Source organism: Leiobunum rupestre, chromosome 2 (assembly GCF_980474605.1).
Source record: "Leiobunum rupestre chromosome 2, qqLeiRupe1.1.hap1, whole genome shotgun sequence".
NCBI lineage: Eukaryota > Metazoa > Arthropoda > Arachnida > Opiliones > Sclerosomatidae > Leiobunum > Leiobunum rupestre.
Window position 1 is genome coordinate 58,012,789 of NC_143385.1, and position 144,179 is coordinate 58,156,967.

Here is a 144,179-nt window from a genome sequence, read left to right on the forward strand (position 1 = left end):
ATGATTGAACGACTTTTGCTCAAAAGTCTCAAGTAGCTTATCCTACATCTCTTTGGGCGGATCACCGTTCGAGATCATATTCTGAACTTTACTCAACAAAGCTGACCACACAATTGTGCGGGCCGTACTAAATACTACTCGATATTTACTTCTGGTCTCCAAAGTTGCTGCCGTCGGTAACGGAACTGTTGGCTCAACCAATTCGTCATTAATGACTTCGTAGACATCTCGCATAACGAATATATATATACCCCTTGTCTCTTCTAGCTTCTCCAACTCTCCGGAACAGTGAGCTTCTCGACTTCGTTTCGTAGTAGACCATACACGATTGAAAATATGCAGGATACAGTTAACTTGAGACCAGTGACAAAAATCAATTCGTCGTACCAAACCCAGGATATACAGCGGTCTTAGCAGGTTACTATCTGGATACTGATAACATCATGATCGTCATTGGCGCAGTAGAAGCGTGCTGGGCCCATAATTACCTGTTGAAGTTTTCCAACTAACTAACAATTGTAAGAGATACTTTAATTAAAATAAGGGTATACCCAGGGTTTATATACATCTTATAAAAATATATATACACTTAAAAATATATCTGGGAGTAGACAACACAACAAAGGCTCCATGAGATAATACAGCGGTGAACAATGACGGTACGAAGTCCGAAATCGGGTTTTCTTCAACAAGGATGCTAAAACATCTCTAGCCGACACCATACTTACTTAGGTAGAGAGCCACAATCTTCAGAAAACGCCCCAAAAGGAGGGCAACCAAGTACAGCTGGCACCAGAGCCCCGGTATTACTCCAAAAGGCGAGGAAGCAAGGGCCACAGACCCCGCGCCGCGGGGGAGAGGGCGAGGACTAGGGGGCCCCCAAACGTTTATGATTAAAATCTGTGCTATTTAAAAGGGCCCCGAGTCGTTTTTCGCGGAGGGACCCCGGTGTTCCTAGTTCCGCCACTGGCCACAGCACCTCATACGAAGACCAGTCGTCGAGGTGCTAGAGACGCCTGGACCCTCTCTGTTAGCCTAAGCCGAAACCCAGTTCCTAGCCCTTACCTGACCCGAAGTCGCAGGTGGAGATATGACCATTTGATCACGTCTAACATATCCCAGTGCGCCACCGCCTTTATGGGTTACAAGAGCCGGACCCCGACTCCCTGGTAAAGCAACCAGTTATTTTACATCTTGAACCATTAAGGTGAGGGGTCGGACATTCAAAGAAATCCACTTCACTTTCCAAGAAATCCAAAATCCAGCCTGGATTTCTTCAAATTTCAAACTCTCGAATTCCGGCAAGAAATCCCGAAATCCTAGACAAAAGTTAAGAAATTCAAAATTCCAACAATCTTGAAATCCAGGATTTCAAAATCAAGTACACATTTTTGGTGAATGTCCGACCACTTGCATTAAGGGCCACTTGGAACAAGTAGTCTTAAAAACTCTGAAAATCACCTCTCGGTGATCATTTCTTTTAAAGCACAGTATCTTTGTTAAGCTCCGTTTCATTTCTAAAGCCAAATTATTCTGACAATGGGAAACATTTTAAATATTTACCAGAAAAAGGGATCTATAAAAATGTTAGATATCTAAATTAGAGTTTAAATTATTTAAATTTACAGTTAATTCTCTAATATTGTAGTAGCCTTTGGTTCAATTAGTAAAGTCAATAGATAGATTCCGAAAATCAGTGGGTGAAAATTTCCCTATTCTTACACACTCCCTTAAGTTTGACAGAAAAGAAAAGGACCAGACAAAGTTTTGACAAGATAGGGGAAGTATGTCTTCACAAGATAGGTGAAGTGCGTCTTCACAAGATAGGGGAAGTATGTCTTCACAAGATAGGGGAAGTACGTCTTCGCAAGATAGGTGAAGTATGTCTTCGCAAGATAGGGGAAGTACTTCTTCGCAAGATAGGGGAAGTACATCTTCGCAAGATAGGGGAAGTACGTCTTCGCAAGATAGGGGAAGTACGTCTTCGCAAGATAGGGGAAGAACGTCTTCGCAAGATAGGGTAAGTATGTCTTCACAGGATAGGGGAAGTAAGTCTTCACAAGATAGGGGAAGTATGTCTTCACAAGATTGGGGAAGTAATTTGTTAAATAGAAAAATAAAAAATATGCTACAATATAAGCTCTTTATTTAAACAATGCAAAATGTGGATTTTTGATATAATTGAATATTTGTACAATAACGTACACTATTTTGTGCTTTTCTCCATCTCACATTAACAAAAAATCTTCATTTGAAGAATATAATAAACAAAGATAGAAAATACAAAACTGCTTCCGATAGTTTCGCAATAAAAGTTCTTTTTTACTCTGTTTTGTAGCGTATTTTAATTAAAAATATGGCACTTTAAACGTAAATTTAAATATGGTTAGATGGTTTTTATATCATTATGTTTTGAACATTTCCATTCAGTAATAATAAAGATGAACTTCCAATAGTGGATCCAATATAATAAAATATTTCTTTAAAATTGTAAAAACCCAACATTGTTGTAACCAAAAATTGAATAAAGATTATAAAGCAATAATAATAATATTAAAAACATTTACATTATTTTGTTTCATAGTTCCTGCAGATAATTGTAGTTATTACGCAGTTGACGTTGTTCGTTAACTACACTTTTAAATAGCCAGATTTATAGTTAATGACTAAAATCAAATCACACATTTTCAGAAAGACTAGTTCGTGAAATGCTAACAAATATAACATTAGGAACAAAATATTAAAAGTGTTTATATTTGTTACTAGCGAGATTCGATTTAAAACGTGTTTGGCAACTTTTTAAAGCACAGGAATAGTTAATGGTACAGACTAGAACTAGGTTAACGTTTTTAGTGAATATAAAAAATACAATTATTTCGTGGGTTAAATTTTGAATAATTAAATCTCCTTATCTCAACAATTTGGCGTTTTCATTACTACGTAATAATATTTAAGATAGAAAATTTATTAATTGCGAAGGTTAAGTCTATAGGGTGTGCGAGTACTGTTTTTTGGGATTCGACTAGTGTCCGAGTACTTGAAAATTGGGCTCATTCAAGTCCCAAGTCCTAGAAAATAAGACCCTCTCGAGTCCTCAAGTTCTTAAAAAAGTGTTGATTCTTATTTAAGTCTTAAAATTATCCCTAAGCCATTTAAATTAAGAAAATCAGTCTAATTTTTAAAATACTTAGTAAATGATCAGTTTAACAAAAATTAAAATGTATATTAAAATAATTTTAAGCAATTAATTTAATTTCCAATTTTAAATCGGTTGAGCTCCATCAAGGAAACCTTCATTCCTGAACTCTTATCCCGTTCGAGTAATTACTAGACCTTGGCAAAGGGCTCTGGCACTCATTAGATATAGCAGTTTCGATTCGACTCGGACCTAATTAAGTACTCGCACACTTAATTTGAAAGGTTGCTAAAACAAAATTTAACTAAAAAACCCCATGAGGAAACTAAATTTCAAAAAAGTTAGTGTATAATGTGTTCTACTTAAAGCAGTTTCCTTCGGGTCATATAGAAATGATGTAGCGGAAGTTATTAAATTAAATCGTTAATGCTCCCCTGAATGTTATTTTCTCTGTACTAATTTCCTCATGGGCTTAAGATTAGTTAAGCCAGTAGTTACGAGGGTAAGTATCTAACCTAAACCAAAAGTGACATAATTACTATAAAAATGTGTTAATGGAGGGTGGCTTTTTGAGATAATTGTTACTTGCGAAGTAAAAGTTTGTAGGGAAGGGAATGAAGCTGGAAAGTAGAAATAGTGTCGCCTGGTGAGAGCTTCGAGAACTAAGGAAGCACTGGAAAAGGCCATCAGCGTTATTGTTGGTTTTTATTCTATTCTTTAGTTCAAAACATGAAAGAACAAACTAGAAAGTGGGTGCATCGTCCATACTAATCTAGCCTTCTATGCGCTCTATCTCGATAGCATCATTCTGTAAATCTTTAGCATTGGAAAGTAAAGTAACTGGCACACTTTTGATAATTATGTCACTTTTGTCTACACTAACATCCTTTGACAAGTTGTCACATTTAAAAAGAGGGTTTATTATAAATTTCTGGTTAGATTTTATTTATGTTTTAATTAATATGATATTAAACTTTTGAGATACGAAAATTTAATTTTGGTTATATTCTTTTTTTTTCAAATATTGATATGTTCAGTGATATTAAACTGGTTGTTAACAGTTATATTTGATTTTTTTTGCAAACAACGGAATGTATTTTAAAATTTACGGTGACAGATTTTTTACGGTAAAGGAGTATTATTTAAATTTGATCCGATTTGTGACTTGATATTATATAATATGACTTGATATTAAGTGAAATCATAAATAACATAGTAATCATAACTAAGCCACTTGTTGCCTAGTCTATGCAAAATTTCTTACTAATATTTACACCACTGACAAATAAGTAGAAGGACTAACAAATCCATAATTAAATAGCAACTTAAGTTTTTTTTTCTTACTGGTTAGTCTAATTGAAATTATTCAATATCAAAATGAAAGTGAGAATTTCGAAAAGTATTAGCATTAGAGACAGAGCATGTGTTTGTATTATTCAATTTTACATTCCGAATCAATAAATGGTAACATCTTTACAAAAGAAACTGTTATATTTCATTTTAATAGTGATTTAAATTTCGATTCCCCAAAAGTATACTTCACAAAGTTGCTACCAGATGGCGCTATATTGATATGTTTCATAGTAAAGGAAGGATGTACTAAAAAAACTCAACCAAGTGTCATACTTATGAATATTATGTTACTTATGGTGATATGAGATCTGCTTGTGAAGTTGTCATCGTTTTTTTTAAATATTGTGCATATTATTAAGTGTTTTAGGTTTTAAAATAAAAATTTATGAGAAATAAAAAAAAATAAGATCGGTGCGTAGAGTAAAGAGTGCCCTCATTTAGAAATCGATATGTGTAGGATGATTTAAATCGGCGGGGTTTAATTTTTCACCATCTTTGGGCGGTTTTAGTAAATTACCGCCACTAGGGGGTGATAGCGTTGGTACGTCCCTCAATTCCATTTTGTTTCTGACTAACTCTGCGATGGCCTGCTCAGCTATAGTTCGTTCTTTCTCCAGATGCCTGGCGTCCAAAGTGTACCACATGGCCAAAGCGCAACGTCTTCCCTTGACCACAGCCTGAACTCCGTGAAGGTTTTCCTTACCAGCTGAAAACCCCACCATTCTCCCGCAAGAAGGCCTTACTGATGCCTGAAATGAGAGATATCTTAGTGTCCAAACTATCGTATGTAATACCAGTGGAGGATTAACCAATAGCCCAAGAAGGCTTTAGCAAACAGGCCCATAAATTTACAAAAGCAAGGAAGACCCAATACGAGGCCAAAGCAAGGTCACCTAATAAAGCTTAAGCCTCCGGTTCCCGGGTCAGTGCTGTAGCCAGGCGGGGCACTGGGGGCTTGTGTCCCACAAAAAGCATGCTTGTTGTTTTGGTGTTTTATTTTTTCAATTGTGTGCCCCCGAACCAAAATCCAGGCTACGCTACTGTCCTGGATGATAGTTAATCCAACACTGGGAAGGACTTTTCCATTGTAGTACCTCAATGGCAGCTTTACTTTTGGCAAAAATAAATTCGCCCCCTTCAAAATCATCGTTGAGGTAGAGAATGGCACTGTAGTCACGCCAAGTGTAGGCGGGACGTTGTTTCAGACACTCCCCTTCTTTGGTCAAGAGGCAGTTGTCAGCGTGTACAGGATGACTTAGATCGTTGCGAGATGTGCCTTTGTCTTCAAATTAGAAATAACAAAAGATATCAATGATAATAAAGTTGACTTGGGGATCAAAGGGAACGTGACAAAGATGGATGTTGTGTTCTCAATTACGTTGTTATAGTGCATTACACACAACCAAGAAATTAATTAGTTAACTGAGAACATTCGAATTGCTATTGTAAAATTCAACCCAAGCTCTTCCCTTAAATGGAGACTATCCATTTTCCCAATTGTATAGCGCTATCTAGTATCGCCTTGGACAGCTTTTCCTTCCATCGATTAGGAAGAGTTATTAAAATATCGAGCGAAGTGCTTCAGCATTTATTTATACTAGATAGTGCCAGCATCTCACTCTCTCTCTCTCTCTCTCTTATCTCACATGAAAAATTTTAGAAGTTTTCCAGCGCGGTATATAACCTTATAACTTCTAAGTCAGCCATGGATTCTCAATTTAAATATGTCAACTCCTTATTTAGTTCACGCAAAGCAGAATTTTAAGTTTTAAACTATCTTTTTTTTTTGACATCTACACATCGGTGTCAACCCAAGGCCTTAGACACCAGCTGAAATTTTTGCCATTTGCTCCTGTGTTGCTTACTGTTTACATCAGGGGTATCATGGGAAGGTTATCCAGATTTATTCAGATAGCCAGGCTGCTCTTGGCGCTCTCAGCCAGTATAGTATTCTTTCTAAACTGGTTTTTAGCTGCTTAGATCTCCTCTGCACTCTTGGGTTGCACAATAAAGTTCAACTTTGTTGGGTACCTGGGCATAAGGGGCATCTTGGGAACGAAAGGGCCGACGCCTTGGCCAAGGAAGGTGCGAGGGCTGGGTTCATTGGTCCAGAACCTGCTCTCCCCATCTCCCGAGGACTTGTACGCGGCTTGATCTCCAAGTTTATGTCAGATCGTCAACTCAGACAATGGTCTGAAATTGAGGGTCAAAGGCAGGCCAAAGAGTTCACTCTTGGCCCTTCTAGGGAGAGAGCCAGAGAATTACTCTCACTCTCTAGGTCCAGTATTAGGATTGTGACTGGCCTACTTACAGGCCACTGCCATCTAAACAGACATTTAACGCTTATTGGGGTCAGCGATGACCCGATTTGCAGAGCTTGTCTAGCTGAGGAGGAAACTGCCTCACATGTACTCTGTAGCTGCGATTACTATGCAGCCCAGAGGTTTGAGCATTTGGGTATGCATCGGTTGGAGACGTATGACGTCTCTAATATCACGGCCGGGCAGATTTTAAGCTTTATGTCGGCATTAGGACTTATTTAAGTCACCCAGTTTGGGGAGGCACAATGGACCTTAGGTCGAAGTGTTTGGCTTGCCACCCCACTCAATAATAATAATAGACACCAGCACACCATAACTGATTAACCAGGGTGAGATATGTGTAACGGCCACGCCAACGGGGGGATACGTGGGGACAAGGGTGGGGACACCCGCGGCGGAAGTATCCCGACCACCCGTTGGGGGATTGGTGGTCGTCCTCACACAGAAATCCACAAACTCTGCCTCCCAGACGCTTGGGATTACAGGAGTACGCCACTACTCCCGGCGTTTTAAACTATCTTAAATAGCAAAAGAGATGGGTACAGTCTCAATTTCTCTCAAATATCGTAACAAGAAAAATATTTTAAGATAAATCCCAGACAGATGGAGTTACTGTTTCAATTGAGTTTCAGTTTTATCTCTGAAGTACTTCTTTTTTTTAAAACTCGTTATGAGCGATTGTGAAGGATGGGACAATTCAGTCCGCTCGTCCATCTGATTAATCAGGGGTGAGATATGTGTAAAGGCCACGGCTACGGGGGGATACTTGGGGACAGGGGTGGGACACCCGTGGCGGAAGCATTCCGACCACCCGTTGGGGGATCTGTGGTCGTCCTCAAACGGTCATCCACAAACTCTGCCCCCAGACGCTTGGGATTACAGGAGTACGCCATTACTCCCGGCTGTAGTACTTCTTGCTTCTGCAAACGGATCGACTTATACGTTCTCAGTTAGCTAACTACGTTCTTTACAAGGACCATTATGCGAAAACAGAAACCACGGCCAACTTTGATCTCGCGCTATAGCGGCCAACCCATTCGCCGAAATTCCGCGAGCAAGAATTTTCCCGCTATAACGTGCGTGGCGCTGAACTCATACAGTTTCATATATTGGCTTCAATGCCAAAACTATTCTAAAAATAATATTCCACTAGGCGCGCTCAACTCATACTAATATCTTTTGCTCGTAGGTTAACATAGAAACTTCAACGAATGGAATGGTTTGGCCGCTATTGCGCGACTAGGTGGTTTTTTTCGCCTGTTCTGGGTTTTTAAGCAGGTTAAAAAGTGTAGTCATATGACGTCGTTTTACTTCAATTCTGTCTTGACGAAAAAAACGAGTTGGAGTAAGAAGGGAGTAGTTAAAGGTTAAAGGTTATTTACAAAAAGCTTGCCTCATGTGAAGAGGTCTAAACGAGTCATGTTTTCGTTTAAGCAGACGACAAAGCTAGATTACTCCCTCTACACCTCCTTTCGAGGAGGAGTAAAAAGTGTAACCTTAGAGCTCTGGAACAAGCGAACAAAATTCGGGACAGGGTAAATCTTACCCCGAGAACAGGCGAATAAAACGTTTTAGGGTAAAAAGTTTACACTTTTGGTCCTTGGACAAGCGAAAAAAAAACCACCTAGTGTAAAAGTTGGCCGTGGCCGTGCAGAGACAAAAGAAGCTTACCATTTAAGGCAGTCCTACAAACAAGATGTGTGTAGGCAAAATACAAGGAAGATGTTAGGTTGAAGTAGATTTCCACGTACTTCCGGGCTTTCTCACTGGCATTTAGGAACAACTGAGCTTCTTGAGGGTCTATCAGACCTTTATGAGCCAGCTACGAAAAGGAAATTACATTAATAAAGCGATAACAGACCATCGATGGAAGAAGCAACTAAACCCACAGTAACAGCTCGACCAATAGTTAGTCCTTCGAAGGTTTCAAACTCAGTATGTGGAGATAGCTTGCCATTGTATCCATCTCCGTGCGTGGCACCTTCCTAAATATGGCAAAAATATTTAAAAATTAAACATTTAAATTTTAAACCAAAAATATAGAAAAACCAAGGATTCTTTTTAATTAAGGTTAAGAAGCGCATCTTAAAGGAGAACTGTCACCAAAACCCCAAAACCTAAATTTACAAGGTTTGTTTACAGAAAGATAGAAAATATATTAATAATTATGTCCCTGAAATTTCATTGTTATTGGAAAAGTATTTAAAAAGTTACGCTACTTTTTCCGCAACCTACATCAAACGGCTCCAAAAATTTCAGAAATCGCGGTTGAACCTACGTGCAGCGCCAAAAGAATGAAGCGGCAAAAATTTGAGAAAGGGCGGCGTGTAGGGCATATTAAAAACACGATTAACTACAATCTACCAATATAACTAGGTTAAAAAGCCAAGGAGAATGTCGTAACAGACGGCAGTTCCGATCGAAAAACGATAAAACCGGGGAAAATAATATTTCGTTCACGAGATGGCGCTGCAGGTAGGTTCAACCAATCTTGTTCACGGGATATGACGTAAATTACGTCACTTCCAACTCCGTGTCGATAAACGCGTCATCAGATTTACTGATGGGAAAAGGAAGTTAATGAAGAACTCCTTGCGCGTTTCTAACTTTAACAATCTATTGTTTAGCTCGGGATCACTTGATTTTGTTTCCATTGTAACCTTTTTAACAGCGCAAGGATTATAAGGATTTTAGCATTTTTGGGTCCCCTTATTGTATGTTCCGTGTGAAACAAGGCCTCATGGACATTTTTTCTATGGAAATGTTATACAGAGGTATACTTATGACCTTTATTAATGTTACATATGCTACTAGGAATCAAATAATCAATGCTTCTAAACTGTGAGCCAAGGATGGGCGGTAACTTTTAAAACAATGAGACACGTGAAAGTGACGAACACGAAGGGTTCGCGAAAGGTTCCGTGATTTCGTGCCTTAACTGGCCAAGAAAATTGCTCGTAATTATCAAAATAATACCATTACAAGTACCAAAATTATTAATTACCATTCACAAAGGTGTGTAATATTAATATTATATCTTATTTTTGTTGAATCGATAAGATGCGCATGGAAATTTTACGAAATAAAACTCTCCTGCTAAGCCTTTTACTAAGTTAAAAAAGTCGCCGTGCAAAATCGCTTTGAGGATGTTACTATAGCAACAATGAAGCCCCGCCCATATCTGACCCAATGCAATTAGATATTCATGGTAGAAATGAATACATTCATGTTTCTAACTCGCTGAAGTTTTGATTTGATTCTCACTAAGGTACTTTTGTGTCCACCTTAGAAGAACTTACACTGGCTAAATGTACCAACTGGTCACACTCTTCCTTGGAGGCCAAATTGTCCACGACAAAACGTTTAGTACCCTTCAACTGAGCTTCATCCATCGTGACCTTTATACCGCTGGACTCGGCCCACTTTTGACCTTCAGTGAGTTGCTTGCTTTTGACTGACACTGACGAGGGAGTCGTTTTCGTGGTGTTGGTCATTTTGGAACTCTAATAAAATATTTTACCTTAGTTAAAAGTCTTCAATGTCAATTCCGATCATGAATAAACCAGATATATCTCTTAGGAGAAAATTAAGTATTCACCTACGCTATTAAAATTAATCATGTTCCTTAACAGGTTCAACACAGTTTCGAATGAGCGTGAATTTCCCATAAAATCACGCAGTGCCGCATTTACTGAAGGTGGGGCCCTAAGCACTAACAAGTAAGTTGGTGGGGGCCTATGTAAGGAAAGCGTAAAAACTCAAAACTCGCGTGTCCTGAAGCTGAGCTTATGTCAAGAGTTGTTTTTCTCTTAAACCAAATCAGAGAAAAATCCATTGATTTCATCAGTGAGTGAAATTTTCACTGCAAAAGTCCACTGATTTTTTAGGAACACAAATTTTATTTTGCCGTTGGTGGGGGCCCATAGGCCGGTGCCTGGTAGGCTTATTCCTTAATTCGGCACTGAAATCACGGCATAAACGTAACTGTAGCTATTAAAACGTAAACATTATTATTATATTATTTATTTATAAACTTTATCTTCCAATGTAAATAGAAGTGAAGAGAAGCAATGTAAAAGTTTGAGTAACTCATCATATTAAGTATAAAAATAAAAATCAGCTAGGCTAATACCCAATACACCCCCTTAGGTCTAAATCAGCTAGCAACGGTTGGGTAACAAAGCGTAGGAGGGTGCAGTGGCCAGCCCTTCATGCCACGCGAGCCAACTACCCCTACACTCACTATAACCGTTAAAATCAACAAGTATTTTCTCACAAAACAAATTATAATAAATCAATGGGAGCCTGCGAAGAAACATGTTTCAAGCGAATAGCATACTTCTCTATAAGAGATGTATGATATACTTCTGATTAAACGTATTAAAAATGGGATTACCTACATAGTTTCCCGAGGCACCAGTGAAGTTGAACTCTCTGTCAATGAAATTTAGGAACGTCCTCTCTTTTTCATAGCGTTGCGAATAGGCTTTCACTTCCTGAAATAGAAACAACGGTTATAGCTTCATTCTGTAGTTATAAACGCGCAGTGCTACTCTAGCTACGGTCAAACGAATGGCCCAAACATTTCAATACTGCTTTTTAAACTAGATACTGAACGCTCTTTCAATGTACGTAAATTCGAAGTAGTTGACATGAGCTTTAGACCACCACTGGTATTCAAAGTAGTTCACACGACCTTTAGACAATCTCTAGTCTTTAAAGTAGTTCACACGACCCTTAGACAATCTCTAGTATTCAAAGTAATTAACACGATCCTTAGACAATCTCTAGTTTTCAAAGTAGTACACACAACCCTTAGACAATCTCTAGTCTTCAAAGTAGCTAAAGCTAACACGACCCTTAGACAATCTCTAGTCTTCCAAGTAGTTCACACGACCCTTAGACAATCTCTAGTTTTCAAAGTAGTACACACAACCCTTAGACAATATCTAGTCTTCAAAGTAGCTAAAGCTAACACGACCCTTAGACAATCTCTAGTGTTCCAAGTAGTTCACACGACCCTTAGACAATCTCTAGTCTTCAAAGTAGTTCACAGGATCCTTAGACAATCTCTAGTATTCAAAGTAATTCACACGATCCTTAGACAATCTCTAGTTTTCAAAGTAGTACACACAACCCTTAGACAATATCTAGTCTTCAAAGTAGCTAAAGCTAACACGACCCTTAGACAATCTCTAGTCTTCCAAGTAGTTCACACGACCCTTAAACAATCTCTAGTCTTCAAAGTAGTTCACAGGATACTTAGACAATCTCTAGTATCCAAAGTAATTCACACGAGCCTTAGAAAACCACTAGTATTCAAAGTAATCTCAAAATCAGTTTCTGATTTCTGGAATCACTTTTGGGATTTAAAATCCCGTACGCAAAATTTGCAGTGTTCGATAGTAGGGGCTTCATACATTATGTGACCTTATATTTATCGAGTGACCGTGGCTTTTGGTAGAGTGCTGATATTACCTTCCTGGGAGTGAACCATTCTGGCCTGACACCATCCAGAGTTTCGTAGAACAGCTGGTTATCCAGCATGACGGTGTCGTTTGGTCTGAGGAATAAATATGAGGCCACCGCTCCGCAGGCTTTTTGGATTAAGCCCACTATTCAAAGGTAATGAAATTTAAATTAAAGAATACCATTAATTTAGCTGTCGTTAACACCTCTAAAAATAATTATAATTACCTCTATAGTAGGAAAACTGCAAATAATGGAAGAAAGACGGAAGCAAATCTTGCTGCACGTCCCCGTGTCCCAGGGACAGCTCATAGGGACACTTGACTTTGCACCTTAACGTAAAAGTGTAGTGATCTGCAAAAATAGGTATTTTAATGAAGTCGATTGAGACAATTACTTAAAGGATTAAATTCCCAAACTTATAGGATAATTAAATAATTAAATTCCGAACTCAAATCTTTAATTTTTTTCATAGAAAAAATACGATTATATTTTTTATAATTATAGGATTTTATACGAATATACAGGGTGTTTCAAAAGGTTATGCAAAAATTTTAAGGAGTTGTAGCGCGTGAGTTGAGAAGTGGGGTGGTGGAGTGGTTAGCACTTTCGTCTCGCAGCAAGAGGAGCCGGGTTCGATCCCAGCTTGTGGCACTGGGTGAAAACTCGGAACTACTCCTTCTGCGTTCAGTTTTGGGGGGTTTTACCCCGTGCTCTTCGGTTTCCCCTTCCTTAAAAACTTGTTGAGGTTAACGGTAATAGTTAGTGTAGGAAGTAGTTGGCTCGCGTGGCATGCAGGGCTTTCCGCCACCCTCCTACGCATTGTAACCCGGCCACCTGAATTAAGGGCTTCAAAAGTCGCTTGATGACTTAGGCCTTAGGTGCCTTGGGTATTATCATAGCTGATTATTAAAAAAATATATGCTTTTTTCCCCCCATTTTCCCACGATGAGTTAAAAGAGCACCAGAGAGCTTCCAAGTGTGGCCTACTAGCCCCTGGAAGTAGGCTGCAACAAGCCCAAAAACAAGCAGCAGTGAAATGCGAACATTAAGGTTTGGGTTCGTGTGATAGGTAAAAAAGGACTTTGTAAACAAATCGAGGTAAAAAGTAACTTAAACAGTATTTAAAGTCCCTGCTCACCCCTATAACTCCTTAAAATTTTGCATAACCTTTTGAAACACCCTGTATAATTAGCTATATATATTTACTAACTTTATGCATTTAAAAACAAAATCTATATATAGTTAAATAAATCTTTGATTTTCACTTAAAATAGAAACTATTTAACCATTTTATCACAAAAATATACTAGTAGCTAACCATGTTAACAATAACAAAAGTATAGACTAGAATGACTTGGTATAGGAATTTACCCTAAAGCTAAATCTAGCAATTTAACTGAGTGGCGGGATTTGAAATTGGCCAAATATAGGATTTTATAGGAATTATAGAACCTCTGCGGGCCCTGGTATGGGGTAATTAAAGGAATAAATTAAATAAATACTATGATAACAAAGCCACAGCGCCAACCATTGACGGCAAAATATCCCCTTTAGTCTAATACATACGATATGCGCCGACGCTGGCCGTCGTGGTGTGTTTGCCCTAGTAAAAACCAGGCCTAAATATAGGCTTCGTATCGCCGCCTACCGACCGAATTTTAAATTGAATATTTGAGAGCTGTCTGCTCGTTCAAAATTATCTCTGCGCAACGGCTGACCCTAGTAAAAACCAGGCCTAAATATAGGCTTCGTGTGTAGGTTAAATTTTGGTTATAAGTATCGCCGCCTACCGACCGAATTTTAAATTGAATATTTGAAAGCTGTCTGCTCGTTCAAAATTATCTCTGCGCAACGGCTGACCCTAGTAAAAACCAGGCCAAAATATAGGCTTCGTGTGTAGGTTAAATTTTGGTTATAAGTATCGCCGGCTACCGACCGAATTTTAAATTGAATATTTGAAAGCTGTCTGCTCGGTCAAAATTATCTCTGCGCAACGACTGACCCTAGTAAAAACCAGGCCTAAATATAGGCTTCGTGTGTAGGTTAAATTTTGGTTATAAGTATCGCCGCCTACCGACCGAATTTTAAATTGAATATTTGAAAGCTGTCTGCTCGTTCAAAATTATCTCTGCGCAACGGCTGACCCTAGTAAAAACCAGGCCTAAATATAGGCTTAATGTGTAGGTTAAATTTTGGTTATAAGTATCGCCGCCTACCGACCGAATTTTAAATTGAATATTTGAAAGCTGTCTGCTCGTTCAAAATTATCTCTGCGCAACGGCTGACCCTAGTAAAAACCAGGCCTAAATATAGGCTTCGTGTGTAGGTTAAATTTTGGTTATAAGTATCGCCGCCTACCGACCGAATTTTAAATTGAATATTTGAAAGCTGTCTGCTCGTTCAAAATTATCTCTGCGCAACGACTGACCCTAGTAAAAACCAGGCCTAAATATAGGCTTCGTGTGTAGGTTAAATTTTGGTTATAAGTATCGCCGCCTACCAACCGAATTATAAATTGAATATTTGAAAGCTGTCTGCTCGTTCAAAATTATCTCTGCGCAACGGCTGACCCTAGTAAAAACCAGGCCTAAATATAGGCTTAATGTGTAGGTTAAATTTTGGTTATAAGTATCGTCGCCTACCAACCGAATTTTAAATTGAATATTTGAAAGCTGTCTGCTCGTTAAAAATTATCTCTGCGCAACGGCTGACCCTAGTAAAAACCAGGCCTAAATATAGGCTTCGTGTGTAGGTTAAATTTTGGTTATAAGTATCGCCGCCTACCGACCGAATTTTAAATTGAATATTTGAAAGCTGTCTGCTCGTTCAAAATTATCTCTGCGCAACGGCTGACCCTAGTAAACACCAGGCCTAAATATAGGCTTCGTGTGTAGGTTAAATTTTGGTTATAAGTATCGCCGCCTACCGACCGAATTTTAAATTGAATATTTGAAAGCTGTCTGCTCGTTCAAAATTATCTCTGCGCAACGGCTGACCCTAGTAAAAACCAGGCCTAAATATAGGCTTAATGTGTAGGTTAAATTTTGGTTATAAGTATCGCCGCCTACCGACCGAATTTTAAATTGAATATTTGAAAGCTGTCTGCTCGTTCAAAATTATCTCTGCGCAACGGCTGACCCTAGTAAAAACCAGGCCTAAATATAGGCTTCGTGTGTAGGTTAAATTTTGGTTATAAGTATCGCCGCCTACCGACCGAATTTTAAATTGAATATTTGAAAGCTGTCTGCTCGTTCAAAATTATCTCTGCGCAACGACTGACCCTAGTAAAAACCAGGCCTAAATATAGGCTTCGTGTGTAGGTTAAATTTTGGTTATAAGTATCGCCGCCTACCAACCGAATTATAAATTGAATATTTGAAAGCTGTCTGCTCGTTCAAAATTATCTCTGCGCAACGGCTGACCCTAGTAAAAACCAGGCCTAAATATAGGCTTAATGTGTAGGTTAAATTTTGGTTATAAGTATCGTCGCCTACCAACCGAATTTTAAATTGAATATTTGAAAGCTGTCTGCTCGTTAAAAATTATCTCTGCGCAACGGCTGACCCTAGTAAAAACCAGGCCTAAATATAGGCTTCGTGTGTAGGTTAAATTTTGGTTATAAGTATCGCCGCCTACCGACCGAATTTTAAATTGAATATTTGAAAGCTGTCTGCTCGTTCAAAATTATCTCTGCGCAACGGCTGACCCTAGTAAACACCAGGCCTAAATATAGGCTTCGTGTGTAGGTCAAATTTTGGTTATAAGTAGCGCCGCCTACCGACCGAATTTTAAATTGAATATTTGAAAGCTGTCTGCTCGTTAAAAATTAACTCTGCGCAACGGCTGACCCTAGTAAAAACCAGGCCTAAATATAGGCTTCGTGTGTAGGTTAAATTTTGGTTATAAGTATCGCCGCCTACCGACCGAATTTTAAATTGAATATTTGAAAGCTGTCTGCTCGTTCAAAATTATCTCTGCGCAACGGCCTACCCTAGTAAAAACCAGGCCTAAATATAGGCTTCGTGTGTAGGTTAAATTTTGGTTATAAGTATCGCCGCCTACCGACCGAATTTTAAATTGAATATTTGAAAGCTGTCTGCTCGTTCAAAATTATCTCTGCGCAACGGCTGACCCTAGTAAAAACCAGGCCTAAATATAGGCTTCGTGTGTAGGTTAAATTTTGGTTATAAGTATCGCCGCCTACCGACCGAATTTTAAATTGAATATTTGAAAGCTGTCTGCTCGTTCAAAATTATCTCTGCGCAACGGCTGACCCTAGTAAACACCAGGCCTAAATATAGGCTTCGTGTGTAGGTTAAATTTTGGTTATAAGTATCGCCGCCTACCGACCGAATTTTAAATTGAATATTTGAAAGTTGTCTGCTCGTTCAAAATTATCTCTGCGCAACGGCTGACCCTAGTAAAAACCAGGCCTAAATATAGGCTTAATGTGTAGGTTAAATTTTGGTTATAAGTATCGCCGCCTACCGACCGAATTTTAAATTGAATATTTGAAAGCTGTCTGCTCGTTCAAAATTATCTCTGCGCAACGGCTGACCCTAGTAAAAACCAGGCCTAAATATAGGCTTCGTGTGTAGGTTAAATTTTGGTTATAAGTATCGCCGCCTACCGACCGAATTTTAAATTGAATATTTGAAAGCTGTCTGCTCGTTCAAAATTATCTCTGCGCAACGACTGACCCTAGTAAAAACCAGGCCTAAATATAGGCTTCGTGTGTAGGTTAAATTTTGGTTATAAGTATCGCCGCCTACCAACCAAATTATAAATTGAATATTTGAAAGCTGTCTGCTCGTTCAAAATTATCTCTGCGCAACGGCTGACCCTAGTAAAAACCAGGCCTAAATATAGGCTTAATGTGTAGGTTAAATTTTGGTTATAAGTATCGTCGCCTACCAACCGAATTTTAAATTGAATATTTGAAAGCTGTCTGCTCGTTAAAAATTATCTCTGCGCAACGGCTGACCCTAGTAAAAACCAGGCCTAAATATAGGCTTCGTGTGTAGGTTAAATTTTGGTTATAAGTATCGCCGCCTACCGACCGAATTTTAAATTGAATATTTGAAAGCTGTCTGCTCGTTCAAAATTATCTCTGCGCAACGGCTGACCCTAGTAAACACCAGGCCTAAATATAGGCTTCGTGTGTAGGTCAAATTTTGGTTATAAGTAGCGCCGCCTACCGACCGAATTTTAAATTGAATATTTGAAAGCTGTCTGCTCGTTAAAAATTAACTCTGCGCAACGGCTGACCCTAGTAAAAACCAGGCCTAAATATAGGCTTCGTGTGTAGGTTAAATTTTGGTTATAAGTATCGCCGCCTACCGACCGAATTTTAAATTGAATATTTGAAAGCTGTCTGCTCGTTCAAAATTATCTCTGCGCAACGGCCTACCCTAGTAAAAACCAGGCCTAAATATAGGCTTCGTGTGTAGGTTAAATTTTGGTTATAAGTATCGCCGCCTACCGACCGAATTTTAAATTGAATATTTGAAAGCTGTCTGCTCGTTCAAAATTATCTCTGCGCAACGGCTGACCCTAGTAAAAACCAGGCCTAAATATAGGCTTCGTGTGTAGGTTAAATTTTGGTTATAAGTATCGCCGCCTACCGACCGAATTTTAAATTGAATATTTGAAAGCTGTCTGCTCGTTCAAAATTATCTCTGCGCAACGGCTGACCCTAGTAAACACCAGGCCTAAATATAGGCTTCGTGTGTAGGTTAAATTTTGGTTATAAGTATCGCCGCCTACCGACCGAATTTTAAATTGAATATTTGAAAGTTGTCTGCTCGTTCAAAATTATCTCTGCGCAACGGCTGACCCTAGTAAAAACCAGGCCTAAATATAGGCTTAATGTGTAGGTTAAATTTTGGTTATAAGTATCGCCGCCTACCGACCGAATTTTAAATTGAATATTTGAAAGCTGTCTGCTCGTTCAAAATTATCTCTGCGCAACGGCTGACCCTAGTAAAAACCAGGCCTAAATATAGGCTTCGTGTGCAGGTTAAATTTTGGTTATAAGTATCGCCGCCTACCGACCGAATTTTAAATTGAATATTTGAAAGCTGTCTGCTCGTTCAAAATTATCTCTGCGCAACGGCTGACCCTAGTAAAAACCAGACCTAAATATAGGCTTCGTGTGTAGGTTAAATTTTGGTTATAAGTATCGCCGCCTACCAACCGAATTTTAAATTGAATATTTGAAAGCTGTCTGCTCGTTAAAAATTATCTTTGCGCAACGGCTGACCCTAGTAAAAACCAGGCCTAAATATAGGCTTCGTGTGTAGGTTAAATTTTGGTTATAAGTATCGCCGCCTACCGACCGAATTTTAAATTGAATATTTGAAAGCTGTCTGCTCGTTCAAAATTATCTCTGCGCAACGGCTGACCCTAGTAAAAACCAGGCCTAAATATAGGCTTCGTGTGTAGGTTAAATTTTGTTTATAAGTATCGCCGCCTACCGACCGAATTTTAAATTGAATATTTGAAAGCTGTCTGCTCGTTTAAATTTACCTCTGCGCAACGGCTGACCCTAGTAAAAACCAGGCCTAAATATAGGCTTCGTGTGTAGGTTAAATTTTGGTTATAAGTATCGCCGCCTACCGACCGAATTTTAAATTTAATATTTGAAAGCTGTCTGCTCGTTCAAAATTATCTCTGCGCAACGGCTGACCCTAGTAAAAACCAGGCCTAAATATAGGCTTCGTGTGTAGGTTAAATTTTGGTTATAAGTATCGCCGCCTACCAACCGAATTTTAAATTGAATATTTGAAAGCTGTCTGCTCGGTCAAAATTATCTCTGCGCAACGGCTGACCCTAGTAAAAACCAGGCCTAAATATAGGCTTCGTGTGTAGGTTAAATATTGGCTATAAGTATCGCCGCCTACCGACCGAATTTTAAATTGAATATTTGAAAGCTGTCTGCTCGTTCAAAATTATCTCTGCGCAACGGCTGACCCTAGTAAAAACCAGGCCTAAATATAGGCTTCGTGTGTAGGTTAAATTTTGGTTATAAGTATCGCCGACTACCGACCGAATTTTAAATTGAATATTCGAAAGCTGTCTGCTCGTTAAAAATTATCTCTGCGCAACGGCTGACCCTAGTAAAAACCAGGCATAAATATAGGCTTCGTGTGTAGGTTAAATTTTGGTTATAAGTATCGCCGCCTACCGACCGAATTTTAAATTGAATAATTGAAAGCTGTCTGCTCGTTCAAAATTATCTCTGCGCAACGGCTGACCCTAGTAAAAACCAGGCCTAAATATAGGCTTCGTGTGTAGGTTAAATTTTGGTTTTAAGTATCGCCGCCTACCGACCGAATTTTAAATTGAATATTTGAAAGCTGTCTGCTCGATCAAAATTATCTCTGCGCAACGGCTGACCCTAGTAAAAACCAGGCCTAAATATAGGCTTCGTATGTAGGTTAAATTTTGGTTATAAGTATCGCCGCCTACCGACCGAATTTTAAATTGAATATTTGAAAGCTGTCTGCTCGTTCAAAATTATCTCTGCGCAACGGCTGACCCTAGTAAAAACCAGGCCTAAATATTGGTTATAAGTATCGCCGCCTACCGACCGAATTTTAAATTGAATATTTGAAAGCTGTCTGCTCGTTCAAAATTATCTCTGCGCAACGGCTGACCCTAGTAAAAACCAGGCCTAAATATAGGCTTCGTGTGTAGGTTAAATTTTGGTTATAAGTATCGCCGCCTACCGACCGAATTTTAAATTGAATATTTGAAAGCTGTCTGCTCGTTCAAAATTATCTCTGCGCAACGGCCTACCCTAGTAAAAACCAGGCCTAAATATAGGCTTCGTGTGTAGGTTAAATTTTGGTTATAAGTATCGCCGCCTACCGACCGAATTTTAAATTGAATATTTGAAAGCTGTCTGCTCGTTCAAAATTATCTCTGCGCAACGGCTGACCCTAGTAAAAACCAGGCCTAAATATAGGCTTCGTGTGTAGGTTAAATTTTGGTTATAAGTATCGCCGCCTACCGACCGAATTTTAAATTGAATATTTGAAAGCTGTCTGCTCGATCAAAATTATCTCTGCGCAACGGCTGACCCTAGTAAAAACCAGGCCTAAATATAGGCTTCGTGTGTAGGTTAAATTTTGGTTATAAGTATCGCCGCCTACCGACCGAATTTTAAATTGAATATTTGAAAGCTGTCTGCTCGTTCAAAATTATCTCTGCGCAAAGGCTGACCCTAGTAAAAACCAGGCCTAAATATAGGCTTCGTGTGTAGGTTAAATTTTGGTTATAAGTATCGCCGCCTACCGACCGAATTTTAAATTGAATAATTGAAAGCTGTCTGCTCGTTCAAAATTATCTCTGCGCAACGGCTGACCCTAGTAAAAACCAGGCCTAAATATAGGCTTCGTGTGTAGGTTAAATTTTGGTTATAAGTATCGCCGCCTACCGACCGAATTTTAAATTGAATATTTGAAAGCTGTCTGCTCGATCAAAATTATCTCTGCGCAACGGCTGACCCTAGTAAAAACCAGGCCTAAATATAGGCTTCGTGTGTAGGTTAAATTTTGGTTATAAGTATCGCCGCCTACCGACCGAATTTTAAATTGAATATTTGAAAGCTGTCTGCTCGTTTAAATTTACCTCTGCGCAACGGCTGACCCTAGTAAAAACCAGGCCTAAATATAGGCTTCGTGTGTAGGTTAAATTTTGGTTATAAGTATCGCCGCCTACCGACCGAATTTTAAATTTAATATTTGAAAGCTGTCTGCTCGTTCAAAATTATCTCTGCGCAACGGCTGACCCTAGTAAAAACCAGGCCTAAATATAGGCTTCGTGTGTAGGTTAAATTTTGGTTATAAGTATCGCCGCCTACCGACCGAATTTTAAATTGAATATTTGAAAGCTGTCTGCTCGGTCAAAATTATCTCTGCGCAACGGCTGACCCTAGTAAAAACCAGGCCTAAATATAGGCTTCGTGTGTAGGTTAAATATTGGCTATAAGTATCGCCGCCTACCGACCAAATTTTAAATTGAATATTTGAAAGCTGTCTGCTCGTTCAAAATTATCTCTGCGCAACGGCTGACCCTAGTAAAAACCAGGCCTAAATATAGGCTTCGTGTGTAGGTTAAATTTTGGTTATAAGTATCGCCGACTACCGACCGAATTTTAAATTGAATATTTGAAAGCTGTCTGCTCGTTAAAAATTATCTCTGCGCAACGGCTGACCCTAGTAAAAACCAGGCCTAAATATAGGCTTCGTGTGTAGGTTAAATTTTGGTTATAAGTATCGCCGCCTACCGACCGAATTTTAAATTGAATATTTGAAAGCTGTCTGCTCGATCAAAATTATCTCTGCGCAACGGCTGACCCTAGTAAAAACCAGGCCTAAATATAGGCTTCGTGTGTAGGTTAAATTTTGGTTATAAGTATCGCCGCCTACCGACCGAATTTTAAATTGAATATTTGAAAGCTGTCTGCTCGTTCAAAATTATCTCTGCGCAACGGCTGACCCTAGTAAAAACCAGGCCTAAATATAGGCTTCGTGTGTAGGTTAAATTTTGGTTATAAGTATCGCCGCCTACCGACCGAATTTTAAATTGAATATATGAAAGGTGTCTGCTCGTTCAAAATTCTTTCTGTGCAACGGCTGAAAGTTCAACCGAAAAAGATTTTTTCCCCATATTTAGTTGGCGGATACTAACAAGGTTGCCACAAAATTTTCAGATTCAAATTCCCTGACTATTCCCTGTTTTCCCTGACCATTTTAACAGATTTTCCCTGACTTAATAAGGCCAAAATTTTTCTTTTATATTTTACTTTTATCAGAAGTTAATAAATTTAAATTAACTTATATTTCAGTAAAAAGGTTATTGCAATGTTGAAAAAATTAGCCAAATATTCAAGGAAATAAATGATAATCGTGGAATTTGTCATAGATTAAATAGGTTAAATTACCTTCAAAAAGTGCCAAGATGAAATTGAATTCCCTGACTTTTCCCTGAATTTTTACCAATTCTTAAAATTCCCTGACATTTCCCTGACTTTTTAGGCCCATTTTTAAATTCCCTGACTTTTCCCTGACTTTTTAGGCCCATTTTTAAATTCCCTGACTTTTCCCTGACATTTTATACCCATTTTTAAATTCCCTGACATTTCTCTGACTTTTTAGGCCCATTTTTAAATTCCCTGACATTTCCCTGACTTTTTAGGCCCATTTTTAAATTCCCTGACTTTTTAGGGACATTTTTAAATTCCCTGACATTTTCCTGACTTTTTAGGCCCATTTTTAAATTTCCTGACTTTTCCCTGACGTGTGGCAACCCTGACTAAGGCAGATGGCGCTAGGATAGGTAAATAGGTACACTTACGAGCAATGGAGACAACGAACGAAGCTTGCGGCGAAGATGGCAGACTTCCCTCACAGAGGGCGCGACACTCATCTTCCGCCTCGAAATATTCTTTCAACGCCTCCTCCATTTTGTCCACCACTGCGGCGTAATCGTTCAGGCCATACGCCTTGCTGGCTTCGAAGTAAAGCTCCTGGTACCTTTTGGCCTCTAAGTATTTCACGTCGTTGAACTTGACGTCCGGCAAGTCCAAGTAGTACTTGAGATTATTCTGCATGACGTCATGGTCCGGGTTGTGAACCAGAAACGTGTAGGCACACGAAGCCGCCTTTTGGTGCTTCCCCAGCTAAGAGACAACGATAAAATAGATCACGTTTAACAACTGATACGAAATATACTACACTTTGATCTTAACCTAACGCTGAAGAAGCGTTTAAATAAATTTACGATTTTTTTTATGAAGTCAGCCTTTTTGTTGATCAAAAAGTACTACACTTTCATCTTAGTAAAACGACGAAATTTAATTTTAAATTAACAAAAAAAGGTTTTTTAAGAAGTCAGCCATTTTGTTGATCAAAAAGTACTACACTTTCATCTTAGTAAAACGACGAAATTTAATTTTAAATTAACAAAAAAAGGTTTTTTAAGAAGTCAGCCATTTTGTTGATCAAAAAGTACTACACTTTCATCCTAGTCAAGCGGGGGAAAATGTTTATTAAATTTCGAATCAATAATTATTCCGAAGATTTCTAGGTTTTTGATGAAAGAGATACTACACTTTCATCTTGGTCAAAAGATTATTACTAAATTTACGAATAATTTTTTTATGAAGTCCGCCATTTTGTTCATGAGAAAAGTTTTACTGTTATAGCCAAACGACGAAGAAACTTATTAAATTTAAAAATAAATATTTTTACGAATTCATCTATTTGGTTCTATTGAAAGGATACTACACTTTGATCTTAGTCAAACAATAGTTTATTTATTTATTTTTATATAAATAATATTTTTTGTACTGAAACGATAGTACACTTTGATCTTAGCACAAAGTTTATTATAAGATTAAAAAAATTATTACAAAGTCATCTATTTCTTTGCGGTAAAACAAATTGCGCACAATACCAGAAACAAATTGCGCACAATATCAGATACCAATTACGCACAATATGAGAAACAAATTGCGAACAATATGAGAAAAAAATTGCGAACAATATGAGAAACAAATTGCGAACAATATCAGAAACATATGGCGCACAATGTGAGAAACAAATTGCGTACAATATCAGAAACAAATTTCACGCAATATGAGAAACAAATTGCGAACAATAAGAGAAAGAAATTGCGAACATAATCAGAAACATATTGCGCAAAATATCAGAAACATATTGCGCACAATGTGAGAAACAAATTGCGCACAATATCAGAAACTTATTGCGCACAATGTGAGAAACAAATTGCGCACAATATCAGAAACAAATTTCACGCAATATGAGAAACAAATTGCGAACAATAAGAGAAACTAATTGCGCACAATATCAGAAACAAATTGCGCACAAAATGATAAATTAATTGCGCACAATATCAGAAACAAATTGCGCACAATATGATAAACTAATTGCGCACAATATGATAGATTAATCGCGCACAATATGATAAACAAATTGCTCACAAAATCAATAAAAACAATTCGCACAACATCAGAAACAAATTTCGCGCAATTTGAGAAACAAATTGCGCACAATATCAGAAACATATTGCGCACAATGTGAGAAAACAATTGCGCACAATGAGAAACTAATTGCGCACAATGTGATAAACTAATTGCGCACAATATGATAAACTATTTGCGCGCAATATGATAAACAAATTGCGCAGAATATCAACAAAAAAATTCGCACAACATCAGGAACACATTGACCACAATATGAGAAACAAATTTGGCAACATATGATTATCAAATTTCACACCATATGAGAAAGAAAAAATGCGCACATTATCCGAAACAAATTGCGCACAAAATCGGACCCAAATAAAATATGTGCTCAATAAATACCACGATTGTAGTTCATTCGACCGAACAGTTCCGTTCGACCGAAAACCACATATTTGTCATTTTATTGAAAAATTAATAATTAATTAATAATATTAACAATAATAACTAATATTAATAATTAATATTAATAATAATAACTCATAATAATATTTAATATTAATAATAATAACTAATAATAATATTATGAATAATAACTAATAATAATTAATAGTAATAATAAATATTAATATTAATAATAAATATTAATATTAATAATAATAATAACTAATAATAATTAATATTAATAATAATAATAACTAATAATACTTAATATTATTAATAATAACTAATAGTAATAATTAATATTAATAATAATAACTAATAGCAATAAGTAATATTAATAAAAAACTAATAGTAATATTAATATTAATAATAAAAATTTAAAGTACAATAATATACAGGAAAATCACAACCTAATCTAACCTAAGCCTATACCTTAAATAACGGCTATTTAATTAACGTCAAAAATGTAAATAGTAAATAACTAATACCGTTACTTTTTAAATTAAAAATTAAAAGTGTTTCTTTGTTTAATTTCTAGTAGCTTCAATACTAGCATTGTGAGAAAAGGTAATTAAGTACTTAAGCATAAATTAGGCAAATGGACGTTAATAATCAATTAAGGGAAAGATTAACGCCTCCTTTATCACCCCCAAATGTTGGCCCCAAATGAGACAGTTCAAAGAACTGTCGAAAAGCATGGAAAAAAGACGTAAGGAAAATACACGGCCACAAATATTTTCAAATTATACAGGTTGTTTCAAACGTTGATGCAAACATTTGAAGGAGTTGTAGGGGGTGAGTTGAGAAGTATGCCTGTTTTTACCCCATTTTCCAACGATGAGTTAAAAGAGCGCCAGAGAGCTTCAAAGTGTGGCCTACTAACCCCTGGAAGTAGGCTGCAACGAGCGCCAAACCAAGCAGCGGGGAAACGCGAACATTAAGGTTTGGGTTCGTGTGATAGGTAAAAAAAGCACTTTGTAAACAAATTGAGGTAAACAGCGTAAAAAAAGTAAACTTAAACAGTATTTAAAGTCGCTGCTGCTTGGTTTTGCGCTTGTTGCAGCATACTTCCAGGAGCTAGTAGGCCACACTTTGAAGCTCTCTGGCGCTCTTTTAACTCATCGTAGGAAAATAGGAATAAAACGAGGGGTAAGACAGTCTCAGTTAATCTGTACACCGAGTTCGTGCATTTAGCACTGTTAAAGGTACATATTTTCAAGAGTTCGCGAGTTCCATTTAGTACTGTCAAAGGTACGGCAGTGTATGTACACCAAGTTCGCAGTGTCTTACCCCTCGGAATAAAACAGGCATACTTCTCAACTCAACCCTACAACTACTTAACATTTTTCCATACACCTTAAAAACACCCTGTATACTTGAATTTAAGTCATTACGTCATGTTTTAAATTGAAATAAAATATGACAAAACTAAGTTGGTAAAATATTATGGTTTAAAAATATAAATGATAAAAATCTGTTTAAAGAATTCTGTTCATCTTTAAAGGGAGTATGAACCAAATCATCAACTAACGTAACTAGCTTTGTTAAACCTGGTGGTATAATTGTGAAATTCGTTGATCCACTACAAATGTGGAGGTTCCGAGGGGCGGGTCACTTCCTTGATTAACGACGCACCCCTACAAAGATTAAATCCAATTTAACCGTGATTATTTGGCTTAAATTCGATTTAATCACCATTATGCTGATTACATCACTTTAAATCATGTTTAGAAACTTTAAATCTGATTTAATCATGTTTATATGATTAAATTGTGATTAAAAAGATTAGACCATGATTAAAAAGATTAGATCATGATTAAAAAGACTAGATCATGATTAAAAAGATTAGATCATGATTAAAAAGATTAGATCATGATTAAAAAGATTAGATCATGATTTAAAAGATTAGATCATGATTAAAAAGATTAAATCATGATTAGAATTATTAAATCACGTTTAATCATGGTTCGAATGTTTACATCTGATTTAATCATGATTGAATGATTAAATATGATTGAAATGATAAAATCTGATTAAAATGATTAAATCCTGAATAAAAAGATAAGATCATGATTAGAATAATTAAATCACGTTTAAATTGTGATTAGATTGATTAAATCGTGATTAGATTTTATAATCTCGATTAAATTTTTTAATCTTGATCACCCTGATTAAATCACGATTATGCTGATTAAATCATTTTACTATGATTAAGACGCACCCAAAATGGAAGTGACCTGCCCCTCGGGAGGTTCATTCCTTAAATGAGCTTCGATACCCAGTCCGGCCGATACGGGAGAAACAGGCAAGCTAGCAGATGGCGCCATCGATGCCTCGGTGGATTCTAAATTAGAGGGAAGCTTACAATTTACGGTATAAGCCGTAAATTTATAATTTCAAGCGCTAAGAGGCTTCATGGGCCCCAAAATTAAGGCTTTCGACAATTGTCATTGGTCAAGTGAACAAAATGAACACAGTCACAGCACGAGCCAATTTCATCACTAGTTTAGGGTATATCGGGCATATTTTGATAGATGTGAGTTAATATAATATTAATCAAGAATTATATTAATATAATATTAATCAAGAATTATATTAATATAATATTAATCAAGAATTATATTAATATAATATTAATCAAGAATTATATTAATATAATATTAATCAAGAATTATATTAATATAATATTAATCAAGAATTATATTAATATAATATTAATCAAGAATTATATTAATATAATATTAATCAAGAATTATATTAATATAATATTAATCAAGAATTACATTAATATAATATTAATCAAGAATTATATTAATATAATATTAATCAAGAATTATATTAATATAATATTAATCAAGAATTATATTAATATAATATTAATCAAGAATTATATTAATATAATATTAATCAAGAATTATATTAATATAATATTAATCAAGAATTATATTAATATAATATTAATCAAGAATTATATTATTATAATATTAATCAAGAATTATATTAATATAATATTAATCAAGAATTATATTAATAGTAATCAAGAATTAGATAAATATTAATCAAGAATTATATTAATATTAATCAAGAATTATATTAATATTAATCAAGAATTATATTAATATTAATCAAGTATTGTATTAATATTAATCAAGGGATGTATTAATATTAATCAAGGGATGTATTAATATTAATCAAAGGATGTATTAATATAACTCGGGGGGAGGGAGGGTGAATTAATATTAATCAAGGGATAAATTAAAATTAACCAAGGGATGTATTAATATTAATCAATGGATGTATTAATGTTAATCAAGTGATGAATTAATGTTAATCAAGTTATGTATTATTACAAATCAAGTAATGTATTAATGTAAATCTAGTGATGTGTTAATCAAGTGATGTATTAAAATTAATTAAGTGATGTATTAATATTAATCAAGTAATATATTAATATTAATCAAGTCATTTATTAATATTAATCAAGTCATTTATTAATATTAATCAAGTCATTTATTAATATTAATCAAGTCATTTATTAACATCAATCAAGTCATTTATTAATTTTAATCAAGTCATTTATTAATATTAATCAAGTCATTTATTAATAGTAGACAAGTAATTTATTAATATTAGACAAGTAATTTCTTAATATTAATCAAGTCATTTCTTAATATTAATCAAGTCATTTAATAATATTAATCAAGTCATTTATTAATATTAATCAAGTCATTTATTAATACTAATCAAGTCATTTATTAATATTAATCAAGTCATTAATATTAATCAGGTAATATATTACCAAAAATCAAGTGATGTATTAAAATTAATCAAGTCATTTATTAATATTAATCAGGTAATATATTACCAAAAATCAAGTGATGTATTAAAATTAATCAAGTCATTTATTAATATTAATCAAGTCATTAATATTAATCAGGTTATAAATTAACAAAAATCAAGTGATGTATTAAAAATAATATAGTGATGTGCAGGCCCGTACAGGGGGGGGGGGCGCCAGGCGATGGTCAGCGCCCCCAAATGAGTACTTGAGCATCCCCAATTTACTAATTTCATAGGTGGGGAGATAAAAATGACTCAAGGCATTGGCACCCCCAAAAAGAATTTGAGCGCCCCCGAGTTCTGGCGGCTGTGTACGGGCCTGCCTAAACACCGAGTGATGTGTTAACTTTAATCAAGTGATGTATTAATATTAATCAAGTGATGTACTAACTTTAATCAAGTGATGTATTAATATTAATCAAGTGATGTATTAATATTAATCAAGTGATGTACTAACTTTAATCAAGTGATGTACTAACTTTAATCAAGTGATGTACTAACTTTAATCAAGTGAGGTATTAACATTAATTAAGTGATGTATTAATATTAATCAAGTGATGTACTAACTTTAATAAATTGAGGTATTAACATTAATTAAGTGATGTATTAATATTAATAAAATTATGTATTAACATTAATTAAGTGATGTATTAATATAAATCAAATACTATATTATGATTAATCATTATTACTACTAATTAATACAATTATTGAATAATGAATCATAAATTTTAAACGAAGTCTTAATTTTCGCACATATTTTATTATTATTAAAAATAACAAAAATATTTTCTAACAATTTTATTTTTCGAATATTAAAACTAGTGACTATAATTTTTCAACCACAAATAAAACGATATACAGGGTGTTTCAAAAGGTTATGCAAAAAATTGAAGGAGTTGTAGGGCAGAGTTGAGAAGCATGACTGTTTTTACTCCATTTTCCTACGATGAGTTAAAAGAGCGCCAGAGAGCTTCAAAGTGTGGCCTACTAGCCCCTGGAAGTAGGCTGTAACAAGCGCAAAAATTAGCAGCAGGGACTTTAAATACTGTTTAAGTTTACTTTTTACCTCGATTTTTTTTATAAAGTCCTTTTCTACCTATCGCACGAACCCAAACCTTAATGTTCGCCTTTCCCTGCTGCTTGGTTTTGCACTTGTTGCAGTCTACTTCCAGGGGCTATTAGGCCACACTTTAGAGCTCTCTGGCGCTCTTTTAACTCATTGTAGGAAAATGGAGTAAAAACAGGCATACTTCTTAACTCCTTAAAAGTTTTGCATAACCTTTTAAAAACACCCTGTATACAGAAACGAGCCGCATTATGTCCATTTCTTTTTGGAACGTCTCAAAACGTACTCTTGAATTTCGTCAACCTTCGCACTTAACATACATTTGAATAATATAAGCACTACTGACCCAAAAAGGCAGCCTTGGAAATTCTAAACCTTATTCAAACTTGAAAAGAGAAGATGAAAAATGAAATTTAGCGTAACGGAATCTGGTTTATTTAAATTACAGAGTGAGAGCGAGAGGGTTTGGAAATTTTGGGGTTTTCCCGATAAAGAGGCCTCTCTGCACTCGAGTTTAAAGGACCGGAAATTTCAACCAAGAGGGTTCAACTGGTAACATTTCGCCGTTTCGCGACAAACGACTAACAGACCTTCTCTTCACTGTTTTTTTTTTTATTTCTCGGAAGAATAAGTACCACATCTGGTGAACCGTTATGTCGCGAGCCTCAACGAGCCGGAAATGTCAGCGTTAAAATAAAAGAGACCGATCCACAAATTACTTACTGGGAAACAAACATTTAGTCGCCTGTAAGTTGTAATAGGGTTGTCACGGATATTTTCGATTCGAATTACCAGACATCTACAGGATTTCACTGACCATTTCTAGAGATTTTCCTGGACTTTTCAAAGGCAAACATATTTAAATGTTAAACATATATTTTAGTAAACATTTCCTATTGGCAAACGACCAGAAATTGCCTCGCTTTTCCCTTAAATGTCTACTATTTCTTAACATTCAAATAATGAGTTTCAGATCTATTTTTATAATTCCCCGTCTTTTCCCTGACTTTCAGACCCATTTTAATAATTATCCGTCTTTTTCCTGACTTTCAGATTCATTTTTAAAATTCCCTGACTTTCAGACGCATTTTGAAAATTCCCTGTCTTTGCCCTGACTTGCAGGCCTATTTTTAAAATTCCCTGACTTTCAGACTTATTTTTAAAATTCTCAGAATTTCAGACGCATTTTAAAAATTCCCTGACTTTCAGACTTATTTTTAAAATTCTCAGAATTTCAGACGCATTTTTAAAATTCCCTGACTTTCAGACTTATTTTTAAAATTCTCAGAATTTCAGACGCATTTTAAATATTCCCTGACTTTCAGACTTATTTTTAAAATTCCCTGACTTTTACACACATTTTCAGATTCCTATGACTTTTTGTGATTTTCCAGGTATTGTGGGTACCCTGCATAAAACATGGAACTCACTGGTTGGCATTTGGAAAAATAATTATTTAAATATTTCAGAAATTTGATATTAATAGATAATAAGGTAAATTAATATAATTATAACTATGAATAGACGCTAAATAAATTATTCGCGTGAAAATAAAAAGTGTCAATAGAGAGGATTTTTAAATTCCATTTTTTCGTCGCACGTGTAATTATTAATTCTGATAATAAAATCGAATCAGGTGGGCTATGTAATATTTATCAGCATTAGCCAATAATATTATCCTTTCCGAACCAGCGCGAGCGCCTATTTATTAAGGCTGGCGATTAGTGGTTTTATTGCAATCGAGTCGGTTATCGAGTATCAATTTTTATTCATCGAGTATTCGAGTCGAGCAATATTGAAGTCGAGTCAAGTAATCGAGTACTTGATTAAGGAGAAACTTTTTCTTATTCGAGTCGAGTAACTTAAAAAAAACCTCCAGTAATATTTTTAACGAGTCGGGTTTATCGAGTACTTGATTAGGAGCTGGTTTTATTCAAGTAATTATCAAATTAAATTTAAAAGGAGAATAAACTAACTAAGCTGAGAAATATTCCTTTAATTTAAATGAACCACAGTTTCCACAACTTTGTAGGTACCGTTTATTGCCTCCCGAAAAGTTTTAAAACCCCTCTTTGAACTTTGAAGCAACGAGGATAGAAACAAGATGTCACGGACATTTAAGTACACACAATCCCACTGATGTATTAACTTAATAAACCCAAGAGGAATGTTATCGGAAAAGAATTATTCGAGTTACCTGGTTTTGAAAATAAGGTGGCGAAATGCGAACACTTTAATGTAAATTAATTTAAAAAAAAACAAGTTTTTCGAGATACCTGGTGTTGGAAATAAGGTAGCGAACAAGTTTTTCGAATTACCTGGTTTTGGAAATAAGGTGGCGAAACGCGAACATGTTCATTTAAATTAATTTTTATAAAAACCAAGTTTTTCGAGTTACCTGGTTTTGGAAATAAGGCGGCGAAACGCGAACACGTTCATTTAAATTAATTTTTATAAAAACCAAGTTTTTCGAGTTACCTGGTTTTGGAAATAAGGCGGCGAAACGCGAACACGTTCATTTAAATTAATTTTTATAAAAACTAAGTTTTTCGAGTTACCTGGTTTTGTAAATAAGGCGGCGAAACGCGAACACGTTCATTTAAATTAATTTTTATAAAAACCAAGTTTTTCGAGTTACCTGGTTTTGGAAATAAGGTAGCGAAACGCGAACGAGTTAGATGGCACCTGTATCAATTGGCACGAAATTAAAATATGACAATAGTGCCTACGCGGGTGGTGGGGTACATTTAATTGAAAATCGACCAAAAACACTAAAGTGGGCAAATGCCCCACTTCTCGGGCTCCGATCCCAAAAATTACGAAAATCTCGTCGAGGCTATAATAGTGCCTACCGATTGAGATATCAATCGCCTTTGTACCACTAACGTACCGCGAGCAATCGTGTGTACGGCAGTTGGTCAAAAAATATTTAGTGGCACACTTATGCTTAACTTCTGGGCATAACAAATATTTAGGGTCACACGAATTTTTTACGCGCCTGTTCATACGTTATTCTTATTGCAGGCAGGCTTTCAATGGAATGCGAATATAGCTTCAGCGCGTAAAGAATTCAGGTATGACGCGAAATGGCTAATTAACTCACTTAAAATTAACTTTTTCCAACGCGGCTGCAACCTAAGCTGGAATAGGCCTAGAAGTAACAAAACTGGTGATTTTTGATCAAATCTTACTTACCTACTTCCTGTCGTACGACGTGCGTAAGAAGGGCGTTAAACGTGCGTAAAACGTTGGGGGTCACACTTATTGTTACTTCTGGGAACACGTTGAAAGCTCGGCGCGAACGGCCTTGAAAAATGCGAGAGGGAAACTGGTGTTTAGAACTCTATAGACACGCGGATTTACCATGTCGGAAGTTGCGGGGGTCCGTATACGCTGTCCAAAAAACCTCACTTAGAATTAAAATTAAGCAACGTAATTGCAAATCTAGGTTTAAGGGAAACCACAACTATTCAAAAATATAACTCTCATGAAAATCGGACTTAAATTAAAGAACGTTATGTAGACTTTTAGGCGAAAATATAAAACCGCGAAAATTGGGGTCCCGTAAATTAACCAGGAAACTATACTTAAATTTAATATTTACCGATATAACTGAAGTTGTATATCCGCTGAATCCTAACCTCACCAAAAATATTTTTTTTAACGTTATCGGACTTAATTTTAAATAAAATATCAACCACACAAAGCGAAACCACAAAAAATAGTAAATTGGGCATTTGCCCAACTTCTCGGGCTCCGATCCCAAAATTACGAAAATCCCGTTGAGGCTATAATAGTGCCTATCGATTGAGATATCAATCACCTTTGTACCACTAACGTACCGCGAGCAATCGTGTGTACGGCAGCGGCAGCGGCAGCGGCGGCGGCGGCGGCGGCGGCGGCTACACAGTAGGTGATCGTAATACACGCAAATCCCTAAGGATTGTGTGTAAAAAACCAATACTCGGCGAGTCTAGAGAGCAGCTTATTCGAGTAATCGGGTACCCGAATATGCAATTTTTTGGTACCCGGTAATCGACGAGTATTCTCCAATTATTCGAGGTCGAGTTCGAGTACTAGATCTCAAAAAAAGCCGAGTACTCGATGATGTTAAAGTACTCGCACAGCCCTACTATTTATGCAATGTCACCGTTGAAGTTTTTCAAATCAATTTTATTTAAGATAAATTAGAAAAATTTTGAAAATAAAAACGCATCTGCTATCATAGTGAGAGCGCATGGTTACAAAATATACCCGAATTGTTCGAAATTGGTATACAGCTCTGAAAATTGATATACACGTGCCTTGAACTATACTCTCGACTACCTAAATTTAATTTTCAAAAAAACCGACTGGAAAAACTTTTATAAGCAAAAAACGCCCTTGTTGCCGAGAACACGTGCATCTTAGTTTATTAGTGTTTTTAAAATATAATTATCTACGTTGCACCGCATCTCCGCAAGTTTAGAAATATAAAATGGTAAATCGCGTGTAGCTCGCGTGGTAAAGGTGGTAAAGTTATGAATTTTTTAATGGTAATACGTGTCACTGTGCTACTTAAAACCTGGTATGGAACCACATCGAGGTATTTTTTTTACTTGACGTTTTTTACCATTTTTCATTTTTCTCCATAGGGAAAAATGGCAAATCAGGTTTTAAGTAGTACTATGACACGTATCACCATAAAAAAATTCATAACTTTACCACCTTTACCACGCGAGATACACGCTATAAATATAACTTAAAACTAAAATTTCTTAACGCAACCGATAACGTAGTCCAGAAATAATCAGTACTAACTAAAAATATAATATTCATCCAAGTCGCTCTTAATTTAAAAACAAATATGTAGTTTTAAGGTGAAAATTACCAAAAAACCACTAAAATGGGCAAATGCCCCATTTCCGGGGCCCCGATCTCACAAATGTTATCAATGCCGGCGAGGGCATGATATTTCCAATCGATTGACACATCATACTTCTAACATACCGCTAGAAATCGTGCGAACATTGGCGGCGGACACAGTACGTGAAACTAATACACACAAATCCCTTAGGATTGTGTGTAAAACAATATGGCACAGCCACAATAGTAGCCTCTTCCTTCTAGCACTTTTGATTTTACCCCTTTGAGTGCCGTTGAAGTGAATTAGTCGATTCCCGGGGACCTATACCAAGTAATTTCCAATCGGGGGGGGGGGGAAATATCCCAATCGGGGGCTAAATATCCCCCTTTGATTAAAAACCGCGGCTCAGCACTGGTATAGGCAGATAGAGTGAACTAATACCAATCGAATGGCGCTTTAATTAAATTTATATCGAGTGCTTTTGAGGATAATTCGTCGATTCCCGGGGACCTATACGCCGTAATTTCCAATCGGGGGGGGGGGCTAAATATCCCCCTTTGATTAAAAACCGCGGCTCAGCACTGGCATAGGCAGATAGAGAGAACTAATACCAATCGAATGGCGCCTTAATTAAATTTATATCGAGTGCTTTTGAGGATAATTCGTCGATTCCCGGGGACCTATACGCCGTAATTTCCAATCGGGGGGGGCTAAATATCCCCCTTTGATTAAAAACCGCGGCTCAGCACTGGCAAAGGCAGATAGAGAGAACTAATACCAATCGAATGGCGCCTTAATTAAATTTATATCGAGTGCCGTTGAAGAGAATTCGGCGATTCCCGTGGGGTGGCGGAGTGGTTAGCACTTTCGCCTCGCAGCAAGAGGAGCCGGGTTCGATCCCAGATTGTGGCACTGGGTGAAAACTCGGAACAACTCCTTCTGCGTTGAGTTTGCAAGTTATTTCCCCACTGGTTGAAGGGGTTTCCCGTCCCGTAAAAACTTGTAGAGGCTAACGGTAATAGTTAGTGTAGGGAGCTGTTGGCTCGATCTCGTGGCATGCAGGGCTTGCCACCACCCTCCTACGCATTGTAACCCGGCCACCTGAATTAAGGGCTTCAAAAGTCGCATGATGACTTAGGCCTAAGGTGGTGCCTTGGGTATTAGCCTAGCTGATTATTATTATTATTATTATTACCTATACTGTATTATTCACCACTGTCATGTTTATACTATTTTCATTATTTAAAATGTACCGCGTGCTAAGTATCACGTGCGATGATTTATTATTAAAAACAAATCATTAGATAGATACGTTGTTAAATTGTATTCCGCAAAATGTATTAAAGTTTATTATTAATTGCTAATTGAAATAGTGAATCACCACCACCAAACATTACAACCACCACCATCACCACCGCATACATCAGGAGCGAAAATAACAGCCTCTTCCCTCCATACTAGAGGAAGAGGCCAAAAAGGGTTAAGCTAAATTACCGCTATATTTTCCAACTCCACAAAAACAACACAAGATGTATTTGGAGGGGTTGAAACGAGGGGGAATCGGTCCGTGATTTATGCCCACCAGATGGAGTTGGAAGTCACGTCTGCCGATAGCTCGCGCTTAAAAAGCCGGAAAAACCGAACGAGAACCACGATTCTTCTATCGAATGGAAATTTTAGATGGGCCTCATCTTTATTTTACTTTTCGGGCAGGTTTTCGCGGAGGACGCCATTGTCAACGTTGTTAACCTCGATAACGCTGCCTGAGAGTCGTAATGGACGCGGCCATCACGGGATAAACATTGCCGTCTCGAGACAAGCCATAAATTATTCTGAACTTATGGTTGCGTCTAAAAATGCTTTTTGTTTAATAAAAGGTGACTAATAAGCAGAAAAATACTCTTGCTTAACAACAGGGTTCATACAACATTTGGAAAATTAATTTGCCTGATATTTCCAAGTTTTCTCCTGGAAATCTCCCTGATATTTCCTGGTTTTCTCCTGGAAATTTCCCTGATATTTCCAAGTTTTCTCCTGGAAATCTCCCTGATATTTCCTGGTTTTCTCCTGGAAATTTCCCTGATATTTCCTGGTTTTCTCCTGGAAATTTCCCTGATATTTCCTGGTTTTCTCCTGGAAATTTCCCTGATATTTCCAAGTTTTCTCCTGGAAATTTACCAGATATTTCCTGGTTTTCTCCTGGAAATTTCCCTGATATTTCCTGGTTTTCTCCTGGAAATTTCCCTGATATTTCCTGGTTTTCTCCTGGAAATTTCCCTGATATTTCCAAGTTTTCTCCTGGAAATCTCCCTGATATTTCCTGGTTTTCTCCTGGAAATTTCCCTGATATTTCCTGGTTTTCTCCTGGAAATTTCCCTGATATTTCCTGGTTTTCTCCTGGAAATTTCCCTGATATTTCCTGGTTTTCTCCTGGAAATTTACCAGATATTTCCTGGTTTTATCCTGGAAATTTCCCTGATATTTCCAGGTGCTTAAGCACCGTATGTTTTCTTTTATTAAAAAAATATATATAATTATTGAGGCGCTTCCAGACTCAAACGAATTTCACTGATATTTCCAGGTTTTCCAGGTTTGTATGAACCCTGAACAATACAAAAGCCATAAGTAACATATTTAATATAAGTATACAACAAAAAAGTTCTCGGTTGGCTTTTTTTAAATTTAACTTTTGTTTTTATTTTTTATTTAAGTTCGATTTTTTCGATTAGTTGCCTTTTTTTAAATTACAGTCTATGTTTTTAAATGATGGATGTTTTGCTTCTAACAACTTGGCAAACTAATCTTTAATGCAATGTTCATTAAATTTATACGAATTTTATAATTGTAATTAAATTTAATTAAAATTTAAAACATTTTAGATTACCGCTGAAAATTGTTATTATTGTCAAGAAAAAAAGGCATAAAATAAAAAATTGTTTTAAATCAAATCTATTTTCTTGATTTTTTAGAAAAATAATAATTGGTTTTAATCAAATCGATTTTTTTGATACTTTTATAAACATAATTGATTTAAACCAAATCGATTTTCTCGATTTTTATAAAAATAATTGTTTTAAATGAAATCGATTTTCTCGATTTTATTTTGAAATTTAAATGTAATTGTTATAAATCAAATCGATTTTTTCGATATTTTTTAGAAAAATAATTGTTTTAAATCAAATCGATTTTTTTTATATTTCTAAACAACTAATTGTTTTAAATCAAATCAATTTCTTCGATATTTCTAGAAAAATAATTGTTTTAAATGAAATCGATTTTTTCAATTTTATTTGGAAGTTTAAATGTTGTAATAAATCAAATTGATTTTTTCGATATTTTATAGAAAAATAATTGTTTTAAATCAAATAATTTTTTTTCGATATTTCTAGAAAAATAATTGTTTTAAATCAAATCGATTATCTCGATATTTCTAGAAAAATAATTGTTTTAAATCAAATCGATTTTTTCGATATTTCAAGAAAAATAATTGTTTTAAATCAAATAAATTTTTTAGAAAAATAAAAAGCGATTTATATCCAAAAATCGATTTTTCGCGATTATTAAAAACAAAAATCAAAATCCCTTCTACTTTGATATGGAGAAATGATAAATGACACTTGGGTTTTGGGGTGTTGGATACTTAGAAGCTTAGAGCGTGACATTACGGGGTGTTGGATATTTTGACAACTAAATCTACAAGCGTGACATTACGTCAGGCCTAAAAACGTTTTGATAAATAAAACTTGTTCCCTCTTAAAAATAAGCGAGGTTGGGCTTACGCACGTGGGAGCCAGACGACTTTCGAAACATCCCACTTCGAGTCGGAGTATTTATTTTTTCTGGATATATTTAAAAAGAGTATTCTCCCCCTCACCCCGAAAGGGAACAAGCTTACAAGAGACCAAATATAGTTCGGCGCTTATTTCGTTGGAGAAAGCAGTTTTAATTTCGTTATTTACTTTATTTTAATAATTATTAAGTCGTTAATTTTAATTTCGTTATTTACTTTATTTTAATAATGATTAAATCATTAATTTTCATTTAGTTATTTACTTTATTTTAATAATGATTAAGTCACTAATTTTAATTTAGTTATTCACTTTATTTTAATAATGATTAAGTCATTAATTTTAATTTAGTTATTTACTTTATTTTAATAATGATTAAGTCATTTATTTTAATTTAGTTATTCACTTTATTTTAATAAGGATTAAGTCATTAATTTTAATTTAGTTATTTACTTTATTTTAATAATGATTAAGTCATTAATTTTAATTTAGTTATTACCTTTATTTTAATAATGATTAAGTCATTAATTTTAATTTAGTTATTTACTTTATTTTAATAATTATTGTCATTAAATTTAATATTGTTTTTCACTTTTATTTTAATAATAATTACGTCATAAATTTTATTTAAGTTATTTGCTTTAATTTAATAATAATTAAGTTAATATTATTTTACTATTAATGAAGAAATTAATTTTATTTTACTATTAATGAAGAAATTAATTTTATTTTACTATTAATGAAGAAATTAATTTTATTTTACTATTAATGAAGAAATTAATTTTATTTTACTATTAATGAAGAAATTAATTTTATTTTACTATTAATGAAGAAATTAATTTTATTTTACTATTAATGAAGAAATTAATTTTATTTTACTATTAATGAAGAAATTAATTTTATTTTAATGATAATTTAGTTTTTAATTAAAATTTAATAATAATTTTAAATTAATATTAATTTAAATTAATGTAAATATATTTATTAATTTAAATTAATATAAATATATTTAATAATTTAAATTAAAATAAATATATTTAATAATTTAAATTAATATAAATATATTTAATAATTTAAATTAATATAAATATATTTAATAATTTGGATTAATATAAATATATTTAACAATTTGGAATTAATCTAAATATATTTAATAATTTGGATTAATATAAATATATTTAATAATTTGAATTAATTTAAATTAATATTAACATATTTAATAATGTAAATTAATATGCATTTAGTTATCAATTTAAATTAATATGCATTTAGTTATCAATTTTAATTAATATGCATTTAGTTATAAATTTAAATTAATATGCATTTAGTTATCAATTTTAATTAATATGCATTTAGTTATAAATTTAAATTAATATGCATTTAGTTATCAATTTAAACTAATATGCATTTAATTATCCATTTAAATTAATATGCATTTAATTATCCATTTAAATTAATAAGCATTTAATTATCCATTTAAATTAATATGCATTTAATTATCCATTTAAATTAATATGCATTTAGTTATAAATTTAAATTAATATTCATTTAGTTATCTCACTTGTAGTAACAAAATTTAATTATTACCTATGTTTTTAAATCTTATCTATGTTAATTAATTAATGATCACTTTTAAATATAACGAAATAGACGGTAGTTTCCAAAATTACGGGTATACTTAGAAATTCAACCGTAAACAGGTCAAATTCAAAATTCCCCCGGAAATTTGTCCGAGTATCTTTCCGCCAAATCTACTAGATATTTGGTTTGAGTCTATTTGATCGATTCCCAAATGATCGAACGGGTCCCATTTGATCGAATTGCATTTGATCGAACGAAATTTGATCGAAAGCTACTGTAGGGTAAAACTACTAGTTTTTGGGAGTAAATCGAAAAGGCAACATCTAGTCAGAATGAGATACAGTAGACTCTAATACAGAAAAAAAAACCTGAGCGCAGTGACGTAGAAAACAAAATATTATCTCGGACATAATTAATAGAAAGACCTATTTAAAAAACGAACTCTGTACCTAATTTTTAGCAATAGAAGGGCCGTGAACGTGGTCAGACCCCTCGTATACAACGGTGCATACGCGACTACGGCGCGCGTACATCAACCTAACCTAACCTAACCTGACCCTATTTATATATATCAAAAACAACGGGCCGTTATCGTCGATGTCATAAAAAATTCCATCATATAGTGTATAAAGTAAAAATCTCTTCATCTTTGTGGCTTAATACAGTTAAAGCAATGAATTATTACATCATTATTCCTTCTGCACTTAAGCAATGAATTATTCCATCATTATTCCTTCTGCACTTAAGCAATGAATTATTCCATCATTATTCCTTCTGCACTTCATATTGACATTAGGTAAAATAAAAACATACCAACTGGTACTATAAATAATTTTGAATTCGATCAAATAGTATTCGATCATTTGAAGGTTCGATCTTATGAAACAAATGACAAATGGGATTCGATCAAATGGAATTTCGATCAATTGCAACGTATAATGATCGACTGTCGATCACATATTTTTCGAAAAAATGAACCAACACCAGATATTTTGCCTTTCTTAACCTGCAAGTGAGTATTAAATAAGCCGCGGTTATATTTTAAAGAGAGCGTTCTGCTTAATTCGCTTGTTCCGGGATTTCGGAGTAGGGTAAGAAGAGTAAAGCTGGTTTCACACTCGACGGAAAATATGCCGGAAAGACGATAATAAACGCCGAGCTGAAAATTGATTCCCATTCGATATACCGCTAACGTTCAACTTTACGCTGCTAATTTTCCGTCGAGTGTGAAACCAGCTTAATGCTTCAACCTCATTTTACTCTGATTCTGTGTTGGCGAATAGTTAGAGTCGGAGTAAAAACGTTCTTACAAAATGGCTGCCTGAGGCCTTTTTTAGCAGATTAATTCTGGTTAGCAGACGACAAAATCCGATTTACTCCTTTACACCTCCTTTTCAGAAGGAGTAAAAAGAGTAGCCCTAATACTCCGGAACAAGCGAATAGTTTATGTGGCGTTGTAATTCTTACGCCCGGAACTGTCGAAAAAACGTTTGAGATTAGAAAGAGTACACTTTTAGTACGAGATAGGCGAATAGAAACCACCTATAGATTAGTTTCAGTTCGTAGCTTTGGCTATGGCCGCCATTTTGTGCGGGATTTTTTCTCTATGGGAAACCCGTTTTTTTTAATAAAAACCCAAAAAACGTTTTTTTTTGTTTAAACCCTTTTATTTTGGTTTACACCAGTTATTTTAAACACTGCTTAATTATAGTTTTATTCTATTTTTCGCTTTTGTTTAAAGATGCATACATATTACCAATCAACTAAAAATTAATATGAGTATTAATTCAAGTCTCACATGACCAGAACAAAATTTTAGTTTTAGTTTCGTTTTTTACAAGTCTCACCAGAACGAAGTTTTAGTTTTAGTTTCGTTTTTTACAAGTCTCACCAGAACGAAGTTTTAGTTTTAGTTTCGTTTTTTACAAGTCTCACCAGAACGAAGTTTTAGTTTTAGTTTCGTTTTTTACAAGTCTCACCAGAACGAAGTTTTAGTTTTAGTTTCGTTTTTTACAAGTCTCACCAGAACGAAGTTTTAGTTTTAGTTTCGTTTTTTACAAGTTTCACCAGAACGAAGTTTTAGTTTTAGTTTCGTTTTTTACAAGTCTCACCAGAACGAAGTTTTAGTTTTAGTTTCATTTTTTACAAGTCTCACCAGAACGAAGTTTTAGTTTAAGTTTAATTTTTGATTTTGTATAAATGCAGGCCTCGAAAACTTTATAGAGAAAATAGGAAATATTCAAGCGAATTAAAGGAAAATATAGGAAAAACCATAAGCAAAAATAAGGATTCTTATCGAAAAACAGTAGATAAAATAAAGTGAAATATAGGATGAAGAAGGGTACACGACGACGGAATGTTTTTGGATTACACTACATGAGAAAACCCAAGGAATTTTTTAGAAGGTATTGAAAATATAGGAAATGTGGTCACCTTGTAAATGTTTTAGAAGTGTAATCATTTAAAAAATATTTTTAATAACTTTTAGTTAATTAAAAAAATTATTAAAAACACCATTGGTTTATTTTTTAAATCACTTGGTTTAAATCATGATTTAAACCAGTGTGGTTTCATCCAGCCAACCCTGGCGCGCGCGCTATCAACTTTAGCCTTACAAATATAAACTACAGACTATTTTATTCAGTGACTCGCGCAGGCGCGTAGGGGAGGGAAGAAAGAGAGAGCGGCATTTATTGAAAATCCTATCGTCCCCTTTATCAGAATATAAATCTGGCGCCATCTACGATGCGCCGCACTTAAAAAGCGCGGTTGGTAACGAGACAGATGTCATACCAGGGTTAAAGGAAAAACTATAAATTCTCAATTAAACAAAAACACAAAAAGGAAAGGTTCCTTCATTCAAAATTGAAGACAGTGGGTCGAACGAGAGTGGGTGTAAAATACATATTTAAATTTATATTGAGTGGGAGGTCACTTCGGGCGATGGTTATGGGAAACAAATTTTACGTCGAGTGGCGCAACTAATTAGCTAATTTGACTAATCTATTCAGAGGGTAGAAGTTTGGCGAAGCTGGAAATGTTGTGAGCTTAGAAATGTAAATAATAACAATATTTATTCTGTTAAGCAGATATTTTCTCTGGCGTCCTTAAAATTTTTTTTGAATTTTTTGAGATTTTCTACGTAACTTTATTTTTTTTCCTTCAAATATTTTTTTGGCATTTTTTTTTTAAATTTCCAAAAGGGGCAGAAACATTTAACCCTTCGCGCCGCCTCCGCCGAAAAAAATTGTTGGTTTTAGAAAAATCGGTGAGCTGCGCCGCCGCCGGCCGATTTTCATGAAACACCACCGCCGACCCAAATCAAATCGGCGCTATGTTCCTTAGATATTCAAACATAGGGTTGTTTTTTAAGGTAAATTCAAAAAAATAAAGCTAAATTAAATCACTTTTAATTAGATATTGATTTTCCCAAAATGAAGAATTATTACGGGATTAAATTTTCAAATATATAATATAATGTATAATATAACATAATATAATATATAATATAATATATAATATAATATATAATATATAATATAATATAATATATAATATAATATATAATATAATATATAATATAATATATAATATAATATAATATATAATATAATATATAATATAATATAATATAATATATAATATAATATATAATATATAATAGAATATAATAGAATATAATATATAATATATAATATAATATAATATAATATAGAATATATAATATAATATAATATAATATAATATATAATATAATATATAACATATAAAATGAAATTAAATGCTTTTATTTAACGTGCACAACAACAGTTACGTATCGAACCAAGAAGGCTGTACACAAAGAGGGTTAAAAATTACAATTAAAACTATGGATTATTTGTGGAGTTTGAAATATTTAGAAATGTATACACTTATATGAATGTAGAACTTAGGGATTAAATATAATTTAACCAATTTCTAAAATTTCTGTGTATTTACAATATATCTATATATCGAACCAATGAATTGAAGAAAAATAACAATTTTAGCAACAGAATATATGAAGAGTTTAAAATAATAAAATTATTATTCAAGTTTTAAAATTTACACGTTTTCTGCATACGCGAAATTGGAAATATTACGGGGATGTTAGCGAAGGTCATTTACTGCCTTGTACTATGACTAGGTACGTGAAACATAAGTGATCTAGTTAAGTCCATACACCTGGAGTTTTATATGGTTTTTTTTTAGGAACAACAGTTCACGTTTGCGTGAAAAGAGTAGTATGCTATCCATGCTCATTTAGTTTAATAAATATTTATAAATATATGGCGTTTATAAGTGTGGGCAAGGTCCACTAACTTGATAGGATATATAATATAATAAAAATATAATATATAATATGATATATGATGTATAATATATAATAAATAATATATAATATATAATATAATAAATAATATATAATAGCATATATAAAATATAAAATATAATATATTAAATATAATACAATATGTATAATATGTATAGTATAATATTTTATAATATATAATATAATATTTTATAATATATAATATAATATTTTATAATATATAAAATATAATATAATATATTTTATATTAAAAAAATAATTAATGATAAGCGCGCCTTGCTAAAATAAACTACATTTAAATAAATCTAAATTAAATTTAATAAGTATTTGCAATTTAGTTGGCTCCGAGTTGGCATTGATACACTATTTTCTGTATAGACTATTATAAAACCTTTGAAAGGCAATAGAAGATTTAAATTAATGTTTGGTTTTAAAAGATCATATAATTCTTTTCCAGTTAAAACTCGAACGTATACGTTAAAATTTACAGTTTGTCTGTCATTAAAAAAAGTGAATGTAAAATTTTGCAGGTGTTTTCAGCATGACAGAAGCGTTTGTCTACACGTATATTAGAATCAAGAATTTATAGATAATAAAAGAGAATGTGGCTTACCCGGAGAGAGAGAGACCTTTCACTAATTCTTCTATAAACAGAATATGGGAAAAAATACTCGAGTAAAGGTGTGGTTTTAGTCCCAGTGTTTATCTATTCGCCCGAATATATTCTTGGTAAAATGCAGCTTGATGTTAAGCAACAAATAAGTATTATCTGTGGATGTATGCGTAGTTGAAAACCTCGTGTACAGCGCGAAAACGTCCAAATTGAGTGCAGTGGGTTAGTAGTCTTCGGGACTATATAGAAAAAAAGACTAAGTGGTATTGCAGCCTGTAGGAAGCATGAAGAATTTTTTATTGGTAATAGCGGTACTGGTCATTGACTGGACAGCGGCCGTAACAATCTTCGGATACGACCCACAACCCAAACAGGAAACGTTTGAAGGTAGGTTGATTTTTTTCGTTAAGTTTCAAAATGGAAGAATTGTGTGTTTAACAAAGTCGAGAACAATCTATAAAGTAATACCAAAACGTTAAAGCTAACCGAATCTCAAACTAAACCTAATCTAACCTCACACGGTTGCCACGTGTAGTTTCTTATTCAAATTTACTGACTATTTCCACTAACTTTCCCTGACCGTTTTTAAGTTAAATGTGTGACATTACATTCTTCCTTAAATCTACATTATTTGCCAGTTCTAAAAATTCCCAGATTGGTGGTTGACTTATATATCAGTACTAAAAATTTTCAGTCTTTTCCTAAACATATTAATAAATTTTCAAATTATCAGTTCTCAAAATTCCCAGATTTGTCCTTGACTTGTTTATCAGTTCAAAATACCCAGATTTGTCCTTGATTTGTTTATCAGTTCTCAAAATTCCCAGATTTGTCGTTGACTTATTTATCCGTTCTTAAAATTCCCAGACTTGTCCTTGATTTATTAGTTCTCAAAATCCCCAAATTTGTCCTGGCCTTATTTATCAGTTGCAAAACTTCCCAGCTTTTTCCTTGACTTATTTATCAGTACTAAAAATTTCCAGTCTTTTCCTAGACATATTAATTACTTTTAAAATTATCAGTTCTCAAAATACCCAGATTTGTCCTTGATTTGTTTATCAGTTCTCAAAATACCCAGGTTTGTCCTTGACTTATTTATCAGTTCTTAAAATTCCCAGACTTGTCCTTGACCTGTTTATCAGTTCTCAAAATACCCAGATTTGTCCTTGACTTGTTTATCAGTTCTCAAAATACCCAGATTTGTCCTTGATTTATTTATCAGTTGTAAAACTTCCTAGCCTTTTCCTTGTCTTATTTATCAGTTCTTAAAATTCTCAGACTTGTCCTTGACATATTTATCAATTTTAAATACATTTATTTTCCCTGACTAATCAGTTTTAAAATTCCCTGTTATTTCGTTGATTTCCCTAATTCGTGGAAAACGATATCCTAATCTAAAAAAAATTACTATAGAAAATTGGAATATAATTATCTTAAAACTGGATGCTAACGTATCCTAAGCTAATGTTTCAACCATAAGTTTCTCAGAATTGCGGCGATTTTATAATTTTACTCCAAATACCACCGTCTAACAGTTAATCTAAAAACGCTGTTAACTAAACACGCAATAATACTAATTCTTATGTAAAAAAAACTAAACAATAAAGGTTTGACATTGATATATGATGCAGGTCCAGGGATTTGCCGCACGGACACGGCGAACTCATCCCAGGTGATGAGTGAAAACATCACGGAATGCGTGGATTTCTGCCACAACAAGTACCCCGAACAGTACCAAGCCTACTGCGTCGGACCCATCTGCAACTGCGTCTTCCTCAACTACACCAACGTCGCCATCAGCGAGGTGGCTTACGGCCACGGCTCCTCCTTGGCACCCCGTCACGTCGCCATGCTGCCTATCTTACTTTTACCCCTCGCTTACCAAAAAGGACTCTGTTATTCATATTGACGGTATGTTAATTAATTATGAATATTGATGATATAATAATTAATTAATTAATGATATAATAATTTATATTCATATTGACGATATAATAATTTATATTAATATTGACGATTTAATAATTAATTATTAATATTGACGATACAATAATTTATATTCATATTGACGATATAATAATTTATATTAATATTGACGATTTAATAATTAATTATTAATATTGACGATATAATAATTTATATTAATATTGACGATTTAATAATTAATTATTAATATTGACGATACAATAATTTATATTAATATTGACGATTTAATAATAAATTATTAATATTGATGATATAATAATTTATTATTAATATTGACGATATAATAATTTATTATTAATATTGACGATTTAATAATTGTTAATATTGGCGATATATTAATTGTTAATATCGGCGATATATTATTTGTTAATATTGATGATATATTAATTAATTGCTAATATTAACGATATCTTAGTTAATTGTTAATATTGAAGATATATTAAATAATTATTAATACTGACGATATATTAAATAATTATTAATACTGACGATATATTAAATAATTATTAATACTGACGATATATTAAATAATTATTAATACTGACAATATATTAATTAAATATTAATAGTGACAATATACGAATTAATTGTTAACAGTGACGATATACGAATTAATGATATTGACAATACATCGATAAATTATTAATTTAAAGGATATATCGATTAATTAGTAATTTTAATGATATATCGATAAATTATTATTAAATTTGAGGATATATCGATTAATTAGTAATTTTTGCGATATATCTATAAATTATTATTAAATTTGAGGATATACCGATAAATTATTAAATTTGAGAATATACCGAGAAATTATTAATATTAACGATATATCAATTATTAATATAAAATATATATCAATTATTAATGTTAATGATATAATAAATTTTTATCAATGTCAATCTTATAATAAATAACCATTAATATTAATAATATATTAAAGATTTATTAATGTTAATCATGTATTAAAGATTTATTAATGGTAATTATTATATATATATATATTATTTATTCCAATCAATAAATGTATTTAATGTCAATAATAATGATTAATTTATTAATTGACAATATTAATGAAATATTTTTTAATTATTAATTAAATCAATCGTGTGACATCAAAATATTTTAATAACAACAACATATACTTAAAATGTGTAGTTTAAAAGTGTTAGTTATTGATTCCACTGGTTCGTACGAAACGTTTCAATATAAATTATATAAGCATCTCTTAAATATCCTGTTATTCCTTTAAGATAATAGGATAGGATTCCTGTATTACTCTATTTTAGTATTTATGTAGAATAAACCTTTCGATATTTTAATGAAAAAATTAATTAAATTTTTCGTGGCTATATACAGCGTTTCAAATGACCATTTAAAACAATAATTTTCAAATAAATAATTTATTTAATTCACCTATTTATATTTCAACGTCTTTATGAAAGAAAGGTAGTTTATGTAGCAATGTCAATTCAGAGGAAACTCAATTACAAATACCAATTAAATATAATTAGATAATTAATTAACGTTACCAACTCATTATTAGTCAAATTGCTTGTATAAAAGAAAATGTTTAAAATTCAATAAAAATCAAAACATAAATTAAAATTGAAATTTCGATTTAGAAATAATTTATAATAGACAGGGCGAACCTTTTGAAAACGTGAAGCGGGAACTTGTAGGAGATTATATTGAACAGGATAAAGCTACAAGTATCCCGTACACGTTTTCAATTGGGGAGCTATACCTGTCTAATACCTGGGGTGTAGGTGAACGAAGGACATATCAAACTGAGAATACGAATACAGGTAAAATTGTCAACGAGTGGTAAGTGTTTATCATCCGCAATTTCACGTTAAAACCCCAAGTCATTTTGTCAGGTTTTTTGGATCACGGTATAAACAATTTTATTTCCCAACAACTACATTATCCAACATATTTCACGTTAGAAACCCAATTTCAGGGTTACTCTACACAACTGTCAAATAGTTGATGATCATTATGAAGTCTTTCGGAGCTATAGCGATGGTCAGTTTGATGGCCTGGACTGTGTCCGAACGCCGCGTCAATTGCTTAACCGCAGAAGAGATTCAAGGTCAGTTTTGATATTTTTCAAAGTATAGGAGGGTCACCAATGAAATATATAGTAAAAATCAGGGCCCCCACTCAAATCTTCAATTTTTTTATAGGAAATTTGGATTATATTTCTAATTATAGGACTTTATAGGATTATTTTTTCAAATTATAAGATTTTATAGGACTAAATATGCTATTTCATTTACTAACTTTATACAAAAAACAAAATCTATAATTAGTGAAATAAATCTTTGATTTTCACTTGAATAATAGAAACTATTGAACCATTTCATCACAAAAATATACTATTAGCTAACCATGTTAACAATTACAATAGAATAGACTAGAGTGACTTTGTACAGGAATGTCAGTGGCGTTGCGTGTATTTCTTCCACCCGCGGCAAACCCTAAATTTGCCGTCCCCCTATTTTCTCAACTAAGCAAAAAAATAATCGGTTAAAATTCTGTGATACTCTGTTGCTGGCCCTAAATGGGTCAGAGCAGAAGAAAATAGGGGGAAGTACGCTTCTAGTCAGCTTTGGAAAGGCGTCACTTTTCACGAATTTTCGCGCCAAAACGGTTTGGCGGGAAATCGCGGATGAATACATCGTTTAAAAAATCAATTTTTCTTAAATAGAACAATTGTAACATAATGTCCTTCTCATTCTCTGCTAATTGAGCTAAGGCGTATTTGCTTTCGTCGTTTATAGCCGAGTTGAATCAAAACAAAAGTGGAACTACTTTTTCAGTTTGGTTTATTATGCGTAAAAAGGCATTTTCGTGGGTCACACGACGACTTCTATGGCTCAAAGCTACAGATACGTACTTCCCCTATTTTCTTCTGGTCAGAGTGTGCAATAACTGGTGGCTTTACCGGGGAGTCGGGCGCACTTGGAGATGTTAGCTCTGAACAAATGGTCCTATCTCCACCTCCCACTTCAGTCAGGTATGGGCTGGAAACCGAGCATCGGCTCAGGCTAGCCGAGAGGGTCCAGGCAAACTGGCCGCCTCGGACGATTGGGTAGCCTGCTGTGGGGCGGTGGGTCTCCGTATGAGGCGCAGTGGTCTTGTTTCCCTACGTAGGTAGGGTGTCGGCTGGAGTTGCTATAGCATCCGCTCTTATTCCCACTGCTGTGTGCGAAGTGAGGGGTTTGTCGTCCTATTGATGCACTTTCTGCTGGGTTGAGTGGCTCGCGTCGAAGGTGAGACCATCAGCGGTAGGGTACTATACCAAGGATCCTATATGTTAGAAGGATATGAGGCGAGGGACGAAAAATGGCAGCGCCGTCGGTGGGTCATGCGCGATAGAGAATCCGTCTTTAGATTCCGTCAAGGACAAAACATGGAGGAAGCACCGCCAAAATTTGTCCTTGAGGAAATAGAAACAAGACGTCCCACGTTTAGAGGCTCTCTTAATATCGACGGCGCTGCCGGCGTTTTGAAAACACGGGCTGGCCGGAGGGCTACCTATCCTTCTAACATATAGGATCCTTGACTATACTACCCATGCTGGATTTGTCACTTGTCCGGGCTGTGGACGCTGGCGTAGGGCACTATGACGATAGACCTCTGGTGGTGTGGTTTTAATCTCACCGGTACACTGGGCTATAAATTCTGACACACTGATACTCTGTTGCTCTATTGATTGCAAAAGGATTCAAGTCGTTTAAAAATTGAAATTTTATTCTGTATGTTTTTTGCAATGTGAACTCTTTGATGCCAAGATACCCAGATTTGTTCATCTCAACAAATAATTTCTTATCACTTTTTCGGGCCACGATCTCGGCCGGCCGCGTTCGTTTCAATTTTCCAGGCCGCTGGCCGCCCCCTACTTCTAAGCCGCCCGGGGCCATGGCCCCCTTTGCCCCTCCCACGCTACGCCACTGAGGAATTTACCCTATAGCTAAATCTAGCAATTTAAATAATAACTGATTCAGATTAAATAACAAGCGTTCTTACAAATTGAACTTAAGTTTAACTTTGGTTAAAAAAATAGTTTCAAAATTTCGATCAATTTCCTTGATTTAGAATTTTTAAGTGTAATACTATATTATTGACCACTTTTTGCAATACTAAAGCTGTTTCTTTTCGCCTGTTCTAGGACTAAAAGTGTACTCTTTTCACCCTAAAACATTTTATTCGCCTGTTCCGGGGATGAGAATTACTCCGCCCTGAAACTATTCGCTTGTTCCGGAGTATTAGGGCTACTCTTTTTACTCCTTCTGAAAAGGAGGTGTAAAGGAATAAATTGGATTTTGTGGTCTGCTAGCCAGAATTTATCTGCTAAAAAGGCCACAAGCAGCCATTTTGAAAAACGTTTTTACTCCGACTCAAACTATTCGCCACCACAGAATCAGAGTAAAATGAAGTTATAACCTTACTCTTCTTACCCTACTCCGAAATCCCGGAACAAGCCGCTAAGCGAAGAGAAACCACAAACTATGCTATTGTACTTTTGATAACACTTGTAGGAGCAATAATTTGTGACGAGGAAGACCCGGAAGTTATCATAGTCAGCGGATCCAGTGACGTCAAATGTATCATGAGGTTCGAATGCCTAATGAACCCCGATTACTCGATATTTTGCGTGGAATTCGACTGCAGATGCAACAAGAACGATTTAGAACCACCATTGAACAGCGCCGGAACCCTTCACGTCCACTTTTTAATCGTAACAATTGTTTTCTTAATTTCCCTGTATCGTACATACGTTTAAAGATATCAATAAAATCATAAGTAACATAATACTATATGTGTTCCAAAGTGGTAAATGACAGGTGTGTAGGGAGCTGTTGGCTCGGGTGGCATGCCGGTCTTTCCACCACCCTCCTACGCATTGTAATCCGGCCACCTGCTTAAAAGCTTTATAAGTCGCTAGATGACTTGGGCCTAAGGTGGTGACAAGGGTATTAGCCTAGCTGATCGTTATTATTAATGTCGTGGGGCGCCATCTTGCAGAAACCAAATTCGTCGTCTTTCAGCCAAAGGAAGGTCGTCGATTGCATCTGCAAGCTCGTTCTCTAAAAAACGCAAATAGTTGTGGCCGTTGAGATTTTGAGGCAAGAACACTGGACCAATCAAACTATTTCCTAAAAGTCAAACCCAAACATTTAAATGCTGGAAACCTGGAACTGCAATAGATCTTTATCGTTTGAAACGCGCCATCTACTGGGGATTCGCTAGGTATTATGGGTATCAACATTTTCGCGATTTCCGTCTGCTTAGCTAGGACCGTATAAATCGTCTGCTACGTAAGTTATCGGAAAGGCTTAATCAGTTTACGTGTAAAATACGATTTTCAAATGAAATGGAGAGACAAAACAAGTAATTAATAATAAATATTTTCGCTTATTTTATTGAATGTTCAATTTATAATGATAGTATATTATTTTCAGTTATTCAGAAACTCCCAAAATGAGAGGAACAAGATGTTGTGTTATCGGTTGTGGATAAAACAGCTACTAGAGTAAAGCTAGCTTTCATTCATAAATCTTGAGATGCAATTTGAGGTTTACAAAGCAACTAAAAAGTCATTCAGCGAAAGAAGAAGTTACAATTTTATACAGGCTTCGAAAGCAAAGAAACGTTTATGAGATTTTATAAATTTGTAATGGCTGGTTATGCTGTAGCTCGTGAAAAATTAGCAGATGTAAAAAATTCCAGAAGTAGAAAACAATTATATATTCCTGAAATTGATCAGCTCTTCCTGGTACTGTGTAGGCTGCGTGTTGGTCTACTGGTAAGTGATCTTGCGTATCGTTATGGTGTTCTTAACTTTATTTGATCTGGCCATTTTATATCCTTTCGTAAAATGTTTACCTGACTTGTGATTGTTTTTATATTTCCTGTTCACTGAAGATTTTAATAAATTTTGCCAACTGTTTTGACCAATTTTCAGTTGGTATGTTAGGTTACGCTATATCACAGTTATTTGATGAAAAACTAACCACTAATCTACAAATAAAATCATTGTCATATTAAAAACTACATAGCAATAGCAACGGTAACTATATTTACACCAGAGTCTATGGTTTTCCATGTTTGAAATATGTATATGGGATTTCTATTGCTCACATTACCACCTAGGCTTAGATACAAATTTCAACTTTATCTATAAAAATGTAATATTTTGTATAATTTTATGTACCAAAACTATAAAGAATAGTTTAGGAATAAATTGCTTACCTGTTTAAAGTATTCAACTTTTTCATTATCATTAAATTACTAAGATAATGCAGGAACGATTTAATAAAAAAAACTTTTCCTAAGCAGACGATATTTCTGGAAATATTTCAAAGAACTCTGGGTAAAATGCGATTTCCCATAATTCTCGGAATAGTTTGAATTTATTTCACCAGGCGTCGTATTCAAACGATAAAGATCTATTGGAGATGGTATTCGAATCCCCAGTGAGGGTTTTCGTCCAGCCATAGGTGATTATTTTGATGGTTGAAAGGGCTTTTGTCCCATTGGGTCGATTCTCATTCAACCACCTGTCCCATTCGACCGACATTTTGTTTGCTCGTAAGTGAAAGCATGAAACCTAACCTAACCTTACATAACCTAACGAAACAAACATATTTCAATTTTATATTGCTTTCTTTATTGAACTTGGTATTATATCGAATTTAAAGTTAATTGTTCATTCAACCATCAAACTTTTTCGAATAAATGGGATTCGACCCAATGGGATTGCAAAATTAGAATTCGATCAATTGGGAAAGTATATTTTCTGATTCGATCCATTGGGAATTCGACCCAATCCAACGGGAATATACCGTTGAAAGGTCCATCTCAATAAAAAGAACATTCGGTCGGTGTAGAGAAAGTGTCGGAAATTGGGGATTGAGCAGTCAGTTGCAGAAGTCGTAACGTCTATGAAAATCAGTCCTTGATGAAGCCAAGGACAGTAGATACAGGGACGAGAAAGCAGGAAAGAAATTTCGATTTTAAACGTCTTCATATTCACGGGGAGTTAGATGTAAACCAACCGCGGCCATTGTTAAGACGTGTTTCACCATGCACAGTATTATTGTAGTTAGTTTTTACCATTTGGATGTTAAATTAAAAATAAAACTACGAGCGTAAATAAAAAAATGCCCATTTGTTTTGAACACTTAAGCCTCGTCAAGAACCGCTAAAATTAGGTGACCGCCATTTTTTTGTTTACAACTAACTCTCCTTGCGCTTAGGTCGTTTTAGGTGATATATTCCAACAGGCTGCCAATACACTTTATCGTCCCTGTATCTACTGTCCTTGATGAAGCGTAGCTCTGTATGGATGGTACATGGATTTGAGTAAAATTTTCCAAAAACGGTTTTTACTGCAAACTAAATCGGCACTCGTGGTCGAGCAAATTCTTCGAGAGTACGAGGCGAAATATGAAAGAACAGACAATATTAATATGACCCAATCCACGAAACCTAGATTCTACATTATCAAACTGTTGAAAGTCAGTGACAGCTCGCTTTACTAAATTAATCGACGGCCTTCGGTTTTGATGCTGCACTTGAAAAATCTCACACACTCTTGTTGGACTTCGGCCACTAATAACAAACCTCGACAAAAAGTGACTTCCATTTAAATACCAAAAATTTACGTTAACTTTAAACCAATTATGTCTAATTATTAAGTTTTTTAAAGGCTAAAAAATGTTGGCAACAAAAATAATTATTGAAATTTCAGATGAGTAAGCTTTGCTTTCGTAATTAAGTGCGCGACTATGGCTTTCCAGGTTCAAACAAGTTTATTTTGACTTGCTCAACTTTTCAATTTTCCAAGTCGCGTTTTCCAGTGAAATTTCCACCTTAGTTTTCGTAAAAATTCACTTGTCCAAACAAAAACAACACCCTGTATATCGGATGAATAATAAAGGCACAAATATTTAGTCAAAACAATTTATGGATGTAAGTTTGTATGATTTAAGACAGGAATGCTTATCCTACCGTATCGCGTATGGTAAGACCACTCTGACGGCTTTGACCCCGCCTACGAGAGAAAAAATCCCCTCTGCACGCGCTTCCCTCTGCACGCGCTTCCCTCTCACGTGGTTGTTTGTTAAGTTAACATAGTGACGTCAAAAAACCGTCAGCCACATCGAGACGAAAATCTGCCGCGGTAAGCATTCCCAGTAGAACTATGGATTCCTGATTAAGGGCAACTTTCTCAAACCTTTTGAATTTCCCTGAGTTTTACTAACAAATAGAAATTTCCCTGACATTTCTGTCAACAATTTAATTCCCTGATATTTCCAGTTTTTCCAGGTCTGTATGAACCCTGATTATTTTAATACAATAATTTACTTTTCTCTAAAAAAGAGGCATATCAATAAAATAAAAAAAAAATCGAAATAAAAATAAGTATGACTATATGAAAAATGTTTTGTTAATGACCGCAGAAAATCCAATACTAAAATACTAAATTTGTACTGGATAAATACGATAAATAGTGTTTCGGCTATTAATCGAGAGATGGCGGTAGTGTAATGACAGAAATCTCGTCCGCTATGACAGGAATTCAGAGTACAGGGTGGCCACCAAATGATGGTATTTATTTTAAAGGAAAATACAAAATTTTGGAAAAATGAAGTTAAATATAATTATTCAAAATGTTTTGTAATTTAATAAATAATTATTTACTAATTTGAGAAATAAATAAAGTTATTTACTAATTTGATAAATAAATAAAGTTATTTACTAATTTGAGAATTAAATAAATAATTATTTCGTAATTTGAGAATTAAATATATAATTATTTACTAATTTGAGAATTAAATAAATAATTATTTACTAATTTGGGAATTAAATAACCCGGCCACCTGTTACTTGATCACGCACAAGCAACATTGCTCTATTTAAAAAACAAATAAATAAATAAATAATTATTTACTAATTTGATAATTAAATAAATAAATAATTATTTACTAATTTGATAATTAAATAAATAAATAATTATTTACTAATTTGAGAATTAAATAAATAAATAATTATTTACTAATTTGATAATTAAATAAATAAATAATTATTTACTAATTTGAGAATTAAATAAATAAATAATTATTTACTAATTTGAGAATTAAATAAATAAATAATTATTTACTAATTTGAGAATTAAATAAATAAATAATTATTTACTAATTTGAGAATTAAATAAATAAATAAATAATTATTTACTAATTTGAGAATTAAATAAATAAATAATTATTTACTAATTTAAGAATTAAATAAATAAATAATTATTTACTAATTTGATAATTAAATAAATAAATAATTATTTACTAATTTGAGAATTAAATAAATAAATAATTATTTACTAATTTGAGAATTAAATAAATAAATAATTATTTACTAATTTGAGAATTAAATAAATAAATAATTATTTACTAATTTGAGAATTAAATAAATAATTATTTAATAATTTTATAAATATTTATTTACTAATTTGATAATTAAATAATTATTTACTAATTTGATAATTAAATAATTATTTACTAATTTGAGAATTAAATAATTATTTACTAATTTTATAAATATTTATTTACTAATTTGATAATTTAATAAATAATTATTTATTATTTTAAAAATTTAATAAATAATTATTTACTAATTTGAAAATTTAATAAATAATTATTTACTAATTTGAAAATTTAATAAATAATTATTTACTAATTTGATAATTTATTAAATAATTAAATTAATTATCTAATAATTTTGGGTATTTAATCATCTAATTAGTATAATTTTTGGAAATTAATACTTAAATTATCTACTTATTTTGATAATTTAATTTTTTAATTTTCACATAATTTAATAAATAATTATTAACTAATTTGGAAATATAATCCTTGAATTATCTACTAATTTCGGGAATTTTATCTTTTAACTATCCTATGGTTTTGGAAAATTATTATCATTTAACTTTGGAAAATTATTATCATTTAACTTTGGAAAATTATTATCAATTAACTTTGGAAAATTATTATCATTTAACTTTGGAAAATTATTATCATTTAACTTTGGAAAATTATTATCATTTAACTTTGGAAAATTATTATCATTTAACTTTGGAAAATTATTATCATTTAACTTTGGAAAATTATTATCATTTAACTTTGGAAAATTATTATCATTTAACTTTGGAAAATTATTATCATTTAACTTTGGAAAATTATTATCATTTAACTTTGGAAAATTATTATCATTTAACTTTGGTAATTTAATCCTTAAACTCTTGGTAAACGAGGTGTGCTCACTGTGGTTACGTACTCCTGGGAGGATTTAATAAAACCCCGCAACTGCAATTTCGCCATTATAACCATGTACGAGCGATTCAAGGATGAAGTTAGAATTGGAAAACATGATGAATGTGTGCTGACTATGCGTCATCGAAGTTGTGCCATGCATTGTCGAAAACAAGTCAACAGTTATACCGCGTTGCAACCTCAGACACATCAAACGTACTTCTCATATATATCTTCGAAGTTAACGATGAAATTGCCTCGATCTACGACCATGGTCATCTTGTTCGTTTGGACGGTGTTCGAAATCGTGGCCACAGAAAATAATCACGGTTCGTATTCAAATAATTTGTTTTTACCACATTCACTATCAGAAGTTTGCCATAACAAGGGACAAAATTAGATAATTTTTAAACTTGAATTTAATGGTTTTTTCTCAGAATATAATGAATTTATTTAAATTTTAGTTTAAAGTTGACATTTTTATTGCAACGTTTGGTAAAAACCAGCCAGACTGGTTTAATCCACCGAAAAAATCCATGGTTAAACCCACTTATTTTTATTTAAAAAAATATTGAGCAATTAGGGGATCTTAAAATTCGTTTTGCGCTTAAAAATATGCCGCCATGTTAGGGTATAAAAGCTGGTAAATAAGTCTGCTATACCTCACAATGTAAAGGTATACTGTAATTTTGTAAAAACGTAATTTTTAAATCGGGCAATTTGAGCATTTTCGAAGTAATGAGGGCTAGATATAAGCAATTTGACCATTTTTTATTAATATTTTTTACCAGTTACAACCGGTTTTATCCATACTGGATTTTTAAATTTTTAAAAAAGCCGGTTTTTTGCCAACTCTGCAAACCATAGTTTAGGTTAAAAAATTGAAGTTAACTGTAATAGTTAGTGCCGGGAGTTTTTACCTAGCGTGGCATGAAGGGCTTGTCACAATTTTCTCGTACGCATTGTAACCCCGAATCAGTGGCGTAACCACCATTTTGTTTCGGGGAGGGCACACCATTGAAAAAAAGTAAAAAAATAAAAATATTTGTACGTACGACCATATGTTTCAGGGGGGCGTGTGCCCCCTGCGTCCCCCCTGGCTACGCCACTGCCCCGAATTAATTAAAACTAGCATTAAAAGTCGCTAGCTGGTACTTTGGGTATTAGCTTAGCTGATAAGTATAATTATTATTCTACAAAATAAACTATGTCTGCACTCCTATTCCAGTGGTTTGGCGGAAAATTATTTCCTATTACAACCTCAAATTAAATATTTCAATGTGAAAAATAGAGTTTTAAGTCGAGAATTTTTACCGCTCGGAAAATTTTCTGGAAAATTACCGAGGTCTTTTTTTTCAGAAAAATTTCCGTATTTTTCAGCGAAAAATTAAAAAAAAAATGTTTTAATTCCATGATTAAAATGAATTTAATTTCGCGGCATTTTTGCTTCATTTGGTCGAATCCAAAAGTAAAACTAAACCTCTAGACTAATCTATAATAAAAACCCTTAAAAAGTAATATTTGTTTCAATTTTTTATTTGGCCAAATTAAGAAAAAAAATTAACAATTCGGAAAAATTACAGGAAATTTTTCCCGTCAGAACCCTTAGATTACATTAAAATCTTATAATAGAAAATAACAAATGTTTTAGTAGATTTTCGAGATAAACGTTTTCAAGTTCATTGTTATATTTTCGAGATAAACAATTTCAAGGTCATAATTATATTTTCGAGATAAACAATTTCCAGGTCATAATTATATTTTCGAGATAAACAATTTCCAGGGCAGTTTTATTTTCGAGACAAACAATTTCAAGGTCATAGTTATATTTTCGGGATAAACAATTTCAAGGTCATAGTTATATTTTCGGGATAAACAATTTCAAGGTCATAGTTATATTTTCGAGATAAACAATTTCGAAGTCGAGATCAGCATTTCCAAGGTCATGATTACCTAGTTCATATTAGTTAATTTTTATTATAAGATTTTAATGTTTTAGTATATCTTCGAGATAAAACTTTTGAAGGTCGAGATCACCATTTCCAAGGTCATGATTACCTAGTTTATATTAGTTATTTTTTATTATAAGATTTTAATGTTTTAGTATATTTTCGAGATAAAACTTTTGAAGGTCGAGATTACCATTTCCAAGGTCATGGTTACCTCGTTTAAATTAGTTATTTTTATTATAAGATTTTAATGTTTTAGTATATTTTCGAGATAAAACTTTTGAAGGTCGAGATTACCATTTTCAAGGTCATAATTTCTTGGTTTATGAGTAAAGGTAAATTCTTTCAGAGGACATTATTTGTAATCCATATCACCACGAGATAAACAGCGATTCCAATAAGGAGAAATGCATAACCGAGTCCGAATGCGACGATAGGGAAGATTATTCGATACTTTGCATGGAGATGGAATGCAAATGCCTCAGAAATTACCACGAAGAACCCGAAACTTTCAAGGAACCTGAAGAGAAATCCAACCACACTGACACACCAGGAGACGGTGGCAGCGAAATCGCAGGACCGACAACCAAACCCAACAACGCTGTTTCCCTTATTCCTCATTTCTTATCGCTATTTGTATTATTAATTATCGCGCATTGTTAAAAATGTTCAAACAAATTTCCACATGAGTTAATTTTATAGTTAAATAATTTCGTTTCAATATTGACTCTTTATGAGGATTTTAATTTAAAAATATTTTGCTAAAGGGGAATTTTTAGAGATACGTGGTTTCGCGTCATGAAGTGAGATAGGAGCTGGAAATAAGCAAGATACGTGCTTTTGCGCGAAATCAGTTGTGGAAATCAAAGAGACGTTTAAATGTTTTCTCGATTTAAAAAATAAATCCAATTGCAACCTATTAATGTTTTTAATGTTATATACATTAATTTTGGGTGTAGAACCTAAATATGTCAATTTTGACAAAACCACGTATCTCAAGTTACGTGGTTTTGTTTTAACGGCGACGATTTACGCGTATACAACCATAAGTTCATAATTACGTTCCAAATAAGTGTAGCAGTGTCAGTATCTTAAATTTTGTAATGATAACCATTTCTAGAATGGCAACATTTGGTGCACTCTAAATACGATCCCAAAAATATTCCATTATTTTTTCAAATATGCGTAAATATAGAAAGATTATAAATAAAAAATTCTAGTATATTTAAATGCATATAGAAAAATTATTTTTAGAGATCTAAAAAATTCTAGTTCTTTTCGAATAAATATAGAAAAATTATAAAAAATTTCTAGAGATCTAAAATATTCGTTTTTGAATGAATATAGAAAAATTATAAACATATATAGAGATATAATTTTTTTTTTAAATGAACATAGAAAAATTATGTACATTTCTACAGTCCTAAAAAATTCTAGTATTTTACAAATAAAAATAGAAAAATTATAAAAATTTCTAGATATCTAAAAATCTAGTTTTTTAGAATGGTTATAGAAAAAGTATCCACTTTTCCACAGACCTAAAATTTCTAGATTCTAGAAAACATTCCGCCTTTTTCTATTGGATTCGGATTACAAGTCTGTAGAATTTCTATAGAAAATTTGGTAAGAGCAAGTTAATTTGATTAAAAGTGCGATGCTATATTCTAATTAGAATCAACATTTATAACGTAATATTTATCCAGATATTTTGTCAATGTATCCTCGAAAATGGAGGTAATCGTCATCCGAATTTTCATTATAAAATGACTTAAGCCAACTATGTGATCAAATATTTTAACAGATTTGGAATTATTTGCCTTAGTTCATTATAATTGGACATCTTGTATTTTTCGTGTATGGTATTTTAAAGGCTTTTCTTTGAAGATTTTATTTTTTCTTACTTTTATTTTAGTTGATTATTTTATTTAAATAAATTTTATTATAATTATTTTATTAAAATAAAAATTTATTATAATTGATTACTTGATTGTAATAAAATTTATTTAAATTGATTACTTGATTGTAATAAAATTTATTTAAATTGATTACTTGATTGTAATAAATTTTATTTAAATTTATTACTTGATTGTAATAAATTTTATTTAAATTGATTACTTGATTGTAATAAATTTTATTAAAATTGATTACTTGATTATAATAAATTTTATTTAAATTGATTACTTGATTATAATAAATTTTATTTAAATTGATAACTTGCTGGTAATAAATTTTATTTAAATTGATTACTTGATTGTAATAAATTTTATTTAAATTGATTACTTGATTGTAATAAATTTTATTTAAATTGATTACTTGATCGTAATAAATTTTATTAAAATTGATTACTTGATTATAATAAATTTTATTTAAATTGATTACTTGATTTTAATAAATTTTATTTAAACTGATTATTTGATTGTAATAAATTTTACTTTGATTATTTGATTATAATAAATTTTACTTTGATTATTTGATTGTTATAAATTTTACTTAAGTTGATTATTTGATTGTAATAAATTTTACTTAAGTTGATTATTTGATTGTAATAAATTTTACTTTAATTGTTATTTGATTGTAATTAATTTTACTTAAGTTGATTATTTGATTGTAATAAATTTTACTTTAATTGTTATTTGATTGTAATTAATTTTGATTATTTGATTGTAATTAATTTTACTTTGATTATTTTATTGTAATAAATTTTACTTAAGTTTATTATTTGATTGTAATAAATTTTACTTAAGTTGATTATTTGATTGTAATAAATTTTACTTAAGTTGATTATTTGATTGTAATAAATTTTACTTAAGTTGATTATTTGATTATAATAAATTTTACTTAAGTTTATTATTTGATTGTAATAAATTTTACTTAAGTTGATTATTTGATTATAATAAATTTTACTTAAGTTTATTATTTGATTGTAATAAATTTTACTTAAGTTGATTATTTGATTGTAATAAATTTTACTTAAGTTGATTATTTGATTGTAATAAATTTTACTTAAGTTGATTATTTGATTGTAATAAATTTTACTTAAGTTTATTATTTGATTGTAATAAATTTTACTTAAGTTTATTATTTGATTGTAATAAATTTTACTTATAGTAGTAAAAGACGGTTACTTACGTATACGGTAATTAAAATAATAAAAACACAAATTTAAATTTGTACTTAGTTCCTCAGACCAGACCTGATGATGCCTCTGTACAGAGTGAGAAACTAGACGTTGTTTTTAAATTTTATTAAAACTCTTATTACGTACATAAAGTGGTGTTTGTTATTTTAATTAAATTTTACTTAAGTTGATTATTTGATTGTAGTAAAATCTACTTAATTGATAGTTTGATTGTAATAAAATTTTACTTAAGTTGATTATTTGATTGTAGTAAAATTTACTTAATTGATAGTTTGATTGTAATAAAATTTACTTTAATTGATAATTTGATTGTAATAAATTTTACTTTAATTGATTATTTGATTGTAAAAATTTACTTTAATTGATTACATGATTGTAATTATTTTATTATTTTAATTGATTTTTAACTTGAATGCTATATTAATTATTTTATTATTTTAATTGATTTTTAACTTGAATGCTATATTAATTATTTTATTATTTTAATTGATTTTTGACTTGAATGCTATATTAATTATTTTATTATTTTAACTGATTTTTGACTTGAATGCTATATTAATTATTTTATTATTTTAATTGATTTTTGACTTGAATGCTATATTAATTATTTTATTATTTTAATTGATTTTTGACTTGAATGCTATATTAATCATTTGCGTGCATTGGTGATGTCAACCGAAATATATATTAATTTGAATAATATTTAATTATTTATTGTAATTATTTTACTCAATATTAATTTCTTCCGCAACCATTTTAGTACATTTTCAAAAATACATAAAACTATATAAAACATTGATTTAAATAAATGATTAATTAAAAAATATATTGATTTAAATAAATGATTAGTTTAAAAATTTATTGATTTAAATAAATGATTAATTTAAAAATATATTGATTTAAATAAATGATTAATTTAAAAATATATTGATTTAAATAAATGATTAATTTAAAAATATATTGATTTAAATAGATGATCAATTTAAAAATATATTGATTTAAATAAATGATCAATTTAAAAATATATTGATTTAAATAAATGATTAATTTAAAAATATATTGATTTAAATAAATGATTAATTTAAAAATATATTGATTTAAATAAATAATGAATTTTATCTTTTTAATCTTGATTGAATCTTTTTAATCTTGATTGAATCTTTTTAATCTTGATTGAATCTTTTTAATCTTTTTAATCTTAATTTAATCTTTTTAATATTGATTTAATTTTTTTAATCTTAATTTAATCTTTTTAATCTTGATTTAATCTTTTTAATCGTGATTGAATCTTTTTAATCGTGATTTAATCTTTTTAATCGTGATTTAATCTTTTTAATCGTGATTTAATCTTTTTAATCGTGATTTAATCTTTTTAATCTTAAATTAATCTTTTTAATCTTAATTTAATCTTTTTAATCTTGTTTGAATCTTTTTAATCTTGATTGAATCTTTTTAACCTTGATTTAATCTTTTTAATCTTGATTGAATCTTTTTAATCTTGATTGAATCTTTTTAATCTTGATTTAATCTTTTTAATCATGATTTAATCTTTATAATCATGATTTAATCTTTTTAATCTTGATTTAATTGTGATTGAATCTTTTTAATCTTGATTGAATCTTTTTAATCTTGATTTAATCATTTTAATCATGATTTAATCTTTATAATCATGATTTAATCTTTTTAATCTTGATTTAATTGTGATTGAATCTTTTTAATCTTGATTTAATCTTTTTAGTCCTGATTTAATCTTTTTAATCTTGATTTTACTTTTTAATCTTGATTTTACTTTTTAGTCCTGATTTAATCATCTTAATCCAGATTTAATTGTATCCCCCCCCCCCCGACGTTTTCACTAGTACTTAAAATTATCCGATTTAGCGCTAACTATAGACGCTAAAAGAAATTATTCACTCCAAAATAAAAACCGTCAAAAGGAAGGGTTTTTAAATTAAAAACGCGTGAATCTCGATGATATCGCCCATTTTTCGTCGCACGTGTAATTATTTATTCTGATAATAAAATAGAATCACGTGGGCTTAGCAATATTTATCCGCATTTGTCTTAGCCAATGAGATTATCCCTTCCGAGCAAGCACGCGATAATTTATACAATATAACCGTTGAATTTTTTCAAATCAATTTCTTTTAAGATCTATTAGACCCATTTTAAAATTCCCTGACTTTTCCAGGTACTGTGGAAACCGAGTAAACTCGTAACCATGGCAGCCACGAGCAAGCTACGAATCGTCCACATTTCCTCGAGCTGCATTACGGTTAAACTTCGACCAGTTAAAAGCCCATTCAAAGATCATCTTTGATAAATTTAAAATCCCGAGAGAACTGATTTAAGCTTCTTGGAAACCAAATAGCGCGTGTGAAAATTGAAACCTCAGTTCAAAAATCGCTGACTTCCTGTCTAACTGCAGCTACAGTCTATAGACTACTCTATATTCTTATAATTAAATAATGCTGCAAAGGGTTAAAGCAAAAGCGCCAGAGACGAGAGATAAAAGAGGGTTTATATAATTCGCTTCCGTACCGCCAGGGGGTCGCGGAAAACGTAGTGGGAGTAATTACCTTCGAGATTGTAACTAACCAAGCTGGAAAACAAATTGAAACTTTTACAAATAGATAGGAATTTAGGGATTGTCCCAAATCGATTTCTGGCTCACCGTCGAGACTTGGAGTGTACGTAAATTGTGTACGTATCTAACGCCATCATCGGCGGCGGGAGAGAAAAAAGTTTAAAATTGTCTGCTAGAAAATTACAAGAGGCGCCTAGAGTCTGTTTAGGCCACGAGCTAAAATCATCAAAATTGTAAGGATGATTAATTCGAGTTGGGGTGAAAACTGTCACTAGCGCCTCCTATTATCAACAAAGAGCGATGATTGATTTTTGTTTAGGCCCGGGGAAATTAACAGATGGAATAGCAATGTAAATAGTCTTTTTGTGCTAAGCCGAAATTACAATAAATAACGGCCACTAGGGGCAAACTCGAACGCTATACCAAAAACTAGACTAAATGTAACACTGCGTTATTTATTTAGCGTTCATTAGGTATTTGGTTCATATAATGAGATAAATTAAACTGAACTGCGTTACTTTTTTTTAACTTAACCAACGCTAATCATTGTTAAGATTCGTATCAGAAATGCGAAATTCGTTGATCTACAATAAAAATAAATATTTTATTTTCTACCTTTAATACAAACAATTCAATTGTTTTAAAGTTAACAAAATTACTCGCTAACGGTGGACTCGCGAAGAATAAATCAATATTAGTTTAAACGTCTTTAAATGCATAATTTCAAGTGTGTGTTTCATGGTAGGCTCAATGAAATAATAATTACTTTCTTTAAATCAGTAATAATATAATTATTATACTATTATTCTAATATTAGTATATTATAATTAATATTAATACCATACGTTTATAATACTGCATATAAATTAACACCATACGTCTATAATACTGCATTTTAATTAATACCATAAGTCCATAATATTTCCTTTTAATTAATACCATAAGTCCATAATATTTCCTTTTAATTAATACCATAAGTCCATAATATTTCCTTTGAATTAATACCATAAGTCCATGATATTTCCTTTTAATTAATACCATAGGTCTATAATATTTATTTTGAGGGCCACTTTAGTATAGGTCCTCAACTGTAGTAGAACTCCTCAACTGTAGTAGAACTCATGAATCGGCGTTCAATTGTTTGGACTGTACTACAATATAATATACCTGACGGTGAAGTAGCGCCACCAAACGGTAGTAACTTAAGTGTGAAATAGCACCACCAAGCGGGATATAACTAATTGTGAAATAGGGCCATCAAGCGGGAAATACCCAAATGTTAAGTAGCGCCACCATGCGGTATTTACCGAACAGTGAAATAGCGCCACCATGCGGTATTTACCGAACAGTGAAATAGCACCACCAAGCGGAATTAATCTAATTGTGAAATAGGGCCACCAAGCGGGAAATACGAATCTTGGAAGTAGCACTATCAGGTGGTATATACCTAACTGTGCAGTAGCGCCACCAGGCGGAATATACGTAACTGTGCAGTAGCGCGCCAGTAAAAACAACCTAGGGGAGAGCGGCACCATTACCCCATTCTCTATACACTCTTTTACGAAGTCGGCCATTTCATTACAGGCCTAATTTAAAATAGTACAGGCAAGGGCGCCTGCACGCGCTCATCAGCTCGAGACGTCACGTGCACTTGACCGCGTGAAGCAGCCTTGCATGCACTATTTCAAATCAGACCTGTAATAAAATGGCAGCTCTCACAAATAAGGATATAAAAGAGTGTATAATCACTGTCGGTGTCGTATAAAAATCCCACCTACTGACATCTTACCATAGTATTGTCTAAACATACATTAACGTCTTTACCAAATCTACTTTACTTCTTTTATATATTTTTATATTCACTGAAGTCCAATTATCTGAATGTGTACTACTGGAGTGGGGACCATACTTTCTATAAATTAATATGCCATATAGGGCTCTATAAAAATAAACGGTATAATTTTATACCAAATAAGTTTATAACTTAAAATAATGATAATATGCTATTAATACATAAATTAAAGGTTAAAAAATAGCCGAAAACCAAAAAAAAATATGTCTTACTTTGAAATAACACAGTTGCAAATAATCGTAGGGAACTTTATTAGCGAAATCTTGCTCGACGATTTCTCTACTGTCACTAGCGGCGTCGCTTCCGGGTGGCCCCTTTCCTTGACGATTCGAGTCATAATTCAGTTGTTCCTTTTCGCATTGCATAAGGCACAAAGCGTTCTTCACGACGTTCTCGTAGAAATTGGAGCCAGCCACGCTGTAAGGAATCTGCGGATTTTCAAACGAAGCGGCGGCTGGCCCAGACGCTTCCGGCAGATCATCGGGAGGCCCCGTCGACCCAACGCCGTCAGACTCCGCGGCGCCGACGCCGACGGCGTGTAGTTTCTCGTTGCACCCAATACGACAACGGGCTTGACCTCGCCGATACCGATTGTAACTTCTCGAGGCTTTCTCCAACTTCGAAACGCATATCTCCCAATTATTATCTAAGTACGCTTCGGTTCCCAAGTCGAATTCCGTTTCGAAGTCGTCGTTGTCTTCGACGTTCTTCCGGGAGGGCCCCTCGTCAAACGCCGCGATACGATGCCAGATGATAACGCCGATCGCTAAGCCTAACGCCGAAGAACGCATATTTATTTCCAAAAAAACGATCGCGCGCCACTTTTCGTTAGGCCTTTGCGCGCGAGACCCGTTTAGTATTCCTACCTACTATTTACAACTGTTCTTAAGCCTTTACGACAACTAAATAACGCGTACACAGCGTTCGCGATCATTCTACTGAAATGTAATTTACCTCTTCGGGTGTTTCGTCGCACCCGGCCACTGCTAATGTCCCGCCGAGATAGAGAGAGGCTATCCCGTTAATTTTTTTTCTACAAGGTTCTATTTTATTTTTTGTTTTGCGGGAAAGTGAGACAGAGAGAGAAAGGAAGCTGGCGACATCTGTCGCGTGAAATTGATAACGAGGGCTGTTTCCAGAGTAGCAGAACTTTATTTATCTTTTCTTAAAATGCTTTTTTTCTGATTCTATTCTGACTAACCGCCTGCGGTGCTATTATAAGGTCGTTCCTACATTGCGCACTACCCGTACAGTCGCGTAGAATTCTATCGAACCATGCTATTCTTACGCGTTCGTTTAATTTTAAATGTATTTCAGCCACCCTGGATTATTTTTAGTAAGTGAAATCATAAGATTCTAATTGTTTCACCATAAGTAACATAATAAGTAAGTAACATAATAGCATAAGTAACATAATAATGTAAGTAACATAATAAGGTAAGTAACTTAATAGCATAAGTAACATAATAACATAAGTAACATAATAAGGTAAGTAAAACCATAAGTGTATAATATTGTTACATAAGTGTGACACTTCGTATTCTTCACATGCCCAAGTTTTACTGAGAGCTATTCACGAGACAGACTGCATTACGGGCTTCGTCGCCGTTTTGCGTCCGCTTGCTAACGCGTCGCACGTAGCCTTTGACAGCGCCTCGCTAGGGGGGATTTTCTTCTTGTGATGACGTTACTCCGTTACTAGCTCTTAGTAAAATATTCCCTAAAGTGACAAACTTATGGAACAATATTATAGACTTATGGTAAAACCTATAGCATAAGTAACATAATAAGATAAGTAACATAATATAGTGAGTTGCAGGCTAAGAAAGACAAAATATATAGTACAATCGGCGTAAGGATGCCTCAGATCGTTTCCGGTCATTCCACCGCGCGAAATTTGAATTTGGCCATTTTACGGTCAAATTCGAATTTTGCTCTTTTTGTCGTCTTTTAGCGCCATCTAGAGACCGAAATTGGAATCTTTATTTTTTAATTTCATAATTGTGGTGGCGTGCAAATTTAAAAGATAAGGCATTCCTATCATTCTTAAATTTAAAATAGTATGTATAATTATTTAATTTTGTAAATTTATTTCTACGTCTTACCAGTTAAATCGGCAGTTTCTTTTAAAATAGTTACCACGCTTTCTTGGGGGTAACGTTGTCTTAATGAGCTATAGACGTTTAAAATTATATTTTTCTCTTTACTTGTTAACAATAAACCTTTATCATGCTTTTTATAGTAACCTCTTGGGCTATTTAAAATATTTGGAGCTTCAATTATCGAACCTTCTTTAGCTGCATTCAGTAATTAAACTCATGACAACATAAAATTAAAAAATAGATTCCAATTTCGGTTCCTAGATGGCGCGAAAAAACGATGAAACTCACGAAATTTGAAATTGACTGTAAAGTGGTCAAATTTAAATTACGCGCGGTCGACTGGCCGGAAATGGTCTGAGGTATCCTTGCGCCGACTGTACTATATATTTTGTCTTTCTTAGCCTGCAACTCACTATAGCATAAGTAACATAATAAGGTAAGTAACATAATAAGGTAAATAACATAATTGCATAAGTAACATAATTTGGTAAGATACATTATTTGGTAAGATACATAATATCATAACTAACATAATAAAGTAAATAACATAATAAAGTAAGTAACATAATAAAGTAAGTAACATAATAAAGAAAGTAACATAATAAAGTAAGTAACATAATAAAGAAAGTAACATAATAAAGTAAGTAACATAATAAAGTAAGTAGCATAATAAAGTAAGTAAAATAATAAAGTAAGTAACATAATAAAGTAAGTAGCATAATAAAATAAGTAACATAATAAAGTAAGTAGCATAATAAAATAAGTAACATAATAAAGTAAGTAAAATAATAAAGTAACCCTTACGAAAATGGAGGATCATAATTTGATCCAAATTTGATTTAATTTATTGTATCCAAATGTGATCAAAAATTGGACAGATCAAACGGGGATCCAATTACAGTTGGATCCAATTTTGTTTTTACTTTAAGACCTCTCGATAAAATTTAGGATCCAATTTATATCAAATTGGGATCCAAATTGGATCAAGTAAGGATAGATTTTATGAAATTTGAATTCCAATTGGATCCAATTTCGTAAATTGGGATCCAATATATATCACAATTTGATCCAATTTCCTAAGTTGGGATCCAATATATATCACAATTTGATCCAATTTCCTAAGTTGGGATCCAATATATATCACAATTTGATCCAATTTCCTAAGTTGGGATCCAATATATATCACAATTTGATCCAATTTCCTAAGTTGGGATCCAATATATATCACAATTTGATCCAATTTCCTAAGTTGGGATCCAATATATATCACAATTTGATCCAATTTCGTAAATTGGGATCCAATATATATCACAATTTGATCCAATTTCCTAAGTTGGGATCCAATATATATCACAATTTGATCCAATTTCCTAAGTTGGGATCCAATATATATCACAATTTGATCCAATTTCCTAAGTTGGGATCCAATATATATCACAATTTGATCCAATTTTCTAAGTTGGGATCCAATATATATCACAATTTGATCCAATTTCCTAAGTTGGGATCCAATATATATCACAATTTGATCCAATTTCGTAAATTGGGATCCAATATATATCACAATTTGATCCAATTTCCTAAGTTGGGATCCAATATATATCACAATTTGATCCAATTTCCTAAGTTGGGATCCAATATATATCACAATTTGATCCAATTTCCTAAGTTGGGATCCAATATATATCACAATTTGATCCAATTTCCTAAGTTGGGATCCAATATATATCACAATTTGATCCAATTTCGTAAATTGGGATCCAATATATATCACAATTTGATCCAATTTCCTAAGTTGGGATCCAATATATATCACAATTTGATCCAATTTCCTAAGTTGGGATCCAATATATATCACAATTTGATCCAATTTCGTAAATTGGGATCCAATATATATCACAATTTGATCCAATTTCCTAAGTTGGGATCCAATATATATCACAATTTGATCCAATTTCCTAAGTTGGGATCCAATATATATCACAATTTGATCCAATTTCCTAAGTTGGGATCCAATATATATCACAATTTGATCCAATTTCCTAAGTTGGGATCCAATATATATCACAATTTGATCCAATTTCCTAAGTTGGGATCCAATATATATCACAATTTGATCCAATTTCCTAAGTTGGGATCCAATATATATCACAATTTGATCCAATTTCCTAAGTTGGGATCCAATATATATCACAATTTGATCCAATTTCCTAAGTTGGGATCCAATATATATCACAATTTGATCCAATTTCGTAAATTGGGATCCAATATATATCACAATTTGATCCAATTTCCTAAGTTGGGATCCAATATATATCACAATTTGATCCAATTTCCTAAGTTGGGATCCAATATATATCACAATTTGATCCAATTTCCTAAGTTGGGATCCAATATATATCACAATTTGATCCAATTTCCTAAGTTGGGATCCAATATATATCACAATTTGATCCAATTTCCTAAGTTGGGATCCAATATATATCACAATTTGATCCAATTTCCTAAGTTGGGATCCAATATATATCACAATTTGATCCAATTTCCTAAGTTGGGATCCAATATATATCATAATTTGATCCAATTTCGTAAATTGGGATCCAATATATATCACAATTTGATCCAATTTCCTAAGTTGGGATCCAATATATATCACAATTTGATCCAATTTCGTAAATTGGGATCCAATATATATCACAATTTGATCCAATTTCCTAAGTTGGGATCCAATATATATCACAATTTGATCCAATTTCGTAAATTGGGATCCAATATATATCACAATTTGATCCAATTTCCTAAGTTGGGATCCAATATATATCACAATTTGATCCAATTTCCTAAGTTGGGATCCAATATATATCACAATTTGATCCAATTTCCTAAGTTGGGATCCAATATATATCACAATTTGATCCAATTTCCTAAGTTGGGATCCAATATATATCACAATTTGATCCAATTTCCTAAGTTGGGATCCAATATATATCACAATTTGATCCAATTTCCTAAGTTGGGATCCAATATATATCACAATTTGATCCAATTTCCTAAGTTGGGATCCAATATATATCACAATTTGATCCAATTTCCTAAGTTGGGATCCAATATATATCACAATTTGATCCAATTTCGTAAATTGGGATCCAATATATATCACAATTTGATCCAATTTCCTAAGTTGGGATCCAATATATATCACAATTTGATCCAATTTCCTAAGTTGGGATCCAATATATATCACAATTTGATCCAATTTCGTAAATTGGGATCCAATATATATCACAATTTGATCCAATTTCCTAAGTTGGGATCCAAAATATATCACAATTTGATCCAATTTCCTAAGTTGGGATCCAATATATATCACAATTTGATCCAATTTCCTAAGTTGGGATCCAATATATATCACAATTTGATCCAATTTCGTAAATTGGGATCCAATATATATCACAATTTGATCCAATTTCCTAAGTTGGGATCCAATATATATCACAATTTGATCCAATTTCCTAAGTTGGGATCCAATATATATCACAATTTGATCCAATTTCGTAAATTGGGATCCAATATATATCACAATTTGATCCAATTTCCTAAGTTGGGATCCAATATATATCACAATTTGATCCAATTTCCTAAGTTGGGATCCAATATATATCACAATTTGATCCAATTTCCTAAGTTGGGATCCAATATATATCACAATTTGATCCAATTTCGTAAATTGGGATCCAATATATATCACAATTTGATCCAATTTCCTAAGTTGGGATCCAATATATATCACAATTTGATCCAATTTCCTAAGTTGGGATCCAATATATATCACAATTTGATCCAATTTCCTAAGTTGGGATCCAATATATATCACAATTTGATCCAATTTCCTAAGTTGGGATCCAATATATATCACAATTTGATCCAATTTCCTAAGTTGGGATCCAATATATATCACAATTTGATCCAATTTCCTAAGTTGGGATCCAATATATATCACAATTTGATCCAATTTCCTAAGTTGGGATCCAATATATATCACAATTTGATCCAATTTCGTAAATTGGGATCCAATATATATCACAATTTGATCCAATTTCCTAAGTTGGGATCCAATATATATCACAATTTGATCCAATTTCGTAAATTGGGATCCAATATATATCACAATTTGATCCAATTTCCTAAGTTGGGATCCAATATATATCACAATTTGATCCAATTTCGTAAATTGGGATCCAATATATATCACAATTTGATCCAATTTCCTAAGTTGGGATCCAATATATATCACAATTTGATCCAATTTCCTAAGTTGGGATCCAATATATATCACAATTTGATCCAATTTCCTAAGTTGGGATCCAATATATATCACAATTTGATCCAATTTCGTAAATTGGGATCCAATATATATCACAATTTGATCCAATTTCCTAAGTTGGGATCCAAAATATATCACAATTTGATCCAATTTCCTAAGTTGGGATCCAATATATATCACAATTTGATCCAATTTCCTAAGTTGGGATCCAATATATATCACAATTTGATCCAATTTCGTAAATTGGGATCCAATATATATCACAATTTGATCCAATTTCCTAAGTTGGGATCCAATATATATCACAATTTGATCCAATTTCCTAAGTTGGGATCCAATATATATCACAATTTGATCCAATTTCGTAAATTGGGATCCAATATATATCACAATTTGATCCAATTTCCTAAGTTGGGATCCAATATATATCACAATTTGATCCAATTTCCTAAGTTGGGATCCAATATATATCACAATTTGATCCAATTTCCTAAGTTGGGATCCAATATATATCACAATTTGATCCAATTTCGTAAATTGGGATCCAATATATATCACAATTTGATCCAATTTCCTAAGTTGGGATCCAATATATATCACAATTTGATCCAATTTCCTAAGTTGGGATCCAATATATATCACAATTTGATCCAATTTCCTAAGTTGGGATCCAATATATATCACAATTTGATCCAATTTCCTAAGTTGGGATCCAATATATATCACAATTTGATCCAATTTCCTAAGTTGGGATCCAATATATATCACAATTTGATCCAATTTCCTAAGTTGGGATCCAATATATATCACAATTTGATCCAATTTCCTAAGTTGGGATCCAATATATATCACAATTTGATCCAATTTCGTAAATTGGGATCCAATATATATCACAATTTGATCCAATTTCCTAAGTTGGGATCCAATATATATCACAATTTGATCCAATTTCGTAAATTGGGATCCAATATATATCACAATTTGATCCAATTTCCTAAGTTGGGATCCAATATATATCACAATTTGATCCAATTTCGTAAATTGGGATCCAATATATATCACAATTTGATCCAATTTCCTAAGTTGGGATCCAATATATATCACAATTTGATCCAATTTCGTAAATTGGGATCCAATATATATCACAATTTGATCCAATTTCCTAAGTTGGGATCCAATATATATCACAATTTTATACATATTGCAATTCAATGAGATTGGATCAAAGTGGGATCCCATGAAATTTGGAACCCGACTGGATCTAATGATATTTGGATACGGTCTTGATCCAATTAGATTTGGATCAGCTCTTAATTCAATGAAATTTGGATCCAGTTGGCATTCAAAGAGATTTGGATCAAATTGGGACCTACAGAGATACTTTGAAAAAACGTAATTTTGGTGGCATGAGTTGTAATTAAATCACCTTATTAGCAGATACTACACTTTTCACTTCGCTGTAAGAGTCACTCAGAGTGTAGCACATTTAACAATTGATCATAGCCATAAGGACGAGAATTGTCAAACTTTTTGGAAAAATTTGTTACATATATAACAAATCATGACAAGAAACGATAAGAAACTATAAAGAAAAGCTAATCTTTAGGCCAAAAAGCTAGGAAACCTACAAAACCTGCCAAAAGACGTCTACTTTGGCCTAAAATGAAGAAACTGACCAAAAGATGGCACGTGCATCACGTGCTCTAAGTGCTCAAAACGCGGTTAACGAAAATAATTGAGGTAAATATAACAATAATTAACAAAATCAATGAATTATATCCCCACCCAAATCCTTTGTTTTTACACCTGGTTGCGCTTAGATGGTAGAGTAAATAAAACAAACAAATGTAATTGGCCAGAACCGAGTGACGTCACTGTAGCTTTGGGAAGGCTAACTATTAGAGAACCGACTAGAGTGTAGAAGGCAGGGAACAGACTTAAAATAAGACGGCGCGTAAACCAAAATCACCCAAACGAGGCTACCTTTTATAGCATTTTTTACTAACCTTGGGCGTTACTGACTAATCCGCCAGTTTCAAATCGGCGCGGGGTCCATTGCAAAAATCGTTCTAGTTACATTCTGATTTCTATGCTGTAGAGTTTTATCGAAATGTTGCCAGTTGTTCGATAAATTTAACTATTGAGAAAATATATATATTTACTGGGATCGATATTGTTCTGGCGGTCTCGCCAGACATAAAAAGTAGTCATCTAATCTCCTATCGCCTTCTTTAATCATGTTTATACCATTGAGTTAGGAATATTTACTCTAGATTCTTGAACACTCAATTGATATCCGCTATGGTGTCTCGGTTGGGACCAATTTCTAGAAACCCTTACGGCGGCTGTCATTTATCATTATACGGTGCCGTCATCTATTTTAGAAATAATATATTTAAGCCACCGGCTTAAGTTATTCTCAGTGTTTCTAACCGCTGGCGGTACATGACGACACCGTACAATATTCCATACACGATTCCAAGAAAGTGTCCCAGCGAAATCTCAATTGGATCCAAATTTGATACAATTTTATTTGATCAAATTAATTTGGATCAAACTTGGATCCAATTCTTAGTTAAGATTTTTTTGGATCTAAATTTGATACAATTTTATTTGATCAAATTAATTTGGATCTAAATTTGGATCCAATGCTATTGGATCAAACCAATTTTGATCAAATTTGGATCCAGTTCTTAGTTAAAAGATTTTTTTGGATCCAAATTTGATAAAGATTATTTGATCAAGAAATAGTTGATCCTTATTTGATCCCTTCAGGATATAGCTTGATACAAATTGGATCCAATGTCCAAAATTGGATCAAGTCATTTTCGTAAGGGAAGTATCATAGTAAAGTAACTAACATAGTATTACAAGTAACATAGCATAATAAGTATCATAGAATCATAAGTAACGTAGTATTATAAGTAACATAGCATAATAAGTATCATAGAATCATAAGTAGAAAAGTAACATAGAATCATAAGTAGAACCGTAACATATAAGTATCATAGTATCGTAACTAACATAGTATCATAGTATCGTAACTAACATAGTATCATAAGTAACATATCAAAATAAGTAACATAATATCTTAAGTAGCATAGTAACATAAGAAACATAGTATCATCAGTGAGCGCTTTTATTTGAAAATTGCGCTTTTTAAAAACCAAAGAGGACTTAGGCTATTTATTGATCAAATAATGAAGTTACTCAACACGCTCGATTTTTACCTAGCTGTTGGCTCACCGACAGCTACCTGGAAGGTAGGAGCAACAAACACAGCTGCACCCCAACCAAGGACATTTTTATTGTGTTAGACGCATTCTCGTCTGCTGTCGTCGTATTGGAAAAATTCAGAAATTGTCTTCCCCCCGCCCGTAAAACGTTCAGCGTAAAGGCCCGTCCAATGAAATTTGTACACAACACTACGTTAGCGTCTTTAAAGGCTAGCTGCGTTCTCCTTGTGTTTGTTGCTCCTAGCTGGAAGCGACCCGGTTCAATATTAACATGAATGTATTTAACAATGAATATACAACTGCAATAGGGTCGGCTGGTAGTACCTAGAATTAGGGTTGGAGCTTATCTAGTGACGGCATTAGTCACGTGTCCGGAAATATCAAACGATAGAAGCTCATGATTTTCAGATTTTGAAGAAGCAGTGACAAGGCCTAAGGTTATCGGGCCTACTGTTTTTACTTCAAGATTATCGAAAACGCCACATGCGGTCGTTAAAATTGCTTTTAACAATTGTATATCACTTACCGCGACTTCTGACATGTTTCAATACGACATTTTTGAAATACATTCATCTGTTTAACTTTATGAATCCCGAAACATTATTATAGCTAATTCGAGGACTTAAAAAACATCATTTCCTAGTCTCTCCTGATTGGAGCTTAGAAACATGTAAATCGCGTCACTCGGATCATAAGCTACCACCCTTTTCAAAGCGACATTGTACTAGGGCCATCTTATACGGTTGTATATTCATTGTTAAAGGAGAACTGTCACCCAAACCAAAATTTACGAGGTTTGCTTACAGAAAGATAGAAAATATATTAATGATTATGTCCCTGAAATTTTATAGTTATTGGAAAAGTACTTAAAAAGTTACGCTACTTTTTCCGCAACCTACATCAAACGCCTACAAAAATTTAAGAAATCGCGGTTGAACCTACGTGCAGCGCCAAAAGAATGAAGCAGCAAAAATTTGAGAAAGGGCGGCGTGTAAGGCTTTTTAAAAACACGATTAACTACAATCTACCAATATAACTAGGTTAAAAAGCCAAGGAGAATGTCGTAGCAGACGGCAGTTCCAACCGAAAAAAGATAAAACCGGGGAAAGAATATTTCGTTCACGAGATGGCGCTGTAGGTAGGTTCAACCAATCGGTTCTGAGATTCTCGAGCCGGGGGGATAAAACACGAAATTTGGTTGCTTATAATAAATCAAATACTGGAAATATTAACATGAAATTTTTTGTATAACCATTTTCGGACGTCCTCTATCCATTTAAATAGTTTTTAACTAATTTTAGGGTGGTGACAGTTATCCTTTAAATATAGTAATGATATTAACGATACACTATCCGATTATACTCTCTGGCCAACCCGAGCGTGTCGGAATCCGAGAACGTTAACTTTCTACTCAATGGACTTCTCCCTGAACTAAAAGACAAACTCATTCTGATGTCAACCACGTCTGCTTCGGACTTTCTGGATTAATTATGAAGTGTTCCCAATTCATCTTTAGCGACCAACGGTAAAATTCTTGGCCACCAGAACTGCCAACCTGGACGCGCAGAAAGTGGCTCCTGCTCTTCTGCAGCCAGCAAGCATAAGGGTCGATGTCTTACGTCGGGAAATCCAGGACCAAGTTGTAGATCAAAGAGAGCCTGTATGCTTGTTATACTTGAGGTGGATTAGACCATCTCGCCTCTTATTGATCTCCATACCGATCGGGCTACGGTCGTAAGTATACTCTCCGCATCAGACCGACGCTTCTGCTAGATTCTCTACTTCGCCTCATGATGCCCATATCCAGCCAATTCCCTTTTGGAACCGGGGTCACAGTCCCTCACCTTACACCAACTCGGGCAATAGTTCCCGACGGTGGTTAAGGAGGAATCACCGCCATCCTCAGCTAAGCCACTCCCTCTCCTGCTCAGTCCATCGAACAAATAAGTATCTATACCTGCAATTATTAACACCAAAACAATTAACGTCAGCATTGACTCCGGAAGTACCAAGAACATTCTCAACCCTTGCCTGGTCTGCCATCGCGCCCAGCTGGTCTTCTTCCGTTACCGGTCGCTGACGGCTCTTGATATCACCTCTTGGGACCAACACCCCCACATCAAACTTGGGACTACATTCCATCAAATAGACGTTCTTCTAGTCGACAATTTCGATTACGTTCTGCTACTGGGGTTGGAGTTGGCGACCAGAACGCAGTAGAGTTCAGTTTCCGTGACCGCTCAGTGACCATTCGCAGCGATGTCTTCCCACCCCCGGATACTATTTTCACACACTCCAACCTCGTCCGGAATACCCGAGATATCACAGTACCAGCATTGTCCGAGATAGCGCTGGAAGTGTCTGTTCCCCAGGCGTCTGGCTCCATGATGATAGAGCCTTCGACTTCCACCTTCGAACGCTACGGCCTTCTCATCCGCAAGAAAGTGGTGACCTTTCGAAACGGTCAAGCCTTGGTGCGAGTGGCGAATCCCTTGTTACTCCGTTATGCTACTTAGGCACGAACCCATGAAGTGCTCGAAATTTATCTACTGGACATCCCCCTAGACCAGCGGTTCCCAATTTGTTTTTGCTATGGAACCCTAAATTACCCACCTAATTCTGGCGGAACCCCAGCTCATTTTTTTAACTTATCTTAAAAGATTCTTGACACAAACAAAGATGGCCACGCTGTGAATTCTCGGAACCCCTGTGACCCTTCCGCGGAACCCCAGGGTTCCGCGGAACACCTTTTGGGAACCACTGCCCTTCCGGTAAACCTGGAAATCAGTACTAACCTTTCTACGACACAGAGGGAACAATCATTGTCGCTTCTGCATAAACACTCGTCAATCTTTTCCCAATTTGAAGGTGATCTTGGCCTTACGTCCTTAATCAAACATCAAATCTAAACTGGCAACCATATCGCAAGTCTCTCACCAATCACAAGATTCTGAAAGATGAAATCAATAGAATACTTGTGAATGGAACTATTCGAGAATCCGTGGACCGACCCAGGCATTCTTATAAAGAAAAAAGGACGGCACATCGCGATTTTGTGTTGATTGGAGCAACTTAAATTTGGCCAAGAAAAAAGATTTTCACCCACTGCCACGGATCGATGACACCCTTGACCGGTTGTACTGGGCATCACTCTTCAGTACCCTGTATTTAGTTTCGGTCTACAACCAGGTTGCCCTCGACGAACCCGATAAAGAGAAGACCGCTTTCATCACACCGGACGGGCAATTTGAGTTCAACGTCTTCTGCATGGGGCTCTGTAATGCTCCTGCCACCTTTCAGGGGCTCATTTCTAGGACTCTGGGCAACCTGATGTGGCAAATAACCATGGCCTACTTGGATGACATCATTATTTTCTCGAGAAATTTAACCTCTCACGTCAGTCATCTGGACCAGGTTCTAATGTCCCTCCGACGGGCTAATCTGAAAGTAAAACCTATCAAGTGCTCATTTGCCAAGCCCCAAATAGCGTATCGGGGTCACGTGATCGACGGCACTGACATCTTCCCGGACCCCATAATCCAAAACTATGAAGCAAGTCCAGCAGTTCCTCGGTCTCTCGGGTTATTATCGTCGGTTCATCTTCAACTTTTCGAGCGTGGCCAAACCCCTGACGGAACTCACGCGTAAAAGATCGTCCTTTCCAGTGTAGATTAGCGGAGGCTCCCGCTTTCCAACATTTGCGAGACTGTCTCGTGTCATCACCCATCATGACCCATCCTCATTGGGACGAGCCGTTCGAAATACACACCGACGCGTCCGCTGTTGGCTCGCGTGGCATGCAGGGCTTGCCACCACTCTCCTACGCATTGTAACCCGGCCACCTGTTTAAGGCATTATAAGTCGCATGATGACTTAGGCCTTTGGTAGCAGGGACGTACCTTCTCCCCCCCCCCCCCCCATTCTTTGGAGAGTTGGCAAATCAAGGTAGACTTGGCAAAATGAAAATTATGAAACATGTTTGTTAATTAAAAACTACTAAATCGATTGTAAACGATGTTGCAACAAATCATTTAGAATTTCCCAGCAATTTACTTCCCTAAAGTCATTAACTATGTTTGAGATTTCTATGTAGTTGCTTCTCCTTATGTATAACTTACAAGACCTGATTTATATGCTAGGCAGCTAGTGTGTCCCAGCTTTAGTTCAGCCTTGTGGTAAAACCTTTTTAAATAGTCATTTTTCCTACAGCACCTTATCAAATTCAAAGGCAGATAGACGCGTGATAGAGAATATCGGTTGTTCGTTATTATTTCAGTGTTAATTTTCTACGTTAAATTTATAAAAACACCTAGTTTTAATTTCTATAGGAGATGTTACAGTTTTTTTTAATTAGGGTATATTAGGTAAGTCGTGAATATTATAGTGATATTCTTTAGGAAAGTGAAAATTTTACAAGCCAATATTCCTAAAGTTGCGTTGGGTAAAGATAACGTGTGATACTGACAGTGTCGGTTGTTCTTGCGTTAATATTTCAGTAATAAGTGTTTGAATTGTTTATGTTATATTTGGGTATGCATAATTCCTGTTATTCAAAGCAGTTCAGTTAAACAACAACTAGTATTCGTCAGGATGAAATGCATCTATTTTTTACTACAGCGGGATACACGACGAGAAAATAGTAAGCGGGTTTGATGGGATTTTTAAATTGCTGTAGCATGGTTCAATCTCTTTTTTCTTTTTCGTGTATCTCGTTTTATATATTAAGAGAGTACACAAACGCTTCACTCACTATAACAAGACGCCGAACCGTTTTCGCCATTGAATTGGGAATAGTACCTCTAGAATGACATAGTCGCGTTCGGTAGTCGTGGTTTCGGAAATATAATATATAATAATTTTAATAAAACAATTAAATTGAAATCTACCGTAACAATCCAAACTTAGACGACTTGAAAAACTTTGTTTTTTACTTGGCAAATTTCACTTACCTCCCCCCCAAACGTACTCTCTACGGTACGCCCCTGTATGGTAATAGCCTAGCTGATTATTATTATAGGAGGAATTCTTAAACAACGGATCAAGGGCCAAGAACAAGACATGGCGTACGCCAGCCGTCTCATGAACTCTGTGGAGCAGAACTACAGCCAAATGTCTCGCTATTGTACATCTAAGGCCGCTCCATAAGCTCTGCTGACTCGCTTCGGTAAAAAATCCCAATGGCCATTTCGCCGGCTTGTCTCTCACATTACAGGAATTTCATCCAATTATTAAATATGAAAGTGGACGAAAGCATCTTGAAGCCGACGCACTTCCACGTTCGCCATTCGAGTCAGCACCAAACATCCAGGACGCATTACTCACACCTTCATCGACACCAACGAACCCTGCACTGCCGTGCAAAGCACAAAAGCATTAACGACCAAATTTTCGATTTACAGATTTTGGTTTTATTTCTACTGATTTTATACGTTAAATTCAATTTTGAACTAATTTTTGAATTTAAAATTTTTGTTCTTAGAGAAATGACTTGTTGCAAAACGCATTATTTTAAGTTTTTGCATTATTTTCAAACTAAAAACGCATTAATGTGTTTATTTTCTTTAAAAGTCAAATCAAGGTCTACGCATTTGTTTCTCGTTTTAAGACATAAATAGTCCAACATATACGTGGTAAAAAGCATTTTTTTAATGATATTTCAGAAATATCGTTTGGCCTGTAAATTGTTTATTACCAAAATATAATTTGAGTTGAAAAACCCAAGTCTACTATATAATCTTGAAAGAAGTAAGTTGGGGTATCTTAAGGCAAAGAAAGTTTGAATTTCGCGGGTTTTCTCCATATTTTGGTTCTGGCCGTTAATGCTTTTGTGCTTTGCAGTGCAGTCAACCAACTACAACTGAACCTTGCCAACTTTGACATCCCGGTTTTGCAGCGTAAGGAGAAATACACCGGGGCCATCATCAACTTTCTTCAATCTCATCCCATCAAAGCACCCACATATCGCTCATCCGAGGACCGAGCTGGCAAATGTTTTGAGCTCGTCAATGGTTTACTCCATCGTAGGGTACGCACCAACGACGAACCTAAATTAGTTCCGGTTGCCCCCAAAGAAATTAGTCATGCCATTTTGTTCGCTCTCCACGATGACGTGACTTCTGGTCACCTGGGACTCACACGTACTTGGGAACGCGCGCGAGCCCGTTTCTACTGGCCAAAGACGTGACTCACTACGTTCAGTCTATCATTCCGTTCTAACCCGTAAGCCTCCTTTAGCCAATACCACCTACCACTAAACCGTTCGCACGTATCGGACTTGATAAGATGCAAGGTTGGCATAGAACCAGCCATACCGGTTATAGCCACTTGGTTAAATCCGGTTATAGCCACTTGAAACAAATCCTGATTTTTTTGGCTTTTTAAAAAAAAATTACAATATGAATGTTTTAGTAAATTAATAGTTTTTATTTAGAAATTTAGTTTATTTTTTGTTTAATATTTAGAAACCGGTTTACTCTTACCAGTTTTTCGGTAGGTTGAAAGAGCCAAAGTTCGCTGCCTCGCTTCCCAGGTAGCAAAATAACGTTTGTAAAATGGTCAATATTTGGTTTTTGGTCAAAATAACGTTTAATGGTTATTATCCCACTAATTATAAACGTTTATATTTAGTAAAATATTGACCTCTTTTAGAACTCATGTTTTCATCAAAATAGTTAGGTTGAAAAAACCACGTTATTTACATTATATTTATCACATTCAAAAACGTCACTTTTAATGTGGATATTAAGGTTAAAATAACGTTATATTATTTAACTTTTTAAGGATATATCTTTTGACAAACATGAGACGTTGTTATGTTTTTTGCTATCAACTAACTTTTTAATCTAACTAATAATAAAAGTATATATTTAGTTAAATATTAACCACTTCTTAAACATGTTTTAATAAAAAAATTCTAATTAAAACATGTTATAGAAGTGGTTAATATTTAACTAAATATAAACTGTATTTATATGTTTGTTTGTCCGCTATAGGAATCTACAGTTTTCAACTTAGGTCGACCAAATTTGGTATACTATCTCATGGTACCCTGACTGTGGTTTTCAACGGTTACGGTCGGCAAAACATCTTTAATTAATTGGATTAATTTAAAAATGAGGTATATCCACTATACATAAGATACTACACTTTGGTCTTAGCCAAAAGACCGCGTTTCTTCATTCTTTGTCCCTACACACGGAAAACGATTCAAGTATAGCAATGGTTTTTAAAAGCCTTCTTCTATAGACACTAGGCCTTGTGATAAAAGGAAAATTATTGTGTTATCAACGTATAATTGTTTAAATTTGCATAAATCAGTTGGTTATATGGGGTATGGTGCCATGCGTGGAGAGAGTTAGGGCACCGTTGTACTTTCATTTTCACTGTAACCTTGTTTGACACTGCCGCTTTTTATTAGGTAATTGCCTGCACTGTATGGTGAAAGGTATATACCTAAGGGAACAATCTTATGTACTGTTGTGCTGTATATTCCCGAGAAATATCAGGTACCTTATCTAGTTAATTAATTAAAGAAATGTCCAAAATCAACGTTTAATCGACTTTAGTCCTATAACGTTAATATTAGGTTCATTATGCATCGTTTAATAGTTTTAATAACATTTTAAAATGACGTTTAATAGACGTTAATCAAATAACATTTATACTTGGGTTTCTGTTAGTATTAAAAGACTTAATATCAACCGTTTTATAAACCGTCTATTTTGGTGACATCGTCAACCATTTCATAACGTTTATCTCTCAACATAGTTTCAACGATTCACAAACGGTTTATCAACGAGATTTTACTACCTGGGTTCTGTCATACACAAAAACTAGGGGAAATTTCCCGAGGAAATCAAAAGAATTCAGTTATTTTATATAGTTATTTCGCTTTATTTGTTTAGTTTCTTATTTACGACAATAACTGCAAACAATTTCTACTTACATAATTAAAAGGTACTGTTAATATTTTAGCTAGTTATAACCGAAAAAAAAACCGGTTATAGCCAATTAAAACCACCAGTCTGGATTTTTTCTAAAAAAAAGCCGGCTTTTTTCCAACCCTGGGACAATTTCAACATTCCCTTGTCCTTGTGTCTACCATTTTGGGTTTTTTCAAACGATACGGTGGTCCACGATGTAACGAATGAGAAATGTATTAAGCAGGTTTGGCCAAAAACCGGATTTTTAAAAATTTAAAAATCCAGTATTGTTGTAACCGGTGGTTTAAACCGGTTAAACCAGTAAAAAAAATGCTCAAATTGCTTATATCTAGCCCTCATTACTTTCAAAGTTACGTTTTGGCGCGTGACAGTACCTTTACATTGTGAGGTATAGCAAACTTATTTAACTGTTTTTATACCCTAACATGATGGCGTATTTTCAAGCGCAAAATTAGTTTTAAGATCGCCTAATTGCTTTTATCTAGCTCTCATTACTTACGACAAAAAGTGAAGGTTAAGTTTTAGTTTTTTCCATATTTCTAATTCATTTCTCAATATTTTTTTAATAAAGAAAAGTGGATTTAACCATGGATTTTATACGGTGGATAAAACCAGTCTGGCTGGTTCTTGCAAACCCTGGTATTAAGGAGGTAAATAAATACAATGGCATAGCAAAACATGTAAGAGAAACTAGGGACCAAGAAATAAAATAAAACTAAAATTATGTGTAAAGGTAAAAATTGGTATACACGTGTATTTAAAGAAAGTGCGTATATAAAAAAATTAAAATAAGTTGAAATTTTTATCCGTTAATAAAGAGCTTCAAAGGAATCTGTTACATTGCACCGAATCCGATTCGACCGAAAAACCCGAACTTCTCCGGGTTTAGGATTCGGTTTTATCCGTTTCAGCATCTGCCAGAACAGCATGCAGTGTTACCTAACCTAACATAACCTAACCTAACCTAACCAGGCAATTTTTAAAGTGGTCAAAACGGACGAAAACTAAAAGGAGTAGAAAGAAAAAGTATTTTTTTTGCGGTCGCTCAATTGTGAATATTGCATTGGTCGATTAGAAAAATACAAAACCCGCCTTGGTTCTAATTTCATCAAAAACATTAGCGGAATTCGGTCTAATATTAATTCGGTCGAATGGGATTCGGCGCAATGGGAAGATACCGGAGCAGCCAGAAGAACCGGGTTCGATCCCAGCTTGTGCCACTGAGTTAAAACTCGGGAACTAATCCGTCTGCGTAGAGTTTGCTGGTTAAAGGGGATTTTCCAAAGTCGAAAGCTACTGTAAAATTTATTAAAACATTTGAAAAAAATATTAAAATCTTAAACATAAAACTTATATTTAAATTTAGTAACCGGATAGCGCCGTGTTTTTCCTTGTGATCTGTGACGTAGAATATTGTCATGTCTGCTTTTTTAAGGCGTGGTTTAGCTCTGGAGCAAAGCGCCGATTTAATTTCGGTCGGAGACGGCATTTGGTGAGATCACCCGTCGGCGTTGATTTTATTTTGGCGGCGGCTTCGGCGAGAAGGGGGAAAAATTCATCCAACCCCTTTTTGAAAATTTCAAAACGTTTTTGAACGAAAAAAAAATTAAGTTACGTAGGAAAACTCCAAAAATTTCGGAGGTGGGAACAAAATTTATCGGCGGCTTAGGTTCGGCGCCATATAAATTATCGGCGACGGCAACGTTGGATCGGCGGCGCTAGGCTTTAGTTGAGCTCTACGACCAAACACCAAATAATTCTTACTTCTGCCGTACTTAACGTAATAGCAATAAGTATGTTATTTAGTATAAATTATCACCGAACGGATTTTCGTAGCTATTGTGCAATCTGGGTCAAATACTTCTCAACACAGAGCCCTTTAGTGTCTAAATAAGCCTATGGCGAAATAAACTACTGCCAGGAGTAAATAGGAGGAGTAGGAATTTGTAGGTTTGGCCCGTGCAAGTCGGCATGTGATCCGCTTTCCACAGGGGAAGGAGACCAAAAAAACGAGAATATAATGGAATTTATCCAATCAAAGAACACTTTGGAAAAGTTCGCCGTTTGCGCTTGGCTGACGAAGCAACGCCACCTGTCGGTCACTGATATAACTAAATAACGCATCTGCGGAGTTTTAGACGATCTTGATGAAAAATCGGTGCCGTATTCGATAACGTATCTAACTTGCTCTTTTAAGTGAATTAAAAAAACCCTTAAATAAATTTTTAATCCCGAACAACATAATAATCAGCTAGGCTAATACCCAAGGCACCACCTTAGGCCCAAATCGGCTAGCGACTTTTAATGCCTTTAAATCAAGTGGCCGAGTTACAATGCGTAGGAGGGTGGTGGCATGGACTAACTAACTACGGGGACGGTCCAGCAGAGATAAACAATTCAAAAACTAATTTCGACGCACTCTAGCGGCGTTCTCGTGCATAACAGGATATGCTTGTATAGGACGGTGATTCAAGAGAGAAAGGGGGGGGGAGGAGGAGGAGGACCAGGGAGTTATGATTTTTCGATTCTGCCGCTTACTGCTTAGGAATTGTAGCACGCGTGTCTTTCAAACAATGTTATAGAGTTTAAAACAATATGACAAGCTTTTCGGACTATACTTTTAGTCAAATCTTCTGTTCACCCTCAGGAAGTAATTCTCCAATTTGTTATGGTAATTATTCTAATGCAGGTTTTTTTGTAATGTGATTTAAAAAATTGTACCAAGGCTTAATAGTTGTTTACCTTTTTTATGATGACGAATTTTAGAAGATATATCAAATATAAAAAAGATGTTCCTTCTCCTATTAAAAATAAAGAAGGAAATGTGTTCCAATTGCTGACAAATAAGCCAATTAAAGTTGATGAAGTTTCAGGAGCAAACATTTGTTATGGTAGAAAGAATGTTAATTTGTTTTTTTACTATTGCATCAAATTAATGGTTAAAAATTTAGATAACTTGAGCTGGATTCTGATGAATTGGAAAACTTATTATCTCCAAGGAAAAGCAAGCCAAGAACAAAAAAGAAACCAACTTTAAATGTATTTAAGGTACAAACCCCGAAACCTAGTCAATCACTATTTCTCACAAACTACGACGAGACTTTCAGTGTAATCTTCAGCGCAGCCAAAATGGGTTTGAAAAATTTGATGGAAATTGGGGGCATTCAAGAACAGCTTCAACGAATTAATTGGGCTTCCGAAATTGCAACAGGAAGTTTATATTACTACGAGCTCAAAAAAGTATTCTATGCAATATTTCTATCTAGTGACGATAAGGTTTACGAACAGTTTAAAACCGCATTTCATAGCAACTTACAGTCATTGGTGAGCTCATGTGATATGGATGAAGATAATGTATTGGGGCCAAAAGAAAAGGAAATAGGATTGAGAATACTAATGCAAGAAGTATTTAACAAGGGAATATGTGCAAGAGTACCTAATGAAGAGATTAACAACCGTACTGCGGAAGAATCGTGTACTCTTTATTACGTGGCAGGGTTTGTAGTGGGTAAACTTATAAAGAAAACCAAAACCAGCATTAGCATCAGCGTTGGCGAAGCCATGGTTGAAAAAAACGTCAGTATTATTCCTGAACAGTACAAAAAGTGGGTGCAGAAGCAAAGCCGTGGAAGACTCATATATCCAACCATTCAAAGAAATAGACTCTCATGTAGTGAAATATTTAAATGACCCTGCTTGTTCGGATAAACTGGTAAAAGCAACGGAGTCTATTATGAAAGATTCAAAAATTGTAGCTCAATGGAATGAAATTCTTGCAAATGCTGACGTTAGCTTGGCGGAAGGGGGAAAAATACTTAAAATTTTAATTTCCACTTTCATCAACACAAAAGGTAATGGATTAACCAAGAAAGTAAGAAATCAAAAGAAGGAAGAAATTAGAAAGAAGAGGCTACAAACGAAATTTGGTAGTAAAGACAAATTAAAGGCAAAGATCGCAAAAGAAATTTTGGAAAAACACAATATTATTATCTAAATAACCAATTAATCTTGCGAAATCTCACATATGTTCCTAAAACTGGTATCCTGTGATATTGTTACCATAAAGCTATCGTGATATTTAATTTATGAAAATGAAATGTTATAACAATTGTTGTAGGTGCATTTTAATTAAACGCAATATATTTTCATAATAACATCTTATGTTATTTATAACGTCTCCATTCATACATTACAGAGGCCCCATTGCAGGTTCTATTATTCAGTGTTTCCCCCTATTGCTCTCTTCAGGGCTATTCTGCCTTCCTGAAGATTTTGCAATATTTTTGCTGTTCTTGAGTACTGGTAAAGTCTAGGTTGTGAACCAGCTTTGCAAGCTTGTCTCTGCTTACTAAAATACTGCTCTAATGGATCCTGATTGAAATGAGAAGTTAGGATGAAATTAGCACCTTTTCCTATTAAAAAAGGAATCAGTTCCAGAATGGCATTTGCTAGAATTAATGAAAAAATAAAATTAAAATTACATACAAAAACAAATTCTAACTTAATTACTTGTTTGTCGCAATCCAGACAATGTTTCACGGTTAAGCAACATTTTATTTTTTGTGGCTCTAGATTCAGGCAGACTTTCAACATAATGTTCCCATTCATCCAAATAGGCCAGGAACTCATTTTTCAGCCACTGAAAAGTAATTAGCATATTTAGTATAGAAGCCTCAAAGTAAGTTGTGATTACATTTGAAATATTTACTCCTAATCTTGGATCATCAACTCTTTTGAACGGGTTGAGGTTCGGATTTTGGGAATTAAGGCCCTCTAGGAGATGCCCCACGTTCATGATATCAAACCATTTGTTAAATAGTTTGATGAAACGAACAGTCTCCGGATATTCACCAGGAAAATACTGTTCTATGCAATTTGCTACAGTTTGGCTGATGACTTGCGTCGCTAATTTAACTTTCATTTTATTTTCATGATCCGCTGTGAGTTTGTGAAGTTTCCGCAATGAACCGCTATCTTCCATATCTTTGTTGTACACTTTTTTTATTGTATTCCAAGTTAGGTATTCGCCATGGATGTTCATAAGTCTATATTTACAGTCTTTTGTACTATGAAAAAGGCAGTTCCGAACGGTCTTCAATAAATGGGGAACAACAAACAAAAAAAAGATATCCCTTTCATCGGTTGTGTATGGATTTCTGCACTTGTAGTATTTTTCTCCTCCATTAATTCCGAAACATTTGCGATTCGTGGACGCACCATCTCCTACCACGCACAAAATCTTTAGCCCACATAGCTCCAGTTTGCAAATCGCTTCAAAAATTAAATAATCTAGGCTTTCCGCAGTCAACGATCTAGTGCCAAAATGAGCAAATGGGTACTGAGTTGATGAGGTGATTCCCCTTATTATGAATTGCATCACATGCGATGCAAGAGGCTTCTCTTTGTAAGTTTCGGATTGCAATGCCATTAATTCAACTTAGTAAAACCAACCATTTCTCCGCTCTCCAGTCTATAAACGACATCATCATAAATTTTCATTTCGTCGACGACTAAAGAAAAATATTCATGATGAGGTTCTACTCGAAGTTTGTTTAAGTCAATTTGAATTTTTTGAAAAACATTAGTATGAAATCCTGGTTTTCCACCGATTTCTGGTGAGTTTCGCATTAGCGTGCTTTTTGAAGGTAACTGCAATATACCAGATTCATCTAAGACTTTATACAGACTAGGTGACTTCTGGTACATGAAGAGACACCACTGTACTACCAACGGTTGCCATTGTCTTCCATGTTTCTTACTCTGTAACATTTTAAGTTGGGTCTTTAAAAATAACGTTTGAAAATTATCATCATTTTTCTCTGGTTTATCCATGTTTTTCTTTAAAATAGTAATTAAAAATTCATGGTCTCCATTTCCCACATCTTCCGATTTTTTTAAAATCTTTTTAGAAATTTTAGCTTTTAAAAGTTTCACCATGTTATTGAGTTTTGTTTGATTTGTCTTTGATCCTTTTAATTCCGTCACCAATTCAATTTTGCTCATGTTGTGAAAGCGTTTGCCTAAGGTTGGTTTCCGTTTTTTTCTACAAATAAGCAGATCGTTGCTTAGTGCAATAGAAACAACGGCATCTGCTTGAGTTTTTAATTATCAGGCAACACTGCTCACTATGAATGGATCCTGTAAAATTGTTCTGGAAACCAGCTTTATGGGTGCGTTTGTCAAACATAGCTACAAATTTAGTTTCTGGGCTTCCAGTGCAAGGTTTCCAAATCGACAGTTGGATAAGAGCTTTTCTCAGTTCATTGATAGAATTAATTCTGGATGGTAAATCTTTGGTGATGTCCGAATTTGAAACTACTCTTCCTGCTACCTCATAGTGTGCCACAAAATCTTCTACGATATTTATTGCATATATTGGAAAACCCTTTTTTTCGCATATTTTTTGAACCTTCACTTGTTCCAGGAAATATATAAATAAATTCTGGAAAGCTAGTTGTAAATCCTGTGGTTCCTATGACGAAAGACGGATCGTTAAATAAGGGCAATTTGATACTCACTTTAAAAATTTTCCAATCAATTAGTTCCTTAAACGCTTCGGTATTTTGATGAACTACTTCTTTGCTAATTGTCTGGGACAAATTAATGAAAGAGGGGTTTTTAGAAGAAAAAATATTACAATTCTAAATGTACCTATTTGAATAACACCAAGAAATTAAATGTACAAGTATAATGAACGAAAGGCTATGCTGGCGCCACAATCTAATCTGTTTCAGAATGTTCATGCACGAAAAACAGGTGTGTGTAGCAAAACAAATTCACGTGCTGAAACCAATTCGATCTTGGGACCAGGAGCTAATGTTATCATTTAACATTCTTATACATAAATAAGTTCTTGATAACATCTATATTATACCTTTAAAATATCTGATTCATTAATTTCCTCATGTATGTTATTACGTTGCTTCAGAGGAGTACTACAATTTGGCGGATCTCCAGATAATAATGTTTCATCCTGAGATACATTCTGCGTAATCAAACATTTGTATCAGATTAATTTCACCATATATTATACTTCAAACATGCTACGTTACCATTAACAGTGATGCAGGATCTTCCACTAGTAACATATCACCTACATTTCTTGAACCCAAATTAGTTCAGGTTGAAGTATTGTTGCCAATTGGTGACACAGACACAGTTTCGGGTATAATCGGAGTTTTAACATTATCTTTGACTTTTGAGGCTCCAAAGTTTTGCAACACAGCTTCGTGCAAACCAATTGTGACCTTTACCTTTGGAGTTGTGTCCAATTTATAGCACAGCATAGGTTTAAGTATTGATACGTATTCCTAACATTCGAGGAAAATAGTTACATAATGCTCGGAACTTTCATACAGACGGATTGGGTCTGGAAAATCACTTGTCGGGCCGTTTCCACCAACAAAATGCTTCGAACATAAATATGTATTTTTGTTTACTCGTTCTACAGAATAGTCATCTCGTCCTAACCAATTAATCAATTTACTACACTTCTCAAAGTTGGTTTTTGGTTTAGGGAAGGGTAAAAAATAAACCCCACGCATATAATCGTTATCGGAATAGCGGGAATCGCTGTTACATTTTTTGTACACACATATTTTAGTTCTCATTTTTACATACAAACTAAAATACAATAACTAATTTACAAATTTAAAGCTTCAACTGAGTTGAGCCACTAGCTGAAAATTCAAATCGCGACCGTTGACTATGCGTAAATATTTTATGATAGACGGCGATACTCTCAAAATCTATTTCCTGTTGATGACGTTTGAATCCCCAGCCTGAAAATATATGCCTGGCAACATTGCTGAAAACGTTAACACTTTGTTTTTGGCTGCCTTACAGGGAAATCTTATAGAGCCGGACCGTCCCCGTAGTTAGTTAGTCCATGGTGGTGGCAAGCCTTTCATGCCGCGCGAGCCAACAGCTCCCTACACTAACTATTATGGTTAATAATAATAATAATAATAATAATAAATAAGGCACCACCTTAGGCCCAAGTCATCTAGCGACTTACAATGCCTTAAACAGAGGTTAACCTCTACAAGTTTTTATGGGAAGGAGAAACCTAAGAACTCGCGGGAAAAGCCCTTTAACCAGTGGAGAGAGAACTTTCAAACTCAACGCAAAAGGAGTGGTTCCGAGTTTTCACCCAGTAAGTGAAGTTATTGGTAGTTCTGAAATATATTTTCTGGTTGGTTATCATTTTACTAGGCCTTGGAAAAAGCAAGCAGACGTACCGATTATTAGGCGTTAAAAACCTTATAATTTACAAGGTTATAAATGAGTTATAAAAGTTATATTTATTAAATATGAATGATAAATATGTAAACCTGGAGATAATGACACATTTACATACTTCATAATTCTTATCAGTAGGGATGCACCGATATGGGTACAGCCGATATATCGGCCGGCCGATATATCGGCTAATCGTGGCCGATAATATCGGCCGATATTAACAAAGTTACCTATCACAATATTATGCTTTTTTGTTTACTCTCGTAACCACCTGTTAAAAAATGATATGATCTATGGCTTTTGGAGTCGAAAAACCACTTATGATTCCTGACCGTTTTGGACGCGAATAATTATTTCCTACAACAGCGATCAACTGGCCTTTTTAAAAGGAAATGTAAGGTTGTGGCAATAAATGTTTTCCATTAATTAGTTAGTTGAGTATCGCCTTTTTTTAAAGTTTTTCCTGAAAATATTTTTCTAATACCAGAAGTATCGGCTAATATCGGCCTCGCTTAAGCCGATATTGGCCGATACCGATATTTGAAAAATTAGCCGATATATCGGCCGATATATCGGTGCTTCCCTACTTATCAGCATTCCAAATTAAACGTTTTTGCGTTAACAAAAAGTGAAAATATTACCGAAAATAAGCCTTTAGCTTCAAAGCCCTACGTTTCAGAAACGTATTATCGACCATTTTTGACTATTTGAGTTTGAATGCTCCTCGTACTGATTTTACGGCGCTGATTTTTTTTTCTATATGGTCTAGTTTCCGAAATGTGTAAATGCAAAAACGCATTAAATTTGAAAAGTTTCGAAAATACTCCGCCGAAACGCATTAACGACAGTCGAAAATTTTCAAAAACCCATTATGTCGTTATTAACCAATAAGAGTCTTCATTTCGTATAATTTCGTCTGCTCTAATTTCTTCAGCTGCATTCCCAGGGTTTCTGCCAAGAGTTTTATCCAAATATAAACGTACAAAACGCAGTATGTCAAATTATTTTGAGATTTACTTAATTTTGACGACGGTCGTTGTCATATTTAGATGGCGGACTAAACGAAACCCCCGAACAACTAGTTTTCAGTAGAAATTATGTTTAATTCAGAGAAAACGGCATGGTATTAGAAGATAAAACTTATTTTATACAAGACGTTTCGAGCCGAGGCTCTTCTTCAGTCGTTCGTTAGTTTTAAAATTAAAACTAACGAACGACTGAAGAAGAGCCTCGGCTCGAAACGTCTTGTATAAAATAAGTTTTATCTTCTAATACCATGCCGTTTTCTCTGAATTAAACATAATTTCTACTAATATTCACCATGGTAAATAATAAGTTTAATATATATAACTAGTTTTCAGTTACCTAAATACTTAAGTATTGTTATTTTTCATAAGAATTAAAAAAATCGATTTATCCCTAATACAATTTTTGGAGATAATGCATTTCTGAAACGTAAGGCAGATCAACCGACACCCCAGCTAGAACTAGATATAATTTACGCCGCTTAGAGGCTAAGCAGCGTAGCTTAGATTTCAGACGCCCCCCCACCAAAATCTCTATGAGGCCCCCCCCTATTTAATTTTTTTATGGTTAGCGCCCCCCCCCCCCGAAACTCGAGGCCCCCCTTGAAGCTCGAGGCCCCCCGCACCACGGGCCCTGCGGAGCATCAGCTACGCCACCGGCTTAGACGCGTTCTACGGGCTCGGAGCGTTGTAAATTGTAGTTCCCACTCTGGTTGTATTCATCCGCGAGAAAGAGAAAATTCGGGAAAATTCCTATTTACTCCTGCTACTAAATTAGCATTAAAACCATAGTGTCATACTTATGATAATTATGCTACTTCTGATTTTATGAAAATTAAATAATTAATGTAAATGTTTCACGAAATTGTACACTTTTATCATTCTAAAAAACTTAAATCTCGTTTGGATTGGGAGGTGGGGGAATTTCGAATGAATCAAAATGAACCGTCTTTTCGGCAGCGAGGTGTTTAGTTTCATTCCTAATCCTCACTTTAAAAAAACTACCCCCCTTCTCTTTGAGGAGCTGCGAAAACAGAGATATATTCACGACCAAATCCCAGACAGATGTCGCTACATACCGTTACGAATCCAATCCATCGATAGAAACAAACTGCCAAAAGGCACAAATATAGTTCGGCGCTTAAATGACACCGAATATTTTGGCGAGAACGGTACGATAGTAATTGTTTTAATAATAACTTAATTTTATTCATTTAATAATAAATTAATTAAGAAAGAAAACACTACTTCAATTACACAGTAAATTTAAAATTTAAAATTTACTGTCACATTGAAGTGGTGTCGTCAAGCTTTATTTATAATAATAAATTAATGTAATATTAATTTGTTTGTACTTTTAATTAAATTAATATAATATTAATTTGTTTGTACTTTTAATTAAATTAATATAATATTAATTTATTCGTAGTTTTAATTAAATTAATATAATATTAATTTGTTCGTAGTTTTAATTAAATTAATATAATATTAATTTGTTCGTACTTTTGATTAAATTAACAAAATATTTTGATTCGTAGTTTTGATTAAATTAATAAAATATTATTTTGATTCGTAGTTTTGATTAAATTAATAAAATATTATTTTGATTCGTAGTTTTAATTACTATAATATTAATTTGATTCGTAGTTTTGATTAAATTAACAAAATATTTTGATTCGTAGTTTTGATTAAATTAATAAAATATTATTTTGATTCGTAGTTTTGATTAAATTAATAAAATATTATTTTGATTCGTAGTTTTGATTAAATTAATAAAATATTATTTTGATTCGTAGTTTTAATTACTATAATATTAATTTGATTCGTAGTTTTAATTTATTTAATATTATTTGATTCTTTGTTTTAATAAAATTAATATAATATTAATTTTATTCGAAGTTTTAATTCAATTAATATAATATAAATTTTATTCGTCGTTTTAATTAAATTAATATAATATTAATTTGATTCGTAGTTTCAATTAAATTAATATAAAATTAATTTGATTCGTAGTTTAAATTCAATTAATATAATATTAATTTGATTCGTAGTTTAAATTAAATTAATATAATATTAATTTGATTCGTAGTTTTAATTAAATATTAGTTTAATTGTAAAATTACTCTATTAATTGAATTTAATTTTGTTGATTGTATTTTATTAACTTAATGATAATTTAATTTTAAAATTACACATTTAATTGAAATTTAAAATTACACTTTTAATTAAAATTTAAAATTACACTTTTAATTAAAATTTAAAATTACACTTTTACTTTGAAAAATTTAAAATTACACTTTTACTTTGAAAAATTTAAAATTACACTTTTACTTTGAAAAATTTAAAATTACACTTTTAATTGAAATTTAAAATTACACTTTTAATTAAAATTTAAAATTATACTTTTGATTTAATTTTTACAATTAATTTAATTTTGTGAATGGTATTTTATTAATTTAATTTTGCTAACTGTATTTTATTATTTCAATTTTGTTAATTGGTATTTTATTAATTTAATTTTGTTAATTGTATTTTATTAACTTAATTTTGTTAATGGTATTTTATTAATTTAATTTTTTTAATTGTATTTTTTTAATTCAGTTTTGTTAATTGTATTTTTTAGTTCAGTTTTGTTAATTGTATTTTGTTAATTGTATATTATTATTTTAAATTAATATTAATTTGTTGCTTAATTTTAATTTAATATTAATTTGAGGCTTAAGTTTAAATTAATAAAAATTTGATGCTTAATTTTAAATTAATATTAATTTGATGCTTAATTTTAAATAAATATTAATTTGATGCTTAATTTTAAATTAATATTAATTTTGTGCTTATTTTAAAATTATTATTAATTTAGCGCTTAATTTTAAATTAATATTACTTTGAATATGTTTTAATACTGATCAAGGTTTTAAATTATTATTAATTTGATGCTTAATTTTAAATTATTATTAATTTGATGCTTAATTTTAAATTAATATTAATTTGATGCTTAATTTTAAATTAATATTAATTTGATGCTTAATTTTAAATTAATATTAATTTGATGCTTAATTTTAAATTAATATTAATTTGATGCTTAATTTTAAATTAATATTAATTTGATACTTAATTTTAAATTAATATTAATTTGATGCTTAATTTTAAATTAATATTAATTTGATGCTTAATTTTAAATTAATATTAATTTGATGCTTAATTTTAAATTAATATTAATTTGATGCTTAATTTTAAATTAATATTAATTTGATGCTTAATTTTAAATTAATATTAATTTGATGCTTAATTTTAAATTAATATTAATTTGATGCTTAATTTTAAATTATTATTAATTTGATGCTTAATTTTAAATTAATATTAATTTGATGCTTAATTTTAAATTAATATTAATTTGATGCTTAATTTTAAATTAATATTAATTTGATGCTTAATTTTAAATTAATATTAATTTGATGCTTAATTTTAAATTAATGTTAATTTGATGCTTAATTTTAAATTAATATTAATTTGATGCTTAATTTTAAATTAATATTAATTTGAATTTTTTTAAATTTAATATTGATTTAGTTTTAATACGCTTTTAAGTTTAACCCAAAGCCTCAACATATACCTAGAACAGACAACGGCGAAGCGAAACGACACCCATATACTCTCCCTGTATATCCCGGGAACCATACTTCCGCTGTACCTTTTGCAATGGTATCAAGCCAAACGAACTATATAGAACTAGTCCTTTTATCAGAGTATAGTTCTGGCACCATATCCAAAGCGCCGGACTAAAAAGGGGTTGTAGTCTCGAATTGTCAAATCCCGTTTCGCAATTATTACTCCACGCTTCTTTCCCAAGCCTTACCTCCATATATTCGTACTTAATCCTAGTTTTAAAAGCGGGCTTTGCCGCAGTCGCTAATTCTTCTATTAGCGAGCGGGCATCGGCTTCCTTTGCAAATTTATTTTAAAAGGCTTACGGTTTCCAAGAGACGCGTGACGATGAGATACGTTTTGCAAACAGCAGACAGTCTTTGTATGCAGTGATATTAGAAAAGACTAAACCGGTTTTCCCTTACGCTTTCAAAGTCAAGTGGGGATGACATTTAAACGATTCGTATTGTCAGTGAATACGAAAGAGGGGAAACCGGTTTTATCCCTCGAATTTACGGTCAAATGACGTTGTTATTCGCGCGTTACGAGACGGATTGCCTAAGTTGGTTTGCAATAAAATGAACGTTGGAATTACAGTCTTTTCCCCGTTTCATTAAGGCCAAGTAAGGATGGCGTTGAGAAGATGGGGGCATTATGACAGTGTTAGTTGACAGTATGACTATTAAGCGCGCAATCAGTTTCTATTAAATTGGTTTAGGGTCAACCGAGGTTGTCGTCGAGGGTTTTTAAGTCGTAGCGGGTTATCTTTGGGCCGCCGCGCCGTTCACGAAATTCGGAAAGTTTTAAGCCAAGAAGCCCCCTCCCCTTACGACGTCATAAAACTTTTCTAGTTTCTAGTCAATAAGTGGCGTTCTCTTATCGCGTAATTTCGATTCCACCCACACAATGGAACCTATTTTAATAGGCTTAAAACTTTGGAGCATAACTTTGTCCAGGGAAATACGTCGCTTTGTCAAGGGTTTAAAAATGGGCTTCGTACACTCCAGCTAAACCTAATAAAACGAACGATAAAACTACACAAAAGAGACGAGGAAATTTGAGTTTTACTTATATCATAAATCAATTAGCATTCTAAGTATGGCACTTACAATGTTACTCACCTACAATATTTTTAAAGTGCTGTAGACATAGATAAGTTTCCGTGTGAAAACTGAAACTTCATTAAATGAATCATACCATAAGTAAACTACCACTTTAAGTATGCTAAATTAGTTATACCATAAATAACCTACTACTGTAAATATGCTAAATTAGTTATACGGTAAATAAACTACTACTGTATGCATGCAAAATTACTTATACCACAATTAAGAAATTTACTACTGTAAGTATGCTAAAGTAGCTATGCAAAAGAAATGTACTACTGTAATTAAGTATGCTAAATTAGTTATAAAATAAGAAATAACCTACTGTAAGTATGCTAAATTAGTTATACAATAAGAAATAACCTACTGTAAGTATGCTAAATTAGTTATACAAAAGAAATGTACTACTGTAATTAAGTATGCTAAATTAGTTATACAAAAGAAATGGACTACTGTAATTAAGTATGCTAAATTAGTTATACAAAAGAAATGTACTACTGTAATTAAGTATGCTAAATTAGTTATACAATAAGAAATAACCTACTGTAAGTATGCTAAATTAGTTATACAATAAGAAATAACCTACTGTAAGTATGCTAAATTAGTTATACAATAAGAAATAACCTACTGTAAGTATGCTAAATTAGTTATACAATAAGAAATAACCTACAGTAAGTATGCTAAATTAGTTATACAATAAGAAATAACCTACAGTAAGTATGCTAAATTAGTTATACAATAAGAAATAACCTACAGTAAGTATGCTAAATTAGTTATACAATAAGAAATAACCTACAGTAAATATGCTAAATTAGTTATACATTAAGATATTCGACCATGGAACAAAATTTTAGTATTTATAATGCTAAATTAGTTATACCGTAAATAACCTACTACTGTAAGCATGCTAAATTAGTTACACCATAACTAACCGACAACTGTAAATATTATTACACTTTTTTTATCCTCCAACGCCACAAAATCACTCTTAATTTATTATGGCGCCATCTACGGCAGTTTTTGGATAGCAGACACTATTTGTAGAAACGGGGAAAAACTAAATTACATACTATCATTTATCTTTTCTGATAATTTTTGGAACTTTAAGAGAACGTTTTGTTTAATTTAACCTCTTTAGTTTTATTCTCTAATTCTAATTAATATTTCACAAAGGAATCTAGAGATGGCGCCACTATTTCGGCTATCACGCGATAGTCGCCATGACATGATGACAGGGTAGGAACGATCCAAGATCGATTGATAAAACGGTTATTTTGTGTAACTGTTCGTGTTATATTAATTCAGGTAAGTTAAATTAACTGCCCTCATATATCGATTTTATAATTCTATTTCATCAGGAAAATATAGTTTATCAATAAATAAATATCCCTGAAGCTTATCAACAGGGACAACAGCAGTCCTTATCATTAGAGACCTCCCAAAATGAGGGTAATTCCCACGATAAATGTCTTGAAGCAAGTGTCAACTTGACGAGAAGTAACTCTTTTTTCAATAGATGTCGCTATAGCGTCGAAATCAAATAGGCGGTACTTATAGGTACCCCTCGCGTTGATTGGATCGTTTGTAAATTGGTCAATAACATAAATTACAGCATTTATAAACAATATTTTTACATGGGATATATAATTTAGGTTAAAGTCCACTAAATAGAGTATAAGTTGTCAAGCTATAATACTCTGCAATAGCTCCCTAACAATGTTACCATTTGGCTATTTTGAATTTTAGCTTCCCATGTCCTTAGTAGATGGCACCACGCTCTCCAGTAAAGTCGCGTTTTTCGAAGAATTGGATAGATTCATGGCCATCTCTAATAACAGGGGCCTTTTCATAATGCAGGTGGCAATGATAGAGCCGACAGTTGCTTTTAAAGTTTTCGAGGTAGGGATAGGGCAAACCTGCTTTTTAGTGTAGTCTAAAATCTTATTCCATTCTTTGTCAGCCCATTGTATCAATAATTATTCATATCATTTAAAAACTATAGCTATTTAAATTAATAGTTAATAAAAGTCTAAAATTAGTGGACGTTGAAGTAGTTTGGCAACTTATTTACGGCTAGGAAACTGAAAAAAAGTTTAACGTTTTTAATAGAGTTTGGAAAATTCAATTAAATTGGACGAGAGTGGAGAGGAATCACCAAAAATTACAACGCATCAGCGCCCTCTCCGGTCACGCAATTGAACTAATTTTTCAAGTCTTTCGACGTTGGAGTTCACTAACGCCCTGCGCCGGAAAATGCAACGGATCGCGTTCGCACTTATCTTGTCTGGAATATGACTAACTAAACTAGTTCCTGAAGTGTGTTAAGGAAATTATTTTTGGCTAGTCGATATTGTTATTTACCTTTGTTAGGGTTTTAAATTGTTGTGGGAGATACGTGTGGCACTCAGTTGCCACACACGAGGGGATACATGTGTGCAAAAGTATCCAATAATTCAAACAAACGCTGAGTATTAATGTGAAGTGTGGTGAAATACATATGGTTAAAAGTAAAGAATACTAAATACTTAGTGATGGCTCATTGTGTATGTGAACTGTGTACCACACGCATGTGTAAAAGATTTTATCGAGGGGTACCTACTTCGAAAAAAATTGTACGACAGATTTCTGATTTCCAAATATATCCGATATTTCTTAAATATTTTCAATTTTTTCCAGAAATATCGAAAGTATTACTCTCCAACACTTCTTTCGATTTATCGAGATTTCCAATATTTCTTTGGCTTTCTAATATTTATCCTGTATTTTTACATTTCAAGAAATATCGAATATATTTCCGATTATTTTTCTAGATTATTGTTCTAGATTTCCAATATTTTCGATTATTTTTCTAGATTACCAATATTTCCGATTAGTTTTCTAGATTTCCAATATTTCTTGGGATTTCTCAAGACTTCTCAAGATTTCCAATATTTCTTGGGATTTCTCAAGATTTCCAATATTTCTTGGGATTTCTTGGGATTTCTCAAGATTTCCAATATTTCTTGGGATTTCTCAAGATTTCCAATATTTCTTGGGATTTCTCAAGATTTCCAATATTTCATGGGATTTCTCAAGATTTCCAATATTTCGTGGGATTTCTCAAGATTTCCAATATTTCGTGGGATTTCTCAAGATTTCCAATATTTCTGGGGATTTCTCAAGATTTCCAATATTTCGTGGGATTTCTCAAGATTTCCAATATTTCTGGGGATTTCTCTAGATTTCCAATATTTCTTTGGATTTCTTGGGATTTCTCAAGATTTCCAATATTTCTTGGGATTTCTCAAGATTTCCAATATTTCTTGGGATTTCTCAAGATTTCCAATATTTCCTGGGGTTTCTCAAGATTTCCAATATTTCTTGGGATTTCTCAAGATTTCCAATATTTCTTGGGATTTCTCAAGATTTCCAATATTTCGTGGGATTTCTCAAGATTTCCAATATTTTCGATTATTTTTCTAGATTTCCAATATTTCCGATTAGTTTTCTAGATTTCCAATATTTCTTGGGATTTCTCAAGATTTCCAATATTTCTTGGGATTTCTTGGGATTTCTCAAGATTTCCAATATTTCTTGGGATTTCTCAAGATTTCCAATATTTCGTGGGATTTCTCAAGATTTCCAATATTTCTGGGGATTTCTCAAGATTTCCAATATTTCGTGGGATTTCTCAAGATTTCCAATATTTCTGGGGATTTCTCTAGATTTCCAATATTTCTTTGGATTTCTTGGGATTTCTCAATATTTCTTGGGATTTCTCAAGATTTCCAATATTTCTTGGGATTTCTCAAGATTTCCAATATTTCTTGGGATTTCTCAAGATTTCCAATATTTCGTGGGATTTCTCAAGATTTCCAATATTTCTTGGGATTTCTCAAGATTTCCAATATTTCGTGGGATTTCTCAAGATTTCCAATATTTCTTGGGATTTCTCAAGATTTCCAATATTTCGTGGGATTTCTCAAGATTTCCAATATTTCTTGGGATTTCTCAAGATTTCCAATATTTCTTGGGATTTCTCAAGATTTCCAATATTTCCTGGGGTTTCTCAAGATTTCCAATATTTCTTGGGATTTCTCAAGATTTCCAATATTTCTTGGGATTTCTCAAGATTTCCAATATTTCGTGGGATTTCTTAAGATTTCCAATATTTCTTGTGGATTTCTAGATTTCCAATATTTCCTATATTTCTTGTGGATTTCTAGAATTCCTATATTTCTTGTGGATTCTAGATTAACTTTATTTCATGTGGATTTCTAGATTTCCTATATTTCTTGTGGATTTCTAGATTTCCGTAAATAATTATTTCGATTTCTCACTGTTTGTACAGAAGATTTCTTAAGTGCCTACCCTCGGTTTTTATAACAAGAAATGTTTCGGGAATATGAATGTTCAAACATGTGGGGGATACGTATGGTATATCGTGGTTGCAATGACGGATCCAGATGTCAGTTCACCCCCTGGTGAAGATTTGATGCACATATAATAAAATTAATCATAATAATAATAAAAAGGTAAAGCTTGTAGGACCTTTTAGCTAGTAATTTTTAAGCCTAAGCTATTTTATGAAATTATATTACAATTTCATTTTTAGCCCCTTAAAGTAAGTCCTGAAATTGACACCAGAAAACATAAACAAAAACTAAATAAAATTCCATTATTTCTCAAATCGCCGTGTAGTGTAAAAGCGTGCATTCTCTCGTTTACAACCTCGGTTGCTTAACCTCTTTAATATAAATGTGGGGGGATAACGTCATTTCTACGTCACTCCACATATATATTCATAATTATTATGTAATAAGTGACATACTTTGGAAAGGTAATTATGGACTTATGGTACAAATATAAGCGTATATAACGCCAATCAATGGAAATTGGTAACAGCTTTCCACCGTATTAAACAATTTAATTAACACTCGAGGTAATGCGAACACGCTCTTAAACCGAGTAATTCCTAAACCCTCCCATAGAGGGCGACTCCGTTGCAGTAAAGTACCCGGTTGTATGGCCTTCAGCGCTCGCCGTAATAAAACTGCCCGACACCGATATAAACTGAGAGACGCTTCAATTCAATTCGTCCGAGGTTCTCGCGTCTACGAGGGCGTCGCGACTCCGTTACTTCGCGTTCGTAAATGGCCAAGGCTTAGGAAGCCTACAAGAGGTTAGTTAGGGGGCAATCGCTACTGACGAACGGCCGTTTTAAACCTTCGAGGAAAAGCGTATTACGGCGGAGTAAGATGCTGGTTCGCGCGCGCGGGAAACTCGGCCCGTAAATCTTGAGCCGGCTGTTGGTTCCCTCTGGCGGGCAGCAGATTTAATTAACGCCTAAAACGCAACGGACTTTCTCGTTAAAAACGAGAAAGAACGAACTGGGGGGAGGGAAAACGGGGAAAAATCTCTTACGGATTGCCCAAACCGCTGGCGTGGCTGGAAAAATCTACGAATCAAGCGTTTTGCTACCCCCTACCATTGGCCATCCCAGCCCCCTATCGCGATACATTTTGACTCGAAATCCCCCTCCAGGCGTTATCGGGAGGGCTGCTTACGAGCTGAAAATGAGGGTTTTCTGGGGGGTTAAAATAGTGAACGATATTTCTTGGCGAATTGGAATAAATCTCGCAGGCGCCAGATTTGTTGGATAGGTGGCGCTAATTAGTGTTTGATAAGGTTCGGGGTTCCCCGTCTCCCCGAAATTTTAAGAAATTTATCGTGAGAATTACCCCCATTTTAGTAGATCTGTACTGATAAGGACCCGTTGTTGATAAGCTTCCAGAGGTTTATATCTGTTTTGTTCCGTTAACCTTCAACCCCGTTAATTTGATTTTTCGGACGTTTTCAAAAGTATGAAGAATCTAAACGTTTTAAGCTTTCCTGCGAAACAAGGTCTCATTGTTATTTATTTAACTTGGTTCCTAAAATTACTAAATTTAAAGCTTCAAAGGCATTAAATCGCAATTTATTTGTTTAAGAAAAGTATTGATGCGAAAGGACCCGCGAAGAACGGAATAAGATTTTAGACTGAACTACACATATGGAAACTCTCATCCAAGTATAATAAAATATATACTCAAGATAGTGCGAAAAATTATGAGTATTATAATGATTATGTTGAGGTGATTTTTATCATGGCTTCTTATCCCCTTTATTCACTAAGAGTAAGCTCTGTCAGTCTAAAATTTGAAATTCGACCGGAATATCATTCGACCATTTCTCCCTAAGTAGAAATGAAGACATTCTTGACAAAGGGTTCTTAAGGCGTTATGTTTTATAAATAATTAATAAAAAAAAGGAATATAAGATAATAATAATTAATAAAAAGAAGGAATATAAGATAATAATAATTAATAAAAAGAAGGAATATAAGATAATAATAATTAATAAAATGAAAGAATATAAGATAATAATAATAATTAATAAAATAAAGTAATATAAGATAATAATAATTAATAAAATGAAAGAATATAAGATAATAATAATTAATAAAATTAAATAATATAAGATAATAATAATTAATAAAATGGAAAAATATAAGATAATAATAATAATTAATAAAATAAAGTAATATAATATGATAATTATTAATAAAATGAAGTAATATAAGATTAATTTAATCTATAATAAATATCGAAGTATTTAGTTGGTTCTCAATTATCGATTCCGTTTAGTATATATTTTTTTGAAATACGTCGCCTGCAGATAATTAATAAAATGAAGATTATAATAATTAATAAATTAAAGTAATATAAGATCATAATAATTAATAAATTAAAGTAATATAAGATCATAATAATTAATAAATTAAAGTAATATCAGATCCTAATAATTAATAAATTAAAGTAATATCAGATCCTAATAATTAATAAATTAAAGTAATATAAGATCATAATAATTAATAAATTAAAGTAATATCAGATCCTAATAATTAATAAATTAAAGTAATATCAGATCCTAATAATTAATAAATTAAAGTAATATAAGATCCTAATAATTAATAAATTAAAGTAATATAAGATCATAATAATTAATAAATTAAAGTAATATCAGATCCTAATAATTAATAAATTAAAGTAATATCAGATCCTAATAATTAATAAATTAAAGTAATATAAGATCATAATAATTAATAAATTAAAGTAATATCAGATCCTAATAATTAATAAATTAAAGTAATATCAGATCCTAATAATTAATAAATTAAAGTAATAGGATCTTATAAGATCCTAATAATTAATAAATTAAAGTAATATAAGATCATAATAATTAATAAATTAAAGTAATATCAGATCCTAATAATTAATAAATTAAAGTAATATCAGATCCTAATAATTAATAAATTAAAGTAATATAAGATCCTAATAATTAATAAATTAAAGTAATATAAGATCATAATAATTAATAAATTAAAGTAATATAAGATCCTAATAATTAATAAATTAAAGTAATATAAGATCATAATAATTAATAAATTAAAGTAATATAAGATCCTAATAATTAATAAATTAAAGTAATATCAGATCCTAATAATTAATAAATTAAAGTAATATCAGATCCTAATAATTAATAAATTAAAGTAATATAAGATCCTAATAATTAATAAATTAAAGTAATATAAGATCATAATAATTAATAAATTAAAGTAATATCAGATCCTAATAATTAATAAATTAAAGTAATATCAGATCCTAATAATTAATAAATTAAAGTAATATAAGATCCTAATAATTAATAAATTAAAGTAATATAAGATCATAATAATTAATAAATTAAAGTAATATCAGATCCTAATAATTAATAAATTAAAGTAATATCAGATCCTAATAATTAATAAATTAAAGTAATATAAGATCCTAATAATTAATAAATTAAAGTAATATAAGATCATAATAATTAATAAATTAAAGTAATATAAGATCCTAATAATTAATAAATTAAAGTAATATAAGATCATAATAATTAATAAATTAAAGTAATATAAGATCCTAATAATTAATAAATTAAAGTAATATCAGATCCTAATAATTAATAAATTAAAGTAATATAAGATCCTAATAATTAATAAATTAAAGTAATATCAGATCCTAATAATTAATAAATTAAAGAAATATAAGATCATAATAATTAATAAATTAAAGTAATATCAGATCCTAATAATTAATAAATTAAAGTAATATAAGATCCTAATAATTAATAAATTAAAGTAATATAAGATCATAATAATTAATAAATTAAAGTAATATAAGATCATAATAATTAATAAATTAATGTAATATAAGATAATAATAAATAATACAATGAAATAATATAAGATAGACTTTTGAAGCCTTAATTCAGGTGGCCGGGTTACAATGCGTAGGAGGGTGGTGGAAAGTAATATAAGATACCAATAATTAATAAAATGAAGTAATGTAATGTAATATAATGTAATATAATATAATATATTATATTAATTAATAAAATAAAGTAATATCATATAATATAATATAATAAGAATTAACTTAATAAGTGACTTAATTAATTTAATCAATAATAAATATCGAAGTATTTGCTTGGTTTTCAATTATCGATCCCATCCAGTATATTTTTTTTGAAATACGTCGCCTGCAGATGGCGTTACTGTTTCAATTTCAAATGTGATATTCAGGCTTAAGGTATTACGCCTATCCCATGCCAAACCTTTGTAAACGCCAAAATTGAAAAATTTTGGTTATTTGGAAGTTTAGGTTTTTCTTGGATTATTTCTTTCTTATATTAATAATAACTGCTGAAATAAATCAGATGGGACTATTAAATTATTAGATGTTAATTAACGTGCATTCAGATATTAGTTGACTAGGTCCTAGGGTGGTGCCTTGGGCTGATTATTACATTGTTATATCGTTTATCCAAACTAAAACAGTAAATAATCAAAAAATTGCGATATACATAGTTTTACCAACATAGCTTATTCAGAAATAAGTTTACATTCAAAATAAAAATATATTAATATTAATATTAAATGAAAAAAATGTTTTAAATTATAATTTTACAGTAGACTTAAATTTAGTCCTAAGTTTTAAATTCCACACTTCCAAAATGTCCTTTACTGGCTTTTGCAACAGCCTATTACTTCCGTAAACGGGTTGACTCGTACGATCTTAACAACCGAAATACGTTCTAGAAGAAGAATCGTTGGATGAAATCATGAAATCGTATATAAATCCATTTATTTGAAAATAAATTGAACACGAATTCCCGAAATTCAATATGATGTTGGCTTTCTTAACCAATGACGTCACCAACCCAATTTAAAAATAAATAAAATAAATAATTAAATAAATAAACAAATAAATAAAAAATTAGAAAAATTAAATAAATAAAATAAAATAAACAAACAAACAAATAAATAAATAAAAATAAATAATAAATGAACAAATGAATAAATCAATAAATCAATAAATGAACGAATAAATGAATGAATGATTGAATAAATGAATGAATGAATGATTGAATAAATGAATGAATAAATGAATGAATGAATGATTGAATAAATGAATGAATGAATGATTGAATAAATGAATGAATGAATGATTGAATAAATGAATGAATGAATGATTGAATAAATGAATGAATGAATGATTGAATAAATGAATGAATGAATGAATGATTGAATAAATGAATGAATGAATGAATAAATAAATACATAAATAAATACATAAATAAATAAATACATAAATAAATAAATACATAAATAAATAAATACATAAATAAACATAAATAAATACATAAATAAATACATAAATAAATAAATACATAAATAAATACATAAATAAATACATAAATAAAGATGAATAATATTAAAACCCAGGCCAAAAAATTTAAAGATACAAAACATTAACTCTTTACAAAACGTTAAAAAACGAAAACCAATTCATTTCATTGTTTCGCTACATGACGACTGAGTCTACGCAACTTGTCTATTGTCAGAACAAATACGACGATTGCCATGAATAATGAAAAAAGAAACTAAAAATAATTCCAGACTGCTCTGTTTCTTTACCTCCATCTAGTGGCGGATGGAGAAACCCCTTAATACATTTGGCTGGCCCACTAGCGGCGCGATGCAGTGACACGTCCTTATTGGCTTGGCAGGGTTCGCCAGATATTTATTTGAACCCGGCCCGACAAATTGCGGTGATTACCGATAGATGTCTCTCACTACCCCGTCGCTTCTCCGAATTCATCTTCCGTCTTCTACCCCTTCCCCGCGCTGGTTTGTGAAAAGCCCGAGAGAGTGATGTTGCAGACGCTAGGATGGAGAGAGATTAGGGAAAAAAGTCACCCGTCACCATGACAACCATAAATAAGAAGCTAGCGTGATAAGGGACTGGAGAAAAACTACTTGGTAAGTTCTTCGAGCGAAAAACTAAAAATAGCTATCCACTGACTTGTGACTTGTCTCCTTCTCGATCCCGCGCTATAATGATCTTTTATTTATTTATTGAAACCATAAGTAACGTAATATATATAAGTATGACTTTTTTTATTCTTCCAAAGTCAATTTTTGTAAATGAAGTATGAAATTTTATATTTAAAGATAATTCACCTTTGAACTGTTTCCTTCTCAATCCCGTTATATAATGATCTTTTATTTATTTATTTAAATCACAAGTAACGTAATAGGTATAAGTATGACCTTTTTATTCTTCCAAAGTCAATTTTTGGAAATGATTTATAAAGTTCCATATTTATAATTAATTAACGAATTTCACTTTTCTACAAAATATTTTTATGGTCTACTGGCATAAACAATATTTAAAAATTTGCGAAATCTTTTTTAATTTTTAAATTCTTTAATATTTAACTGAAGTTTATTACAGATACTATATATAAATATATTTTTGGGTATCACCATATCTCCAAGGGGCCCAAAAAATAAAATATGTGGGCCTTTTTACTTAGCATACATAACCAAAAATTCCTAATTCCACCACTGCGAAAATAGGGACCCCGCAGAACTCACAATGCGGGGCCCTGGCTTCAGGGGCCCATAAATTCTTATCGATCTGTTGGCTAGATATACACTCTCCCCCTATTAACAACACTGATTATAAGGGCCCCCCAAAAAGAATTTCACTGGGGCCCCGGTGTCGTAACGCGTGTTAAAAGACAAATTTTTATTTAAAATGTGTATTGTTTGGTAAATGTCCATTTAAAAAAGCATAACTGACACCTCTAAGCAAGTTGTTACTATATCAACTGTAACTGAAACCTCTTAGCAAGTTGTTACTACATCAACTGTAACTGAAACCTCTAAGCAAGTTGTTACTACATCAACTGTAACTGAAACCTCTAAGCAAGTTGTTACTACATCAACTGTAACTGAAACCTCTAAGCAACTTGTTACTATATCAACTGTAACTGAAACCTCTAAGCAAGTTGTTACTACATCAACTGTAACTGAAACCTCTAAGCAAGTTGTTACTATATCAACTGTAACTGAAACCTCTAAGCAAGTTGTTACTAAATCAACTGTAACTGAAACCTCTAAGCAAGTTGTTACTACATCAACTGTAACTGAAACCTCTAAGCAAGTTGTTACTATATCAACTCTAACTGAAACCTCTAAGCAAGTTGTTACTACATCAACTGTAACTGAAACCTCTAAGCAAGTTGTTACTATATCAACTGTAACTGAAACCTCTAAGCAAGTTGTTACTAAATCAACTGTAACTGAAACCTCTAAGCAAGTTGTTACTACATCAACTGTAACTGAAACCTCTAAGCAAGTTGTTACTATATCAACTGTAACTGAAACCTCTAAGCAAGTTGTTACTACATCAACTGTAACTGAAACCTCTAAGCAAGTTGTTACTACATCAACTGTAACTGAAACCTCTAAGCAACTTGTTACTATATCAACTGTAACTGAAACCTCTAAGCAAGTTGTTACTACATCAACTGTAACTGAAACCTCTAAGCAAGTTGTTACTATATCAACTGTAACTGAAACCTCTAAGCAAGTTGTTACTATATCAACTGTAACTGAAACCTCTAAGCAAGTTGTTACTACATCAACTGTAACTGAAACCTCTAAGCAAGTTGTTACTATATCAACTGTAACTGAAACCTCTAAGCAAGTTGTTACTACATCAACTGTAACTGAAACCTCTAAGCAAGTTGTTACTATATCAACTGTAACTGAAAACTCTAAGCAAGTTGTTACTAAATCAACTGTAACTGAAACCTCTAAGCAAGTTGTTACTACATCAACTGTAACTGAAACCTCTAAGCAAGTTGTTACTACATCAACTGTAACTGAAACCTCTAAGCAAGTTGTTACTACATCAACTGTAACTGAAACCTCTAAGCAAGTTGTTACTATATCAACTGTAACTGAAACCTCTAAGCAAGTTGTTACTACATCAACTGTAACTGAAACCTTTAAGCAAGTTGTTACTAAATCAACTGTAACTGAAACCTCTAAGCAAGTTGTTACTACATCAACTGTAACTGAAACCTCTAAGCAAGTTGTTACTACATCAACTGTAACTGAAACCTTTAAGCAAGTTGTTACTAAATCAACTGTAACTGAAACCTCTAAGCAAGTTGTTACTACATCAACTGTAACTGAAACCTCTAAGCAAGTTGTTACTACATCAACTGTAACTGAAACCTCTAAGCAAGTTGTTACTACATCAACTGTAACTGAAACCTCTAAGCAAGTTGTTACTATATCAACTGTAACTGAAACCTCTAAGCAAGTTGTTTCTACATCAACTGTAACTGAAACCTTTAAGCAAGTTGTTACTATATCAACTGTAACTGAAACCTCTAAGCAAGTTGTGACTACATCAACTGTAACTGAAACCTCTAAGCAAGTTGTGACTACATCAACTGTAACTGAAACCTCTAAGCAAGTTGTTACTACATCAACTGTAACTGAAACCTCTAAGCAAGTTGTTACTACATCAACTGTAACTGAAACCTCTAAGCAAGTTGTTACTACATCAACTGTAACTGAAACCTCTAAGCAAGTTGTTACTACATCAACTGTAACTGAAACCTCTAAGCAAGTTGTTACTACATCAACTGTAACTGAAACCTCTAAGCAAGTTGTTACTACATCAAATGTAACTGAAATAGCCGACAGTCTTATTTTTCAAAGCTGCCAAGACTTATTAAAAAGTAAGATTTTAAAAATTAAAAATAATTAATAATAAATTTATTATGAATTACAAAATCTTAACGTAAAGATTAGTTTCTGAAGGTAGCTATCAAATTAAACTGGAAGTAGGAAGTGACGTGTTTCCTGATCCAATTAGACTATCATTAACCGAAATCGTTCGGTGTCATACTTACAACTCTTATGTTACTTATGTTTAAACTCAAAAGAGGAAAAAAGAAAAAATGATTTGTTCCTGGATCCGAGTCGAGGCTTCAAATTAGCAACTCTCGAAATTAGTTACACTGGGTGTTAGAGAGACATCTTCCCGAAATAAATCTTGTCTGGAAGAAGGCAAAAAACTTTATTTTAAGTTGTTTTCGCAAAGATAAACAATGTGGGATACAACGTATAAATGGTTAAAGCTATAATTGAATTGAGGTAAAGTTTGCGATAGGTATAAAATGATAATTTATAATATTGCAAAAATAGTTTACATTATTAAAATATTAACATTTACTTATTTTTAAAAATCAACTTATTCTTTTACCTGAATTTTTACAAAGAAAATACGTTTCTAGTGAATTTTCCCATTTATGTCGATTAATTTCTTTTTCCTCAATTTAAAAACATAGCAAAGTTCTCCAAATTTACGGTAATTCTGTTTTTTTTTTTTTTTTTTTTTTTATAAATAGAGCTAATACCCAAGGCACCACATAAGCAATGTTGCTTGTGCGTGATCAAGTTACTGATTTTTTCCCAAAATATATATTATTCGTCATACGGTCAATAGATTGCGATACAAATTTAATTCAATACGGTAACCTATCTTTACCGTAATGAAATATAAATTTCATATTAGACTTTCTTCGAAGCACAATTTTTTAAGTTACCATGTTTTTGTTATAATTTAATGCTTAGTAATTTCCCATCGATGGACATAAACATCTCTACTGAAATTTGTTTCGATATCTTATCTCGGACAATTTACTCATCGATGGCTTACAATTTTCACGTGACATTTTCCATCGATGGCTTATACTTTCTCACGTGAATTTTTCCTTTGATGGCTTATACTTTCTCACGTTAAATTTTCCTTTGATGGCTCTATACAGGATGAAATTTTCAGGGTATATTTTTTGGAAAGTGAACTATTAAATTTGTAAATTTCAGAAACATCGGAAAATATTTCGTTGTTTTCTAAAGAAATATTTTATAGACAATATGTTTCAATGAGAAAGTTGTAGAGCGTACTCTAAAGGTCAATTGTCAGTTAGATATTACGTCATGCACAAAAATAAGTTGGTACTAACTAAAATAGCTTTTGCTGAGCCATTTCTAGATTATGTTATAAGAATAACATTATTCAGTGTACTAAAGAATAAGTTTTCTATTTTAGTTGTTTGGAGGGTGCTAGTATCTGATGAATGCTCTTTATGAACCACAATAAAATAACCTATGAAGTGATGTCAATTGTCACTGGGGATTTCCTCATCACCATCAAGATAAATTTAGGCTAATTTTGTCCTAGTGGACCGTTTTTTCTTTCACTTCGTCTTAATGGCCTGAACTACTTGACCTTCTAACAAAATGAGGTGGCGAACAAGTTGGTAGAACTTATCTTCATCGATGTTTGACGAGATTGGTTCCAGCACGACGGTGCTCCACAACATCAACAGCGTGATGTTGTGGAATATCTCAACGCGGAGTTCCCCTAGCGATGGATTTCCCGAAATAGTACTGTTCCTTGGCGTGCATGATCACCATACTTAAGCCCGCTCGACTTCTTCCTGGAAAGAGTTGCATCTCGGATCACGTATATTGAACGTCTGTCACCCCTGTTAACGACTTGTGGCAGTGAATCAACGAAGCTTCCCGTCTCGCGACTCCTGATATGATTTAGAGGTCATTTAGCCATATGGTTGAGCCAAACCTGTAATTATTTAATTTGACCTTTTAACTCTTTTGAACTTTATTTCTTTAAAATCTTTGGTTTAATATCAATAAAGCACAATATCACTATGATTTTTTCGTGGACAAATAGCATATACTCATGTGTCTACTGTCTAGTAGGTCTTAAATGTATAACTGTTTGCTTGAATAATAACCCTTCCACCTTGGAGCAACAAACACAAGGAGAACGCAGCTAGCCTTTAAACACGCTAACGAAGGGTTGTGTACGAATTTCATTGGACGAGCGTCACGAGCCTTTACGCTGAACGTTTTACGGGCGGGGGGAAGACAATTTCTGAATTTTCCCCTACCGACGGCAGCAGGCGCTAAAGCGTCAAGCCAATGAAAAACGTACGCGAGAAAATCCACGACTTTTGACGGGTTGCGTTCTCCTTGTGTGGGGTGCTGTGTTTGTTGCTCCCAGCTTTCATTGGCACACTGAATAGTGTTATGCTCATAACTTAATTGAAATTTATGAAATAAAAGTAGGAATGGCTTAAAACAGCAAATATTAAACTACGGTCTTTAATTTTCATGAAAAATATTGGTTTTGTAAACTTGAAACTTACTAAAATATCTTTTAATTTTCAGTTAATCCATCTATAAAATTTCAAAATGCAAAGAATAATAAATCTGATCCGTTTTCTTTTCTTATCGCTAAGGGACTGCCCACCAGACCGCCTGGCTTAAGCTGCTTCCCCCAAACCTCTTAAACACTCTTACGCCAAAAGCTACTTTAGGTAGTACCAACCGGTCCTGGCTCATGACGTAATATCTATGTGAAAACTCACGTTTTTCTATGGAACAAATATATTTTTAGGTTCGAGAGTACACTCTTCAACTTACTCATCTAAACATTTTGTCTGTAGAAAACTAACTTTTAGAAAACTACGAAATATTTCCCGATTTTTCTGAAATTTACAAATTAAAAAGATCCCTTGCCATTAAATATAGAACTCTAGATTAAATAGTTTTTGAGAAAAATTTATGTATAATAATTATGCGATATATCAATTATACTTAAAAATGATTATGGGTAATGAAATTATAACTTATCCAAATCTTTATCTACGATCGTGAAATTAGTAGCGAAAGCGGGAGACTGAGAGAAAACGGCGAAGAAGAAGTAGTTAAAAATAAACTTTCGTCGTCATCCATCATTGGTGAGAAACTTTGAAGGACTCTTTTTCACCGTCCTAACCTTCCCTAAATCTTCCACCTGTCACAGACAGCGAACCGGGGGGGGGAGGGGGGTTGACGTCGCGCGCATTCTCATTTGTCAATCGGCACTCCGAGGAAAGCTCCCATTTGCCGCCTTCGACGTCGCTGACCACCGACGTTGTGCCACGTTTTATCTCGGACAGAGACGCCACGGAGAGTTTCAGTAGAGTGGGCGATTGTTCCGAGGATTTGGACCAAACATTGTCACGTGCAGAGAGGAGAGAACGCGGGGAGAAGTGGATTGGAGCTACTCATCATTTCGGCTCTATTCCGATTTAGTCTGCTGAGAGTGGTACTTCTTCGGCAAACAGACGTTGTCCCTGAGATCATTGCAAGATGGACTTATTTATACGATAAGTGCTTCCGCTCTAATGATTGAATCTGCGAAAGTGTGGAACTTGGGAAGATACCATAGGGCTTCGAGTCACTTGCATCCGAATTCATTCTAATTTCAATTTCGAGATAGATCCTGCGAATTTATTGTTAAACAAGTTTGAACTACTTGTAGACTCGAAATATTTTGTTAGTGGTGTAGCTAATGTTTTCTGGGCTCGTCCACCTAGTTTTGGGAGCCCCTTTTTTATCAAAGGGACTATTTTTAATAGAATCTTTTGAGGGGCCTTAGTTCTTCGATACCTTTAGTGATTCCTAAAAAAATCGGTGAGCTTCATTAACTGCTTAGTAGAAGGCGTTGTTTTAGCGGCACTGCTTTTAACTAAATCCCACTACTCAGCAAAAACACCGCTAGTCTTTACTCTAACTCATATAGACAATTCAAACGCATTAATTTATATAGATCTAATCGATAGTCCTAGGGTAACCATTTTTTCCGATTTTAACGGTCGAGATTCCTATATTTATACTACTTATTTTTTATTGTAATATATTTTTGATATATACATTTTGAAGGTCAGAATCATCATTTTTATACTACTTATTTTTATAATATATTTTTGACATAATAATTTTGAAGGTCTAGATTTCCATGTTCATACTACTTATTTTGTATTATAATGATTAAGTATATTTTGACATAATAATTTTGAAGGTCAAGATTGACAATTTTATACTACTTATTTTTATTATAATATATTTTTGACATAATCAATTAGGAAGGTCAAGATCATTTTGAAGTTCAAGATTTCCATATTTATAATAATTATTTCTTATTATAATATTGAAGTATATTTTTGAGGAAATTATTTTGAAGGTCGAGATGGCCATTTACACCCATTTACCACCCTGCGTTAGTCTTTCATTCATTTTCTTTGAAACAGGGTTTCCACGGCAACTTTGGTCTCACAGCCCCAAGGATTTGTCCGGTAAAATATTTTCTATGAGATATATTTCTTAGAGGCTTTAATTGTGAAACTAAAATGTAGCTTTAGAATTAGCACTCGTAATACTTTCTTTAGAATGAATTTAGAAACCCTTTAGAATTATTTATATGTTGGTTTTTCTGTAGAAGAATCCAAAGAAAATACTGCTCCATTAAGTCTCTCTGCCGTGCAAGGCACAAAAGCATTAACGACCAAATTTTCGATTTAGAGATTTTGGTTTTATTTCTCCTTATTTTATAAGTTAAATTCAATTTTGAACTAATTTTCGAATTTAAAATTTTTGTTCTTAGATAAATGACTTGTTGCAAAACACATTATTTTAGGTTTTTGCATTATTTTCAAACCAAAAACGCATTAATGTGTTTATTTTCTTTAAAAGGCAAATCAAAACGCATTTTTTTCGCGTTTTAAGACATGGTTTTAATGATATTTCTGAAATATCGTTTGGCCTGTAAATTGTTTAGTACCAGAATATAATTTGAGTAGAAAAATCCAAGTCTACTATATAAACTTGAAAGAAGTAAAGGCCTTTTCACACGAGTCAACTTTTTGATACAACTAGATGAGTCAACTAGTTGGTTCGTGTGAATAAAAGTTCGATGAGTTGATCCACCAAAAAAGTACGCGAGAAAAAAATGGATCAATGATCCATTTTTGCTGACTCAGCATTTTTATTTGAAAAGTTGGCCCGTGTGAAAAGGTCTTAAGTTGGGGTATCTTAAGGCAAAGAAAGTTTGAATTTCGCGGGTTTTCTCCATATTTTGGTTTTGGTCGTTAATGCTTTTGTGCTTTGCACGGCAGGTCTATCTACAGTATTCTGTAAAAACTTTATTGAAACGTTTGCACGAGGAATTTATTAAAATTTCTATAGCAATTCTAAAGATTCCTTTAGATTTCTTATAAGTCTTAAACGGGCTCAATAGTTTTTATAGTATTCTAAAAATATTTCTAAAGAAAGTCAGTCTATGAGGTAACTTTAGTTAATTCCTAACAAGGGGCTCAAACTATGTACCCCCTTGAGGCAGGGTTAGCAAAAACCCGGCAAAAATCTGTTTTGGCCGGGTTTTTGTGGGAAAACTGGTAAAAACCGGAAAAAAACTCTTTTCATGCTAAATTAATCATTGATATATCTATTAAGTGACTAATTTGGTCATTGAAAATGGAAGAGATGAAAAAAGGCCAGAAGAAAAGTGAATAGAATATAAGAATATATTGCTTTTATTATTTATTTTTTATTGAATTTTGCCACTAGAGGTGAAAAAAACCATGGAAGTACGATTTTCCAGACGGTTTTTAACAAGAAAAAAAACCGCGGAAAAATCTAATTTTTTCCACCCGGCTTTTTCCTAGAAAAAACCGCGGTTTTTTCCACCCTTGGTAAAATTGTGCCAACTCTGCCTTGAGGTCTAAAAGTCCCCCATTAGAACTTCATTACGTAAGCAGGAGATCCATTTCAAAGGGTTTGAACCCTTAAAATCTTACCAATAAATACTTCTTTATACCAAGAGGTTAATAGGTATTCTTAAGAGTGTAGTTATTCTAAAGCAAATACCTCTACCAAAATGGCCTATCATTAAGGTTGTATTCTTTAGAGTTTGTCAATTTAAAAACGTTTTTACACGAGCCAACATTTTGGCAAAACATTAATGATCAATACGAATCGCAAACCGTGTAACTCCGTGTGAATGTAAAAATATTTCCACAACGTGTCGGCTACGCAACCGCTAAGCTCCAAATATTTAAATCTAATTATTTTAATATTAAGTACTTTTATAACCAGAATTTGAAAATAATGCTCACCAACAAAGTTGGGAAAAATGTTGGCTAGTGTGAATACGCCTTAGAATGTTTCTTATGAATATTCTAAATTTTAATTAGACTTTTTCCGTGCGTTAATTTGTTTAAACAAATTACCCACAATGCAGAAAACGATTTAAATACGCAAAGGTTATTAAAGCAAGTAGGTAGACTAACGCGTTTAACGGAAATTCGTAGCCGACGTTTAACTATAACTATAACTAATTAGTGTCCTCCTTCGAAGATTTATACCCCCCAGCTTGGAAATCAGCGAGACCGAAACAGCGACATCTATCGGTGAGAGTGACGTCTCAATCCCCGAAAGCTAGTGGCGGCACGCGGCATAAATTAAGCCTAATTTTATGCCTAGATTACGTCGTCGGCACCAGCGCCATCTCTCCGTGCACGCGCTAATTCTCGGCGATTCGAGAGGCGCCAACGCTTCTTGGAGATAATATGAATTTCGAACGCGGTTCTAGCTGTCTATCGCTTGAAATACGAGTGGTATTATTAACTCAGCTTTGTCACTTTGACATAGCGATAAACTAGGTGACTATATCTCTTCCCCCTACACTAAAGGGAACAGTTAATGTATTAATTCGATTATAACTTAATAAACCTAGCTGAGCTTCTCAGCCAGTAATATAATAAAGCGAATATTATCGTATAAATTACTTGTTACGCGTATAAGCGGGATTAATTGTCAAAATGTAACTTACAAATTTGCACACCTACCGAAGCAAACCGTCACATCAATTTTTTAAACAATTTATTACAACTAGACTCTTCAGTTAACATAGAACGGCCAAAGTAAGAAGTTCGTAAATTCCTAGATATTTCGTCGGCTTAGGGCCCGTTGCAAAAGTCATTCTGAAAAACCTAGCCGATTGGCTAGCGATCGCGGATCGGCTAGGCTGGTTGGCGGATTCCCAAAAAACGCGTTGCAAAAGTCGCCGATGTGTGATCTAGCCAAACGAGATCCTAGCAAACTCGTCTGCTTTTTATTTTTTACCGCGCGCATTGTTTAACCAATCAGAAGATGCTATTTACGCGGGGAAATAGTACGTTTTTAAGCAGACGGCAATACCCCAATTTTAAGTGTAGATTGTTTGGTTCTATTATAAATATAACTTTAAAAGTTTAAAGTCAAAAGTAAAAGTTAAATTACAAAACGTTATTCGCGTTTCAGTATGTACTTTTGCATCGATTAATTATATTTAAATTACCCTATTTCAAAATAAACATTGCTTTTACAACTGTTTATAATTTCATTATACTGATAATGAAACTGAAATTGAAGAAGATTGCAAAGTTTTGGGCACACTTGTTAACTTTTGTGGTAATTTATAAAACGTAAAATACCCAATAAAAGCGTTACTTCAATGTTTTCCTTGTTTAAATCTTAAAAAAGTCATATTTAAATAAAGAGAATTACGGTAAATTTTTGCAAAATGGCAAGGATTTTTTAGGAGGGGGAAAACGCTGTTGTCCGGGGTCAAAAACGCGTCAAATTTTATATTTAATCAGAATAGTTATTTGCACCAATTAAACAGTAAATTTCTAATGTAGCTAAATGCAAATTTGTTCATGAACTCTTTTGGGTCAAATAATTCAGATGAAGTACCTGGGAAAACGCCTTTACTAAAATGACGGTTAGCTTGGCGTTGTCAATACACGCGTTCGAAAGATCTCAGACAATACATATTATCAATAAGCCATAATATACGCAACAAATACCCTTCTCTTATTCTAAGCTATCGAGTTTATTATAAGAAAAAAGACATAACTGAGTTGCAGAATACAACGGTGGCCGACCGCGCAATACGTCATGCTCAAGATCTGGCAGGGGCGTAGGAGCGTTCTAGAAGTTGGTGGGGGCAAAGAGAAACGAAAAGGGGTCTACAGAATGCTTTTGATTTTTAAATGGCGTGTAGCTTCTCCGAGTGCATGTGTACTTTTTACTACTATGTAAATTGGTGGGAAAAGACTGAAATTTAAACACAGTGTGGTTCTATAAGCTTAATATGAGTTTAAAATAAGCATTTGAGCCTTTTGAAGATTTCAACAGACCAAAAAGTTGGAGGGGGAAATAACATTAGTTGCCCCTCCCAGCAAACTTCTAGGGAGGGGCATTGCCCCCCTTGCCCCCCCCCCTGGTTCCTACGCCCCTGAGATCTGGCCTAAGCTCAGTCCACAATTGAATAAATACGGGTTTCGGAAGACGATAATTTTGTAAAAATTCCTTCTCAGACAGCTCTAATGAATTTGGACGTTCATGCCGTAGTCTTTCGCGCCTTAAATCAGGTTCTGCAGCTTCATTACAGCGATTATTCAATTCATTTAAATCAAGCAACGCGATAAATTCAGCGTAGGAGCAGTCGCCAATCGGCTTGGAATAATTCTCGCTAGCCAAATTGAAAATATACTTTTGCAACGCGTTTTTCGGCTAGGATCGCCAACTGGCCAGACACGCCCCATTTAGCTAGAATCGTGACGGAGAATCCTAGCCGAACGAACTTTTGCAACGGGCCCTTAGTAGACGAAAGTCCAGTAGCTTATGAACTCCCGCAGTGGCCACTAATGAAATGGCAAATTTAAAAATACATACACAATTCTAAGTAGCTTATGTTTAGGGCATTACAAAACCATTTGCAAACAGTTCTTATTTTTCAAAACGTGTATGTGAGTTTTATTTAAAATTAAATTTGCAATATTTAAAAAAAAAACATGTTGGAAACCTTATTAAAACTATCATATTTAAAAATGTCCAAGGATATCAAATTGGAAAATACAAAAAAATGTTCAGAGTCGAAAATTTATTATCAGACTCAAACTTTTTGTAAGTTGATCAGTTTCGAAAATTTCTAAAATATGATCAGACTCAAAACGTTTTGTAAATTGATCAGTTCCGAAAATTTCTACAAATTATCAGACTCAAAACTTTTTGAAAATGATCAGCTTCGCAAATTTCTACAAAATTATCAGCTTCTATGTTAATTTAAAATTAATCATTGCTTCCAATAGACTTCCTGCTTTAACAATAAGCTCCTTCCCCTTAAAAATATCAAATCAGCTCTGAATCTCATTGGTTCCTTAAAAAGATTGATGAAATACAAGCCAATGAAGTTTTTCCTAGTCCAGGATCTCAAAATAGTCATTCTATCTAACTCCAAACAAAAACCTTATTGATTAAATAAAATAAATATTCAAAACATTTGTATAAAAACATTTATATAAAATGTATTCAATAGCAGTGACCGGTAATTTTTTTATCTTTTCAGATTTTTTAGAAAATGGGTCATAAATTCTTCTTTAAAACTGACCCTTAATGATAAAACTTTAATATGAATTTACGTATTATCATAATCAATATGTTTGGTCGAACTTCTTTTGTTATGAAGGACTTACTTTAAAAAATTAAAATAATGAAATATACCGTTGGAACAGTACCAGATTTACTGAAGATGGGGGCCCTAGGCACTAAGTTGGTGGGGGCCTATGTAAGGAAAGCTGAGCTTATGTCACGAGAATAATGATTTTTCAAATAATAAAGCAAAAAGCCTGATATGTCTTTATCTTAAACTGAATCAGTGAAAAATCGATTGATTTCATCAGTGGTAGGGGCCTTCTGATGGTGGGAGCCCATAGACCAGTGCGTAGTAGGTTTGTCCTTAATCCAGCACTGCATTGGGATAATTTCCAAAACAGAAAAACGCCGCTAAAAAACTGAGGCAAAGATGATGAATGCGCAAGTGGAAAGATCAATTTATGTTGAGGATCTCTTAAATTCCAAAATCACAACGGATACATTATATATTTAATAAATTCCACCTCGGCATGAAAATGGAAAATAGTGAATTTTAAGACCGCCCAAAACAGATAGCGATTGAAGGGACCGCCTTGCAAACCGCCCGGAGGGAGGAGGCATTATTAGTACTTAATTAATAACGGTGGGTTTCAACCCTTCCAAAGCAGCTGGCGTTTGAATCCAGGCAAAAGATAAAAATGACAGGCCGCCCCAAAGATACCCAAACTAAATATACTAAACAAACGGAGATTTCGGGTCTAAATTCAGTATAAAGGTTTAAAGGGGCAGAGGTAGGGGTCGTAGGTAACTAACATAGCGATATCGAAGCAAATCTAAATTTATGGGGGATATCGAGTTGGGTAACGGAGTATGGGCGCGCTCATTTCATTTTGAGCGCTTTTGAGGTGTTTTGAGATTTTAATGAGAGAAAGGTCAGTTTCGTTTCTCAAATGTCGCAATGAGTGCCAAAAAGAGAGGAGTACCATATTGGTTTCCCAAGTTTAGTTTTTGAAATGAAACGTACAAGAAAGGAGACCCGATTTGGTCTTTGAAGTAAGCTAGAAAATAGGAGTGTCGATTTCGTTTCTCAAATAACGCACAAAAGAGAGGCCCGTCGATTTCGTTTCCCAAATAACGCACAAAAGAGAGGCCCGTCGATTTCGTTTCTCAAATAACGCACAAAAGAGAGGCCCGTCGATTTCGTTTCTCAAATAACGCACAAAAGAGAGGCCCGTCGATTTCGTTTCTCAAATAACGCACAAAAGAGAGGCCCGTCGATTTCGTTTTTCAAAATGAAACGTGAACGATATGCACGTTATTTTAGTTTAATGTAGATACATGTAGGAGCACTGATTTCGTTTCTCAAATGGGCGACAGAAGAGGAAAGCGCCAATTTTGTTTCTCACATAGAGCACTGATTTCGTTTCTCAAATGAGCAACAATAAAAGGACGTTGATTTATATCTCAAATGAGACATGATAAATGAAACGCTGAACTCGATTCTCAAATTAGCGCTAAAAGAGTCAAGCGCCACGTTTGTTTCTCAAATTTAACGTAAAATATGATCGACGATTTCGTTTCTCAAATGAGACATAAAGGCACACCGATTTCGTTTTTCATATGTGCTCCAAAGGAAGGAACATCAAATTCGTTCTCAAATGAGATATGAAAGATATGAGCCACGATTTAATTTCTCAAATGAGACATGAAAGATATGAGCATGGTTTCGTTTCTCAAATGAGACATGAAAGATATGAGCACTATTTCGTTTCTCAAATGAGTCATTAAAGATATGAGCACTATTTCTTTTCTCAAATGAGTTATGAAAGATATGAGCATTATTTCGTTTCTCAAATGAGACATGAAAGAAAGACACACCGATTTCGTTTCTCAAATATGCTCCAAAAGGAAGGATCGTCAATTTCGTTTCTCAAATGAGACATGAAAGGTATGAACACTATTTCGTTTCTAAAATGAAACATGAAAGATATGAACATGGTTTCGTTTCTCTATTGAGACATTAAAGATATGAGCACTATTTCGTTTCTTAAATGAGCCATGAAAGATATGAGCACTATTTCGTTTCTCAAATGAGTTATGAAAGATATGAGCACTATTTCGTTTCTCAAATGAGTCATGAAAGAAAAGCACAGCGATTTCGTTTCTCAAATATGCTCCTAAAGGAAGGATCATCAATTTCGTTTCATATATGAGACATTAAAGATATGAGCATAATTTCGTTCCACAAATGTGCTCCAAAAGGAAGAAGCAACAATTTCGATTCTCAAATGAGACATGAGAGATATGAGCACTATTTCGTTTGAAGGGAGTTCATTAGCCGAAATGCCCATACCTGAGGGGGGGGAGGAAGTAGAAGGGTGGGAGGTAGGAGCGTCTAATATGTCGTCTGCTAATTCCCCTTTGAAGCGGCGGCGAGCGCCTAATGCTCAGACAGATTAATAGTTTTAATAATGCTTACTCGAGTTCGATAGACGCCGAGCCCGCTCTCGCGTCTCTCCGCGCACACCTCGCGAAGGACTGACTAATGACCCAATCTCTCGGCCCCTTTCTGCCCCCCCCCTCACCAAGTTCCCCAAATATTGATACACACACCCCCGATTATCGGTGAAGGGGTTGCTGTTTTGATATATTGGCCAATTTCCGATTTATCGTGTAGTCCAAATATTACGGGCTATTGCATTTTGGATTAAAGTAAAAACTTAATACGTGATAGATCTGATTAAAAACCCATTTAAAATTTATCAACATACATGGTGGGTAACAAAAAACTTGTTGAGGTTAATGGTAATAGTAAGTGTAGGGAGCTGTTGGCTAACTTGGCACGCGTGGCTTAAAGGGCTTTCCACCACCCTCCTACGCATTGTAACCCGGCCACCTGATAAAAAGATATTAAAAAGTTGTTCGATGACTTGGGCCGAAGTTAGTGCCTTGGGTATTAGCTTAGCTGATTAATAAAATCCAGCTCGTCGAACTGGCTAATTCGATACCATTCCGATACCTACAGTGACATCACATAAGTCGTTCAACAATTGCTATTGCTTTTTCGCATGCATGATGGATTGCTCTATTTCAAGGGTCATCTGTTCCGTCGTTTTCCCTTAAGGCTGATTTGAACGAGAGCGTTGACTCAAACAAAATATTATTAAGGCTGGTTTGGTTAGGGCCAAACACATCACGACGGTGATCATTGAGACCAAAACATTGTATAAAGGCTGTTTTTCGCTAGGGCAAAAAAAAGCCATTACGATGATCATTGAGGCAAAAACATTGTATTAAGGCTGGTTTTCGGTAAGAAAAAAACGCCACGACGGTGATCATTGAGGCAAAAACATTGTATTACGGCTAGTTTTCGGTAAGAAAAAAACGCCACGACGGTGATCATTGAGGCAAAAACATTGTATTACGGCTAGTTTTCGGTAAGAAAAAAACGCCACGACGGTGATCATTGAGACCAAAACATTGTATAAAGGCTGTTTTTCGCTAGGGCAAAAAAAAAGCCATTTCGATGATCATTGAGGCAAAAACATTGTATTAAGGCTGGTTTTCGGTAAGAAGAAAACGCCACGACGGTGATCATTGAGGCAAAAACATTGTATTACGGCTAGTTTTCGGTAAGAAAAAAACGCCACGACGGTGATCATTGAGACCAAAACATTGTATAAAGGCTGTTTTTCGCTAGGGCAAAAAAAGCCATTACGATGATCATTGAGGCAAAAACATTGTATTAAGGCTGGTTTTCGGTAAGAAAAAAACGCCACGACGGTGATCATTGAGGCAAAAACATTGTATTACGGCTAGTTTTCGGTAAGAAAAAAACGCCACGACGGTGATCATTGAGGCAAAAACATTGTATTACGGCTAGTTTTCGGTAAGAAAAAAACGCCACGACGGTGATCATTGAGGCAAAAACATTGTATTACGGCTAGTTTTCGGTAAGAAAAAAACGCCACGACGGTGATCATTGAAGCAAAAACATTGTATTAGGGCAAGTTTTCGGTAAGAAAAAAACGCCACGACGGTGATCATTGAGACCAAAACATTGTATAAAGGCTGTTTTTCGCTAGGGCAAAAAAAAGCCATTTCGATGATCATTGAGGCAAAAACATTGTATTAAGGCTGGTTTTCGGTAAGAAGAAAACGCCACGACGGTGATCATTGAGGCAAAAACATTGAATTACGGCTAGTTTTCGGTAAGAAAAAAACGCCACGACGGTGATCATTGAGACCAAAACATTGTATAAAGGCTGTTTTTCGCTAGGGCAAAAAAAGCCATTACGATGATCATTGAGGCAAAAACATTGTATTAAGGCTGGTTTTCGGTAAGAAAAAAACGCCACGACGGTGATCATTGAGGCAAAAACATTGTATTACGGCTAGTTTTCGGTAAGAAAAAAACGCCACGACGGTGATCATTGAGGCAAAAACATTGTATTACGGCTAGTTTTCGGTAAGAAAAAAACGCCACGACGGTGATCATTGAGGCAAAAACTTTGTATTACGGCTAGTTTTCGGTAAGAAAAAAACGCCACGACGGTGATCATTGAGACAAAAACATTGTATTACGGCTAGTTTTCGGTAAGAAAAAAACGCCACGACGGTGATCATTGAGACCAAAACATTGTATAAAGGCTGTTTTTCGCTAGGGCAAAAAAAAGCCATTTCGATGATCATTGAGGCAAAATCATTGTATTAAGGCTGGTTTTCGGTGAGAAAAAAACGCCACGACGGTGATCATTGAGGCAAAAACATTGTATTACGGCTAGTTTTCGGTAAGAAAAAAACGCCACGACGGTGATCATTGAGGCAAAAACGTTTTATTACGGCTAGTTTTCGGTAAGAAAAAAATGCCACGACGGTGATCATTGAGGCAAAAAAATTGTATTACAACTAGTTTTCGGTAAGAAAAAAACGCCACGACGGTGATCATTGAGGCAAAAACATTGTATTACGGCTAGTTTTCGGTAAGAAAAAAACGCCACGACGGTGATCATTGAGACCAAAACATTGTATAAAGGCTGTTTTTCGCTAGGGCAAAAAAAAAGCCATTTCGATGATCATTGAGGCAAAAACATTGTATTAAGGCTGGTTTTCGGTAAGAAAAAAAAAACGCAACGACGGTGATCATTGAGGCAAAAACATTGTATTACGGCTAAATTTCGGTAAGAAAAAAAAAACGCCATGACGGTGATCATTGAGGCAAAAACATTGTATTACGGCTAGTTTTCGGTAAGAAAAAAAACGCCACGATGGTGATCATTGAGGCAAAAACATTGTATTACGGCTAGTTTTCGGTAAGAAAAAAACGCCACGATGGTGATCATTGAGGCAAAAACATTGTATTACGGCTAGTTTTCGGTAAGAAAAAAACGCCACGATGGTGATCATTGAGGCAAAAACATTGTATTAAGGCTGGTTTTCGGTAAGAAAAAAACGCCACGACGGTGATCATTGAGGCAAAAACATTGTATTACGGCTAGTTTTCGGTAAGAAAAAAACGCCACGACGGTGATCATTGAGGCAAAAACATTGTATTACGGCTAGTTTTCGGTAAGAAAAAAAAACGCCACGACGGTGATCATTGAGGCAAAAACTTTGTATTACGGCTAGTTTTCGGTAAGAAAAAAACGCCACGACGGTGATCATTGAGACAAAAACATTGTATTACGGCTAGTTTTCGGTAAGACAAAAACGCCACGACGGTGATCATTGAGACCAAAACATTGTATAAAGGCTGTTTTTCGCTAGGGCAAAAAAAAAGCCATTTCGATGATCATTGAGGCAAAAACATTGTATTAAGGCTGGTTTTCGGTAAGAAAAAAACGCCACGACGGTGATCATTGAGGCAAAAACATTGTATTACGGCTAGTTTTCGGTAAGAAAAAAAACGCCACGACGGTGATCATTGAAGCAAAAACATTGTATTAGGGCAAGTTTTCGGTAAGAAAAAAACGCCACGACGGTGATCATTGAGACCAAAACATTGTATAAAGGCTGTTTTTCGCTAGGGCAAAAAAAAGCCATTTCGATGATCATTGAGGCAAAAACATTGTATTAAGGCTGGTTTTCGGTAAGAAGAAAACGCCACGACGGTGATCATTGAGGCAAAAACATTGAATTACGGCTAGTTTTCGGTAAGAAAAAAACGCCACGACGGTGATCATTGAGACCAAAACATTGTATAAAGGCTGTTTTTCGCTAGGGCAAAAAAAGCCATTACGATGATCATTGAGGCAAAAACATTGTATTAAGGCTGGTTTTCGGTAAGAAAAAAACGCCACGACGGTGATCATTGAGGCAAAAACATTGTATTACGGCTAGTTTTCGGTAAGAAAAAAACGCCACGACGGTGATCATTGAGGCAAAAACATTGTATTACGGCTAGTTTTCGGTAAGAAAAAAACGCCACGACGGTGATCATTGAGGCAAAAACTTTGTATTACGGCTAGTTTTCGGTAAGAAAAAAACGCCACGACGGTGATCATTGAGACAAAAACATTGTATTACGGCTAGTTTTCGGTAAGAAAAAAACGCCACGACGGTGATCATTGAGACCAAAACATTGTATAAAGGCTGTTTTTCGCTAGGGCAAAAAAAAGCCATTTCGATGATCATTGAGGCAAAAACATTGTATTAAGGCTGGTTTTCGGTGAGAAAAAAACGCCACGACGGTGATCATTGAGGCAAAAACATTGTATTACGGCTAGTTTTCGGTAAGAAAAAAACGCCACGACGGTGATCATTGAGGCAAAAACGTTTTATTACGGCTAGTTTTCGGTAAGAAAAAAACGCCACGACGGTGATCATTGAGGCAAAAACGTTTTATTACGGCTAGTTTTCGGTAAGAAAAAAATGCCACGACGGTGATCATTGAGGCAAAAAAATTGTATTACAACTAGTTTTCGGTAAGAAAAAAACGCCACGACGGTGATCATTGAGGCAAAAACATTGTATTACGGCTAGTTTTCGGTAAGAAAAAAACGCCACGACGGTGATCATTGAGACCAAAACATTGTATAAAGGCTGTTTTTCGCTAGGGCAAAAAAAAAGCCATTTCGATGATCATTGAGGCAAAAACATTGTATTAAGGCTGGTTTTCGGTAAGAAAAAAAAAACGCAACGACGGTGATCATTGAGGCAAAAACATTGTATTACGGCTAAATTTCGGTAAGAAAAAAAAAACGCCATGACGGTGATCATTGAGGCAAAAACATTGTATTACGGCTAGTTTTCGGTAAGAAAAAAAACGCCACGATGGTGATCATTGAGGCAAAAACATTGTATTACGGCTAGTTTTCGGTAAGAAAAAAACGCCACGATGGTGATCATTGAGGCAAAAACATTGTATTACGGCTAGTTTTCGGTAAGAAAAAAACGCCACGATGGTGATCATTGAGGCAAAAACATTGTATTAAGGCTGGTTTTCGGTAAGAAAAAAACGCCACGACGGTGATCATTGAGGCAAAAACATTGTATTACGGCTAGTTTTCGGTAAGAAAAAAACGCCACGACGGTGATCATTGAGGCAAAAACATTGTATTACGGCTAGTTTTCGGTAAGAAAAAAAAACGCCACGACGGTGATCATTGAGGCAAAAACTTTGTATTACGGCTAGTTTTCGGTAAGAAAAAAACGCCACGACGGTGATCATTGAGACAAAAACATTGTATTACGGCTAGTTTTCGGTAAGACAAAAACGCCACGACGGTGATCATTGAGACCAAAACATTGTATAAAGGCTGTTTTTCGCTAGGGCAAAAAAAAAGCCATTTCGATGATCATTGAGGCAAAAACATTGTATTAAGGCTGGTTTTCGGTAAGAAAAAAACGCCATGACGGTGATCATTGAGGCAAAAACATTGTATTACGGCTAGTTTTCGGTAAGAAAAAAAACACCACGACGGTGATCATTGAGGCAAAAACGTTTTATTACGGCTAGTTTTCGGTAAAAAAAAATGCCACGACGGTGATCATTGAGGCAAAAAAATTGTATTACGGCTAGTTTTCGGTAAGAAAAAAACGCCACGATGGTGATCATTGAGGCAAAAACATTGTATTACGGCTAGTTTTCGGTAAGAAAAAAACGCCACGACGGTGATCATTGAGGCAAAAACATTGTATTACGGCTAGTTTTCGGTAAGAAAAAAACGCCACGACGGTGATCATTGAGGCAAAATCATTGTATTACGGCTAGTTTTCGGTAAGAAAAAAAGCCACGACGGTGATCATTGAGGCAAAAACATTGTATTAAGGCTGGTTTTCGGTAAGAAAAAAACGCCACGACGGTGATCATTGAGGCAAAAACATTGTATTACAGCTAGTTTTCAGTAAGAAAAAAAACGCCACGACGGTGATCATTGAGGCAAAATCATTGTATTACGGCTAGTTTTCGGTAAGAAAAAAAGCCACGACGGTGATCATTGAGGCAAAAACATTGTATTAAGGCTGGTTTTCGGTAAGAAAAAAACGCCACGACGGTGATCATTGAGGCAAAAACATTGTATTACGGCTAGTTTTCAGTAAGAAAAAAAACGCCATTTCGATGATCATTGAGGCAAAAACATTGTATTAAGGCTGGTTTTCGGTAAGAAAAAAAAACGCCACGACGGTGATCATTGAGGCAAAAACATTGTATTACGGCTAGTTTTCGGTAAGAAAAAAACGCTACGACGGTGATCATTGAGGCAAAAACATTGTATTACGGCCAGTTTTCGGTAAGAAAAAAACGCCACGACGGTGATCATTGAGGCAAAAACATTGTATTACGGCTAGTTTTCGGTAAGAAAAAAACGCCATGACGGTGATCATTGAGGCAAAAACATTGTATAAAGGCTGTTTTTCGCTAGGGCAAAAAAAAGCCATTTCGATGATCATTGAGGCAAAAACATTGTATTAAGGCTGGTTTTCGGTAAGAAAAAAACGCCACGACGGTGATCATTGAGGCAAAAACATTGTATTACGGCTAGTTTTCGGTAAGAAAAAAACGCCACGACGGTGATCATTGAGACCAAAACATTGTATAAAGGCTGTTTTTCGCTAGGGCAAAAAAAGCCATTTCGATGATCATTGAGGCAAAAACATTGTATTAAGGCTGGTTTTCGGTAAGAAAAAAACGCCACGACGGTGATCATTGAGGCAAAAACATTGTATTACGGCTAATTTTCGGTTAGAAAAAAACGCCACGACGGTGATCATTGAGGCAAAATCATTGTATTACGGCTAGTTTTCGGTAAGAAAAAAAGCCACGACGGTGATCATTGAGGCAAAAACATTGTATTAAGGCTGGTTTTCGGTAAGAAAAAAACGCCACGACGGTGATCATTGAGGCAAAAACATTGTATTACGGCTAGTTTTCAGTAAGAAAAAAAAAACGCCACGACGGTGATCATTGAGGCAAAAACATTGTATTACGGCTAGTTTTCGGTAAGAAAAAAACGCCACGACGGTGATCATTGAGGCAAAAACATTGTATTACGGCTAATTTTCGGTTAGAAAAAAACGCCACGACGGTGATCATTGAGGCAAAATCATTGTATTACGGCTAGTTTTCGGTAAGAAAAAAAGCCACGACGGTGATCATTGAGGCAAAAACATTGTATTAAGGCTGGTTTTCGGTAAGAAAAAAACGCCACGACGGTGATCATTGAGGCAAAAACATTGTATTACGGCTAGTTTTCAGTAAGAAAAAAAACGCCACGACGGTGATCATTGAGGCAAAAACATTGTATTACGGCTAGTTTTCGGTAAGAAAAAAACGCCACGATGGTGATCATTGAGGCAAAAACATTGTATTACGGCTAGTTTTTGGTAAGAAAAAAACGCCACGACGGTGATCATTGAGCCAAAAACATTGTATTAAGGCTGGTTTTCGGTAAGAAAAAAACGCCACGATGGTGATCATTGAGGCAAAAACATTGTATAAGGGCTAGTTTTCGGTAAGAAAAAAACGCCACGACGGTGATCATTGAGACCAAAACATTGTATAAAGGCTGTTTTTCGCTTGGGCAAAAAAAAGCCATTTCGATGATCATTGAGGCAAAAACATTGTATTAAGGCTGGTTTTCGGTAAGAAAAAAACGCCACGACAGTGATCATTGAGGCAAAAACATTGTATTACGGCTAGTTTTCGGTAAGAAAAAAACGCCACGACGGTGATCATTGAGACCAAAACATTGTATAAAGGCTGTTTTTCGCTAGGGCAAAAAAAGCCATTACGATGATCATTGAGGCAAAAACATTGTATTAAGGCTGGTTTTCGGTAAGAAAAAAACGCCACGATGGTGATCATTGAGGCAAAAACATTGTATTACGGCTAGTTTTCGGTAAGAAAAAAAACGCCACGATGGTGATCATTGAGGCAAAAACATTGTATTACGGCTAGTTTTCGGTAAGAAAAAAACGCCACGATGGTGATCATTGAGGCAAAAACATTGTATTACGGCTAGTTTTCGGTAAGAAAAAAACGCCACGATGGTGATCATTGAGGCAAAAACATTGTATTACGGCTAGTTTTCGGTAAGAAAAAAAACGCCAGGACGGTGATTATTGAGGCAAAAACATTGTATTACGGCTAGTTTTCGGTAAGAAAAAAACGCCACGACGGTGATCATTGAGGCAAAAACATTGTATTACGGCTAGTTTTCGGTAAGAAAAAAACGCCACGACGGTGATCATTGAGGCAAAAACATTGTATTACGGCTAGTTTTCGGTAAGAAAAAAACGCCACGACGGTGATCATTGAGACCAAAACATTGTATAAAGGCTGTTTTTCGCTAGGGCAAAAAAAAGCCATTTCGATGATCATTGAGGCAAAAACATTGTATTAAGGCTGGTTTTCGGTAAGAAAAAAAAACGCAACGACGGTGATCATTGAGGCAAAAACATTGTATTACGGCTAAATTTCGGTAAGAAAAAAAAAACGCCATGACGGTGATCATTGAGGCAAAAACATTGTATTACGGCTAGTTTTCGGTAAGAAAAAAACGCTACGACGGTGATCATTGAGGCAAAAACATTGTATTACGGCCAGTTTTCGGGAAGAAAAAAACGCCACGACGGTGATCATTGAGGCAAAAACATTGTATTACGGCTAGTTTTCGGTAAGAAAAAAACGCCACGACGGTGATCATTGAGGCAAAAACATTGTATAAAGGCTGTTTTTCGCTAGGGCAAAAAAAAGCCATTTCGATGATCATTGAGGCAAAAACATTGTATTAAGGCTGGTTTTCGGTAAGAAAAAAACGCCACGACGGTGATCATTGAGGCAAAAACATTGTATTACGGCTAGTTTTCGGTAAGAAAAAAACGCCACGGCGGTGATCATTGAGACCAAAACATTGTATAAAGGCCTTTTTTCGCTAGGGCAAAAAAAAGCCATTTCGATGATCATTGAGGCAAAAACATTGTATTAAGGCTGGTTTTCGGTAAGAAAAAAACGCCACGACGGTGATCATTGAGGCAAAAACATTGTATTACGGCTAATTTTCGGTTAGAAAAAAACGCCACGACGGTGATCATTGAGGCAGAATCATTGTATTACGGCTAGTTTTCGGTAAGAAAAAAAGCCACGACGGTGATCATTGAGGCAAAAACATTGTATTAAGGCTGGTTTTCGGTAAGAAAAAAACGCCACGATGGTGATCATTGAGGCAAAAACATTGTATAAGGGCTAGTTTTCGGTAAGAAAAAAACGCCACGACGGTGATCATTGAGACCAAAACATTGTATAAAGGCTGTTTTTCGCTTGGGCAAAAAAAAGCCATTTCGATGATCATTGAGGCAAAAACATTGTATTAAGGCTGGTTTTCGGTAAGAAAAAAACGCCACGACGGTGATCATTGAGGCAAAAACATTGTATTACGGCTAGTTTTCGGTAAGAAAAAAAACGCCACGATGGTGATCATTGAGGCAAAAACATTGTATTACGGCTAGTTTTCGGTAAGAAAAAAACGCCACGATGGTGATCATTGAGGCAAAAACATTGTATTACGGCTAGTTTTCGGTAAGAAAAAAACGCCACGATGGTGATCATTGAGGCAAAAACATTGTATTACGGCTAGTTTTCGGTAAGAAAAAAACGCCAGGACGGTGATTATTGAGGCAAAAACATTGTATTACGGCTAGTTTTCGGTAAGAAAAAAACGCCACGACGGTGATCATTGAGGCAAAAACATTGTATTACGGCTAGTTTTCGGTAAGAAAAAAACGCCACGACGGTGATCATTGAGGCAAAAACATTGTATTACGGCTAGTTTTCGGTAAGAAAAAAACGCCACGACGGTGATCATTGAGACCAAAACATTGTATAAAGGCTGTTTTTCGCTAGGGCAAAAAAAAAGCCATTTCGATGATCATTGAGGCAAAAACATTGTATTAAGGCTGGTTTTCGGTAAGAAAAAAAAACGCAACGACGGTGATCATTGAGGCAAAAACATTGTATTACGGCTAAATTTCGGTAAGAAAAAAAAAACGCCATGACGGTGATCATTGAGGCAAAAACATTGTATTACGGCTAGTTTTCGGTAAGAAAAAAACGCTACGACGGTGATCATTGAGGCAAAAACATTGTATTACGGCCAGTTTTCGGGAAGAAAAAAACGCCACGACGGTGATCATTGAGGCAAAAACATTGTATTACGGCTAGTTTTCGGTAAGAATAAAACGCCACGACGGTGATCATTGAGGCAAAAACATTGTATAAAGGCTGTTTTTCGCTAGGGCAAAAAAAAGCCATTTCGATGATCATTGAGGCAAAAACATTGTATTAAGGCTGGTTTTCGGTAAGAAAAAAACGCCACGACGGTGATCATTGAGGCAAAAACATTGTATTACGGCTAGTTTTCGGTAAGAAAAAAACGCCACGGCGGTGATCATTGAGACCAAAACATTGTATAAAGGCCTTTTTTCGCTAGGGCAAAAAAAAAGCCATTTCGATGATCATTGAGGCAAAAACATTGTATTAAGGCTGGTTTTCGGTAAGAAAAAAACGCCACGACGGTGATCATTGAGGCAAAAACATTGTATTACGGCTAATTTTCGGTTAGAAAAAAACGCCACGACGGTGATCATTGAGGCAGAATCATTGTATTACGGCTAGTTTTCGGTAAGAAAAAAAGCCACGACGGTGATCATTGAGGCAAAAACATTGTATTAAGGCTGGTTTTCGGTAAGAAAAAAACGCCACGACGGTGATCATTGAGGCAAAAACATTGTATTACGGCTAGTTTTCGGTAAGAAAAAAACGCCTCGACGGTGATCATTGAGGCTAAAACAATGTATTACGGCTAGTTTTCGGTAAGAAAAAAAAACGCCACGATGGTGATCATTGAGGCAAAAACATTGTATTAAGGCTGGTTTTCGGTAAGAAAAAAACGCCACGACAGTGATCATTGAGGCAAAAACATTGTATTACGGCTAGTTTTCGGTAAGAAAAAAAACGCCACGACGGTGATCATTGAGGCAAAAACATTGTATTACGGCTAGTTTTCGGTAAGAAAAAAACGCCACGACGGTGATCATTGAGACCAAAACTTTGTATAAAGGCTGTTTTTAACTAGGGTAAAAAAAAGCCATTTCAATGATCATTGAGGCAAAAACATTGTATTAAGGCTGGTTTTCGGTAAGAAAAAAACGCCACGACGGTGATCATTGAGGCAAAAACATTGTATTACGGCTAGTTTTCGGTAAGAAAAAAACGCCACGACGGTGATCATTGAGACCAAAACATTGTATAAAGGCTGTTTTTCGCTAGGGCAAAAAAAAAGCCATTTCGATGATCATTGAGGCAAAAACATTGTATTAAGGCTGGTTTTCGGTAAGAAAAAAACGCCACGACGGTGATCATTGAGGCAAAAACATTGTATTACGGCTAGTTTTCGGTAAGAAAAAAACGCCACGGCGGTGATCATTGAGACCAAAACATTGTATAAAGGCCTTTTTTCGCTAGGGCAAAAAAAAGCCATTTCGATGATCATTGAGGCAAAAACATTGTATTAAGGCTGGTTTTCGGTAAGAAAAAAACGCCACGACGGTGATCATTGAGGCAAAAACATTGTATTACGGCTAATTTTCGGTTAGAAAAAAACGCCACGACGGTGATCATTGAGGCAGAATCATTGTATTACGGCTAGTTTTCGGTAAGAAAAAAAGCCACGACGGTGATCATTGAGGCAAAAACATTGTATTAAGGCTGGTTTTCGGTAAGAAAAAAACGCCACGACGGTGATCATTGAGGCAAAAACATTGTATTACGGCTAGTTTTCGGTAAGAAAAAAACGCCTCGACGGTGATCATTGAGGCTAAAACAATGTATTACGGCTAGTTTTCGGTAAGAAAAAAAACGCCACGATGGTGATCATTGAGGCAAAAACATTGTATTAAGGCTGGTTTTCGGTAAGAAAAAAACTCCACGACAGTGATCATTGAGGCAAAAACATTGTATTACGGCTAGTTTTCGGTAAGAAAAAAAACGCCACGACGGTGATTATTGAGGCAAAAACATTGTATTACGGCTAGTTTTCGGTAAGAAAAAAACGCCACGACGGTGATCATTGAGACCAAAACTTTGTATAAAGGCTGTTTTTAACTAGGGCAAAAAAAAAGCCATTTCAATGATCATTGATGCAAAAACATTGTATTAAGGCTGGTTTTCGGTAAGAAAAAAACGCCACGACGGTGATCATTGAGGCAAAAACATTGTATTACGGCTAGTTTTCGGTAAGAAAAAAACGCCACGACGGTGATCATTGAGACCAAAACATTGTATAAAGGCTGTTTTTCGCTAGGGCAAAAAAAAGCCATTTCGATGATCATTGAGGCAAAAACATTGTATTAAGGCTGGTTTTCGGTAAGAAAAAAAAAACGCCACGACGGTGATCATTGAGGCAAAAACATTGTATTACGGCTAGTTTTCGGTAAGAAAAAAAAACGCCACGACGGTGATCATTGAGGCAAAAACATTTTATTACAGCTAGTTTTCGGTAAGAAAAAAACGCCACGACGGTGATCATTGAGGCAAAAACATTGTATTACGGCTAGTTTTCGGTAAGAAAAAAACGCCACGACGGTGATCATTGAGGCAAAATGATTGTATTACGGCCAGTTTTCGGTAAGAAAAAAACGCCACGACGGTGATCATTGAGGCAAAAACATTGTATTACGGCTAGTTTTCGGTAAGAAAAAAAAACGCCACGACGGTGATCATTGAGGCAAAAACATTGTATTACGGCTAGTTTTCGGTAAGAAAAAACGCCACGACGGTGATCATTGAGACCAAAACATTGTATAAAGGCTATTTTTCGCTAGGGCAAAAAAAAGCCATTACGATGATCATTGAGGCAAAAACATTGTATTAAGGCTGATTTTCGGTAAGAAATAAAAACGCCACGACTGTGATCATTGAGGCTAAAACATTGTATTACGGGTAGTTTTCGGTAAGAAAAAAACGCCACGACGGTGATCATTGAGGCAAAAACATTGTATTACGGCTAGTTTTCAGTAAGAAAAAAACGCCACGACGGTGATCATTGAGACCAAAACATTGTATAAAGGCTGTTTTTCGCTAGGGCAAAAAAAAGCCATTTCGATGATCATTGAGGCAAAAACATTGTATTAAGGCTAGTTTTCGGTAAGAAAAAAACGCCACGACGGTGATCATTAAGGCAAAAACATTGTATTACGGCTAGTTTTTGGTAAGAAAAAAACGCCACGACGGTGATCATTGAGACCAAAACATTGTATAAAGGCTGTTTTTCGCTAGGGCAAAAAAAAGCCAGTTCGATGATCATTGAGGCAAAAACATTGTATTAAGGCTGATTTTCGGTAAGAAAAAAAAACCGCCACGACGGTGATCATTGAGGCAAAAACATTGTATTACGGCTAGTTTTCGGTAAGAAAAAAAAACGCCACGACGGTGATCATTGAGGCAAAAACATTGTATTACGGTTAGTTTTCAGTAAGAAAAAAACGCCACGACGGTGATCATTGAGGCAAAAACATTGTATTACGGCTAGTTTTCGGTAAGAAAAAAACGCCACGACGGTGATCATTGAGGCAAAAACATTGTATTACGGCTAGTTTTCGGTAAGAAAAAAACCGCCACGACGGTGATCATTGAGACCAAAACATTGTATAAAGGCTGTTTTTCGCTAGGGCAAAAAAAAGCCATTACGATGATCATTGAGGCAAAAACATTGTATTAAGGCTGATTTTCGGTAAGAAAAAAAAACCGCCACGACGGTGATCATTGAGGCAAAAACATTGTATTACGGCTAGTTTTCGGTAAGAAAAAAACGCCACGACGGTGATCATTGAGGCAAAATGATTGTATTACGGCCAGTTTTCGGTAAGAAAAAAACGCCACGACGGTGATCATTGAGGCAAAAACATTGTATTACGGCTAGTTTTCGGTAAGAAAAAACGCCACGACGGTGATCATTGAGACCAAAACATTGTATAAAGGCTATTTTTCGCTAGGGCAAAAAAAAGCCATTACGATGATCATTGAGGCAAAAACATTGTATTAAGGCTGATTTTCGGTAAGAAATAAAAACGCCACGACTGTGATCATTGAGGCTAAAACATTGTATTACGGGTAGTTTTCGGTAAGAAAAAAACGCCACGACGGTGATCATTGAGGCAAAAACATTGTATTACGGCTAGTTTTCAGTAAGAAAAAAACGCCACGACGGTGATCATTGAGACCAAAACATTGTATAAAGGCTGTTTTTCGCTAGGGCAAAAAAAAGCCATTTCGATGATCATTGAGGCAAAAACATTGTATTAAGGCTAGTTTTCGGTAAGAAAAAAACGCCACGACGGTGATCATTAAGGCAAAAACATTGTATTACGGCTAGTTTTTGGTAAGAAAAAAACGCCACGACGGTGATCATTGAGACCAAAACATTGTATAAAGGCTGTTTTTCGCTAGGGCAAAAAAAAGCCAGTTCGATGATCATTGAGGCAAAAACATTGTATTAAGGCTGATTTTCGGTAAGAAAAAAAAACCGCCACGACGGTGATCATTGAGGCAAAAACATTGTATTACGGCTAGTTTTCGGTAAGAAAAAAAAACGCCACGACGGTGATCATTGAGGCAAAAACATTGTATTACGGTTAGTTTTCAGTAAGAAAAAAACGCCACGACGGTGATCATTGAGGCAAAAACATTGTATTACGGCTAGTTTTCGGTAAGAAAAAAACGCCACGACGGTGATCATTGAGGCAAAAACATTGTATTACGGCTAGTTTTCGGTAAGAAAAAAACCGCCACGACGGTGATCATTGAGACCAAAACATTGTATAAAGGCTGTTTTTCGCTAGGGCAAAAAAAAGCCATTACGATGATCATTGAGGCAAAAACATTGTATTAAGGCTGATTTTCGGTAAGAAAAAAAAACCGCCACGACGGTGATCATTGAGGCAAAAACATTGTATTACGGCTAGTTTTCGGTAAGAAAAAAACGCCACGACGGTGATCATTGAGGCAAAATGATTGTATTACGGCCAGTTTTCGGTAAGAAAAAAACGCCACGACGGTGATCATTGAGGCAAAAACATTGTATTACGGCTAGTTTTCGGTAAGAAAAAAAAACGCCACGACGGTGATCATTGAGGCAAAAACATTTTATTACGGCTAGTTTTCGGTAAGAAAAAAACGCCACGACGGTGATCATTGAGGCAAAAACATTGTATTACGGCTAGTTTTCGTTAAGAAAAAAACGCCACGACGGTGATCATTGAGGCAAAATGATTGTATTACGGCCAGTTTTCGGTAAGAAAAAAACGCCACGACGGTGATCATTGAGGCAAAAACATTGTATTACGGCTAGTTTTCGGTAAGAAAAAACGCCACGACGGTGATCATTGAGGCAAAAACATTGTATTACGGCTAGTTTTCGGTAAGAAAAAACGCCACGACGGTGATCATTGAGACCAAAACATTGTATAAAGGCTATTTTTCGCTAGGGCAAAAAAAAGCCATTACGATGATCATTGAGGCAAAAACATTGTATTAAGGCTGATTTTCGGTAAGAAATAAAAACGCCACGACGGTGATCATTGAGGCAAAAACATTGTATTACGGCTAGTTTTCGGTAAGAAAAAAAACGCCACGACGGTGATCATTGAGGCAAAAACATTGTATTACGGCTAGTTTTCGGTAAGAAAAAAACGCCACGACGGTGATCATTGAGACCAAAACATTGTATAAAGGCTGTTTTTCGCTAGGGCAAAAAAAAGCCATTTCGATGATCATTGAGGCAAAAACATTGTATTAAGGCTAGTTTTCGGTAAGAAAAAAACGCCACGACGGTGATCATTGAGGCAAAAACATTGTATTACGGCTAGTTTTTGGTAAGAAAAAAACGCCACGACGGTGATCATTGAGACCAAAACATTGTATAAAGGCTGTTTTTCGCTAGGGCAAAAAAAAGCCAGTTCGATGATCATTGAGGCAAAAACATTGTATTAAGGCTGATTTTCGGTAAGAAAAAAAAAACCGCCACGACGGTGATCATTGAGGCAAAAACATTGTATTACGGCTAGTTTTCGGTAAGAAAAAAAAACGCCACGACGGTGATCATTGAGGCAAAAACATTGTATTACGGCTAGTTTTCGATAAGAAAAAAACGCCACGACGGTGATCATTGAGGCAAAAACATTGTATTAAGGCTGGTTTTCGGTAAGAAAAAAACGCCACGACGGTGATCATTGAGGCAAAAACATTGTATTACGGCTAGTTTTCGGTAAGAAAAAAACGCCACGACGGTGATCATTGAGGCAAAAACATTGTATTACGGCTAGTTTTCGGTAAGAAAAAAAAACCGCCACGACGGTGATCATTGAGGCAAAAACATTGTATTACGGCTAGTTTTCGGTAAGAAAAAAAACGCCACGACGGTGATCATTGAGGCAAAAACATTGTATTACGGCTAGTTTTCGGTAAGAAAAAAACGCCACGACGGTGATCATTGAGGCAAAAACATTGTATAAAGGCTGTTTTTCGCTAGGGCAAAAAAAAGCCATTTCGATGATCATTGAGGCAAAAACATTGTATTAAGGCTGGTTTTCGGTAAGAAAAAAACGCCACGACGGTGATCATTGAGGCAAAAACATTGTATTACGGCTAGTTTTCGGTAAGAAAAAAACGCCACGGCGGTGATCATTGAGACCAAAACATTGTATAAAGGCTGTTTTTCGCTAGGGCAAAAAAAAGCCATTTCGATGATCATTGAGGCAAAAACATTGTATTAAGGCTGGTTTTCGGTAAAAAAAAAACGCCACGACGGTGATCATTGAGGCAAAAACATTGTATTACGGCTAATTTTCGGTTAGAAAAAAACGCCACGACGGTGATCATTGAGGCAAAATCATTGTATTACGGCTAGTTTTCGGTAAGAAAAAAAGCCACGACGGTGATCATTGAGGCAAAAACATTGTATTAAGGCTGGTTTTCGGTAAGAAAAAAACGCCACGACGGTGATCATTGAGGCAAAAACATTGTATTACGGCTAGTTTTCGGTAAGAAAAAAACGCCTCGACGGTGATCATTGAGGCTAAAACAATGTATTACGGCTAGTTTTCGGTAAGAAAAAAATCGCCACGATGGTGATCATTGAGGCAAAATTATTGTATTAAGGCTGGTTTTCGGTAAGAAAAAAACGCCACGACAGTGATCATTGAGGCAAAAACATTGTATTACGGCTAGTTTTCGGTAAGAAAAAAAAAACGCCACGACGGTGATCATTGAGGCAAAAACATTGTATTAAGGCTGGTTTTCGGTAAGAAAAAAACGCCACGACGGTGATCATTGAGGCAAAAACATTGTATTACGGCTAGTTTTCGGTAAGAAAAAAACGCCTCGACGGTGATCATTGAGGCTAAAACAATGTATTACGGCTAGTTTTCGGTAAGAAAAAAATCGCCACGATGGTGATCATTGAGGCAAAATTATTGTATTACGGCTAGTTTTCGGTAAGAAAAAAACGCCACGGCGGTGATCATTGAGACCAAAACATTGTATAAAGGCTGTTTTTCGCTAGGGCAAAAAAAGCCATTTCGATGATCATTGAGGCAAAAACATTGTATTAAGGCTGGTTTTCGGTAAGAAAAAAACGCCACGACGGTGATCATTGAGGCAAAAACATTGTATTACGGCTAATTTTCGGTTAGAAAAAAACGCCACGACGGTGATCATTGAGGCAAAATCATTGTATTACGGCTAGTTTTCGGTAAGAAAAAAAGCCACGACGGTGATCATTGAGGCAAAAACATTGTATTAAGGCTGGTTTTCGGTAAGAAAAAAACGCCACGACGGTGATCATTGAGGCAAAAACATTGTATTACGGCTAGTTTTCGGTAAGAAAAAAACGCCTCGACGGTGATCATTGAGGCTAAAACAATGTATTACGGCTAGTTTTCGGTAAGAAAAAAAAACGCCACGATGGTGATCATTGAGGCAAAATTATTGTATTAAGGCTGGTTTTCGGTAAGAAAAAAACGCCACGACAGTGATCATTGAGGCAAAAACATTGTATTACGGCTAGTTTTCGGTAAGAAAAAAAAAACGCCACGACGGTGATCATTGAGGCAAAAACATTGTATTACGGCTAGTTTTCGGGAAGAAAAAAACGCCACGACGGTGATCATTGAGGCAAAAACATTGTATTACGGATAGTTTTCGGTAAGAAAAAAACGCCACGACGGTGATCATTGAGGCAAAAACATTGTATTACGGCTAGTTTTCGGTAAGAAAAAAAAACGCCACGACGGTGATCATTGAGACCAAAACATTGTATAAAGTCTGTTTTTAACTAGGGCAAAAAAAAGCCATTTCGATGATCATTGAGGCAAAAACATTGTATTAAGGCTGGTTTTCGGTAAGAAAAAAACGCCACGACGGTGATCATTGAGGCAAAAACATTGAATTACGGCTAGTTTTCGGTAAGAAAAAAACGCCACGGCGGTGATCATTGAGACCAAAACATTGTATAAAGGCTGTTTTTCGCTAGGGCAAAAAAAGCCATTTCGATGATCATTGAGGCAAAAACATTGTATTAAGGCTGGTTTTCGGTAAGAAAAAAACGCCACGACGGTGATCATTGAGGCAAAAACATTGTATTACGGCTAATTTTCGGTTAGAAAAAAACGCCACGACGGTGATCATTGAGGCAAAATCATTGTATTACGGCTAGTTTTCGGTAAGAAAAAAAGCCACGACGGTGATCATTGAGGCAAAAACATAGTATTAAGGCTGGTTTTCGGTAAGAAAAAAACGCCACGACGGTGATCATTGAGGCAAAAACATTGTATTACGGCTAGTTTTCGGTAAGAAAAAAACGCCTCGACGGTGATCATTGAGGCTAAAACAATGTATTACGGCTAGTTTTCGGTAAGAAAAAAAACGCCACGATGGTGATCATTGAGGCAAAATTATTGTATTAAGGCTGGTTTTCGGTAAGAAAAAAACGCCACGACAGTGATCATTGAGGCAAAAACATTGTATTACGGCTAGTTTTCGGTAAGAAAAAAACGCCACGACGGTGATCATTGAGACCAAAACTTTGTATAAAGGCTGTTTTTAACTAGGGCAAAAAAAAAGCCATTTCAATGATCATTGATGCAAAAACATTGTATTAAGGCTGGTTTTCGGTAAGAAAAAAACGCCACGACGGTGATCATTGAGGCAAAAACATTGTATTACGGCTAGTTTTCGGTAAGAAAAAAACGCCACGACGGTGATCATTGAGACCAAAACATTGTATAAAGGCTGTTTTTCGCTAGGGCAAAAAAAAAGCCATTTCGATGATCATTGAGGCAAAAACATTGTATTAAGGCTGGTTTTCGGTAAGAAAAAAAAAACGCCACGACGGTGATCATTGAGGCAAAAACATTGTATTACGGCTAGTTTTCGGTAAGAAAAAAAAACGCCACGACGGTGATCATTGAGGCAAAAACATTTTATTACAGCTAGTTTTCGGTAAGAAAAAAACGCCACGACGGTGATCATTGAGGCAAAAACATTGTATTACGGCTAGTTTTCGGTAAGAAAAAAACGCCACGACGGTTATCATTGAGGCAAAATGATTGTATTACGGCCAGTTTTCGGTAAGAAAAAAACGCCATGACGGTGATCATTGAGGCAAAAACATTGTATTACGGCTAGTTTTCGGTAAGAAAAAAAAACGCCACGACGGTGATCATTGAGGCAAAAACATTGTATTACGGCTAGTTTTCGGTAAGAAAAAACGCCACGACGGTGATCATTGAGACCAAAACATTGTATAAAGGCTATTTTTCGCTAGGGCAAAAAAAAGCCATTACGATGATCATTGAGGCAAAAACATTGTATTAAGGCTGATTTTCGGTAAGAAATAAAAACGCCACGACTGTGATCATTGAGGCAAAAACATTGTATTACGGGTAGTTTTCGGTAAGAAAAAAACGCCACGACGGTGATCATTGAGGCAAAAACATTGTATTACGGCTAGTTTTCAGTAAGAAAAAAACGCCACGACGGTGATCATTGAGACCAAAACATTGTATAAAGGCTGTTTTTCGCTAGGGCAAAAAAAAGCCATTTCGATGATCATTGAGGCAAAAACATTGTATTAAGGCTAGTTTTCGGTAAGAAAAAAACGCCACGACGGTGATCATTAAGGCAAAAACATTGTATTACGGCTAGTTTTTGGTAAGAAAAAAAACGCCACGACGGTGATCATTGAGACCAAAACATTGTATAAAGGCTGTTTTTCGCTAGGGCAAAAAAAAGCCAGTTCGATGATCATTGAGGCAAAAACATTGTATTAAGGCTGATTTTCGGTAAGAAAAAAAAACCGCCACGACGGTGATCATTGAGGCAAAAACATTGTATTACGGCTAGTTTTCGGTAAGAAAAAAAAACGCCACGACGGTGATCATTGAGGCAAAAACATTGTATTACGGTTAGTTTTCAGTAAGAAAAAAACGCCACGACGGTGATCATTGAGGCAAAAACATTGTATTACGGCTAGTTTTCGGTAAGAAAAAAACGCCACGACGGTGATCATTGAGGCAAAAACATTGTATTACGGCTAGTTTTCGGTAAGAAAAAAACCGCCACGACGGTGATCATTGAGACCAAAACATTGTATAAAGGCTGTTTTTCGC

General features: G+C 34.1%; 2 protein-coding genes across 4 annotated transcripts; one reads left to right on the forward strand and one right to left on the reverse strand.

Annotated features, from left to right (window-relative positions):
* Positions 1–4,430: 4,430 nt before the first annotated feature.
* Positions 4,431–67,621, reverse strand: LOC149958543 (prolyl 3-hydroxylase 2-like). 2 transcript variants are annotated; one of them, XM_090165911.1, is made up of 10 exons: positions 66,848–67,621; positions 22,645–22,969; positions 12,508–12,633; positions 12,289–12,425; positions 11,211–11,306; positions 10,110–10,313; positions 8,700–8,795; positions 8,482–8,632; positions 5,584–5,771; positions 4,431–5,238 (listed from the first exon to the last, which is right to left on the reverse strand). In XM_090165911.1, the coding sequence occupies exons 1-10, from the start codon at positions 67,424–67,426 to the stop codon at positions 4,927–4,929; spliced, it is 2,214 nt and encodes a 737-aa protein (XP_090022037.1). In that variant the 5' UTR covers positions 67,427–67,621; the 3' UTR covers positions 4,431–4,926. The 2 variants fall into 2 exon arrangements, with proteins under 2 accessions (XP_090022037.1, XP_090022038.1); XM_090165912.1 differs by lacking the exon at positions 5,584–5,771 and having other exon boundaries at positions 5,068–5,238.
* Positions 44,994–51,568, forward strand: LOC149958544 (uncharacterized). 2 transcript variants are annotated; one of them, XR_016478300.1, is made up of 4 exons: positions 44,994–45,193; positions 46,438–46,717; positions 48,756–48,887; positions 51,340–51,568. XR_016478300.1 is itself a non-coding variant. In XM_090164970.1 (2 exons), the coding sequence occupies exons 1-2, from the start codon at positions 45,091–45,093 to the stop codon at positions 46,713–46,715; spliced, it is 381 nt and encodes a 126-aa protein (XP_090021096.1). In that variant the 5' UTR covers positions 44,994–45,090; the 3' UTR covers positions 46,716–46,792. The 2 variants fall into 2 exon arrangements, 1 of the variants encoding a protein (XP_090021096.1); XM_090164970.1 differs by lacking the exons at positions 48,756–48,887; positions 51,340–51,568 and having other exon boundaries at positions 46,438–46,792.
* Positions 67,622–144,179: the final 76,558 nt, after the last annotated feature.

Coding starts and splice junctions, on each gene's coding strand:
- LOC149958544 (XM_090164970.1), top strand. CDS start 45,091: ATGAAGAATTTTTTATTGGTAATAGCGGTACTGGTCATTGACTGGACA. Junction 45,194..46,437: donor CAAACAGGAAACGTTTGAAG/GTAGGTTGATTT, acceptor TATATGATGCAG/GTCCAGGGATTTGCCGCACG.
- LOC149958543 (XM_090165911.1), bottom strand. CDS start 67,426: ATGCGTTCTTCGGCGTTAGGCTTAGCGATCGGCGTTATCATCTGGCAT. Junction 11,307..12,288: donor AATGGTTCACTCCCAGGAAG/GTAATATCAGCA, acceptor TTTCTATTTCAG/GAAGTGAAAGCCTATTCGCA. Junction 8,796..10,109: donor AGTTGGTACATTTAGCCAGT/GTAAGTTCTTCT, acceptor TGCCATATTTAG/GAAGGTGCCACGCACGGAGA.